This window comes from Manis pentadactyla, chromosome 14, assembly GCF_030020395.1.
Source record: "Manis pentadactyla isolate mManPen7 chromosome 14, mManPen7.hap1, whole genome shotgun sequence".
NCBI classification, from domain to species: domain Eukaryota; kingdom Metazoa; phylum Chordata; class Mammalia; order Pholidota; family Manidae; genus Manis; species Manis pentadactyla.
In genome coordinates, this window is record NC_080032.1 from 80,162,339 (window position 1) to 80,270,347 (window position 108,009).

General features: G+C 39.7%; 1 long non-coding RNA gene across 1 annotated transcript; it reads right to left on the reverse strand.

The window, feature by feature from the left end:
• Positions 1-3,269: 3,269 nt before the first annotated feature.
• Positions 3,270-56,492, reverse strand: LOC118914540 (uncharacterized). Its single transcript, XR_008993698.1, has 3 exons — positions 56,394-56,492; positions 52,239-52,338; positions 3,270-3,550 (listed from the first exon to the last, which is right to left on the reverse strand). It is a non-coding gene; the product is annotated as an uncharacterized LOC118914540 (long non-coding RNA).
• Between the last annotated feature and the right edge of the window lie 51,517 nt (positions 56,493-108,009).

Sequence of the window (108,009 nt, forward strand, 5' to 3'; positions counted from 1 at the left end):
CACGTTGGCTAACTGAGAGCTACACAGAGTGTTTGCTATAGAAGTAATTACATGTATTATAGGTATCAAACTATACTATTGTGAAAATCCAGTGTTCCAGAAACTTCTCATTGTAAAATCAAGGAACATAAGGAAGAGACATTATCCCACTGGATTATTCACACTTGTTAGTTAATATGTAATTCAGTCATAATTTAAGTCATAATATTTTGAAAATATTAAGTGTTTTCAAATATAAGGTATTATCATTTTATAATTATGACTCATGTCTGGCTTTTATGTCTTTTTTAACAGCATTTGAAAACATTAATTTTACCTCACTGATAATGTTTCCTTTCCAAACCCTTTCCAGCAGTGAAATCACTGGGCAACGTGCAACTCCAGGTATCAAGAACATAAATGTGACTAAAAATGTATTGTCTTACACATACAAATGTTGGTTTTTCTGACTTGCTAATTTACAATATGGATAATTGAAGACTCGATATTCAATGACTTTCCCAATTTTTTATAGAATTTTAAGACTGTACATGTTCAAGGCATTTATTTGATAAATGAGTAAAGTAAGTGCAGAGAAGGTATGTGAAGTTATATTGAGGCTATGAATAAATATAAATATGTTGCCATTCTGCCCTCTATCTCATGTTGAGACCAACAGCCACCTACAATCATTTCCTGAGCTATCATTTGAATGGAAAGTTGAACTGGATTCTATTTTTTTAAGTATATGTAATAATTATCAAAACTACAAAACTTAGAGAATAAAAGTAAGACAAATGAGTAAAAATTTGATGCTATTTAACAAGCTTAAAAACACCATATAAAAAATAAAATTTTGGATTGTGTTTATATACTATTCTACATCAAGCCCAAAGTCTAACATTCTAATAGACACAAGTCAGTTAGAAAGTCTGAAAATTAGAGTTATCTTTAAATGATAATAGCAGAAGTCCTCAATTATTCATGTGTCTCAGAGAAAGTCTTACCTTTAGCATATGAACCAGCGGGGAAAATGTGTTTAAATGTCTGCAACATGTTAATATTTATTTTTCTTTGAGCAATAGCAACTGAGAGTTAATATGTTTAAGTAAGCCTCAGTGTAAAATCTTATTTAAACTAACAGTTTATTCTTTGTCATGAAATGGAATTCAAATGAACTGGTTTCCTATTTTTCTTCTCTATTGAGATATTAGCTTCTGGGATGGTTAGTGCTAAAGTATATAACCCAGGTAAGTATATAAAGCAGATGGGAGATAGGACTACAGGGTATAAATAACTGCCAGTTCAGTCACTGACCTGGCAAACAAGCAGATTATTGTATTAGGTTTCTCACTTTTCTTTTCAATATTCCTACAAAGCTGTATGAGGTATATGTTGTTATAGACAACATATTTGCATAGATTAGCAAATTACCCCCAAAAACCAGTGGCTTGGAATGACCCTGAGCACCTGTTATTTCTTACAGTTTCTGTGGGTCTGGAATTTGGAAATGACTTGGCAGGTGGGTTTAGATCAGGTCTCTCAGGAGACTGTAGTCATCTGGAGGCTTTTCTGGAGATGAAGCATCTGCTTCCAGTGCGGCTCACCCACATGGTGACAAGCTGACACTGGCTGTTGGCAAGTGGCCTTCATTCTCCCTGGGGGCCTCTTGTTAAGACTCCTTGAGTGTCCTTACAAGGCAGCTGGCTGCCTCCTCTGTAAGCTATCAAAGGGACCTCAATACTTCCTATTGACCCAGCTACCATAGTCACACACCATCACATCCATTATCCTTTATTGATCACATTCTTATTCAACCTGTGAGAATATTTTACAAGGGCGTGGCCACCACCACTAAGAATCAGTGATAGCCATCTCACAGGCTGGCTACCAGAGGACAATGTATTAGCCAGAACTCATGGTTCTCAAGTGACAGAAATACAACTCAAGATACACTTAGGCAAAGGGGAATTCATTGATTCACAAATCTGAATTGTTATTAAGGGTGGGCTATATCTGTTGCTTAGGTATTAATGAATCCAGAAGCACAATCACCCTGAGAAGTGTCCATTCCCTGTTTCTGCCCCTCTTTGCACATCAGTGGTGTGCTTTCAAACCTGTCACATGGTGAGGCATACCCTTTCACCTCTGCCTTCAAAGAAGAACTCTCTTCCTTAATTCCAACAAGAAAAGTCCTGGGGAAAAACTCTCATTGGCTTACACTGCATCACATGACCATTATTATGGCCATTTTATGGCCTGGAAAATACTGTTGGCTGTTCCCATCAGAACCACCAGGCTAGAGTGCAGGGCAGACAAGATTTGCAAAACAGTTTGCTATTCCCAGAAGAACAGAAGAAAGTTGGTGGAGCACCAATGATAGGAGTCTACAAAAACTAAACATCTTAAGCTACCTAAAAAAAAACACTCTTTGGCACTTTTTTTTAAACCCATCCACCCTGAGTAGGCAACACCTGCTTCTCCTCACTGCCCCCAGTTTCTTTCATTCACTTTATCATTAATACACTTTCCAAAGTTTTTTGCCACCAAGGACTAGTTAAACAAGAAAGCCTTCTTAAATTCTTTTTCAAACGTTTATTCTAAAAGCTATAGATTATGCATTATTTTTATTTGATGTCAATATTCTTTGCAGGTAATTCAAATAAACAATGTATGTACTGAATAATGTAAATTTAATAAAAGATAATCACAATGGTAGACTGAACAAATAGAATATTTGAAATCTGGAATAAGATGAATTTCATGAAAATGCTCAGGATAAGCATTTGGTTCTCTACCTATTTGTCTACTTACATATATATATATTATTCAAAATAAGAAGATATTATATGTATATACATATGTGTGTATAAACATATTATTTAAATGTGCATTTATGTGCATATATATACATATGTATTTATATATTTAGCCTAAAAGAACAAGGAAGAGATATACTCACTGCTGACAATATACAATAAAATATCAATGTTCAAAAAAATGCAGAACACTTCAAATCCTCCTTCCCTTTTCTACATAGATAACATTCAACTTTCAACTGGAAAGTGTAGATCAAGGGAACCTAAAGGGAATCTGAAACTAAGCGAGAAAAGAGCATAACAAGAAAGCAGCCAATTGCTTTAATAAATTCAGTATTTCTGAGCCAGCCAAAGAATTACTCAGTTATTATATAACTTGCATATGTGCCTGTGGGTGCCATCAGAAATCCTTGAGAAATCATGAGGTTCTTCAAGCAGGCTATGCTGACCAGCTGTTATTATTGGTCTAACCCAGAAGTATTCTTCCTTGTGGATGAGAATAAACCAAACAGATGCCTTCCAAAAGAAATCCCAATAAATCACCTCTTCTGTGTGGAAATAACAATGGCCATAACCCCAAGTGTAAGCTAGAGAGGCTCAGTACAATCTACGTGTTGGAGCGAATCCATAGAAGTTACCCAAAGGACGTCAATAGCAGTCATATTTCATAGTAGTTGAGAGACCCAGAACCTGGGATCATTTTTTTGAGCCAGATTTGCCACATCCCTCTCTTTGGAATCTTCTCACAGATCCTGTGATTTTAAAAAAAAACAAAACTGAAAAAATTTGTTGCAATGATACAACAGCTGTTGGACAATTCTTTGCCTTCTAGACAAATTGATTCCAATAAGCAATACAATGCAATTTACAACTGTGAATCACATACATAATTTTAAATTTAGTAGCTACACTTAAAAAATAAAAAGAAATGTGAAGTTAACTTAATATATTTATTTAATCTAATATATCAAAGATGTTACACTCTCAACATGCAATCAATATAAAAATCATCTAGATACATTTCATTTTTGGTTGTACTTAGTGTTTGAAATACAGCATGTATTTTAAAGTTATAGAACATCACACTTCCAGCTAGTCACATTCCAAAGTGCTGAATAGCCATATATAGCTAGTGGCTACTATATTGGACAGCACAGTTCTAGTCTAGGATTATGGACAAATGGTCCTCAAAGTATCATTCTTGCTTTCCAGAAGGACCTGAAGATTTATTAAGAGTACTCTACCCATCTGAAGGGAGCTTCAGAACCCAGTTTATGATTCTTTAGCTTCTTTGCAACCTCTGGAATATGCATGCTCCTCTCAGAAAATGTGCTAATGCTAAAAGTGAGGCCAATTCAACACATTTTCCATACCTTTCTCCACGAACAACTTTGGTTTAGGAAGAATATGAGGCCAAGACATATCTGAGTTCAAATCCCATCTTTGCCTTGTAGGACTACCACAGAGACTTCTAGCTATCCCTAGTATCTGTCTTTCTGTAGACATAGAGAAAACTTAGCTGGGCACGAAGCCATTTAGAAAATGAGCTCTACATTTCCAGTGTAGTTTGCAGCTAGATGTAGCTACATGCTTAAGTTCTGACAAATAGGGTATAAACAGAAGTGTCATGGGGAAGCGTCTGGGAACCCTCCTGAAGGGTAGCATGTGTGCCCTCTTTAGCCTCTTCTTCCTTCCTCCTGCTTAGATCACATATGCTACCATCTTGGACCAGAAGGTCAAAGCCATACATACCTTGAAGCACCGTATCAGCTCACAGATTTTTATGTAAGAGAGAAACCAACTTCTATATATGCACTGCACTTTGGGATTTTTTTATCACTTGCAGCAAAATTTCTAACATAATGAATGACTTTGGGTAAAGACCTAACTTCTAAGGTTAAAAGAAAGGTGGAGGTGCCTGTTTGAATGCCTAGTATAAAGGAGTACTTTATACAGTTAGATTTTTTTTAAGTATATTAAAATTACAAATGCACTAAACTCTGTAGGTTTCTAAATAAACTCATTTGTTCCTCTTCCAGCTCAACTTCCTGGCTTCTTTTTAAACGAACTTGTAGAAAATACAAAGATCTTCATCACATTTGCATTTCTCTGCAGAAAATTGCTTAACTGCCAGTACAGTCATGTTCATGAATGCCTGATGGCTCAGCAAAGCCTTCACAAGAACCCCTCAGAGGAATGTTTGGAAAGGCATTATGAGAGCACTTGGCAATACTACACCAAGATCATGAGGGCCTCCTCACTCTAAGGCACACTTCTTAACCAAGCAGATCTATTCGCCGAACTGTTATTTTTAATAGGAAAATAAATCATGAAAGGATTCCTTTAGCAGGTTACTCACTTTCCAAGAGAAGCAGAGAGTGAAAGGCATAGGGAGTACTCAGTGCTCTACTAGTTGTTTCCAATTTTATTTTATTTTTTGTAGTGGAACAATGCATGAAAAATTTCAAGGAACTCCAATTTTTAGAATAAAAGTTCAAAATGAAAAGCATGATATCAGGATGCATTTATTGCAGAATGTCATAATTAAAGCTATCTGCTAATATAGATTAAAGTTTGAGAGGATGCCAATGTGTATAATTTGTATTTAACACATTTTTGTGCACACTGTCACTTACTATGCTCTCAAAGTGTACTTAAAAACAGAAAAGGATGGGAGTCTGTCAAAAAAAACACAGGACTTAACCAAAAAGAACTTCCAATGGCCAAAACTGGAAATGGTGGAGCAACAAAATAAGTAACAATAGCATTGATTTATAATTCAGAGACTAGAATAACCATAGATCCATACTGATATAAATAAATGATTGAGTAAGAAATTGGGGCTAAGGCACAAATTTTTCTCACAAGACAGTGTAAATAATATGTTTGCGTGCTCCTGCTCTGGGAGGTGGAGCTTCATTCCCTGCCCCTGGGGATTGGCTCTGCTCAGTGATTTGCTTTCCAACTAAGGAAAGGAAAAGGAGTATGGGAAGAAAAAAAATTGTAATTTTACAGTTGAGAAACCTGGCAGACACCCCCTTCCCACCGTGACCGGGGTTAACATCATCAGTGGTAAATCGCATGGATGTCATGGGCACTCGGAAATGACGCGAGGACAATGGCATTTCACCCCTGCGGAATTCTTCCTCAAATCCACGATTCTCAGCTAATCAGGACAGAACATCAGACAAATCTAAACGGAGGGGCCTTCTGCAAAATACCTGACCAGAACTCTTCAAGATTATCAAGATCATGAGAAACAGGCAAAGACAGGGTGCAGACTGGACGGGACTAAAAAGACGTGACAGCTAAATGCCGTGCGGGCGGTGGGGGGTGGGGATCCTGGACCGGATCCGAGAACAAAGAAAGGACGTTCGCGGGAAGAAAACTGGCGAAATCAGAATCTGTAGTTTACTTAGTAGTTTTGACAAATGTACTGTGGTTACCTAAGAATTTAATATTAGGAGAATGTTGAATGAACATCTGTAGGAAGCCCAGTGCTATACTATATTATAAATATAAATATAATGTATATATATATTACATATGTAATATTCAAATTTTATATAATTCCCAAGATCTATTAAATAAGAAAAATAGGGTTGCCCTCAGGGAATTAAAATATGAAAACAAAACAAAGCAGATAAAATGATAATCACCTTTAAATGATGGCTAATATTTATATAATACTTAATGTGTACCAGGCACCGTGTTAAGCACTTTACATATACACACTGAATCATTTAATTCTCCTGAAACCCTATGATGTTGGTACTATTACAACTTCATTTTTTTAACTATTTTGAAATAATTATAAATCATAAATCCATGGACAGTTGCAAAGAAATGTATAGAGAAGTCCCATACACACTTCTCCCAATGTCCCCAACATTAACATCTTACACAACTATAGCATAACACCAAAACCAAGAAATTGTATTGGTATGATCCACAGAGCTTACATGGATTTGATGACTTATATATGCACACATTTGTGTGTTTCTAACTCTACATATTATTTGCATTTTATAGATGAGGAAACTGAGGCCTAGAAAGGCTAAGTAATGTCCCCGAGGTCACTTGATTTGCATGTGGTGGAGCAATTATTCAAATTCAGGCAATTTGGCTTCAGAGTCCATACTCGTAATCACTAAGCACTACTATATCTCAATTTAGAATATTACAGTAACATGAATAATTACATCAGCATACCTAAGGAAAGAATATAATCACAAGTATGTATAAGGTTCAGTAGAGGGGGTCAGAAGGAAACCCTTCAGAAGAATAGAGTAACTGTGCCCACCCTATTAACTATATAAGAACAAAGATTTGGGACTAACTGACTTCAAATGTTATGACACAGTCACCATAAGAAGCAATTGTAATTAAAAGAGTATCTTGACCTATTTAACTAGAGAACTCATCTCAGGAACAACAAATGGCCCTTGTTCTTTTTCATGACCTACAGAACATTATAGCCATATGTTGACTTGAAAGGTCTTATAAAAAATGGAGTCCTTGAGAACTCTTACATAAACTCAACTGAAAGACTGAAAGCTCCCCGAGGACAGGAATGGTGTCCGTCCTGTTCATGCTGCCTCTTCTTGAAGGTGTGGGTGAATGAAAGAATGAATGAACTGATTAATGGCGTTGTCAGCACCCCTCACCCCCCACACATCTAGGATGCTGGGAAGCTTTTGAGTCCTTTCTGGTCCTCTTCCGTTACTGACATCCTATCAGTCCTCAAGTCCTAAGGAGGGTCTTACCATTTTTTCACCCCTTCATTTATTTAATTTTGTTTTTCCAACACCAAAACTACCATCTTTTCTACATCAGGTGCCCATACACTCTGCTTCCCTTCCTTTCTTGATAGAATAAATGTCCATTCTCCTAAGGCCAAGCCCTCCTTGTGTGCTCTTGATTTCATCTCTTCATTTTAACAGGGATTTTTTTTTCTTATATGTTCATAAATCAAATAGAAAAGAGTCATTTATTCATATTTAGTAAATTAGAAACAGTTTAAAATAGTAAAGTAAAAATGAGTTTTACTAATGCATTTTTAGAATATTCTGCCTCTCAATTCTCCAGGGTTATGTGTGTAGATGGACTCTTTCAATCAGTGTCATTGGGATTTCAGCAAATGCCAACATTTTGTGCATTTCAGTCAATGCCCACAGGGAAATACTGATAAAAAATGAAGGTGGCAATGTTTGACTTGCTAATTAGAGATTGTATATTTTTAAATATTAGTAATGCTATGTTGATCTTTATAATTATGCTTGAGACTAGGAGTTGGAAAACAGCAGAAATGTCAGTATATTTTGTTTAAGGGATATAAATTCAATGGGTTTCCCCCCTTGCTTTTTTTCCTTATGCAAAAAACTATCTTTCAACTTCTGCTTTATGTTTATAGAAATCCTTTTTAAAGAAAAATAAGGAATAGTTATGGGATTTTATAAAAAATAGTTTTCAGCTTTATTGAGGTATACTTGACAAAACTCTAATATAGTTAAAGTGCACCCCACAGTGATTTGATATATGTATACATTGTGAAAGGCTTCCCACTATCCAGTTAATTAGCACACCCATCACCTCACATATTTATCCTTTGCTCTGTGTACTTGTGTGTGTGTGTGTAAACTTAACAAGGATCTTGGTTTCCAAATGATTTCCTTTTTCTTTCACTTTCTCCCTCACGGCTAGGTTAGATTCATCTGCAGATAAACAAGCCTTAATATCATCCAGGTTAAAAAATAAATGATTAAAACAAACCCTTTGGCTTCAAGTGTTCTCTAGCTACTACAGATTTCTTCGATCACCTTCAAGACACAAGTTTTAAGTTGTCCATGTTCCCTGTCTACTTCTCGGTCCCTTTTAATCACTCCTCAATCCATGACGATCAGGCTTTTGTGAATACACTCTATTAAAATGGATTTTATTAAGGTCACCAAATGATTTCATTCTGCAAAGTTCTGACAGGCCACCTGTGCACCCATCACTTGATTTGATCTCTTACTTACTCTTTGTTGAAACATTTCCTTCTCTGGGCTTCCTTGATAATGTCACAGGCTCCTGCTGTTACCCTATCACAGTGGTTCCTCTTTCCCAATCTCCTTGTTTTTCAGTTCTCTCTTTTTTTCTCTCTCTCTCTCTGTCTCTAGTGATCTCATCTAGACCCATAGTCTTGGATACCTGCCAGATGCTTATGAGTCCCAAGTGTATCTGTCCTGACCTTTCCTCTGTGTTCCAGCCTCATATATCCTATCAGCTACATAGCATGGCTTCTGGGATATCTAACAGGCATCTCAAACTTAACACTACCCGCCCCCATGGAACTCCCGATTCCTGGCCTCTCCCCTTTCTCATTCCCTCTGCCCAAATGCACCCCTCGTCATCTCAGTAAATGGCCCCACGACACGCCCAGGCCAGAAGAGGTGGCATTCACCCTTGATCCTGTTCTCCTCGTGTCTCATATTCAGTCATAGTCAAGACCTGACTGTAACAGCTCAATATAGCCTGAAGGTGACAACTTTTCATCTGTTCCACAGAAAAATTCTGGTCCAAATCTCCCTTATCCCTCACCAAGTCCACTGCAACAGTCTCCTAGCTGGTCTCAGGGCTTCTGCTCTGCCCCACCCGCCCATGTCTGTTGCTACTTGCAGCTCACAGTGGTCCTCACAAAGCATTCACCAGATGGACTTCTGAAGTTACTTTCTTTTGCAATCAGAATAAAATCCAAGCCTACTTTATTTGGCTTCTGCGTGCCTCTATGACCTCAGCTCCTACCACTCTCCCCTTTGTACACTCCTCCTTCCCTCTGCCTAGAATATTTTCCCTCTTGACTTCTCTGCCAAGGTAACACCTACTCATTTTCTCAAGCCTCAGCTCTGTGAAACTTTCCCAGGTACTCTTCTGTGCTAGACACATTTAATTGTGCAATGATTGTCCCTTCCTTGGTCTAAGCTTGATTTCACCTCAGGGCTTTTGAATTTTCTTTTCCTTCTGCCTCAAAGGCTTTCCTCCCGGAAGTCCTTAAGGGTGTTCCATTTTTATCATTTATGTCTCTGCTCAAATGTCACTTCCTCAGAGTCCTCGGAGCACCTGAGGTGAAGTATTTGTGCCACGCTCTCCTTTCCCTTCTATCCCTTCCCCTGGTTTTATTGTCTTCATATCACTTAGCATTATATTTAATTATTTTATTCACTTATCTGTGTACATGTTTTCTATGTCTTCTGGGTAAGATGTAACCTCTGGTAGGTAATAGACACACAATGAAGAGTTCAATGAATTTTAAAAATGTAAGGGTAGATTTACTACGAGCCAGTTACTGTCCTAGGTGATAGGGAATAACAGAGAAGAAAACACCAGCCCCTGCTCATGACCTTCCAAGCTTGTTTGGAATAAAGATACATAACCAAAAATAATCATAATACAATACGGTAACTTCTATTGAAGTATGCATAACTAGTTGGGGAGCTCAGAAGAAGGAATAAGCAATTAATTCTACCTGCAGAGAGGGTTAACTGGGAAGACTTAACAGAAGTGCTGTTTGAACGGAGTCCTAATTAATGACTAGGAGCTGCCTTTTAGTGGAGATGGATATTTCAGGCTGGGACTAACATACACAAAGCATGGAGAAAACATTATTTTTAAATGGCTATGACACAAAATTGAACTGTACATTAATGCCATCCCAATTATAATCCCAGGGTTTTTTGTAGAAATCAATAAGCTGGTTCTAAAATTTATATGGAAACACAAAGGACCTGGAATGCAAAGCAAATCTGAAAAAAAAGTTGAAGCATTTATACTACATGATTTCTATATATATATATACGGTTATAATAAACAAATCATGGTATTGGCATGGATATCACCAAAGATCAATAGAACAGAATTGAGAGCCTAAAAACAAATCCACACTTAGAGGGTCTGTTGATTTTTGACAAAGCACCAAAGAAATCATATGGGAAAAATAAATTCTTTTCAACAAGTGGTTCTGAATTAACTATATATTAATACATTAAAAAATGATTCTCAACCTCTACGTCACCCTGTATGTAAAAGTAAATTAAATGAGATTATAAATATAAGCTTAATTAAGTGAGATTATAAATATAAGCATGAAAGCTAAAACCATAAAGCTTTCAAGGGAAAATAGAAGAATATCCTTGTGACGTGGGACTAGGCAAAAGTTTCAGAGACAGGGTATGGAAAGCAATAGCCAGGAAAGCAGATTTTGGTAAACTAGACTTCATAAAATCAGAAACTTCTATCAAAAGACACCATTAAGAAAATAAATAGGTAAGCCTTAGAGTAGAGAAAACATTTAGAAAGCTTATATCTGACAAAGGACCGGTAACCAGAATATATAAAAAAAATCACACAATTCAATGATAAAAAGACAAATTTAAACAGTCACATCACAAAAGGAAGTATACAAAGTTGTAATGAGCACCTGAAAAAGGGCTCAACATCATCAGTCACCAGGGAAACATAAATAAAACACAATAAGTTGCCACTACATAGCAGAATAGCTAAAATTGAAAAGACTGACACCACAAAATGTTGATGGGTATGTGGAGCAACCAGAACTTTCATACATTGGCAGAGAAATGTAACATAGCACAACTTCTTTGTGAAGAGATTTGGCTATTACTTATAAAGTTAAATGTATACCTATCCTATGACTCAGCAATTCCACTAATAGTTACCCAAGAGAAATGAAAACATATATCCAAAGACTTGTATAAGAATGTTTATAGCAGCTTTATTTGTGCTAACCACATGCTGGAAACAGCCCAGGTATCAACAGGAGGATGGGTGACCAAATTGGGATATATCCACACAAAGGAATACTACCTAGTGATAAAAAAGGAATGAACTACTGATACACTTGGCTACACTCAAATACAGTATGCTGGGTGAGAGACAAATATATACCATATAATTCGCTTTATATGAAGTTCTATGACAGGAAAGACTAATCTCATCTTTGATGGAAAAATTTTGAGCAGTGTTTGCCTCTGGAAGGCTGAGACTGTAATTGACTGGGAAGGGCATGAAGGAAACTTCTGGAATGATGGTAAAGTGCTGTATCTCTATAGAGGTGTATGTAACAGTGTTGGTCAAAATTCAGTGAATGGTACACTGAAGACTTACATATTTTACTATATGTACATTTTACAGCAACAAGAAGATAAAAGGCCATAAACAAGTACTGGTCTTTGGTTAATGAGTGTGCATGCTTAAGGGTTTAGGGGAGAAAGCACTAAAGTGTTTAGTGCTTGCAACTTACTTTGGTAGGTAGAGCAATAGAGAGATGGGTGGCTCTATGATAAAATAAGTACAATAAAGCATTAATAATAAAATCTAGGTAGTGGACATAGAGTGTTTACTATAAAATTCTTCAAAACTTTAAGCTTGAAAATATTCAAAAGAAAATGTTGGGGGAAAAGGCAGGGAAGAAGGGAAGGAGATGGGGAATCCCAGACAGTGTTCAAGGGCTGGACATTGGGGTTTGGGGCAGAAGATGAAGCAAGAAATGCCATCAGAAGCATGGCCGTGAAGGGCTCTTTCATGTCACGCTGAGGAATCTGTATTTTATCCTGTGCAGCAATATTGCTCAATTGTCTTTCTAGTTTCATGCTATGTCTTTAGTCATGCCCTCATTAGCCTTCATCTGGGCTTTTGCAATGTGTTTATTTAATCAAATTGGATTGAAGTGAATCATATATGGAAAGATACACTTAGTTTCCTATGTTTAGATATTTTTCCCTGCTTTAATGTCATGCAACTTTGAGATTTTAGCATATAAATAGAAATTGCTGAATGAAAGCATTTCTAATTCATACAAGTTTCAAAATTGTATTCTTGTTTCTAACCCTCAGGGCCTTACTTTGAATTCTCCCCCAAATAAGCAAGAAGCCCACTTCATATGTAAGTTTTACAAATAGACAATGAGAAAAGATTTTTTAAAAATTTTCTTGGTATAAAATATTCAGGCAAATGTTGAATATAAAATATTATAGTAAATACTAGGGAGTTGCATAAATCATCTAATTATAAAAAACAGCCTCTATCTCTAAGATCCGGACAGTCAACATTCCCACATATAACAAAACACAAATGTAAATCTTTAAAATGTATGCTTCATTAGCTGGACAGACATATATTTACTAGATTCTGTGGGTTTTCCTCCCTTTCACATTTCTATTCACATTTGATAATGAGATAACTATTTGCCAAGGTGTAATGATAGATGATATCATTGCTTTGGGCACATTAAGTGTTTACCATCTATGGAAATAAGGTCACAGGGACTGAACAAGCCTTTTATTTCCCAAAAGTTTCCTTCAAAAATGCAAACTCACTTCCACTAGAGGTTTTTAAGAAAATAAATCTTAAAACACATTATTAGATATGCATCAGACCAATTCAGACCAATTCTCCTTTTGAAGAAAATTTGATCCATTCAGTTATTTTTTTCCCTTTCTTTCTTACTTCTTACAAAATCTGTTTTCATTTGGATGATCTTTAAAATTTGGGTATCCCTCAAGAGTTTAAAGCTTCTAAGCCTGCTAGGTAAAACACTTATTTGTTCATGAAAACTTGGTTTTTGCCAAATTTTGTATTCTCAGAGTTTTCCAGATGCCTGGCATAAAATATATATATATATAATAAATGGTACTTGAATAAATAAATGAATGAGTAAATAAAAGCCATGATACCAGAATTCTAGAAAATGCTAATGACTATGCATCTAAATATTAAATGACATATCCCCTCTTAGCAATAAATCATAAAACATTAGATACCCATGCATATCAAATTAACTTATCACTAAATTACAGGACACATGTTGTATTTTGTCTGTAATACCACTATTGCAAAAATTAGTTGTTTTATACTAGCTTTGGTGGAGAAGAGGAGGCACAGTGTCTTGGTGTATTCAATCATTCTATTAAGAGACTGTTTCTATTAACAGCTACTTGGTAAATAGAAAATCTCTATTGACAGGTGTGTCTATGACTAGAGTACAGTGACAATGAATATTAATTAAAAGTGAGTTTCAAACCAGTGTTGAGCTCCAGGCAAAAGTTTGAAGCTTACGAATTTTGTATTTTGAGCCTTCCCCTCTTGTATCTTCTTCCCCTCTCTCTTCTACTTCATAGAATCATGTACCCTTCACCTCTACAGCAGACACTGGTTACAGAATCAATAACCAATTTTCTTGGTTTTCCTGTCCCAACAGAACTCCGTTTTTCTTTAGATATCCACCCTCCTCCGCGGGGCTAGCAGCTTCAAGGGATATTGGCTCTACTTCTAGCTCTAGATGCTAAATTCCAATTAATCTAAGGCAATCACGGCCTCCTCGTTGCCCTGGCCAGAGATTGATTTGGGTACCTGCTTGTGACATAATTCCAACCGATATGACATAATGAGGAAGTCTGCCTTGGGGCTTCAGGGAAAAGTAACACACAGGCAAGGGCCATCTTCCTCTGGATATTACGGTGTTGTACCAGAGTTGTCTCCGGGAGCAGTTACAGTCTTCTTGCTACTAGGCTGGCGACAAAGCCAGTATGTGGCGAACGGCAAAGGCGAGAGATCACAGAGGTGTGGAGCTGAACTCTCGTCTGCAGCCCACCTGACTACTGTGTAAATCAGTTTTAACTGAAGTTTTCTGCTCCTTGCTGCTAAAAGTAACCTAACTAATCACCTTTCCTCTGGGTACTGGACCCACTCATGTTTCCCCTGAGTTCCCCAAAGCCCTGCCCTAGAAACCACCCAGTCAACTCTCTGCAGATCTCCTCCCTCTACAGCACCACTTCTTTTAGCTCATTATTCACTTAAACTCACCCAATCTGACTGTCTCTATTTTCAGCTAGATTCTAGGGGAAGATCTACCTGATGTTAATTTTCATTAAAAGTTGTCCAGGAGACAGCTAATCTGAGAGTGAATGGTACTGAACTGAGAATGACTGCGCCCTTTGGAGAATCCATATTCTCAATGCAGAACTTGTTAAACGAAATACAACCTGGATGGGTTCAAGTTTAGGAAGTGTGACAAAATAAAGAGAATTTCATGCAATGTATGGAAATAGCTGAAGCGGGTTTGTTAAATCATTTTTCTGAGGCTAGGCCAAGTTTTATCAATATAGTTATAATGTTAAGAGGATTTTATTAACTCAATCTTGGAAAGCTGATCATTTATGAATGACATGCATAGGAATATAATGAACCAGAGTGTTTGGCTTTCATTCTCAACCTGGTCTGGACGATGATAATTTAATGTGTCTGTGTTTAATAATTAACATACAAGCTTTCCTAAAGTCTTTTCAGTAGGGCCAAAAATATGTGAATTGATTATATTAGAACGGAAGAAAATTATTTTCTTAAACAAAAGGAATACCTTAGCATCATGTCTTGTGTAGTCCATCCTTAGAACTGATTATGAAGAGTAAAGCTAATTGATGGTCTATGATTATTTCCTTTCTTATAAGGCCTGTAAATCTCAAGGATTTCATTCAAAGGGGGTTAGCTAGCACCACAGTCATATGATGGACTCTCAAATATAATTGGCGCCACTTAATAGGATGGTGGTTAATATTGCTGTCTGAGTAAGAACATGTGACTGAGGATCAATTTCACATCATCGCATGTGAAGATTTCTTTTTTCAAATCATATTCTTTGGGGGATACTTTGAAACCTCAGGTCAAATGACAGAGAAGCTGAGAAATGCTTTTACGAGCATTTATGAAGAAAAGAGCTACTTTAAAGGCTAAGACAAAAAAAGAAAAGTTGACCTTTCTGCATGGGATGTTTCCAGGCATCTCCTATGAGTGCAGGCAAATGGAAAAATGCTGTTCTCAGACCTAATCATGGTAGCTTTATTATTCCACCAGGTATAGAGTGCCATGAAAATGGGATGTGATTCATTGTGTCCCAGGACATGGCACAGTAACTGTGACAGAGGGAATGTTCAGTTGCTATTTACTGAATATCCATGCAAATGAAAGGCTGAAATGAAAGGGTCAATTCTCTAGAAGCAGCCACTGCCAGGCCCCTCAAGGGAGTTTCCTTATTCATTTGCTACTGTTGTTTCAATGGTTCACAAAGATTAGAAAAACAATAAGAAAGAGTACATTTTATTGAGCACTGACTATACACTAAGTACTATTCAGATACAACAATCAGTAGAGTTACAAACGATAATCTACATAACAGGTCGCTTTGGGACGTTCAAACAGAAAGCAATTAAATGTCTGGGGGAGCCATGCGTATTCCCATAAAGGTCTGACAGCCTTACAGTCAGTGAACACTTACTGAATGCCTGCTGTGTGCCCATGGAAAGAAATGGGAAGTTTACTCATTACAGGAAGGCTGGGTTGGGACAATGACCAAAGGTTCAGTGTAATTGTAGCATAAAGTATCTCTGGAGTCCATGGGGATGTGGGGGAAGGGACTGTTGTAGGAGATGAAACTAGAAGCTGGAATAAGCCATCAAGATTTCAAGAAGGGAGGGACATGATCGAATCTTCTGTTTTGGAAAGTGTTTCATGTAAAGAATGAATTAGTGGAGAGAGAAATTAGAAGCAGAAGAGCCAGTTTGGAGGGCATTTTAATAGCTCCTAGGAGAGAACTAAAACCATTTCCAGTGAGAAGAAAGAAAATACAGAATCCAGAAATATTTAAAAAACAGACAAAAATACAACAGGACAACCGGGTGGCTGATTAGTTGTGGAGGGAAAAAGGGAGAATTTAGGATTGTTCCTAGGGTTATAGAATAAAACTCCAAGGAGATATACAAATGATTTCTTCCGTAAAAGCTCCTTTATGTATGTCGCTAAATCACTGAAGAGAGAATAGCATTATGAAAGTAATCTATTAATAATTTATTAATAATAATAGGTAACAGATTGCAGACATGGTATGGTAAAGAGAACTGAAGAGAAGATCCTCACTAAGCTTACAGAGTGAGTGATACTAAATAAAACACTTTCTAAAATTCAGCATAGTTACTATTTATTATAATAAATTCTATTATGGATGTTATCCATAATAAATTGTAATTGTTTAAAATAAACATTAGGTATATACAACAAGCCAGAAGAAACAATAATTTAAGTTATGCTTCTAGATCTTCAATTAGAATTTTCCTCCTTTGTTTTCAATTCTTACCTTGAGTTCTCTGACTTAATGTTTACATATATAGCCCCAAAGCCATATCAATGAACATTACTAGTCATATTTAAAAAGAAAAGGAAATAGCTAAGTCATCTGTTTTCACTTTTGATGCTGAGTCGGTCTAGACAGGATGAATTTATTTTAACAGAGCTTTCGGCTGGTAGCCATTATGCCCTTAGAAATGCGATTTTTCACTCGAGGATACGCTACTGTAGCATTGTCAATGTTAAGAACGGCTCTTTTGTTCTTTATAGGTATTTGCCAGTCGTTAATAGAAATTATAATAGTATAAACATATGGTATACCCTTAGAGGTTTAAAATGCCTTTATATTTCTTATTTTACTTATAACAGACATTTGATGTAGACAAGGCTGATCGAATGAGGTCCTTTAAAATAATATGAAACCCTCTATTATCAAATAGGATGCACATATAATAAAGTACACAAAACATGTACAGCTTGAGGAATTAAGATAAATCCCTGTGCAACCACCTCCCGGTTAAGAACCCAGCCATCCCCTCCTGCCTTCCTCAACTCTCTACCCCACAGGGAACCCTTTAGGGCCCGGCTTTCATGGCCATCACTTCCATGTTTTTCTATACAGCTTTGCCACCCATATATGTATCCTTAAACACTGTAACTTGAGTTTAACTTGATTTAAATAGAACTGTATGCTATATATTCTTCTGTGCCTGGCTTCTTTCACTCAAGATAATGTTTTTGAGATTTATTGATGCTGTTTCCAGCTGTAGTACATTCATTTTCATTGCACTGAAGGTTTTTCATTTAATGAATATCCCACGACTTATTTATGCATTTACTATTGATGGAAATTTGGATTGTTTCCAGGTTTTGGCTAATGCAAATAATGCTTTTATGAACTTTCTTGTACATGTGTCCTGGGCTGCATCTGTGCAAAGTTAGGGTAAATGTACCTGCTAGTGGAATTGTTGAGTCACAAAACATGCACTGACGAGATAAAATGTTTTCATCCAGTTATACCAATTTATAGCCCCATCAACACACCATAAGAATGTATTTATTGTTCTGGCTACTTCACTAGCATATTGCTATTGCTGGTCTTTAATTTATTCTTTTCTGATAGGTCTATAGTAGTATCTCACTTTAATTTGCAGCTCTACCCATTTAATTGCATTAATTTAATTGCTTACATTTGGTGGGATTGAGCATGTTTTCCTGTGTTTATTGCCATTTGCATGTCTTTTCTCATGAAGTACCTGTTGGAAGCCCTTGCCCATTTTTTCTGTTTAGTTATATTTCCCTTATTGATTGGAATGTCCAATTTATTGGTATTTTCCTTCATGGTTATTGGTTTTTGTTTCTTTTATTTATTGTATAAGAACTCTTACTTCCAAAAACATGAAGCTATGTACTTCCATAGAAAAATAAATGGACACATAGAGAGATGGGGTGGTTTGCTGTACTTGAGTCTAGGTATTTTGATGCCAAATTCTACTTTATCCTCATTATACCATGCTAATGCCAATTTTTATGTAAAATTGTTTTTCTTTATTTCAGATACTGACCTTTCTTCATTGCATGAGGTGGCACAAAGCTTTACGAGTATGGAGGAGCAGGTGACAGTACTCAGGGATAAGAAAAATCCACAAAGCTCTCGCTTGCCCCTTTATGCCCTCAGCCAGGAATGGAAGGATATTTTATAGATATTTACCACTTTGATGCTCATACAGCCTTTCCTAGGCTGATTAATATTTCCACACCTCCTCTGGTCTCATTTCTGTCCTACACACCCAAGACCAGGCAAAATACAGTGAAATAGGGGATTTAAGTTTATAGAGAGTATATAAACTAAGGCAATAAATCACCTTTAATTTTTTTTTTTTTGGAATAGCAAGGATGTGGAAAGTTATTGGAGAAAGATACACAAATAAAACAGCAACCCTGCATGTTTCCTGTTGGCCTCCCCAAGTTTCCATAGGCATCTACAGCCACATGATACCATCTGTGCTGAATAAAGACTCCACCAGATTTGAGAAGCATCCAGAGTTCCTGGAAATTCTCTGACAACTTCCTGTAACAGTTGTAAAAACTCCAATTGCATCTCTGCTTGTTCAATGGGAGCAGATGATTAGAGAATCAACTCCAGCACATTCTTAACATTATTCTTTATAATTTCATATTCTGACATAATTTTAAATTATAAAAGTTGCAGTATACATGGATCTCCCATATACCCTTACCTCAGATCCACCAGTGTTTTACGTATTACCTTATTTATCATTCTAGCTACACTGCGTATATATTTTTTTTCTGCAACATGTAAGAGTAGATTGGAGATATCATGCCCCTGTCCTCTTAAATACTTTATTGTGGTTCCTATCATCCAAATTAGGACATTTATCAAGAAACAATGCTATTATCTAATCCATGGTCCATATTCAAGTTTTATCAATGGTCCGATAATATTGCTATTTTTTCCCCCCATTTCAGGATTCAATCCAAAGGTAGGCATTGCATTTTGTTGTTGTCTCTTCGTCTACTTTAATCTGAAATAGTTCCTCAGCCTTTCTGTGTTTAATGTAACTTTGTTATTTTTGAGGAATACAGGTAATTTTATATATACAGGTTCCTCAATTTGTACCTGTCCGTTGTTTCCTCTTGCTTAGTTGTGCATTTTTCTCAGGAAAACCACAAAAACCATGGTATGTCCCTCATTTTGTATCAGTTCTATGAAGAAGCACATCATACTGGTAATATTAAGTTTGATTACTGGTTAGGGCAGTGTTCTCTAGGTGTCTACACTTATAGCTACATAAATGTCTTGTTCTTCATCAAAGTTTGACACACTTGTTCTAGCAAACTTCAAAGATTTTCAATGACTCTTTTATTCTGTATTTGATTAGTTGGTCCTCTGTTGTAAGAAAGAGCATGCCTTCGTGTTTGTATGTATGTCATGGCCTCATGGATTTTCTTTTTACTCAATGGGTTCTAACCCATACAATCTGTTGCTATCATTATTTATTTTGATGTTTAAATTAATAAGATTTGGTCAGTTAGGGAGCCCTTTTCTGCTGTCTCTCGTGTCCTTTTGATATAGCCCCATCATTCTTTCATCCTTTGAATAAATCCTAACTTTCTGGTACAGTGAGACATTCCAGACTCACTTTGTATTTTCCCTGCCTGAGCTTTGGAGTCAATGTTTTTTTTTTATTTTTAAGGACTTCTACTTGTATTTAGTGGTGACTGGTATTTAGAAAACTAGATCCAGGCAGTGGTTATACAACTGTGTGCATTTGTCAGAACTTACAGAGCTGTACACCAAGAAAAGATGTAAGTTTTTCTTTCTACTCCTTGGCATTTATAAAACAAAATATATAATCATTATAATAAGAGAAAAGAAATTTTGAAAGTGAATTACAGACGACTAGTAAAGAGGATACTAAGCAGTCAAGATATAGTACATTTCTAGCACCAACACCAGTCTCCTATGCCTCCTTAATGTGTATCTCTCCTTCCACCCTGGCCCCTGCCAACCACTGATCTATTTTCTGCCCCTATAATTTTTCCCTTTCAAGACTGTCTTATAAATGGTATCATACAGTATCTAGCATTCTCTCTCTTAACATTGAGCTTTCTCTATGTTACTGCATGCATTCGTAGTTTAGTCCTTTATATTGCTGAGTAATATTCCATTGGATATACTAAGTGTATTTATTCATCCATTGAAGAACATATGGGTTTTGGCAATTATAAGGAAAACCACTATAAATATAAGTGACAAGTTTTTGTGGGAGCATACATTTTTCATTTTTATTAGTTAAATACCTAGGAGTAAGACTACTAGATGGGATGATGTATTTAATGTTATGAAGTAGAATTTATACTTTATAAATTAAAGATAGAAATTAAAGTATAAAAACCTTAACTTTATTACACAGTTTACAAAAAAAGCCTTTATGAAGTAAAACCACCAAACTATTTTTCCGTTGCAGTCCCACCAGCAATGAATGAGAGTTTTAGTCGCTAATTCTTGACAGCACCTGGTATTGACACATTAAAAAAGAAAAAAAAACTTCAGATATTCTAATAGATGATATCTAGTGATACCTCACATGTGATTTTGATTTGCACTAACTTGATTCCAAATGATATCAAGCATCTTTTTATATAGCATATATGCTTTTGAAAAACAAAAGTAGAATTATATTGCACATGCTATTTGTAACCTACTTATTTCCTTCCCACTTATCATGCCATTCATGTTGCTCTATAACATAATCAACCAATTTTTTTGTCTAAAATATAAGTGAATTATTGGCTAGCAAATGTGATTTTCCTACAGATGAGGAATTCAGTAACATAACACCACTTTCTCTAATAAAAATAAATCCAGACTTCATATTTTGATGCCAGAAGGACACTTGTCCCTCTCCAACATTTTTGCATTATTTGTTTTTCCTCTTGGAATAGCCTCCATATTATTATTTAGTGGCTCATTCCTCAATTTCCCTTATCTCTTGCTGGGATAGCCTGTGGTTGGAGATGGAACTGGCAGAATAATCTGCTCTATTGCCCAATCTTCAATGTCTTTTCCCCCTTTCCTCTAACTCAGATTCCAATGTTTTGTCAGCCTGTCCAAGAGGGAAGGGTTCAGAAAGATTCTCCTCCTCTGTCCTCAGTGTGGGAGACTTTGCTTACCTAGCGTCTTTGCACTGACATCTCAGAGACAGTCTTATTACCATGGCCCCCACTCCTGTTTCCCTAGCATCCACTGGACCTCTCAGGACCCTATCTTTCACAGCTGTGTTCTCAGCCACTTCCTATTTTGTCAGAGTTGTATTAGGTTTCCAAGAGCACGCCACATAGTTTCTTCCGCTGGCTTAATCTCATCAGGCAACTTCTTTTAAGGTTACTTTTTTTTCCCACTATTTCCATGGAATGTTCTATTTAGTTAAATAAGTTTTCCAGATCAAGACATGTAACCCAATTTGCTGTTTTGTTCACCTCACTCATACAGAAATCTGACATAGAGAAATTTTGGTTAATTAAAATTAGAGCATGACTTCCCAGAGCTGGGACTTTAAAGTCACCTTCCCTGGGTATGTTTCCCTCTGACATGAGGCTGTTCATGGATTTCTGTGCTCTTCTTTCCTTCCAAGAGGCAGAAAGATTACTGGAGGGGTCACCGTGAATGCCTGGCTGTCAGGCCCCGCCTTTCCAAATGATCTCTGACTTTGCTGTGAAATACAAGTCGAGGCCCTTCCTGCTTTAAATGGTAATTCCTCTCTCCTTTAAAGTGGAAGACTTGTAGGAAACAAGTTTCTCCACCAGTCCATTCCTCTCCATGCTGGGGCTTTCTTCCACTCTTGAATAGATTCCCAAAAGTTTCTCTCTGCTTGGACCCTGACCCACTTGGTCCTCTTCAGTTGAGTTTCTGTTGTCCAGAATAGGCATTTTCCTCCTTCTTTGTTGGGAGATTTGATGAGGACAGTTCATCCATCATCTTATTCTTTCACTATATCAGAGGCCCTGATATCAGAAATTGTGCTAAGAATGAGCTGGGATATTGGTAAGATCTGAGTCTCTCCTTTATTTACACTCCTCCTGGACTTCCTGGCTCTTTACTGTCATGCCTTCACTATCTATCATTGTATAGCGAATCACCCCCAAATTCAGCAGCTTAAAACAGCAAACAGTATTATCTCACATCGTTTCTGAGGGTCAGGAATCTGGACTGACTTGGCTGGGTGGTTCTGGCTCGGTCTCTTGCCCAAGGTTGCAGTCACAGTGTTAGGGCTCCAGTCTCCGAAGACTTGACGGAGGCTAAAGGATTTGCTTTCAAGCTCATTTGTGCCTATCGGCAGCCAGCTTCAATTCCTTACCTCATGGGCCTCTCCACTGGGCTGCTCATGGCATGAATTCCCTCAAGAAAAGTCATCCATGAGATAGACATAGAGATACAGAGATAGATGGAAAGGTAGTTAGATGATATATAGGAAGACAGATGATAGATATCACCCAACATGGAAGCCAAAATCTTTTTAAAAGCTAATCTCAGAAGTGATGTATTGTCACGTTCTATTGTATGCTATCAATCACACAGCCTAACCTTGCTGCAAGTACAAGAGGGGACTACCCAAAGGTGAAATCCAGGTAGCGGGGTGAGGGTCCCTGGGGGCCTTCCAGAGGCTGCGTACCATACGCCAGCTACCCTTCTCCTGATAGCATTCTTCGAAACTGTGCTGCAAAGGGCCACCAACCCCTCAACCTCATCCTTGTGCTGGCCAGCTCACCTGCATTTTTTCTGAGATCTCTCCTCTCCTTGCTACGTGACTTTTTCCATACCAACAAATACTTGTCCACTGGCAATAAACATTTTAGTGTTATGGTAGATTTTTCTACAGTGTATTCCTAAATGTCTGCATTTAGCTTTTAAAAAAACCTCACAGATGCCTCAATCTGGTTCTAAAATCTTACCTTGCATCTGTGCAACCTCACTGGCTTGTGGAAATGTTATTCATAGTTTGGCTAAGTGCTCCTAAAATCAGAAAAAAGTGGCGACAGTACATACTTTGACAGAAGGCTTATTTTATATCGTTTCTCCTAGCTGGTAGGATAGGCATTAAACTTAACAAGGCAGTCTGTCAAAAGTGAGGTGTAGATTCCAAATTAATTTCCAGTCACATGGCTTAACTCTGGCTTATTTCCCTGGTCTACGCTAAAGGTAAGAACGGCATCTAGAACTTGCAAAAGGGGTTGAAGTTTCAGGAGGACAGGCTCCAGTCACAGGGTCCCCCTGACTATGAAGAGTAACCCTCAGAATGTGTCTTTCCTCTGCATGATAACTGTCATTCAAATCACATACTTTATCTGTGGTGTTATTCTCTGCACCAGGGATGGGGAGAGGATTTCCTGTCAAGGGCCTGGAGTTCTGAACCGTGAGGAATGATAAGGTTACATTCATGTGGAATAGCAAAGAGTCACTGTAATTGACCAGAAATGTCTACAGTTGGGTCTGGATAGTCTTGTGTAACCCAAGGGCTATGAACAGGCTCTGCCCACCCTAAAAACAATGTCTAATTAGTGGGCTCCGGTACGACCTCAGGTAGTTAGACCATTAGCTCTTCTGGGTCAAATGTGCAAAAAATGCCTGATTCCAAGGATCTTTAGGAGAGAAAATCTTTTATTTCCTCCTCCAGACCATGGAAGGTGAACTCAAGTAGTCCTTTTGTTTGATGAGGTCAACTAAAAAGGAAAGGAAAAACTAAAACTTTCTTATTTGTATCCCTTCTGGCGAATTTGCATCTTAAATAGAGAAGGTTTAAATCACACAGTCAAACTGAAAAATCTAAAGAACTTATGAAGTTGCTACAAATATTCAACAACATACACCAACATGAAGCAAACTGTGTTTGAAAAGAAGCTCAAGAGGACAATAGTTTCTCTTAAAGCAAGGGGGAAAAAAGAAAAAAAACTCCTGACATGACTTTTTAAAACACCACACGAAATATTTTAGGCATTCATGAGAACTAGTTCTGGAAGCTTGTGTAAAGAAAAGGCGTATTCTTTTCCAGCACCCACAGAGCCCTAACTACCCTCCCAACAGTCTCGAGTTCACATAACTGGCCCCAAGACTTTCAAATGCTTCAGCCAAGTCCCAGGAGTAAAATATTTGCCATTTAAATGTTCTTTGTTTCTTTTAGTAATGTCTCTTTAAATATCTTACTTGCCTCTCTGCTTAATAATTAGTCTACTCATCTGTAATCAGCAATTTTTGTGTCTTTTAGGATGAATATACAGTTTCAGGGCAAAGAAGAGTTTCTAGGATTTAGGATATATTCTATTACTCGATATTAAGGATCTTTATGGTGTGGGGGACAGGAAGGAAAGGATTTTTCTTACACGTGACGATGGGAAGGAGTTACTAGTAATTAATGGTACAAGTCTCTTTTTAGGGAACCAGTAATTCAGTCGGCACCTTTTTAATCTCAGAAATATTTGCTCAATGCCTACTCTGAGCATTGTGCAGGCAGTGGAGGCTATAAAGATGAATAAAGCAGAATCCCTGCCCTGAAAAATTTACAGCTTCATCAAGAAGGTAGGCACATAAGTATCATGTCCTATTCTTCGGTAATAATTGAAGAATATCTGATTATGGCTAAACAGAATGTTCCCACCCCAAAAGAATGGTTTTAGATATTTTTAATATAAGATGAAGAATAATATCTTCTGTAAGGCTGAAGTAGAAATGGAAAAGGATTTGGAAATTTATACCTGGGATACCAACAGTCATGCTCTGTCTATATACAGCATTTCATGAATGAAATGAAACATCACTCTGTTGGGTTCTGATCCTATTTTACACATAGAGAAACTGAATCTCATAAAGATTATATTATATGTAGGTTAGTCCCAGGGATAGTAGTGCAGCATGGAGAATATAGTTAATAGTCCTGTAACATCTTCCTATGTTGACAGATATTGGGGTGAGGAGGATTTAATAATATGGGTAAACTGTTGAACCACTGTGTTGTATACTTGAAACTGATAAAAGATTATATGTCAATAGTATTTCAATTTAAAAAAAAGATTATATTATATTCCTTTAAAGCCACATAGCTAGTCAGCACCAGGACTCAATCTCAAATATCTGTGCACCAAGTTCAGTTATACTATATGCCCAAGTAATTTTTCTTGATATTCATATAAGCATCTTTGATATTCAGGAAGGCCCCACAGGCAAGGGTGTACAATTCAGGAGCTCCATTTCCTAAATTTTTTTATGTCCCTTCTTGGGACAGAGAAATGACTTTGCAAAGTAATTATCCAAAATTACCCAGTTGTTCTCCAGCTCCACAGAAGAGAAGAAGAGAAATGTCAGAGAGATCAGATTAGAAATATGACTCGAACTATGAAGCACTACAACAGATCACTGGTGGTAGTTGTGCAATCTGCTCTGAAGATATCTAAAAACAGGACAAATGCTCAGCTGCTCAGGGAAATTCTTACACGTAGTTCTGCCTGAAGGTCAGAGAGTAGTTACAGTAATTTCAAAATTCCTAGAATTACATGATTTAGGGGAAATGGCAATAAACAAAAACCTCTTTTTTATTCCAAATGGAAGCAAAACATTGAGTTTCTAGGTTGGTGTTCAATATTGAAAGGAATGAACAATACTTTGTGTAAGTTTTTAAAATAGAGACATTTATCTTGAACTTCTTTCCCCCCTGCTATTATTAAATTCTAGAGTTGGGGACTTGTGACAAATAACCCAAGATCTTCTGTCTTGTAATGGCCAACATTTCCCCAGGAAAACAACTTTAAACTTCAAGGACAAAAAGAGAAAATGTTTAGATATGAAATTTTCCCTGGCATTTCTTATCACCTAGCACAGAGAGCTCAGTTGCTGCAGAGTCTGTGCAGACACCAGAGGGAAGACAGAGAAGGGTGAGGCACAACACTTGTAACTGAGTAAGTGTGGCAATTTACTGAGATCAGGTTTGATTCGCCACATGCCAAGGAATCTGTGTGATACATTTGCAGTTCTGATTAAAACTCCCCAGAGCCATTTCTTTAAGTCTCAGCCCTAATTCATTTCCAGACAGCCCTGCAGATTTTAGGCGATTTGTACAGCCTCTGCAAAGGCTGGGGAGAAGACTCTTGGCAATCAAATGTCTTGTACGAATACAATTTACAGATCAAATCAGAGGAAAAGCACCGGGGCAAATCCAAGGGAAGGAACCACGAAATGCTCCTAAGCCCTCCAGTGTCCATAACGCAAACAGGCACTCGATACACACTGGTTGAGTGAATAAAGGTGCTATGTCAGGCACTATGGAGGCCGCACGGTGAGGGACACATGATTGCTCCTCTCTGGAGGATCTTCTCTCATGGGGGATAGGGACACACAAATGACTGTTAACAAGGCACCGTGCCCATGGTGGGTCCCTGACCAGCTCCCAGTGTGACCGCAGCAGACCACAGGTACTGCACGGAAGGCAGCCATGAGCCCTCAGCTTTGCGCATGGAATTCTGTCTGCTCTTCTTGAAGCTGTCAGCCTCGGACCTCCTCACACATCATTGCGTCTTATTCCTGCCCTGTTTGGCTTTTACATCTCATCCTGCCTGTGAGTGTCTAGCTTGGTGTGGACTGGTAACCCTGGCTAGAACTGCCCCCCAATTGCTCTGCACCAGCAAACCTTTAGGAGAACAGCACGGGGATGAGTTAAGTGCACAGACTCTACCGTCTGGACCATCTGTTGAAGCTCAGCTCTGCTATTTATTAGCTTTTTATTATAATCTTGGGCACATGACATACTTTTTGTGTGTGTGCCTCAGCATCCTGATTTCTTTTTAATGTTGAAATATAGTTGATACACAATCTTCCATTGGTTTCAGGTGTACGACATAGTGATTCAGTAGTTATATACACCTAATTTTTTGAAGTAGGATTATCATAGTACCCAACTCATAGGCTTGTTAAAAGGGTAAATGAATTAATACTTCTAAAGAACTTAGAATTGTTCCTGGCACATAATTTCTGTGTCAATAAAGGTTACCTTCCCTTGGTCTGTTCTCAGAAGGAGACCACTTCACTAAATGCAGATGACAGGCCGATGGCCACATGGCCTGATCAGGCCCTAGGACAGCACTGACTGGCAAAGAGCATTGAGTGAGCAAAGCTAGGATGGTGGGAAGGTAAAGAATGTCTAATTCAGAGCCCAGTTTAGCTAATGTACCAGCTGAAGGGCTGCATAGGTAATAGTGATTTTAAAAGGTTGAAGAGAACCAGATTTTTGAGTAATTTGAATACAAAGATGGGAAGTTTATAATCTATTCTGTATGCTCCATGGCATTCCAAGATTAAGTCAGTGCTCTAGAAAGAATGTGAGCAGTAATAAGAAGGATGGACAGGAGGCTGGGAGATGGCACAGGCAAGAAAATATTTTCAAAAAGTTGCAATGATCTAGGCAAGTGATAATGAGACAGGGAACTAAGGTGGTGACAGTGTCAGTGACATCAAGGGAGAAAATTCTAAGACAGTATTGACTATCTGGAAACAAAACTGGAAAGAAAAATGTAGAAAAATGATTTGCATGTCTATTATATGTCAGGCATGGACCTCTGCTTTGTAAAACTTCTCATTTAATTGGTGCAGCATCTATGTTGGATAAATATAGATGCTTGATTAATTTAGATAAGGAAACTCAGGGAGATTAAGCAATTAGTCTGAGGTCACAGTTCTAAAAAGGAGCAGAAGAGGGAATTCAACCCAAGTCGATGTGGTTCCAAAGTCTGGTCTTTTTTACTTAAGCTCATGGAGGGGATGAGAGCAAGACAAGAAGCTGAATGGGTGCCCAAAGGTTCCTGGACATTGGAAATGCATTGATCCAGGTGAGAGAGTTCCATAGAGGAGATCACACCTTTTGCTTTGATTTTAAATCTTAAATTGTTTGGGGGATGTGGAGGCACGTAGCAGGCAACTGGAAATTGAGGTGCTTGCTGACTTAGGAGAGAAGTCAGGGTTGGAAACAGCTTTGTGAATCATTTGCAAGAAGTTGAAAGAATTGAGATAAGCTCTCCAACAGAGAGCACAAAGAGAGAGTGGGACAACAGGATCCAGAAAGACGCTTAGTAGCACTTCTTTAAGGAGTAGGAGAGAAAGAAAAGCGTGTGAAGCACAGTGGCGTCGATGGTGAGAGAGGGGAGCCTAAGATTTCAAGGGGGTTCCGGCGAGGAGTGAACAGTCAACGGGGCAGCCGCTGCTGAGAGCAGAGAGGATGAGGACAAAGGCCGGGGGACCTTCGGGAGGACCGCTTTTGGGAGACTGTGAAGCACAGGCCTGGGTTTAAGACTGAAGGTTTAGTAATGAATAAAGGAAGAAAAACTGGTGGGACGTTAGGACGGACATGGGGGAAGTAGAACATGTTTACAAGTCGCAGAGAAGTCAAGCCAGCAAGGGTGACCGAAACGTCAGGGAAGGGCAGCCGAGGAGCACAGGCCACAGGGAAGATGGGGAAGATGAGATCCCATGGAGAAGAGGGTTTTCCCGGTCATGGGAAGTGAGTCCCTTCTCTCCAGAAATGCAGGGAAGGTGGGTGAAGGGCGGCAGAGAGAGGGAAGCCCATCACACCTGGTGGCTGTTTCCTCCACAAAGTAGATGCAAATAATGCTCTGCTGAAGCGGAAGGGCTCAAGGGGTCTAGGGGGCTTGAGGGGAGTGGACCATCCCGCGGCCCCTGCACCCTTCCCTGCCAGGCTGCCGAATGGCCCCTTGCGGACATGGCGTTTCCCTCGTCTCCCCTTCATTGGCTTGTCGGTTGTTTTCGCTGGCGTCGTGGGTGAGATACGGTAGATTTCCAGTTCTCTAAAATGGTCTCATTTTTCTCCTGGCACCTAGGAAATTGTGTTTAACATTCCACGAAAAAAGTGAAAACTCCAAAAGAGGATGCAATTGTAGCAAAACAACAAATAAATAGAGATATAATGACAATTCTTGTCACAAAAATATTGAAATAAAGAATCCAAAATGAGATTTTTCAGTGAATTCCTGAAAATGGTGCTAAATCACTTAACGAAGCTTTGTCTTAAATGACCAGTTACATTTTCTAAACATTATCCTTCGAAAGATGAGAGGCTTATTTTTACTTTTAATGGTCGTTCCTCACACTTAAATTTGCCCTATTTCAGGACAAAAAGAAACATCTTTGTGTACTGTAAGTAACAATAACATCATGGTTGATAATGACAATAACAGAAACACCCCCAGTTCTCCCAGACTACAGGTCAGGGACTGAACTCTCAAGGGATGACACTAAAATTTACATGGAATAGGACGAGTTCCAGCCCCATTTTTGCAAAGTGTTCCCCCACTCCTCCATTTTTCTAGAGAGATGATTGATGTGATGGGGTGGTGTCAGGGATTTTCCTGGTGTTGAGAAAGGACCGGTATGTAGCTGCTCTGTTCAATCTCACAGCTCCCGGAGGGACACAGAGAAGTGTTGAATTCAGTAGCCATCTTAGCTAAAAGCTCTGGAGAAAGCACAACGGGGGATGGTGAAATGAAAGCCTTCCTCTGTGGCACATTGCAGTGTGGCTGAAGGAACTGATCAGAATACCACTTCTCTCTGTCACAGTACCTCTTACCTCAGGATCTCAGCCATTCCTGGACTACAGAGAATTCCATGGGCATAGTTAACAAGCAAAGAGGCATTTACGCATTTAGTTCCCTTAGTAAAGTCAGAAGCTTAATCCAATCTTGCATTTGCCCCCTTCAGAACCCTTTCCACTAAGAAATGGGCCATGCAATTGTTTCCTGTTCACTAGGTGATGGGCTCTATCCATACACTTACATAAATTAACCTGTTTAATATTATTGACACCCCAGAAGGGTGGTTTTGTTGCCTCAGTTTTATAAACAAAGGTACCAACCATCTGGAAAGTAACTGTCCTCAAATCATTCAGCTGCAAAAAAACTAGAACTGAAATTTGAATATAGACCCCATATTCATGGTTCCACCCCCACCCACACATATGTTATCCATCCCCTCCCCAGACATAATCCTGTCCTTTCCCTTGGTTAAAAAAAAAGTCTTGCTTTTAGGTAAATTTATGCTTAAGTGCTAAAGAAGAAAGCTCTATAATTTGATTTTTGAAAAGTAATTACCAGTGTTACAAAATGCCCATTGTATATTAAATTTTATGGGTCCAGACCATTTCAAAATGTAATATTGTACTTTAAAAAAATGGAAAATACATATATAATTTAGGATTCACTAAAGCCTGGCAGGCTTCAGCCTCAGTAGTCAGCCAAAATTGACTATTTGGCTACAGTTTCAGACTTAACCTTGGCTTTTAAAAGTCAGAATAGCTGAATGCCAACTCCATAATGTAGTAACAGTGAAACAAATAAGGTACATTATTCAGATTAATATTAATATCTGAATATTCGCGTTCAAATATAAGTGATTAAAATGTTTATATATTAGCATTTTGGAAATGAAATATTACAATGAATTTCTATCTACTTATAGAAATACTATAATTCCTATTTAAAAGCATTCTAGAAAGTACTTAGAGTAAACGTCCATGTGTGTGCTTTGTTCAAATTTTATCAGTTGAAGCATAAATGCATTTTGACTACTCCGAGAATAAAATGCTGTAATAGTTAATGGTAAGTTTACTAATTTTATATATGACTCCCAATTATTATGAACTCTCAAATAGTTAAAGATTGACAGTTACTATGAATATACGTTCATAATCTCCTTGTCCCATGTATCTTAGTGGAATTCAGAAATATTCAGATTTTAGAAAGGTAACACTATATGCACTGTATTTATCAATTCCTCCCAGGAAGGTGGAGGTAAGGACTAGCAAACAAAATGATGAAACATACTACTGCATAACACAGTGTATGACTATTTCCACCAAGCTTCATATCAGAGGGATTGTGAGGCCAAAAGAGTTTCTAAAATGTTTTCATTTTTCAGAGCTTTTGGATTTTTAAATTGGAGATAAAGGATTGTGGACGTACTTAGTGGAGACATTAACTAGATAACTTCAAGGACAATCACAAAAGTTCTACAAACAAAAGTTCAGAGATACCAAAGTAGTCATATAAGACAGAAAAGTACAGATGGATATTGTTGTCATTATACCATAATGCTAATCTGAATTCATTTTGTGGACTGGGATTCCTAACTAACAAAAATCACCTTTAGAATACTTATAGTTAGTGTAATTTTTAATTTTTAGTTGTTTAATTCTAGTTAGGCCATTTTTCAAGAAAAAGTCTCTATTTGAGATTTCTTTATACCTTGTGAGGATGAATTAAAATAATTATATGTTACCATCTATAATTCTACAAAGATAAAAAGCCCTAAAAGTATGTATAATAATATTCATGATAAAGACAAAGTTTAGGAAGGAAGGAAGATAATCATAGAGAAAGATAAGGTACTCAAAACATCCCTTGTACTGACCACTCAAATTTAAAAACAAGAATCTTTTTAAGAATGGTTTAAAAAGATAATTCCTTATGGTTTTGAGTCTATGGGTTCAAGAAATAAAAACAAAAAATTAGTTAAAATAATTGTTATAGCTTGCCAACTGTGTAAAGATTTTTCAGGCTTATTCACACTATAAAAACTAGGTACAAATTTTCTTCCAGAAAACATGTTACTGAAAAACATTTTCTGCTTTGCACACAAAAAAATTAGTACTGTCATTTGAAAGAGGGCATCTTTCCAATAACACAAATGTAGATTCTAGAATGATCTAACAACTGATTGTGCTAAGAAATGATTATACTTGAACTATAATATCAAACGTTGAATATTTGTTTAATTTTTAATAATAAAATTGTAATCATTTTTACATCCCAGAAGTTGATTCTATAATGGTAATATTAAGCTTCAACTCACCAGATACTGATTTTAACACTTGGGTATATTTAGTGATATATTTATATCTACTTATATAAATATATTAATTATTATTATTTCATAACAGAATCATGTAGAATGACTAAACCATTCTTATGTTATTGGGTTGATTAGCTTTGCTGCCCAGTTCAACTATCATACCTAGTCTAGTAGAAAATGTAATGTTCAACTTTGGTCTATAAAAACAGTATAAGGACACATTTTAACAGATTGTTACTGACAAAAAATCAGCTACTATTTATTGAACTCCTGTTATGTGTCACACATGGATCTAGGTACCTTCAACCGATCCTCTGTGAGTGAGAAAGGTGGTTTCAGCATTCTTACAGTTTCACAGATGAGAAAATAGAGGCTCAGAAAGATTTAAATGTTGCACTGGAACCCAATTCTTTCTAAATCTAACTTTAAGGTTCTTTTCATTCTATCAATGTTTTTCCAAATTGAGAAAAAGGAAAGGAAGAAATTTGAAGACCCCAAATATTGACTTGTTATTTTTAATATACTATTATTTAAAAATATAAACAAATATAAGACTAGGGTAAAACTCCTCATTATTGTGGCTTTCACAATAATACCAAAGCAAATTTACAAATCAAAGCCAAATAACACCAATACAATACAAATCTACAGCATGAACGTGATGGCTGATGTTGTGCGAAAACTAAATCATTGATATAGAATTAACAGTGGAAAGGTGTTTGCGGGTTTTATTCTGCTTGTCTACATGACGCCTTTGCTTTCCCACATGATGAATCCTTTGATGCACCGCCATGAGCATTGCAGTTAATATTTCTCTTTAATGTTTGACTTTCATTTATTACGTTGTTCTGCTAATAATTTTGATCATGTCCCGCAAAATACAGTCATTAAAACAGTTTTGTAAAGGTTTATGATTTTAACTATGCTGATGTTAACAAAATGCCATCATCTGGAATGCATAGGGACGTAATATATACACGACAGATCCAAGACAATGAGTCGTTACCTCGAGCACGGGTTCTCGAGTTCAAGTCTATACATCATGCGCAATGTATTGATTCAATTTTCCTGCCACTTTCTTTTATTCAAATTACTGGAAAATTCTTGTTTGTGCAACATAGCATGATGTTATTTGGCTTGCTCTTACCCAGACATCAAGAGACATGCAAATGAGACTCTAAAATTACATCACGTGACACTACTCGGATAGAAGGTAGTCACTCTGATGAATTGATTGTTTTGGATAACAGAAAGAAAGCACAAAATTGGAAAATAAAAATCTCTTTGAACTTCCAGTCTCTTAAGAAGATAAAACATAGATATAAACATTACTACCATCAGATGTTAGTAAACGTGCTATAAAAAAAAAACCTAATGTAGAATATGTTTGGGTAACTCATTACCAAATTAAAGGCTCTGCAAAATCCTCATTAAGTTGTTTTACTCAGTTCAAACTAGAATGCATTTTGGCGAATGCCTCTCTCAACGATATACAGGGTACTAGAATCAATACAGCTAGAGAGAACCTCATAATTGCAAAGATGGATCATCTCAAAATATTGACTGACAAATTGTTCTCAACTCAGACTTCTTAAAAAGTATTTTTTTTCCACAGCTCTGCCCTCAAAGGTCTATAGATATCAGTTATATGTTTTTACCATATTAAGTACATGATAATAATATCTGGATTCAGTTTAATTCTTATTTTTAAGAGAAGGATTTTATCTTTTATTTTGAACATGGCCACAGTGCCTACACAGTGTCTTACATGCTGTAAACACTCACTAAATGTTTGCTATTTAGCTGGTGATGACATTTCTCCAAGCACCAGTTATATAATTCACAGGTGTGATTTTGTTGACCCTAATCAAATCCATAGGGACCAAATCACATGTGTACAAATGACAAAACTTTGGTTTTTGTCAGGAACCTCTAGCCCTGTTGGTATTGAATAAATACAAATAAATATTTATGGTATGTGTATAAATAAAATACACAGGACCTTCTTATTTATGAGCACCATAAACATGATTGGGAAGAACATGGCATGTATTTTTAGCTTGTGTTCTCCCTTCTTATGAGACTGGATGCTTCATGATTTTAAAAAGATGTTTTCATTTCCTTTGAGATTTTTATGAGTTCTTTTCAGCTGGGAAAAACTGCTGCCTCCTATGACACACAGGTCTGTAGAAGCTGCTTGTGGATTTTGGCCCTGGAGATGTAGGTGTTATTGTGTATTTCTACAATAATTTTTCAGGGATATGTAACTTGCTTGTAAAAATATGCCCGTGGGCTGAATCTTGGCAGTTAGCATCTTAGAAAGAGAATATATTTAGTAATAGCTGAATGTCTATATGAGTAATGCATAGGTAAGCTGTTTTTAAAAATTGGGTGACAAGAGGCATTGCCACCCTTTGAATGTGTTTGGCTATAACTAAATATCAACTTTCCAATTTATTTTTTAAGAAACATTTGCGAAGCAAGGATTTGAGCTAGCCCTGTGCTGGCTTACCTCATCCTGAAAAACAAATAACTCAAATCCTTCATTTGGAAAATTGGTGACAGCTGAGCCTTCACCAAATGGGCCCAAACATTGACTTTCTGAGTCAATATTAATACATACTGACATAAGGTCTCAGGTTCAAATTTTGAGGGGTAGCAGTGATTTAGGGGTTCTCATTATGGTCTCCCTTTTTCTTCATTAATTTAGTTTGACGAGCATGGGCAGAGACTAGGTAGCGTCCCTAGCTTCGTCCTGAAAGTGTACGGCAGAGGGCCTTAGAGTTAGAGGGACTAGTTTGGCTTACCAGATGACCACAGCTTAGACGTGAAGAGGAAACGCACAAACAGCATTGAAATATACTTCCTTGTTCAGAGGCGTTGCCATTAATAGTTTATGGAGGGACATAAATGAATTAATTATCCCGCAAATTAAAAATCCCAAATGAAGAAATTCTAAAAACAATAAGCATATTTGGAAGGTAGTTTGGGGTAGTGAAAACTTCACGTGTTGAATCGAAGCTCTACCGTTGTTACCTGAGATCTCTGTTAGCCTCAGTGCCTTCATTTGTAAAGCTGGAATAATCATAGCTACTTTGCAGGGTCGTTGTAAGAATGCGGCGAGCACAAAGTGTTCAATAAACGGGGACTGTATGATGAATGTTATTTTCATGGCCAAGCGTCTGTGGGAGTTTCCCAGCTGGTAAGTGGTGATAGTTGAACACAATAAGGAAAGCGTAGTCTAAAGCAGCCAAGAAAGGCCTTGTCTTTGCAGAGGTAGGACCTGTGTGAGCAGTACATTGTCGACAATTACAGACAATTGGCCTGACTTAGGACCCAAAGTCTCTACATGTGAAAGTCATATGGAGTATCATATATCATATATCCATCGTGTCTGCATTTTTATGGTCAATAGCATAGCACATTGTTCCTAACACTATGTTTAACTTGGATATGGTTATTGTGACTAAAATTTCCTCTGTCTAGAAATGAGCAAGAGCTAAGGGGAGACCTGTTACAAGACAAAAGAAGGAAAATAATTAGACTACAAAATAATTCATCTGTTATTGGCCATATTCTCATGCTTTGAAAAATATACTGGTTTACCTTCCAATCACTTATTAAGTTGAGCACAAGGCCTGGTGCTTTTGCAGACACAGTCTCATTTCATCCTGACAGCAAGGTTGGGAAGAGTGTGTTATCATCCTCATTTTAACTGTGATGAAATAGGCTTAGTGAGCCTACAGAAACTGGATGAGAACATGGGTGTTGTTTGCCTTTAATCACACCATGTTGCACATCGCATACATGTCAGTGTCCGTATCACATATCACAATGATTTCCTACTGCTGTTCTTCAGTTTCCAGCAGGTAACTAAGGGAGAGGCACAGAGCACAGGGGAACCAAAGCTTAGAGAGAGATCAGGAGCTCTTGGGGTAGAATGGGAGGGTAGCGTGTGAACAGATTGAAATGGGGGCTTGATAGGGAGGACACCAACAGGTCATCACATTCCAAGATGATTGTTCATGGTGCTACTAATTTGCCAATCTTGAGGTTCCCAGTGAGACCCTAGAAACATATTTCCTGCTTTCTCATTTATGCACAAGCTCTCACAATTTAGGGGGAAGGACATAATTTGTTATCTTACCAGTTTCTATGATACCTGTGTCTCAGATAGGCAGCTGCTGGAACCCCATCTCCTTCAGCAAGCCTTCCAGGATTACTGCCAAGGATGTAATGCCTCCCAGCAACTCCACCCAGTGTAGACAGAAGTAAACTCCTGTGATGCCTTCCCACTTCCCACTCTTCCTCATTAGGCCTGCCGACCTTAGGCCTTACCCCTTTATTCAACATTGATGGTAACAGCATCTGTACTCCTTTTATAGTCCAAAGAGTGTTGTCTGGTTATCTGTCTGCTTCATCGGAAACCAGAACTTTCGGACTATTACATAAAGACTTGGAACAGCTAGATTTGCAAAACTGTGATTGTTTGCATTTCAAGGAGGGGAGCAGTGCCCACTGGAACCAGAAGAGCTTGTCAGTGAAGTTTTGGGGTATTTTCTGGACCCCCCTCTTTCACTGTCTGCAGTATCAAGTTCACTCACACTGTGGTGTCAGCAGTTTACAATGATGATGCATTTCAGCCCTCTGCCGTGCAGAGCCCCAGCCTTCAAAGCCTGTGGTGTGCAACTTCAATAGTGTCTACACCCCTACCATTGACCAATAAGAGCTCCTCGACAATTGGTGGAAAACATTGAAAGCAGATTATAGAATTATTTAAACATAATTTTAAAGCCTATTTTACTATATTATAAGAAGCATCCATGTTTATCGTACAAACTTTGGAAAATGTAAGCATTTGGTTATGATAAACTGATAGCAAAACAGAGGCAGCTCTTAGCTGGTTTGGAGGACCCTCTTCTCAGTCACATCCTCTGCTTACATTGGACAAATATGATGAAGAGTAGTAAGAAGTTCCTTTCTCTCTTTTTCTTTTCAAAACTGCATTTTATGGAGGAGTGGCAGATTTAGAATTTTACATAGAGGGTCTTAGGGGCCATGTCCTATTATTACAAAGAGAGGATTGGAGATGTGAGTTTGCCTAGCACTTGACATAAAACCTAAAATACATCAATTATTCATTTGAAAGAATGGCTTATAGAGATGTCTTGGAATACGAAATCATCTCAAATCATACATTTAGTGCCATAACTGATGCCAAGGAACAGTGAAGAGACTATTCAGTTATATATTTAGTTAACAAGCACTTATTAAACACCTTTTATGTACAATACCACGAAATACATTTTAGATGAAAAGAGAGACAAAATGAACAAACTTTGGTTCCTGCCTTTGTGGAATTTTTAAATAACAAAGGAGACTTTGTTTGACATTTAGGCCATTTTCTACTAAAAATAATACTGTGATGAAATCCCTGTGGTCAATTTTTTTGCACATCTATAAATATTTCCTTGGGATACATTTTTAGAAGAGGATTTGTAAGGTATCATTTTGATGATCTAAGAATTTATGATAAAATAGCCAGAAAAATCCATGAGATAGAGATAGAATTTAATAGATTATTATTTTATATCCTAAATCCTTAGAAATATGAAAAGAATGCAAGCTTAAAAGACATAATGCCTTGACTTAAAAGACATTTAAATACCTCAAAAGTCAAATCCAAAATCCAATCAAATGAGGCATTTTTCAAGAGTGGTAGTCACTGATCCTAATATGACTTGAAAATTAAGTAATAAAATGACTTGAATCTAATGTCTTTGGCTAAGTGACCATCTTTTGTTTTAAATGATGAACTCTCTGTTAGAGTTTATGAATAGGGCTCAGTATGCCAGTATGCCCTTTCTGTGTCACAAACAAGGGTCCAATGTTGTCTCAGCCTATACCTTCTGGTCCTTATGAAGCTTTGGCAAGCTGAAAAGACAATGTAAAAATTACTTGGGGAAGTAATCCCCCAAATTGTGAAGGATGACATAATTACCTCCTCGGTGTCTAAGCATCTTTCAACTTCAAGATTTAGAAAGCTTTTCATGGGATTAACTTATTTTGTGTTAGTAAATTTGTGTAGACTTAGTATTTTTGGTACTTCCAATGTTTGGAATTTGGCCAGTAAAGTTAACAGATCAGTTTTTTAGTTACAATTGAAAACATGTAATAAGTAACTGACTTAGACTTGTGATTTAAATTGAAATCTTAACAACCTGATACACAGAATAGATAACAGATCTTAAAGTTCATTGTACTTATAAGTTTATTAGATTTATGGTTTGATACCAGGAAGATTTTGTTAAATCAGACAATTATAGTGTTAAAAAGAAAATGAATATTTTAAATTTTTAAATAGAGTTTAAGTTGTTCAAAGGAGTTCATTTAACTGTAAATGAGTCCAAACATTAATTGATGGCCCTAAAATGTGATTAAAAATACTTACTGGACTTAGACTATTATTTGTAAACTGAATTTAAACCTTAAAAAAAACTACTATTCAGAATTTGTGTCTTTAATTAAGAAATTCTGAATAATCTTTCCTACATACCAAATCCTCCCTCAAAGATAATTGTTTTAAAATCTGGCTTTTAACACAGAATTTACATACAAATTAACAAACAAATGCTCAAGTCTAGGCTTTTGGTAAATAGTGGGTTGTCTATGTCTAAAGTTTTCAATTCTCTATCCCTGATTAAATTATCCCTAAAATACATTGTTAATCTTTCTAATCTCTGTTTTCATTTTTCTTGTTTTACCAAATTTTGAACAATCCTGGTCTAAGGCACACATTCTGACTCAAAAGCTGATTGGCATAATGGAGTTATAGGTAAAAAAAAAATTATTTAAAGATACATAGTTTTCTTCAGTGAGGGTATAAATGCATGTTTAGAATTCAGAGATTCAAAAGAAATCTACTGGTTGGAAAGTTTTCATATTATTGGATTACTTTCATATTGGAAAGTAATCATATTATTTCAAGAAGAAAAAGAATCGAGATGACTTTACGAAAGAACCACAAAACCAATTAAAGTTTTGTGAAATAGGCCACAAAGGAAAAGGCTTAAAGATCTGGAATATTTAAACTGGAGAAAACTGAGAAATGTCTAAGCAAAGTGGGTTGACTAAATTTGTCTCATATACACTGGTGGGAGTCCTTCCAATCATCTCCCCCTTCCCCTTGCCCCACGTTAAAGTAAATAAAGCTGAGTTTTTTCATTCATCAGCCTGCCTATTAAGTATAGAATTTGAGGCTCTCTCAGTTTAGGAAGAGATGTTCTAATAATTACATGCTATATATGTATTATTTTCTTTCCATTAGAGATAGTACAAAGAAAGAATTAGTGTAAATGATAGTAAGAAGATGGTAGATGGGCAAAAGAAAAAAATTTTAGATCTCAGATGGCATTGTACAAATAATGTATTACCTTTTTTTCTGGAAAAGGAAACTAAAATACATAGAGATTGTTCTTTCTTGGTTAGTAGAGATGACCATACAGAGTTACTGAGGAAACCTCACAGGGTAAAGGTCAAAGGCAAGGAAGGAAGGGCAAGAACCAAGTCAGGGGTCAGGTTCTAGGCAAAGCTTTAAAGAGGCCGAATTCGACCATTTAGTTCTTCTTACTTCCCTGCTTCACGTTCAGGTCCCAGGAAACTAGGTCCTCAGGACTCTCCCTTCTGTCCTTTCCTTTCACCTGCTCTGAACCACCTGGTCTTGCTCTAACCAACTTGACCCATCGCTTTGTTTTTGGTCAGATAAAAATTCACCCATCCGACAAAGTGGTACTTGTTAAGGTATTAACAGGTACCCTTTGGCTAATGTCATTTTCACCCAAACAGCATGTTAACTTTATAATCAGATTCTCCTGAGTATTTGTAAGTTTACTCAAAGAAATTACTTTAAAAGAACTCTCTGGAACTTTGTTGGGTCTGGGTGGGAAAAGCAGATTTGGGGGAGCTGTCTATGCCATGTATTCATTCAACAAATAATTATTACGGTCTTTCTACGTTCTAGACACTGTCCTGAGCATGAGGTCATCAGAGAGGAACAAGCTATGCAATGTCCCTTTCTAATAGGATTGTATTCTAGTGGGATTTGGGAGAGACAAACTCTGATCTCATATAGTGGTAAGTGCTATGAAGAAAAGGCAATATGGTGATGAGGCAGACACTGAATGGGATCGGGTGGGATGGGGGTGGGGGGTAGGAATGGTGGGAGGAGGTGGCTACTTTTTCTCCGCTGGGCAGTATTGGGACTCCTCTCTGAAGAGGTAACTCTTGAGCTGAGAATCTGAATAATATGGAGCTTGCCAGGCAAATGTTTGGAGGTAGAGAGTATTCTAGGCAAATCTTCAAATGAAGTTGTTTGGAGGGTCTTGGTCTATGTTCAACCAAAGAATACCAGTAATCCTGGTAATCTAGACTCTTATTGTTTCTAGAGGGTCCAGAAAACCCTAGGAAATTCAGACCAAACTCTGACATCCTCTATGATCTTTTCCATTTTAGATTTCAATCCCCTAAATCAATTAGAATAGATAAACTCTGCTCATATAAGAGTTTATTTATTTTTCACTAGTTCTTTAACATTCATTCAATAAGTGTTGATTATCTACTATGTGTCAGATGATACAGCAGTGAACTAGATAAAAACCTGCATCCATATGGAGCTTGCATTCTAGTGGGAGAGAGGTACAACAAAGAAAATAATCTATTGCATGCAGTCTAAGAGGCATGATTTCTCACATTTTAGCATCTTTAAAATTATAATGTGGTATATTCAACACCATCTTATATTTATAATTGGAAGCCATTTTCCTAAGTGATACCAAAAATAATATTGCATCTTACAATCAAAGGCATCTTAGATTTGATGAATTATAGTCAATAAAAAAAAAAGTACATGGTTAGATAGTGATAAGCAAAACAGAAAGGTAGAGCAAGAAGGAGGATAGAAAGTGCTGGTGATGGTGGGGGAGTAGAAAGGGGAGAAACTGCAATTTTAAATGAGACGGTCTTATCAGGAGACATTCATGTACAGTACAGACCTGAGGGTGATCAGGGAGCCAGCCATGTGGATAGCTAGGGCAAAAGCATCCCTAATAGAGAACTGCAAGTGCAAAGGTCCTGAGGCAGGAGCTTGCCAGGTGTGCTTCAGGAACAGCAAGGAAGGACATGTGACTATAACAGAGTGAGCAAAGGAGAGAGCACTAGGAGATGAGCCCAGAGAGGTAACATAGTAACAGTGATTAGTGGCCTTAAAAGCTGATTTGCCATTGATGGGAGGAAGAGTGTGGGAGGAACATGGGACATGTTGTGGAGACGTCAGGAAGTCAATTTATCTGTGCATCTAGAACTCAAGAGAGGTGCAAGCTGGAGATACAAATTTGGGATCTTCATAACCAAATGATTTTTAAATGTAAGATATATATAAAGAATTCTAAAGACTGAGCGCTGGGGGGTTCTCCAGCATTTTTTCTGTGATCCAAACAGGGCAGCTTGGCCTTAAAGATGACTGACTTACCCACTCTCCACTAGCGACCTCACCTGAAAGGCTTAAAATGTCCCAGTTCCATCCCAACTAATTCAGAAGACCCTGTAGGGATACACGCAACAATACTATGTGTGTTTATCACAGTGGATGCTGTCACACGTGCTTATTCCTTGCGGAGCAGTGTTTTGAACTATTTCATCTGTTCCAGATACCTTCAGTACTGCTATATTTCAGGACTGAGCACATTTGTGTTCTAGACATCCTCCAGTCCAGGTTATTTCCATTCCTTGAGAGGTCACAACAATGACACTGATTTCCTTACCTATAAAATAGGAATATCATACGTACTTCACATGATTACTTTGATGAAATAGAGGAAGCATCTGGTACAGCATCTGGGGCATAGTGCAAAACCCATAAAATGTTTATTTCTTTTTATAGATAGTCTTTTAAAAGACATTTTTATAAAATCCATTGGGCCAGGGCATAAAGGTATGTTACAGAAAATCACCCACTAGTGCCTGAAATTATAAAAAAAAGAAAATTCCAAGATTTTCTTGGACTCATATGAAAAGATTAAATGCATTATCTTTTCCTCCTTTGTAATGCTTTGCATCATCAAAACACATATTCTATATAGGTTAAATTGTATCAACAATACCATTAGCTATATGAATTTTATAGACTGGTAATACAAATCCAGGCTTCTAGAGGAAAGAGAACTTTCCTAACATGGTGGCCCATCATATATATTATATAACACTGTTTATCCATTGGTCATTAGATTATGTATTAATGGAGTCTGTTTATTCCTTTAACAACTTTTTCTCTCAGATTTAACATGTACTGGGTAGTGTACTGGACACTGGAAATACATTGGTGAAAAACATGTTTGTGCCCTCAAAAAGATTATGTATGACAAGAATGAAGAACAGAGTATGGGAAATCTTATAGGAGTAAGTTCAATGCACTGTGGGGGGACAAGAAGACCATGATTATTCTCAAAATCTGCAATAATTTAATGGAGATTTCATTTATTGAAAGTCTAGCTTCTGTTGTCCCAGTTCCACTTAATGAGTAGCAGATAATTTCAAATATAGCTTTGAAATTGTTCTGTACCCTATTAGCATCATTAAAGCTTCCATTTTGCTTTCTACAACCAGAAACGTGAATATCAATGCCTCATGGGAACTCCAGGTGGCCAGCCACAATAACAGTAGGCATTACAGTTGTTCTGTAAGTCAAGCCCGAAATACAATGAGTGAATAATCTTTTTGCAGATCTTTTTGTCAAGGTGTAAAATTATAAATGTCTTTGCTAAGCACCAACCCTACTTACCTCCAGGGAATCAGATCTCATAAGAGTATTTTGATTTTCTTCCTGGAGTATTTATATTCAGAGGCTCTTGGAAGCAAAAATCTCTAACCAGACAAGTTCCTGTGTGTGATAACCTCTTAAACCGTTTCACAGTACTTATTTTTCTCTTGAGTTTCAAAGTAGATTATTACCTTCTCTCAACACTTATTGAGGGCTTATATATCTGGGTTATAGGGGTGAGGAATTTGGTAATATTCACCTTGAAGATTCACACCTTTCTTTCTGGTGTGAATTCCCTTTGATCAGTTTTCAGCCACAGAGGTCTCTGTGACTTTTGTTTATGGAGGTTTATTTTATGCTAAGACAAAAGAATGGCCATAATTAAAATCTGGCAACACCCTGAAACACCTAGAAATGATCCATATTTAGTAGGAAGCAATCCTAATAAAACTTTGTTTATTCAGTAACAAGTAACCTCAGAAAACATCCCTGAAAAGGCTGACAGTTCCTACCTTTGAAAACATTAATAATTCAGTAAGGTTGAATGGGGGACATTTTAAGGAAAATATTCATGGTTTTAAATTTTTTCCTGTTTATTTATTTTTTAATTAGAGGTATTCTTTCCATTTTGGTGGGAAAGAATTATTACAGTGTTTGCCTAAAATAAAGAAACACCTCTTTTAAAGCCAGGCTTATACTATGAGTAATAATTTATGTTGTTTATTTCCCAATGAAAAACACCACTCTAACATTCAAATTCCTATCCTTGGTGTTCTACAGAGACATCAGTACATGAGTGCTTATGCAGATACACATTTTCAAGTGAATTTGAAATTTGTCAAGAAGGACATATGCTTATAATTTTGTTATAAAGCTGAAGTGTATACTAATTAGATGAATTAGGGATGGCCCTAGGTTCTTGGGCCTAATAAGTGAGCTGTACTATATATATATTTCTTTATATCTTTCTCTGATTAGATTGTCAATTTTAGAAAACAGGGACCAAAATCCTTAAGTTTGCACAGACCTGACACATAATGGGAACTCAATAAATAATTCTTGAACTGGATTCTCAAATAGCCCCTAAAGGCAATTAAACTATGGAAAAGGATAGGAATGAAAATGTAAAATACATTTGTAATTCTGATTATATATTTCTTTAAGGTAAGATGTTCATATACTCTAGCTCTACATATAGGATCACTAAAGTACAGGTAGGTAGTAGGTAATGTAGACCTTTAGGGTAGTAACACATTTTATGAACAAACTAGTCTGAAAGTAGACTTTTTTTTTTGCTGTTTTTTTCTTGGTTGTTGTTATTTCTATTATCTGCAGTTAAGTGAACCAAACTGCTATATCCAACAATTTTCAGTGCTTATTGTCTATTTAAAGCCAAATATAGCCAAGATTCTCAGAGCAGTAGATTCTTATAATGGTTTTACTTCTTTCATCTCTCAACAGCTGTGTCTCCGTGTGTGTGTGTGTGTGTGTGTGTGTGTGTGCTTTTTCACATCATTACTTGTCAATTCAAAGGGGAGAACAGAAAAATCACAGGAGGATTGAATTTAGCCTGCTCTGACAAACTAAAAATATGAAAACAAAAATGAACTTTTGGCAAATCTCTTATCTCACTTTTCAAACAATGGATCTATCTGTAAACTTAAAAATGTTTAACTTAAAAAGTGTCTTTTCCTAAAAATACATAATGTGAGAAGGACATACAATGAAGTCATATAACTACTGCAAAGCCCTTTTTGTACCAGGGTTGTATCAGTCAGGTTTTCCAGGTTCACATTAGTGCGTATGGTCAACATCATTCAGAATGTCTCCCTTTAAAATGTTGGGCTCATTCCATCCTCTTTGCCCAAAGGACAATCCAGAGTATAAGGAAGAGAAAGTTCTTTTTAAAACAGCCCCTTTCCTAGTGTCTTCCTTTTGTTCATCAGTTAAGTCCATAGCTATTTATTGAGTGCTTACTAAGTATTCCCTGTGCTTGGGGACCCAAAGATGAATGAAGGTAAGTCCACATCTTCAGTGAGCAGTAGAAGAGTTCCTGTAATATGTACCAAAGTGCACTGAATGGAGCCCGTTACCTGCCTGGAGGGCCTGAGGAAGGCTTCCCAGAGGAGACATTTCAGCTGGATCTGGGAGGTGGATTGGTGTGGGGGGGAAGTAGGGAAGAGGAGAGAAAAGACCCTTTATCTCAGGAGGGTAGAGCCACAAATAAAGGCATAAGGCGCTGAGGGACCTCTTATGTTTGAGAAGTAGGGAGGCATTTGGAAGGCACAAGGGGTAGAGAGCATACTGGAGGCCTTAAGAGAATATGGGCTTCATTCTTTAGATTGGATGGCTGCTTCCCAAACTGCTGTGTGTACACTCACCCAGTGGCATTTGAGGCTTTAGGATAAACACAGCACAGCTTCCTAGAGTATCAATTTAACGTGAAGATTTGGGGAAGGAAAACCATCACTGTTTTTGTATAAAAATAAATGTGTGTATGTTGTAAAGTAGAAAGCAAAATTTTCTGTTTGGCACAACTGCTGGGGGACTTGCTCTAGACCCTCAGATTTCTCCTCCCTCAAATCTTCGGCCATTAGGTGTCCTTTGGTCATGTCTGGGATCATCACTTAGCTGGTACAATGCCTGGGCCTGGGTATGGCCACCGAGCGTAGGCAAGAGACGGCACCTTCAGCCTGTCTCCCTCCCCTCCCCCCTCCGAAAGAAAAGCCACCGTCGGTGTTCGGTCCTTCCAGCCCTCCTCTGTCTCAGGTGTCAATTTGAGGAGGTGTTCAAAGTTTAAGTGAAAGGATGATTACCATTTATTAAGACGACTCTGTGCTATGCACTTTATAAACATCACGACATTTAATCCTTATTCGCCTGCTAGGAATTGTGCTTGTTTTGCATGTGAGAAACCTGAGACCTAAGGTCACATCCTTTGGAATAGCAGGATCAGATGTGAAGTCAGATCTATGTGACCTCAGAGCCCATTTTCTCAGTCCTTTCTTTTATGTAACTGCTTGGAAAAAAATTTCAGACTTAGTCTGTCATTTCTGTGGTCAGTGAGTCCTGATGCTCAAAACATCCCGCTTGTCCATGGTTTTCTAAATCCATGGAGACCAAGCTGTCTCTGCAGCTCTAAGCCCGCCCACGGTGCCCTGGCAGAATCTCCACCCCGGCTGCCGTACCTCTGTCAAAGCCACAGGGCCCAAAACAAACACTGGGGCTGCGGTGCTAAAACGCTGACGCCTCAAGCTAGGGTGGATCAGGACTCAGCCCCAGCTTCCCAACATAAAGAGTGCACGCACCTTGTAAATGGGACTGAAAACAGAAACAAAAGAGCTGATGCAATCAATCTTACTGGGCACCCCACTAGGCTTTTAAGACCACTGCTTCTCCATATAATGGAGGGTGGGGTTTGTTTGCAAATTTATGTAAATTGGCACCTAATTCCCTAGTTGATCAACATCTTACTTACATGCTGTACTTACTCCCATTGTAGAAAGTTTTTTATCTGGCAAAGCATTAATTCACTAGAAATTTACAAATTGTTTTATAGAAACTTGAAAATCATTTTATAAAACACTTTCAGAATCTTACCTGCCTTTCTCTATGTGGATGAAAAAAAAAGTTTAGTAGTTGAAGGGCAAGAAACATGGTTAAATATATGATAGGGGCTTAGTTAGGCGACTTTAGTTTGACCAGAGAGTCACATATAAAGTTCATTAAATGTTGATTCTGGGTCCCACCCCCAGGGATTCTGACTTAGTACTTTGGAGGGTCCTTGAAGTGGCATAGCTAACAAGTAACCAGGAGATTCTGAAGATCACATTTTTGAGAAATACTGTTCAGGACTGCAGTCCTGAAATACTCTATAATTACTTTGCTTGTTTCCTAATTTGAAACTATGTTATTTTTGTAATCAGAACCAAGCATCTAGTTTTAACAAAATGATCCCAGCAGCTGCCTGATGCTACCATAAATACTTTGCAAAATTCCCAACATATCCCATGATTTCTTACTGAATGCTTGTCATTAAAAGATATGCGGCTGATAGGTGCATCCGTCCTGTGAACTAGGAGTTATGATGAAACATTACATTCTAATATATTAGGAATTAAACAGTGACCCTGTATAAATACTTCATCAAGAACTAAGGACAGGACTCTGATGGAGCAGAACTAGAAAGGGCAAGAATATTTGCTGTGTCAACCAGGACACAGATCACCCAAAGCAGAAAGAGCAAAGCTTTCCTTTCATGCCGTCACACCTCCCAGCTTTCACGGGGTATACCCCAGGTTTCCTGGGCATACAGGTCTATGGTTCCCAGTTCAGAAACCCTGGACTAGCCTGTTGAGGTAGTTTTGGAATCTACCTTACAATACTGCTATTTACTGTCCTTCCAGGATGAGACACTCTGCCCTGAAGCGAGGTGGACCAGTTTCAGGGACTCCTTGGAGAGGCTCATTAGTGCGGTACAGGTCACCAGAAGTCTGAGCAGAGGAAGACTTTGTATCTGATGAACAACTTGAACTTCAGGCAAGATACTATATTGAGCTTTCACATACATAATCTCACTTAATTTCACCTAAACTTCAAAATTACACTATTTAGAGATGAGGTTCGAAGAGGCTAAGCAACCCCCCTAAATACACACAGATGGTAAGTGGTAAATCCATTTCAGATGAAACTCTGTTTGACTTTCAAGCCCAAATTACCTCATGTCCAAGGGCACCACATGAGAAACCTGAGTAAGATCTCACAAGGCACAAAAGGTAATCTGGGGATGTTACAATCTCTGAGGCCACTGTAGCAATGGAAGGGTGCTGACATTTGGTGCAAAAACTGGTATAAAAAGTACATGCGACCCATAGATTATACATTAGCCACAGGGAGAAAATTAGTGACTATACAGGGGAGAAAGCAGACCACTCCTTGACCAAAATTAAATTGCCAGTGAGGAGGAAATGGACATCAAGCATCCATCACAGATGGAATACCTGGAGAAGGACGGGTAGCACGTATGGAATGATACAACCTGACTCCAGCCAAGAGGAAACCTAAGAAGCCCAAGTAGAGGAATACTCCATAAAATAAACATGTGCAAAACAAAAACGCCAACATGATGAAAGACAAAGGCAGGCTGAGGACCTGTTTCAGATTAATAGAGAATAAAGAGAAATGGCAATTAAATGCCATGTGCGATCTTAGATTGAACCCAGTACTGAAGGAAGAAAATGCTATAAAGCTCATTATTGAATACACTGACAAAATTCAAACTGGGCCATAAAGTATGCTAGCCATATTGTACTTCCTCAATTTAATAACTATACAATGATTACATAAAGAATATCCTTGTTCTTAGGAAATACACAATGAAGTGTAAAGGGATAAAGAGGCATGATGTATGTATGCCACCTTCTTTAAAATGGTTCAAAAAATAATAGACAGTGATTAATACGTAGCAAGTTTTCTTAACAATTGGTGAATTCAAATAAAGTGTGTATGGGAGATCTCTGTAGTATTCTTTAAACTTTTTGGTAAATTTGAAATTGTTTCAAAATAAAATTTTAAATTTAAAAAAGGAAATGATGCTTCCAAGAGGCATTGCATTTATTACTAGACATAATTAATTGACTTATTCAGACTGTATCTCAAGAAAGAGAATTTGGTTCAATATGCTACCCACCCTAGGACACAGATACAGCTGCTTTCCGGTCTGAGCTGTTGGATTGGTCCTCCTGATTCAGTCCCAGGAATCTCCATGTTGTATGACATCACTTTACTGTTCACATTCTATTTCTCACTCTTCAGTGAGCCATTTGCATAGCCTCCTCTATAGCTTAAAGAGTCACTGACACAGTGAGGTGCAGTACTAATCAGGGAAAAGGCCACAGAAACCGCGGTGTGTTAGGCCTGGCAGAGATCTATGGGATTTTATTAGAAATCTAATTAACAAATTAAGAGATGGAGAACAGAGTGTTAAATAATTGGCCAACATTATGTATTGGTATGGAATAAAGGAAAAGTGAGTTTGGGAGGAGGGCAGTAGGAAGCAAGAAGTAGAATGCACATTTGCTGCATTTTTACATACTAATTGTTATGTCTAGACTTTGGCCAAGTGTATGGCACGCCTTGATTCCTAATTTTATCCCAGTTTGTGGGAGCAAGAGAGTTTTTACTTGTTACTATAATGTTTAAAAAGTCCCAGTTTTAATAGAGTCCTTTTTAAAAAATGGCTCTTTTGGTAAGGGGGTAATTTCAGCTGAATAGTCAAGAGCTCCCCCTGGAATCCTTTTATACCAAGATCATGTAAATTCTTTACAGTTTGAAGACAGCCACTTCGTTTATGTAATAGTGATGATTATTGATAAATAAAATGTCAAATCTTTCCACATACATAGTCACAAATGGGGAAAGACTCTAGTACAAGTCATTAAGATGCATTTTTTATATTGTCTTCAAGTTGTTTACACCAGAGAAGCTAGCCACCTAGATCAGCCATCCGGCTGCTGAACGACTAATCTACCCCACTGCCTACATAATTCACTTTGGTATGCAGAATCCATGAAGCAAAGCTTGATTACACTACAACTTATAGACCTAGAATTAGCGACATTACTTCTCCCAGAGTCTTCAAGATTGAATAAAGCATTAAATGTGGCTTATAACCGTGGATAGAGGGAAGTAAGGTTTTCCTCTAACAACTTAGAAACTAGAAGATGAGATTTTCTTAGTCTAAAGGATGGATGATATTAGTGAAGATAAGAGTAACCCAAGAGAGTCCTGGCAATGGTGAATAAAAGGTTGTTCAGGGAAAGTCACAAACTAACTCCAGTCAGGATGTTTAGAGTATTACTTGAGGAAGACATGGAAAGATGTAATTATAATTAAGAAAAATGTAAACAACTGTATAAATACAATGACTGAAGAAAGACTCTATTTACAAGAACAGGTGGAACTTTGAACAGGAGAGTCCAAGCAGTAATGTGGCACCTGAGCTGGGAAAGCTGTCTGTGAGGGATGGGGTGGTTCCTCAGCCTCCCCTGGGCCTTGGTCAGATATCCCCTGAGACTGGCTGCCTCCTTGGTTGTTACTTCTTTTCCTCCCTGAATGACCTTCTGCATTTGGCTGTTCAAAGAGACAGCTTGCCCTGAGCAAATGAACGGGAGATTCTCTCCCATGTGTTCGCTACATTTCTCATTTAGATGAAGAATTTGTCGCTTTGTTTAACAAAGCAATCTCTTGCCAGTGTAATCATATCAGACTCCTTGCTCCCATGGTGCCATGCCGACTCTCAAAGCTGAAGACCAGTGTCTGGAGAGCAATGGCCGAGCCGAGGGGCTGTTGGATTAAATGAGCTGCACCCCCACAAACTCTCCCTCAATGACAGTTCTCTCTTTTGCAACCCTCAAACTGTGACCACTAGGAAAGGTATCATTCTGCCTATTAATCATCATTAATTTTATAGCCCTACTTCCACATCCTATTGATTGTGATGTTTAATGTTAAAATAAAACCTGCAGCAACTAAAGGATTACATCAACATTACGCTAAGCACCCTCCTAATGTGTCTCCCCTGTGCCTTCTCACAGCTGGGTGGACAGGACCAAAGCTGGATGGAAACTGGAGGGTGAGGACAGGCTCCATGCAGTTAAGTGCTGGCTTTCTAGGTTGTGGGTCAAAGGACCTTAGACACACTCAGAAGACTCCCAGATGGCACAGAATGAGCAAGGCAAGCGGAGTGAGGAGAGTGTGAGCCCACCAGAAGGAAGACAGAGCCTGCGGGGCTGCCAGCCATTTATTCCAGGAGTGCTCTGCCAACCACTCATTTCCCCAACTTCACTGTCTTCACAGTCCTACAGTTTGCTCTTTCGACCATATTATCCTTCAGGGAGGTGAGGCTGTCTCATGACACAATAATATAAATACAATTCAACTGGTCTCTGTGAAACGCTTACTACCTGCCCAGCACTTTACTTGACATTATCATCTTACATAACCCCACAGAAGTCTGCAGATCAGCTGGTTATAGTTGTTACACAATATGTATATGTTTAATCTATATTTATTTTTATATATTTACATGTATATAAATTTAGATGTGGACTCTGAGGTCTATGAAGGTTGAATAACACAGGTCAAAGTTCAAACCACCAGTATGTAGAACAGGATTAAAGTTTTCATCTGTCTCTATTCTTCCCCACTGCACCCCATTGGAGGAGCATGCTTGGGCAAATCTCAGCCAACAGGTGCCCATCTTTTCTCAGACCCAGCTTCCTAAGAAGCTTGTCTCAGGTGTACAAAGTCCTGGAATTTCAGGGATGAGGTGGCTTTTCTTACCCACCCACCGAGCGTAGTTATTATGATGAGGATGGCGGTGATGATCCGTGAACAGTCCAGCAAGGCAAACCTAACGTTGCATGAACGGCTGTCTTTAATTTTTACTTTCATATTGATTTTTACCTCCTTATGCTTTTATGCTTAATGTCACAACTTCCTAAACACTTATGACAGATACGGTCAATCTACCTCCTATCAAAGGTTCACAATTGTAAATACCACGTACACATTTAAAAGTGCAGTTTACCTCGGGGGAGAACACTTCCCTGACAAAAGTCCCTGAACAGCAGAAAGAATTCTTGCTGGAGAATTCAAAACTCCAGGGGAACACAGATCACATTTTGTACCTGATAAGGGATCTGGAACAAGTTAGTGTCCAATAAATGCTAAATCTTTTACCACTTGAACTTAAATTACCATTTAGCATTTCAGGCTAGTTTTATACCCTAATGGAATAGATGTCATTTTCATAACAGTACAAAGAAAATGATGAAAACTGCTCCTTGTGGATTGTGTTTATAAGACATTAGAGCCCTCCCCATTCCCTATGGAATATTTAAAACATTATTAGTATTATTATTGCTAATCCCATTTTTTACCAAGAAAAGGACACCAGAGAGGCAATGATTTTTCCAATGTAATATGAAGATAGCAGATCAATTAATAGCTCTGAGTCTAGTCAACTTACACTTTAGCTCTGTGGGTGCTTGTGTCCCAATTTTTTGTTTCCAAGAGAAGTGCATTTCACCCATTCTTCACACCACTGACAAAACGAAGATATTCAACACCTGGTCAGGACAACGTAAAATATTTTGTATTAGTAGTGGTCAAAACAGATGATTTCTGACATATCTTACAAATTGGATATTACTTCAGGAGAAAAGCATTTAATATTAAAATGAAATAAACACATAATATAGGTTTAATATCTTTTCAAAGTGTTACCTATTTGTTATAAAACATATGAACAGCATAGAATTGTGGTAAACACAAAAATTGGGCATCTACTGCCATCCTTATAGTAATGACCTCCCCAGTCACCCTGTCAGAGCCAGTTTCTCTCCCTTTTGAAGAACAATTCCTTTTACTTCACGGTAGACATTGCTTCTAGATAGGAGCTGCCTGTTCTTATGTGAGTTCACATCCTTGGCCGCAGGATCAAGGACAGGGCATGAAAAGCAATTTGGGCCATTCCAGTACCTACATTATTGGCCCCAGTTTGATGCAGGAATGAGCATGTGACCCAAGCCAAGCCAATTAGAATCCTTTCCTGGAACGTCTATTAATTAAAAATGGGGGAGGAAGAACTTCCTTCTCAGATACTGTGAAGATGTGAGCCTAGAATCTGTCAGCAAGAGTCTTATCCCCACTCGGTGAAAACAGCAAGCCCACAGTTCAGGCAGAATACAGCTGACATCCAGAGAGAAAAATAGCAGAGAGCTTTGATGGCATTTAGGTAGTTGATTCCAGATATTCCTCAGGCCAGCTCATCCATGCCCTTCCTGCATTTGGAAAGATGATCCAATAAACTCCCTCTGTGTTAGGGCTAGCTCAAACAGAGTTTCCTTCATGTGCAGCCAAATCAATTCTGATTAGCACAATTCATATATAATGGTGGAAGTGGAATAACCCCTCCCTTCCCTGGTTCGTCTCAAGAGGGCTAGTTGGGGCTTGTGGGTATAAATGATAGAAACCTAGTTTGATTCATCTTAAACAAATAGGGTGATGTATTTGCTTGTGTAACCAAGCCTTTGGAACGGTGAGCTGGCCCCCAGGACTCTGGAAACCAGGGACTTATGACTAGATCTGTCTCATCTCTGTCTCAGACTGATTCTTTTCTATCTAGAATGAAATTAGCCACCAGCATCTCAAGAATCATTTTGTGACTGGAGAAGGTAGAGACCTTTCTCTTCCTCTTAAAAGAAGCCACTTAGAAAATCTCTCAACATCATGAGTAGTCTGGTTTGGGTTGCAGGTTAATCTCTGAACTAATTATGGTGGCCAGAGGCCCTTGGGTGGCACGGTGGGCCAACTCCTGCAGCCAGGGAGCTAGAATTGGAAAGATGGCAGCGGCTTCCATTTGGAATGATTGACAAGGGTAAGAAGAGGAACGCTTAGTCAGATAGAAAGGGTTTATTAAATGAGAAATAATAAATGATTCTTGTTTTAAGGCACTACATTTTTCTAGAAGAAAAGAAAGCTGTAAAGCAGATAACCAGTTACTGTGAACATCCCCTTTGTTAAAAGATGCTTCCAGAATCTTTTCTCTTGTGAGCAAATGTCAAAAAATAGGAAAATGTCAATGTATCAATGCTGGATGCATCCCAATATTCAAAACAAAGCATGTCTAGAATTTAGATTTCTCTGTGAAAAGGAGACATCATATACATGAATGTCTGCTGTTAATATAAAGGGACAAAATTGTCCCTGTTTCTAACTGGTGGCATTCTGCTTTCTTTCAGGACCAGGAGAAAACCAGAATTTCCCAAAGAACTTGGAGGGGCAGGCATAACTCTGAAGACTGGGGCTGAGTTCCATGCCTAACTTGAGCAGAGGACATCATTCTGAAACATGTCACAAAGATACTCTTCTGATGGAATTCTGAGACTACTCTATCACGTGTGACACATCTCTTAAGATTATGTTTCCAGTGCAGTTCTTTGCATGTAGTGTATTCTCAAAGAGACGATTGATTGCTTTGGCATCTAAAATAGGTGTGTATTTTCATCAGGCCTTTATATATGTATATATATAAGGAAATTAATGGTTTTGCATGTTGGTAATGTTTAGAAATGAACCGCGACTTACAGTATATAAGCTGTGGTAGCCATCCTCTGAGAAAACCCCCAGGGTTTCTCACCAACTTGGTGTTCATGCCCTTGCATAACTTTCTTCCACAATGAATCAACTGTGTGACCAACAAAGTCAGACAGTGTGAATGGTGTCTGAGTCTAGGTGACTCCGCAACTGTGCCTTGTCCTAGATTGTTCACTCTGGGAGAAGTCATATGCCATGTCATGGATATTCAAATAGTCCTATGAAGAGGCACATGTGGAAAGAAACTAAGGTCTCCTGACAGTAGACACCACCAACTTGCCAGCCATGTAAGTGGGCCACCTTAGCCCTTGGGGAAGCCTTTATATCTGTCAACCTGAGAAGACACCTGGGAGAACTTCTTGAGAAGACTCAACCTGAACAGCTTAGCCCAGCCATTCCCTACCTCTTGGCCTAGGGACAGATACTCTGAGAAATAATAAGTGGTTCTTGTTTTAAGGCACTAAATTTTGGGAGGTTATTTGTTACATAGCAATAAATAACTAAGATATAAGCTAATAAAAAGAAATTTAACAAATATATCTCAGTAAGCTTAACAGTAACCTTTTCTTCTGAAATTCGAAGCCAACTTTTAAGATGTCAAATTAGACCACATTACCATAGATGGAATATGTTTTCTGGTTCCTTTTTCCTGTTGACGCTACTGTTCTGAGAAGTGCGTATCTCTAAGGCACTCTATTTCTAATAATTAAACTTTTGTCTTCAGCCGATGAAAACTTTGTTGCAGAGAAAACTGGAAACACTGTTTTCTTTACCAGTAGTAAAAATGCAGGGGAGAGCTGAGGTCACTAGTAAAAGAATACCAAGTAGCAGTTAGGCAATATCTCTCCACCCCAACCAGAAGGTTTTCCTTTAAACACTAAACAGACCTAAAGCCTTAAAAAACACATTTAACAAAAGTGCTGCTGTTCATATATTTTAGAATTTTTGTTGTTTACTTTCACGAAGTAACTTGTTGAGAAAATGTGTTGTTGAAATATTTTTAGTTATGTAAACTCCTTGCTAATTGCTAAAGGAAGGGGTTTTTGGAACCACTCATGCTAATATTTGCTTTCCTGAAGGCCAACTGTCCTTTAGCTACATGTTCAAAGGATTCAAAGAAAGAGCTCTAAAAACTGCAAAGAAGGAAGGAACGGAAAGATCTATATTTTTAAAAAAGAACTATTTTTAGAAAAATTCAAAATAGATCTAGGCATTCTAACAGAGGTAATACTGAATTGTCATATATTAATATCTAAAATTACAGAATTTAACATGAGTAAATATGAAAATGTGGTCCCTTTTTTGCTATAGGTTAAAAAATATCCTACCCAGTTAAAAATCATTGTCATTCAGAAAGTAGACCAGTGGTTGCCTAGTCTGTGGGCATGAGGGGTGGGGGGTGACTGCTAATGGGTCCAAGGATATTTTGGGAGGTGATGAAAATGCTCTAAAATTAGATTATAAGATAGTTGCACAACTCTGTAAATATATTAAACACCATCGAATTGCACACTAGAAATGAGTGAATTTTATGAAACGTAAAGTATATCTCAATAAACTGCTTTAAAAAATGGTCATTGATGACCCTGAGAATATTCAGTTAAAGGATTAACTGTGCAAAAAGTTACTGAAAGAATGGTTCTAGTTCAAATATTTTCCTCCTGCCTCTAAGCATTTACATGTACACAACTAAAGCTGAAATCACATTTTTTAAGATGCCCCAAAGTTACATTTAAAATCTCTCGAACAAGAAATACATCTAACAGGCTTTTTTAAACATAAAGGTATGCTTCACCCTGTGCTCAGACATTAAATCTGATAGACTTTGAACTTGCTGTCAGAACCGAAGAGGTAATAGCTACAGCTGTTTGCAGTAAGGCACATCCACAGCGCAAAACTGAAACTCCCGCGAGTGAGAAAGGCGTGCTTTTCAAAGACATTGCTGCAACCACAAAAAAGGGTACTAGATATTTTGCATTTTGAGTCTTTCAAAGGGTTAAAAGGAAATTGTTTTCCAATGGGTTACCTTATACATGCAGCAGTTGCTCTAAAATACGCAAGTTCATTCTTCTGTTTAGAGTAGTTTTTCACTTCTAGTACAGCAACTACCACCCAAAATCCTAGATTTTGTGGACCATCTGTTAAATAAAAGTTTTTCAAGGGTCAAAAGCTTAGTTTTTAAGTAGAAGTTCAAAGACAATTAAAGGCACACTAACTATAACTCTACTCATTTACAAATTAATTAAAAGCTTATTAAATATTGCAGGCTGAATTGTGTGTATTTTATTTAAAAAATATAAACTTTATATTGGAGATACATTTAAAATAGTCATAGTGTGAGAAGCCAGAAACAAAATACTACTACTGTATGATTCCATTTATATCATGTTCTGGAAAAGCAAAACTAGAGGGACAGAATACAGATGAGAGCCTCCCAGGAGCTGCTGGAGAAGGGGCATTCACCGCAAGGCGCACTAGAACTTTCTAGAACCGTGTGGAAAGACCCTGCATCTGGATTGTGGTTGTCATCATGTGACTTAGTGCCTTTGTTAAAACTCATTGAATTGTAATTAAAAGGTCTGAAATTCAATGAGAGTCTATTATCTGACAGATAATCGAAATCTGACAGAAATATTTTAGAATGATTAAACTTATCTATTTTGATAAGAGTGTGCTGTTAGTTAACTACATAATAGATACTAAAAACACTATGGCATCATACAAAAATTGAGGGTGATCGTTGTAGAAAACTTGATGAGGAAAAGCTTTTAAAACCAGTTTGGATGGGAATTTTAAACCTTTAGGCTAAAACTAGCTCCTGCAAGGCAGATGATCAAACATCCTTACCTTTGCCACGCACTTCCTTCTAAATCATGTAGTTTCCCCCCATAATTCCTCTACAGCTTTTATTTTATTACCACAACTATTTAATAGCTATCATTTGTCAAAGGCCTACTAAGTTCTAGCCATTCTCTCACCATTCTCTCTTCTCCTGCTCTCTCTCTGTCTCTGCCTCTCTCTATACGGCAGTTTTAAAAAAGAATTCATTTGACTTAAGTCCCTCCATAGAGACACAGCTTTAACATTTGTTGAGGCACACCACTCACATTCGAATGTTGCTTGGTTTATGCATACCTAATGGCAATGTTACACGTTTGACAAATAATATAGGAGAGATTTGAGCCCACGTTTTTTTCCATTGGAAAACCTTTCTTTCATGTTTATTTCTATTTCTCATAATGCAAGTTGCTTGAGGGAAGGGGCAATGTTATGTCTATTCATTTGCAAACTCTACTGGACTTACCTCAATGCAATGCATGTAGCAGATGCTCATAAATTGTTGCATGAGGACTGAACCGATCCAATAATAGCCATCACAGAGAGTCGTAGGCTATTGTAATATTTAATCTTACATCAAAATCTTTTAAGAGGTATATTTATATTAAGAGTTACAAAGAAGGACTTCTCCCTTCATTATTACAAAATTAATTTATAATAAATTTATAATTTATTTTATTTTTAAAAACACATTTTCACTGGTCATGCAAGGCTTGAGGGCATAACTTGTTTCCATCCCAATACATTTAAGTCACCATTTGATTGTGGCTGTGATGGCTTTATACTTTCCATCCTCCTAATGTGCTTGCCTTTTCTGCAGAGGCTCCCAGATTCCTTGCAGCTGGGTTCCAGAATTTGGTTAGGATCAGCCAACGGGATGCACTTCTGGAAGAGCAAGCCATACGTCTGTTACCCCTCCTGGCAAGCACAGGTGTGGAGGTGCGCTTTTCTGCGACAGCATTAGTAGAGCACTTCCACTGTCTAGTCACTGGCTACATGGGCCTCAAAGGTGGAGAGTGGGGCGTCGGTTTTGCCAGCAGCCATGGCAGTCGTAGTGCAGTTCTGGAACCTGCCACTTCCTGACCCGAGAAGAGGCAGTAGCCGACTTGGTGCTCCAGTTCTGTGGATTTGTAACTTGTCCTTAAAGCTCAACCTTAAGTCTGTTTCTTCAGCCATTTCAAAGATTCTCAAGCCATTTAATACCCCATAATAAATCCCTTCCTGCTTAAACTAGCTTGAGTAGATTTTATTCTCTCTGCAAATGAACCCTGACCGATACAGAAATGAAATGGATTATAGTCATCTATAGACAAAAATTAAATGGATGATAGCACGATGCTGCCAATCAGTACCATGGCCAATATGACTTCCAAGTCTAGCTAAAAGGAATGGATTTACAAGTAAGGTTAGATGGACGTTCTTTATCCATTTGTAATCTAATGAACTCTAAAGAGAAGACTAAATATTGCATGAAATTGAACATTGCCTGGAATAAAAAGATATTGATCAGGACCTATAAATTTATATTCTCCTTTTGCTAGCACTATTTAAAAGCGATATTAGGCATGATTAAGTAGAAGTGGGAGAGAGAGAAATAAGTAATTCAGTCATGTGAAAAATAATATTTTTGAATAGGGACTTTTCTAAGATATACTGATATTATGAAAATTTACTGATTTTATTTAGTCATAAAAAGTCTTATGCAAAGACTATGAGAAATCAAAGTCCCAGAAAAAGCCCCCTCCCGCCCCCTACCCTGCCAAGAACTAATGGGGAAAGTATTTGAGAATACTGGATTAAAAGGCAAGCCCTTCATGAAAAGTTTTGCCTGGGGGTCTAAAATTACACACAGGACATAAATATAAAATTTAATTTGAAGCCATATGATTAATTGAGGTTAGACAATTTACTGCAAAGGAATTTGAACTTTCAGAAGAAAAAACAGCTTTAAAATGTAGACTATAATGATGATGATCTATTTTGAAGGATATTTTTCTTAAATGGTAGTTAGAGCCATCATAACAACTTCCATGATGCTTTAACTTAAAATAGTTGAAAGGAAGTCTTACAGTACCACCTAGGTGTTCAAGTTAGCTCACCATGAATGTGTCAGCAATGTCAAACTGCTATTTAAAAAGATGAGATGATCCTACAGTGTTCTGAAATATGATATGCAAAAACATGAAGTAATTTTTCCCAATGTATGTAGGATGGTAAGACCCATATTAGAAACTCACATTGAGTCTGAGGCTTCATATTTTCAAAAGAATGTGGAGAAACTAGAAAGGGAACAGAGCATAGCACAAAGACTGATTAAAGAGCTTGAAAACTGGACATAAAAATAGTAACGAAGTGAACTGATTTTATTTAGCCATAAGAAGGCTAAATAGTCTTAATATGTAATTTAGCATGCTTGGCTATAAAAGTAAAATATAGACAAATTACATCTAGAACTCCTAACCACCCAGACAGTAACAGCATAGAATTAAATAGGATCATAGGTTTGCAACAACAATCACTTAAGTAAGAACTGGTTCTACCTTTTCATTCCAAAATACCTAGCCAGATCAGCTAAGGGTATCTCCACAGTGTGAAAACACCAAGAAAATAGAACTCTGGCTGAATGACAAAAACTCCTGTGGTGTTTATGGATGGCTGGATTAATACTTAAATATTTCATTATAGAAAGAGATATTCCAGCTATTATTTATTATGGGGAAAACCATTTTATGGGGAAGCCAGCATACTGTACCAGCAGCAGATATTTTCAGAAGTAGAATAACTCATTCACATAGGCATCTAGCTAGCTGTATCAGCAAGTCACAGCAAGTTTTATGAATAATTGCGGAGGACATACTTAACATGTACTGACAGATTTAAATCTCTAGTATTAACGCTTACTTGGTAAAGCTAGGCTTCTGCCAATAGGAAAAAACCCAACTATCTATTGGCTCTTGGATCCCTGTCTCCTTTCTAAGCTATCTGCCTTGCCACCATCTCATTGTTTTAAAGAATAATCTTGGTTATTAGGCTAGATTGTAAAACAAATCAGGCTAGGATTAAAGATGGCAAAACAGCAGAAGGCTGTGATCAAATGACACTCATTACTTCTTTTGAAACCTTCTAAAATATTTTGATAATAAAATGAGGGTCTTGAGTCCCCCCCTCCCCCCCTCAGTTCAGAGTCCCAGCCTCAGCTGACACTTACTGGCTGAGAGGCTTAGGTGCAAGAGGGGATGAGGGACACCAAACCTCCCTACATATCTATTTTCTCATCTGTAAAAGTGGAAGAGTAATACCCACCTCATAAAACCACTGTAAGGCTGAAATGAGAGTGTACGTCCTAGTCTGAGTCTATCATTTGCAAAGTCTGTAAACATACAGTGGGTGGCACATAATAAGGGTTCAATAAATTCCTCCAGTTTTTCCATAGACAGTGAACTCCAACAGTATAAACTAGATGTAGGGGAGGGTTAAAGTCTGGGGGGAAAGCTGTGCACTGAGATTTCCCCCATATGTTAAAAGACCCTTGTAGTTACCAAGCTTTTGAACATTTATTAAAACTGTTCTTCAAAAAAACAAATTCCACCAACCAATCCTGCGAATACATAACAATACCACGAGGGTCTTTTTAAAAGTCAGATGACTCTTGTCCTGGTCTGTCTCTTCTTCCTCACCCCCTCACTGTTCTGGTTTCCTAATCTCAGGTTCTGACACCACCATCCAACTTCAATTCAGGCAAGACAGCAGGGAGGAATTACCTCTCCTTCATCCTCCGGTCTTGTTCATTTGCCTGTTTATGCTCAGATCTACTTTCTCACTTTCCTCTGCTTTGTTTTTCTGCAAAGACTCCACTTACCAGGCTCTCTTGCCAACCAGCAACTAGCAGGCTGGCCCAGTGGAGACAAGAGGACCAGGGAGGGCACTTCTTTCCTCTCTTTGCTTCAGTGACTGCATCTCTTTCGTGGCCCAGCTCCCCCTACGCAGTCACAGCCCCCAGACTGTGGTGATACCACCTGTCCCTTTGGACCCTCCAGTTTTAGGGGTAGCAGCCCTGCTCCTCCTAATCTTAGGGTTTTGAACTGTTTCCTATCTGTCTTTCCATTTTTCTAAAACCCTTTAAAGCAGTTCCTCATGTTAAGTTTCTTCTGTGAAACTCACAGGCATGGGTTCCGTTTTCCTGATCACTTACCGATCGATTTCTCTGTATCTAATAAATGACCACACCTTGCCAATTTTGGGCTCTTTCTCTCCCTTCCTTCCTCACTGCCCTTACACAGGCCATCATCTCCCACATGGACTAATCTAATATTCCATTTCTAGTCTCTTGATCTGCAATGTAGTTCCCCTCAAAGACCTCCTCTACTCAGCTGACACAGGGACTTTTCTAAAACACAGTCACCTTGTTGTGACTTTGCTACTAATTTTAAAAGCCCCTTCAGTGGATCTCCATTTCCTGTAAGAGCTAAGAGCTCCTGAGCACGACAAAGCTTCATCTACCGCTTGCCAACTTCTTCTCCGGTTGGCTCACACACCCACTCACACATACGCCTGTACACAACTACTCACGCACAAACATCCCGCTGCTCCACCTCTCAGATCTTTGCTGTATTGTTTCCTTCCTCCCTATCTGCTCTGGCTGGCTTCAACTCTCTTTCAAAACACAGCTCAAAGACGTTTCCTCTAGAAAGCTCTTGTTCACACTGAGCTGGGCTTCCTCTGGGCTTGTTTCAGCATCTTGTCCATACTTTCACAATTGCATTTACCATATTTTATCAACACACCCTGATTGAGCCTCTTCACCTACGTGGAGTGCCTCACGGGTCCCAACCGTGCCTTCCTCATTTGTCTCTTTCTGTACTTCCTATCTCAGAGAGATTGGTTGAACTGAACTATGTCCCCATGTGCCCTGGCAACCCAAATTAGGAACCTGTGAATCATCTTTAGTTTCCTTCTCCTTTAACCCCACCTCCAGTTGGTCAATTAGTCTCAATTTCACCTCAGACATTTCTCTGATACCTAGAGTCCTCTTTCTCACCCCACAGCTGCTGCCCCATTGTCCTAAGTCACTGTTTTTAAGCTTTCTTTGACCATGACTCCTGGTAAGAAGTGACACATGATATGTGTTCTGCAGTTCAAAAATTTTAATAGTCATTTTTAAGATACAATCTTCAAAATGCAGCCAAGAGGAAATTTACTCAAGATTTAAATCTAATAATTATTTTTTTCTCACTTCTTTCACTTTCCAGGTAATAAACCCCACGTTATACTTAAATGGTTTCAACCCTGTTTTGTATTCACAATGACAGTACCTACATTTCACTTAAGCATGCTACATCTTAAGTAAACCCACTCTGTTCATTTTGAAGACTTAAATCTGTTGTAGAAGTGAATTTATTCAAAACTCAAATTTCCCAGAAAGTTTATGCATCACAAACAAGTAAATCAAACAGAAGTTTTATGAAACATGGACCCTATTTCATAAGACTCTTTGATACTTTCTTTTCCACTCAAGTCTATTTTTTCTAAATGCAGGCTGTGACCTATTAAAATAATCCCAAGATTCACTTACGAGCTGTAACCAGCAATTGGAATACCACTGTCCTAGGTTTTCATGATCATTTGCTTGAACTACTGCAATTACTTCCCAACTTGCCTCCTTGTCTCCAGCGTGGCTTCCATGCAGTTACCTTTCTAAATGGACCGAATCTAACCAAGTCTTTCCTTCTAGAAAGAAGCACGTCCTGAGAGTCTGACTCATAAAACATAAAACCCCGATTTCTTACCATGGCATAAGAAGTCCCCGGGACCAGCCCCAGCTTCACTGTTCACCTTACCCCCTTGCTGCCGTCACCCTGTCTACTATACCACACGACTTTCACTTTCCCCTCACTGACACCTTCACAGAACCACTGCTGTTCCCTCTACTTGCTATGCCCTTCCCTTCCTTATGGGTCTATATTACTTTATTCTTCAAGGCCCAAGTATCAATGGCAATATTTCATGTCTCCCTCATCTCTGAGAGACTAGCAGATTAACAGCTCCCTCATCTGTCAAATGCCATTTGACTATCTTAATTGCTTTATATGAATTTTAATATGTGCCAGTGTCACCTTTCTGAATATGAGACTCTTGAGGACAGAATCTTTGTGCCCTTAAGAGAGATAGATTGTAAAGTACTTGGGAGAGAAGTTAGCAGAATCAATAGATACAAACTCCTTTTCCCTTTCACTCTTCTTTGTGTTCTATCACCTAATAACATGATCATCAATAAATGTGTTCTGAGTTCCAATCCATATCTTAATAACCTATATTTATAATTCTATTGTGTATTAATAATGCCCTATATTTATTTAGCATTTAGTATAAATTGATCTATATTTAGTATTTAGTTTATTTATATCTTAGGAAGTATTTCTGCAAATATATGCCATTGATTCTGACAAACAATAGGGTGTATCGTAGGACAAATGGAATCCTGTTCTTTTGAGAAAGGCCCAGAGGGCTGGTGCTATTGACCAAGGCGCATAGACATGGCCAAACTCAAATCCAGACCTGACTCCAAAACTCTTCTTTTCTTTTGGGGGAAACTACCCCAGGCCGCCAATGCCTTGCAGCCTTCCATCTGCCAGGGAGCGCCCTACCCAGCCTCAGACTCAGCCACGGCTCTTACTAGCTTCCGGCCTCCACCTTTCTATCTCCAGTCTTGACTCCTGAGTTTCCATCCTACGTCTTCAAAGACAATCTGAATAAAGTTCCTTTTCTGAAGATGGTTTCCCTTAAAAGAATTTGGGGAGAACAGAGTTCTCCTTAAAAACCAACAAAAACACAGATCAACAGAGAAACAATAAATGTGAGGCAATTTGCTTACTAACAACAGTGTGGGCCAAAAAGCAGGTCCAGGTTTCAGAAGATGCTTAAAAAATACCCTGAAACAAAAGACAGCTCTAGTGTGTGGCAGGGCTCTTGGGACCTACTGTAAATCTCTTTGACTTTCACTCACTTGGGGGATAAAGGGTGGCCAGGATGAGACACAAAGTATCAATGATTAACTCCTAAGCTCCATTTTAGCAAGTGGAAAGAAACATTATCTAAACTTACCAAATGCCTACTATGTCCTGGGGACTCAGTACCCATCTTTTATCTAATCCTCACAGCTCCAGTTAATTGAGTACTTCCTGAGTGTCTTACTCCACGCCTCACACTGTCCAGGTGTGGGCAGGACAAACAGCATCCCTTTCCTTGCGGAACTGCAGCCTAGCACAGCAGTTCTCTTCTCCCTTCCTAACATGCCTAAGGAACAGCCCAGCATCGTCAGTACTAGGGGCTCCTTATGTCATGATTTTCAGCTCTGGACACAGCCATAGCAAGTTGGGAGTAGTGAGGGCAGATGGGGTTTTGACGTGCAGGTCAACAAAGCACCCCAGATGATTCTGATAGATCCCCATTCCACATGAGTAACGACAGAGATTCAGCAAAGTTTAAAGTCACTTGGTATACAGAGTACAGGCGCAGTGATGGTGCACCCTCTTCAAGCAAGCTGGAGGAGCGCCCACAGTGGAACTGGGCGGAGAGCAAAGAGCTCTCTGGAGGAAGTGACATACAGTGAGAACGGAGAGAGTAGTGGGAGCCGTTAGAAGACGGGGTTTGGGGATGAGAGGATATGCTATGGCAGCATTCTAGGGATAGCCTATGCCCAAACTCAGAAATAACAGCAAAACAATTTGGCATCCTTAGAGGAACTGAAAGAATTTAAGAATGGCTGAAGGGTGGAGTGCAAGCCAGGGGAGCAGGTGGAGACCTAGTCCTGGGCCAGTCTTGAGGGTCTTTCTGACTGTGTCGTGCTCATTCTGAAGGCAACAGGAACCACCAAGGGGGACTGCAGGAGGGAACAGGGCTGCACCGGGGAAAAGGTTTTAGGAGAGTCAGAAGGCAGCTAAGAGCCGGACCCAGGGTAGGAACTGGCCATTGGTTAAGAGAAAGAGGAATTAGCCAGGCTTTGACCTGAACAGCTGGGTGGGGTCGTACAGCGGCAGGGCAGACCTTTCATCATAGGTGGCTGGGAGGTGATGAATGAGTTCAGTTTGGAACATTTAAGTCTGTCCAAATGGGGATGTTCTGTGCAGTCAGATACACAGGTCTGCAACTCAGGAATGAGACCTGGGCAAGACAGAAGACTTCAAATGACAACAGGGCTCATGGCCTGGGAGAAATCATCCAGGGAGCGTGTGTTGAGTGAGGAGAGACCAGGACTAGAAGGGAACTTGAGAAACACCAGCATTTAAAGAACTAGGGGAGGAAGACCAGGCAGCAGAGGAAGATGTTAGGAGCAAGGCTATCTGTCAGCAGATGGATAGCAGGTTAACTTCCATTTTACAGATGGGGAAACTGGGTCTTACACTTCACAGCTTGTCCAAGGTCTTCCAGCTGGGATGGGGCAGTAATGGGCTTTCCAATCACTTATTTCTGATATACAATTGAGGTTATATAAGCAGGTACAGCCTCCTCCCCCTAAACCTTTCCTCAGGAGACATTAACCACGGGGAACACTAACCACAATCTTCCAAAGTGACAAATCTCCCCTCCCCTGGCTCTCTTGCCTCCATGCCAGGGATCGGGGATGAGGACACCAAAGGGGACAGCAAAGGCGGGCTCCTTTGACCTTGTATGAGGCTATCGTGGACTTGCTCCTAACATACACGATGACTCAGTCAGTTCTTTAGGTTCCCCATATGTTTAGTGGGGAAAACAGGATCTGATATCATCCAATGGCCTGAGCTAGGAATGAAGGGCTATATAAAGTTTAATCATTAAACAATTTTGTTAAGGTACTGTTGCAAACACGGGGCAATGAGAAAATTAGCTTTAGTCACTAGGGTTTTCCAGAATGGTCTTTCGTGTCAGGAGACCAAACACACCATCTGACAGTTACCATGCTTAACCAGGGTTTCGGTTTATTGTAGTTGACACAACAGCAGGGATGAAGGAAGGCCCCTCCCTGTCTTCTTAATGTGATATGAGGTGAGCCTGGAGGGTCCCCGGACCAAAGTCAGCTCCTGGCTCCACAGGACAGTGCACAGAGAGGCTTACAGGGTGGCCTCTGGCGTCAGGCTGCCTGGGTTCCGGTCCTCTTAGCTGGTGGACACACTGCTTCTCACAATCTGTTTCCTTATCTGTAAAATGGGGATGAAAGTACTCACCTCATCCAGCCATTGTGAGAATTGTGAGTTTAAGTCCCACAAAGCACGCAGCACGCAGCCTAGTACAGAACAGTCAGTGACCATTAGCTACTGTCACCACCTTTTTCGCGTTAAGCTTTGCCCAGGGGTGGGGTAGGGCACAGAGCCTTAGCAGAACTGGTTGGTAAGGTCACCTTGTAATGACCCTGAACCGCGGAGGGAGGGAGCAGGGGAGCAGATGAGACTCGGGTCCAGCTCAACACCTCCCAGAGGCGATACGTAGTAATTCCCAATATTCTCCTGCTTCCCGTCTGTCCCCCAGAAATTTCCAAGGAGCAAACCAAGGCCTCAGGAGATGGTTCCCTGGCGAACAAGCTTCTTGGGACCACATCCCTTCATACTGAGACATGAGATCCCTGACAAGGTGTTACGTCGGGCAGTTCTACCCACGGCCGGGCTTTCCCCCCACGCCCCACATGTTCTCCTGGGGCTGTGAGCGCGCCCTAAACTGAGGACGGCCGCAGAGCACGCCGGCCCAGCTTTGGGGGACTCCGTCAGTGCGCGGGGCGCTCATTACCAGGAATGGGCTGCGGGTCCTACGGAGCTCGCCGCGTTGGACAGCGTGCGGCGGCCCGGGGCTGGGCTGGGGTGGGGGGGGGGGCCAGGCCAGGAGGCCCCGCGCGGCCCGCGCCCGACCCCGCCGAGAGCCGCCGAGGCGCGCGGGGCCCGAGCCGCCGGCCACGAACGGCGCACAGGGAAACCAGGGGAGGCTCGGGTGGGACGCCGGCCGGCCAGGCCCGCGCAACCGGGGCGGACAGGGGTGCCCGTCTCCCGACGGAGGGTGTTTCCTGCTTCCGCGCTGCAGCGTGCAGGTCGCAGGCGGGATGTCTGCGGATCGATCGACTAAACGGACGAGATGCCCACCGCCACTACCTGGGACTTTACCTTCCACGAACACGCTTCGCCCGGCCCAGTAGCCCCGCCCCCCAGTCCCTCTTCTGGCTTTTAGGGCGGTATTGTTCTCCCCTCCCCCCAGGAAGGCTGCTTCAACGCACAGCCCGGCACCAGGAAGCGGCGTCGGTTTGTGGCTCAAATGTGAGGCTGGGGCGGGGTCGGTTCAAACCTCCTGTCCCCAACCCCCAGCTGTTTTGAGATTCCAAACGCCCGGCTTTGTTCTGAGCGAAACAGTTGCAGAAGCTGCAGCATTTGCTCCCCTTCTCCAGAAACCGAGCCGGGAAGTGGGTAAAAACCACCCTGGAGGGTGCTCGGGCGCTCCCCCACGCCCAACACCCCCACAGGATCGGGAGCAGGAGCGGCCGCTCCGCCACCTCACGCGCGCCGGGGTGACTGCGGCCCCGTAACCGCCGCCGCCGCCGCCCAGCCGAGCCGGGGGAGACTCCCAAGGGCTCTTTAAATACGATCTATAAATACTACGGGCTCTCGGCGCGCGCGTCACGGCACTGCCGGCCTCCGATTGGCTGTCGTAATCTCTTATTTGCATAGCCGGATTGCTCAACTGGGCGGTGACTGGGCGAACGCGCGCCCCGGGCTCAGCGGGCGCGCGGGGCCGCGCGGGCCAGCGGGCGGGGCCCGAAGGGCTGCAACCGAGTCCGGAGTCGCTCCAAGTAGGGAACCGTTCAGGTCTAGAGTGGTGCGCCGGTGCTCCGGCATGCCGACTGCTTCTCAGAGGATCATTTTTGGCGAGAGGAAGCTGGCCCTTTCGGACCGGGTTTTTTTGCTTTCGACAGAAAGAAGACAAAGTTTCGAGGGTTTCACCGGAGCAAACGCTCTGGGCAACTCGTATCGTAACGGCACCACGTGGGACCGGACACGCAGCCGGAGCCCCGTCCAATGACCTGCGACCTGGGGTGTTCAAAAAAGGCTCTGGCGTGATCACTAGTAAGACCGCTTATCTTGGACGCGAATCAAAGACGGTTCGGAAAATGCAAGACGGATATGATGCCTCCTGGTTTAAATCTAAGTTTTTAAAGAAATGTACCAGTCAGCCAGTTTGAAGCGGCGATGCGGACGCTATCCTCTTCTTGGAGAAGAGAATCTCTTGTAGCAATTGAAAATGTTCAGCGATTTAATTCCGACAGGAGTTGATTAGCCCTGGGAAGGGAGCGGGTGGCGGTGAAGGTCAAGTGGGAAGAAAAACACGATTTGGAATTTGGGACCCGATGTTGTGAAGTGTAGAGGCCCAGAGGATTCTGTCAAGAGGATGCCATTGATCGCGCGGGGAAAATAAGCAAATAGTTAAATATTTAATATAGGATGTTAAGAAATCATCTCTTCTGGATGTAAACTGAGAATGGGGGGGGTGCTATTTCTCCAGTTTGTTCCCAATATTTTATAATACACAATAACAGTGAATTCCTACTTCTCAGTTGAATCAATACAGTGACTTTAAATTCCTTCACTTGGTTTTAAAATGTTCTGCCCTTAGAGTGCACACAGTATATTCTAAGGTTCCACGCCTTCCTGTAACAATATCCGTGACGACTGCTAGAAATACATTGTTGGTATCTTAAACCTAGTTGGTCCTCAGTAAGTAATAGTGGGATATCAGCATTAATTTAGAAGAGACTAAGCATGTACCATAATCAAAGATCTCATTAAGTCTATTTCATAAGTGTTCTGCTTTGACATCCTTTTCCTCTCAAGTAAAACTCAAACAATACTGTAACTAGTGTTAGGTGGATACTAGCAATATGCAACCCTAAAAGCTTTTAAAAAAGAGCTTCGGAGTTTTAACAGAAGAGTGCCCCCTGCTGTCAATTGGTTTATGGTCCACGGAAGCTGAAAAGTAAAACGGGTATGTCCATCACAAAACTGGAAAGGTGAGCCTTAGGATATTTTTCACTAACATCTCGTTGTAAATCACTTTGTAATTCTAGCCATTTAAACTATTACTGCCAAGCAGAATCCTTCAGTTGTGGATACCACCTTAAGTATTCTCATTTCCATAGTACTACAAACCGGCCTAAGCTTTAAATGCAATATTAAAACAAAACATGGACTTGTTTTAGAGTCACTATTCTCTGCATTACCATCTATCAGTGTAAGAAAGAAAGTTTTAATCATCGAAATATTTTTCCCAATAATTTTAGTACTGTGTATTATAAATCACCAAAAATGACACCAGCCTTTCTCTTCTCCACTTGTTTGCCTCTGTCTTAACTGTTCCTAATTTCCAGGCCAAGTATAAATGCACTTACATGCTGCCTTCTTGGTAATCATCTCTTCAATATAAAGACGGGCATTTTATAGTAGTATATTTATTGCATTTACACAGTATTTTCCTTTTCCTTTATGTTTTTTTTAATGTTACATCTCTTTTACTAATTCATTTATTTGCTGTCCTTATTCATATGCCTATTTGAAAAAAAATATTTTTATAAGTCCCAAGTAACTGTGAAAAATAAACCTCTTGGCTGCTCCTTCCCTGGGTTCTCATTTGTTAGAGCTGCTTATCTGAAGAAGGCAAGAGCTGCCTTCAGAGGTTAGCTACTGGTACAGGTTTGAGTCACTACGGTAAGAGGATAACTGGGAAACCGCAAATGACTAAGGGAGGCGTCTGTCTCCTGCTGTAAATGCTAATTGTGGGCATTTCAGTGGCTGCTTCACAATAAGCATTTTACCACCCTCCGTAGAAGCGTACAGATAATGATCATATGGTTCTCAATTCTCACTTGCAGAAGCAGAAATGAAAAGAGAGTCCATTCTTATGCTGAAAGATGTATTTAGAAAAAATCCAAGTACTCTTGAGGGCTAGAGTGAGCTTCTGTCGAGTGTGAGCCTGGAGTAAACAACCCAGCCCTCCTACAGAAGGGCCAAGTGCTCCCGCTGCTGTGAACTGAGCTCCGTTTTTCCAGCTGGTAGTGCAGGAACCGTGTCTATTTTACATGAATGGTTCTGCGATCACCACACCTTAAGCCAGTTGTAAAGGTGGAAAATGAATGCTGGATGTTGGTGCTATTAGACAATAGTTGGTGCTATTAAGCAGTATGTTTGCGTTTTTTTTCCCCATCTACTCACTAGTAATTACAAATTGTCCCATGTATAGAAGTTCTACTGTGCACACACATACTTGGTAAAAATGCCCAGGCTTTGGGGCAGATTGGATACACGCCGAAGAGTTTCTGGATTGGCCCAGCTTCACTGCAGTTAGATCAGCACACCCCTGAGATCTGGGGTGATTAATGCATTAATTAATTTGCAGTAGTGGCTTCCTTTGCCCCTTGACTGAGGGATGGCTTCTAAACTGTGTTACCAATGTCCTTGCTCACTGATAGGGAGATTATATGACCCGTATGACCTCCAACAAGAGCTATGCTTGGTGAAGGACCAGCCACCACTGAAAGAGGGTGAGCAGTTGCATAAGCAGGTGGAATCAACACAGCCAGAGGGCAACGGGGTTGGGGTGAGGAGTTTCCACCTCAAAGGTCACTCTTCCAAGGCACAGAGCAGGATGGAGAATGGATATGGGGACAAATTGAGTAAAACAGCCATTATCTAGGACAGATCTGGGAATGGTAATTTAAGAGCCAAATGAGCCTCCTTTAGTAGAAACACAGCTACAGCCCAAAAGATGCAATATTTAGGAAATAACAGAGATACAGAGAACATTATTTTAGGTTTGAATTACAGTGAAAGCCACTTTGGTATATAAATCACCAATTAGTAGCTTATTGGTGTATTAGCTCAACAAAATTCCATATACTGGGTTGTTTAAACCACAGAGATTTATTTTCTTAGAGTTTTGGAGACTAGAAATCCTCCAAAATCAGGGCTCTAGGGAGCGCTCTCTTCCTGGCTTGTACATGACGGGTCTTGCTCTGTGCTCACATGACCTCTTTTTTGTGCATGCTTGAGGTAGGGACAGTGAGGCGAGGGAGAGAGGGAGGCATGTCTTCCTCTTTTTATAAGGACACTACTCCTATCAGATCAGGGCCCCACCCTCATGACTTCATTTAACCCTAATTACCCCTCAAAGGCCCCACCTCAGATACCATCACATTGAGGGATTAGGGCGCCAACATATGAATGTGGGGAGAACACAATTCAGTTTATAGCTCACTTGGGCCAGCATGGGCTGAGTAGGGAGCCCAGCCTTTTAGACTCACAGGGACTTTTATCACTGCTTGTTGGTAAATAGGTACATCCATCACCCCTTGAAGTGTCAATGGATAGTGAACTTCAACCCCCATGTGGCAGTAAAGGGACTCCACCCAGCCCCTTCCCTTGAGTTGGTGTCAGGAAGACCTGTTTCAGAGGCAGGACTGTGCCATCACCCAGCAGTAATAAGGCCACCCATTCTGATGCCATTGGAGATCCCTTGGGGAGCTGGAAGTCCCACTCCAGCACAGAAGTAACAGGGAAACTCCCACTTTTGAAAATAAAACATACCCAAACTTGTGGAGTGGAGCTAAAGCAGTGATTGAAGGGAAATTCATAGCACTAAATGTTATATATTAGATATGAGAACATAATATCAAATCAATAATCTCAGCTCTCAGCTCAAGAATCTAGAATGAAAAAAGCAAAATAAACCCAAAGCCAACAGAAAGAAAGAAAGAATACAACTACATAATGTGGGTGAAAGAAATCAAAAACCCAAATGAAGAGCCATACTGTAATCATGGGTTAGCAGACTCAAGCTAGTGAAGATACCGATTCTCCCTAAATTGATGTAGATCTAAAATAATTCATATAAAATTCCTGATAGAGTTATGCAAGACTATTCTAAAATTTACATGGAAAGGCAAAGGAATAATTATAGCTGAAACAATTTTGAAAAAGAATACAGTGGGAAGAATCAGTCTCCCCAATCTTGAGACTTACTATATACCTGAGGTAATCAAGACTGAGGAGGGATAGACACACAGATCAATGGAACAGAAGAGGGAACCTAGAAACTATCTCACATAAATATGCCAACTGATTTCTGACAAAGGTGCAAAAGCAATTTGATTAAGGCAAAACAGCCTTCTCAACAGGTGGTGTTGGGGCAATTGGACATCAAAGGCAAGAAAAATGAGCTTTGACCTAAGTCTCACACCTTATACAAAAAAAGATTAACTCAAAATGCACCACAAAGGAACCGTCAAATGTAAAACTGTACAACTTTCAGAAAAAAAAAATAGACTCTCTTTGAGGAAGGAAGGAAGATCAAACAGTGTTTAGCTCTTAACTCTTTGTCAAGGCAAAGAGTTCTTAGACTGGAAACCAAAAGTAAAATTCATAGAAAAATTGATAAATTAGACCTCATTAAAATGTAAAAAATTTGCTCTGCAACAGACCCTGTTAAGAGAATGAAATCAGGAATTGCAGTGTGAGAAAATATTTGCAGAACACATACCAAAAAAGGATGTATATTTAGCTACATAGAGAATCCTAAAAACTCAAAAGTAAAAACAAAACAAAAACCACTCCAAAGAAACATGAAGAGACATCTGTGAAGAGGAGATGGACTTCTACGTTTTGTCATGGGTTGAATGGTGTTTCCCACAAAAGATATGTTGAAATTTTAAACTCCAGCACCTCAGAATATAACCTTACTTGGAAATAGGGTTATAATCAAGTTAAAATGGGGTCATTAGGATGGGCCCTAATCCAACAGGACTAGCATCCTTATAAAAAGAGGACATTTGGACAGAGAGAGAGAGAGACCTGTACAGAGGGAAGATGATATGAAGACGTGCTGGGAGAATGCCAGGTGACCATGGAGGACTGGAGTGGCCGCATCTACAAGCCAAGGAATGCCCAAGATTGCCAGGAAGCCGCCAGAAGCTGGGAAGAATCAAGGGAGGATTCCCTCATAGGTTTCAGAGGGAGGAGTGTCCTGTTGACCCCTTGATTTCAGACTGGTTGTTTTAAGCCATATCCAGTTTCTGGCAACTTCTTACAGCAGCCCTAGGAAACTAATACAATGTTGTTCCTTATTTTTGCTACTACAAACTGCTGCAATGAACATTGTTATACACAGCTTTACACATCCTTATTTCTGTAGGATGAATGCAATTGATGAATCATAGTCTATGTATAGAATACATGTTAGTATGCATATCAGTCTTCTTGGGCTGACATAACAAATGCCATACAGTGGGGTGGCTTAAACAATAGAATCTTAAATCTCACAGTTCCGGAGCCTGGAAAATGCAAAATCAACATGCTGGCTGATTCGGTTCCTGCCCAGAACTCTTCCTGGCTCACAGATGGCTGCCTTCTTGTGTCTTCCATGGACAGAGGCAGTGAACTCCCTGGTGTCTCTTTTTATAAGGGTGTTAATCCTATCAGATTAGGGCCCCATCCAGACGACCTTATCTAAAACTAATTACCTCTTAAAGGTCTCATCTCCAAATATCATCACTCTGTGAGCCAGGACTTTAAAAATATGAATTTTGGAAGGACAGAGTTCAGTACACAGCATTCTGCCTTTGGACCCTCCAAATTCATGTCCTCATTGAACACAAAATACAGTCATTCCATCCCAACAGCCTCCAAAATCTTAACTCATTTCAGCATCCACTATATAGTCTAAGGGCCCAAGTCTCATTTAAATATCATTTTAATCAGTGAGATTTGAGATGGGATTCATCCTGAGGCAAAATAGCTCTCCAACTATAAACCTGTGAAATTAGACAAAATACAATGGTGGAAGAGGCATAGGAAAGACATTCCTTTTCACAACAGAAATTCCAAAAATCTTTTTTCTACAGAAAGGAAGGAAGAGCATTGTACACGGAACAAGTCCAAAACCAAGCAAGGCAAATTCCATGAAATCTTAAGGCTCCTCCTTTGCTGAATGCCCTGCCTTCCAGACTCACAAGGGTACTGCCTCAGGGCCCACTGGTGTGGTGGTCCCACCCACAGGGCTCTGCTGGGCAAGGCTGGCTCCCAAGGCCCCAGGCAGCCCCGGCTCCAGGCCTGGCAGTGTGGCCCACGCCTTAGGCTTCAGGCAGAGCCTCTGGCCTGTTGAAGTCCAGGTGATGGTCTCACCCTCTGGAACATAGGAGGCAACCCTGCTGATCTCTGAATTGCCTCTGGGGTCATTCTTCTCTTTCCTGAAAGACTAGTGCACATGCTTATCTGACTAGCTCTAAGGCCCCATCCTAAAGGATCTGGGAAGTCTGACAGCCTGCCTTCGTTCTGTCTCATTTTTTCTTCCATGTTAGTCCTGGCTGTCAATGTTTCTGCCAGTATATTTCCATATCTATCACAGTTTCTTCTGAGATGCCTGATTAATCCATGTCACACCCATGATCTTTTTATCCAATAGCTGTTCAGTCACACCCTTAGTGTTCAGTTCAGAACATCCCTTCTCATTTTTTGCAATATGGATAAACTGAGAATTTTCTAAATCTCCCTTTGCTTAACAATTCCTTCCTCACCTCCTTCCTTTTGCACTTTATTATAAGCAGTCACAGGGAACCAAGCTGCTCCTTCAATACTTTGTTTAGAAATTTCCTTGGCTTAGTATCCAATCGTTGCTTGTAAGTTCTCCCTCCCACTATAATACATAAAACACAATTCAGACAAGTTCTTTGCCACATATAACAAGGGTCTCCTTTCCTCCAGTCTGTAATAATCTGTTTCTCATTCCATCTGAGACCTTATCAGAATAGCTGTTAACCTCTGTATTTCTACCAACATTCTGTCCGTGATTATTTACGCCCTCTCTACGAGGACGGGAGCTTTCTCTCCAGCTTTCCTCTTTACTTTCTGCGCTCTCACCAGCATCGCCTTGAATGTCCATATTTCCAGTTTATACCTCAAAACTCTTCCAGTTTCTACCCATCACCCAATTCCAAAGCTGCTCCACATTTTTAAGTATTTTTTTATAGCAGCACCTCACATCTCGGTACTGAAATCTGTATTATTCATTGTCAGCTGCCACCACAAAATACCACAGGCTGGCGGCTTAAGCAACAGATATCTAATTCTCAAATCCACAGTCAGGGTGCCAGCGCGTTGCTTCCTGGGGAGGGTCCTCTTCCTGGCTTGCAGACGGCTGCCTTCTTGTTTAGTCCTCACATGGTGGAGAGGCAGCCAGCCCTCTGGTGTCTCTTCTTAAAGAGCACTAACCCAGTCGGATTAGGGCCCCACCCCCAAGACCTTGTCTAATCCTAATTACCTCTTAAAAGCCCCAGTGAGAATTTGGGCTTCAACATATGAATTTGAGGAGTATACATATGATGCATTTTGGGAGTATTATATATGTATCATATACATGATACATGATACACTTCTAAATTACCCTTGTTAGCATTATTTTAATATGTGAAACCAGGAGGCATTTTTATTGATCTTTTTTGAGGGCTGGGGCTATAATTGCAGGTTCCACAGGAAGCCACTTCTTTATTTAGCAATGACATGTCGTACCACCTAGACATTTTAATCGGTTATGTGTGGACGAGGTGTTATTGTATGTCTGTTAACACCGACATCCTAGAGAATGGCCATACTTTCGGAGCACCCATCCTTTGGATTCAATAGCAGAGATGAAAAGTAGAGGTGGCCCTCTGTGCTCCTGAGCTTGATCTCAGAGCCTGATTTTCTATACACTTTCTTTTGCCCTTTCAAAAGTACCCCCTCCTCATTCCTTTCTTCCCTATCCTTACACACGTCAAAATCCGTTTTCTGAAAAAGACTATAGTATCGATCATTTCCACAATTTTAAGACTTTTACCAAATGTACCTTTTTTTCCACAAAATTTACATTTTAAGATGGAACTTTAGACATTGATGAGCAGACAAAAAGAGGGTTTGGAAAAATAAAGGACCAGTCCAAGTGTTTGTAACAATCACAGGCTGAGAACCTCCATCCCCGTACGGGCCTGGCTCCTGTGGTGTGTATTCTGCCTTCCCTCCATTTCTGAACCCTTAGGCTTTGCGCACAGAGGATGTGCTCAGGTGATTGGCCCAAAGGCACCTGTGAGTTCCACTCTCTGTTCAGAAAGAGCCAGAAAAGGGGAAGGAAGAAGATGGCTCCACGTGGGGAAGGCCAGTGGACAACTGGCTGAGCAACTCACCTATTTCTCAGCTCAGCTTAAAACTGTATTCTCCTGTTGCTCTTTGGAAATGCAGTAGGCGACACATGTGGCTTGTATGGAGAAAATTCTTTGAGAATAAGCTAGGAAAAGATGTTGAAGTCCAAACTCAGCTTCTAAGAAGGCCTCCCATCTTTTCTCTTTTTCCTCCCATCCCGATCCCTGTCTTCTGAGGGTTTCCCATCTGCTTTCCTTTCCTCATCCTAAGATTTTTTCACTGCTGACAACATGCACCATGAATTTAGTAAGGGTTTGGTTGAACTTTGGAGCAACACGAAAGCACAGCTGTTTCCTGTCTCCTGTGCTTTTTTTCCCTCCTCCCTCTCATTTTCTCTTTTAAGTTTAGACATCTGACATTTTAAAAAATTAGCCGAATATCTGTATTTTACAACCAAAATTGACCTTTGAAAGCACATTTTAAAATTAAAGCAATGACCCATTGAAGCAGGTTCTAGAACACTGGCCACTCACTGTTAAATATTATTAAGAAAAATGTTTGTTGGACTGTTTCAAATGGGAGTGTGGCTGGGGTATTTTGTTTTTTGTTTTTGTTTTTGTTTTCCTTTCCCTTGCATGCATCTTGGGAAGGGAAATACAGAAACACCCTTTAGACTCCTCTCTTGAGGCGCACTCTTTAAGCTCAGAATATCCCCAAACAAACAAAACTTTTGTGTTTAGCAGAGAGCTGGTCTGGAGGAGGAGAGGATGTCAAAAAAGACACAGGACATTGGGCTCCTCTCGGAAGGAAATTCTTTGCTTTCAGTGTCTCTAAAAGCTGTTTACCAAGGGAAAGGATGGTAGAAAATGTACCCGTCACAGGGGTTGTTTGAATCTCTAAATCTGACTTCAGCCGCTGAGGTGAATGACCTGTGTAAATAAAACTAAAATTACCTTAGGTTTCTGTATGCAGTATTTTCCCCTCTCTTTTTTCCTGTGGTCGGCACCCCAGTGTGGAGCGAGCTCGTGAGTAAAGCACTGGCTGTGCGGACAGTAAATACTTCCAGAACCCATCTGCACTTTTATACTTCCAGGTTCATCAGCTTAAAACACCTGAGTGGAAATAAACCTTCCCTTGGGGAAGCAACATACATTTTTGATGTTTTGATATAATTTGTTCTCCTTGGAAAGACATTAGCCTCATGGAATATTGGCCTCTATTCATCACGGAATCCCTATATTTGCAGTTACTACACGTTCTTAAACTTCTTGCCTTGTCATGATTTCAAACTCAGTCTGTCTAAACCCAAACGTATCAGCTTTCTCTAGTCCCTCACTGAGTGTATTCCTTCATTGAGGAAAGAGTGGAGTGCTTTCTTTGTGCAAGGCGCTGGGCCAGGTGTAGGACTGTGGTGGTAAAGGACATGGTAAGTCTCAGTGCTTATGGAGCTGACGTTCTAGAGGGAGAGGCTGGCGGTGAGCAGAAATTATCCTAATCATTATATAAGATACCTGAGCAAATGCCATGAAGGAGAAGCAGGGGTGCTATGGATGAGCTTAACTGGGGGCTCTGTAATAATCTGGGGAGTCAGGAAGACATCATTAAGAAAGTGTGCCAGAGCTGAGCTCTAAAAATGACTAGACAGCCCCTGATGGGCATATTCTGGGTGTGCCAGGGGAATTAAAGGCCTATGGAAAGGACCTGAATTGTGAGAAAGCAGGATGTGTCTGTCACAGAAACGGAAAAAATTCGGGGTTTCTACAATACAGAATAAAGGGAGAGGGATCTAAAATGTGGTCTGGTGAGGCAGGCTTAGAGCATGAAGGACTTTGAGCCATCTGGGAGATTTTGAACTTTATTCTAAGAGTAGCAGAAAGCTATGAAAAGATTTGAAGCAGGAGGATGATATAATATCAGATTTAACTTAAAGAATGAAATAACCAGCTGCAATGAGGAGAAGGGGCATGAACTCTCGTAATTAGAATTTTTCTTCATCTAGCACACCTGCCCGTTCCTCCACTTCGGGTACCAGAAGCCCTCTGCTGGTGGGGACGCGTGTGATCTGGGTAGAGCTGACCTTTCCGTATCCCCCCATCACAGGGGTGGGTAGACAGCCCACCTCACGTATGACTCAGCAGAGGCCCCCCCGAACTCCTTGTTTGGCTCCTGGGTAGAGCCCCACCCAAGTCAGACTAATCAACTGCCCCTCTAGGACTTCTGCTCCGACTCTCAGGAGAGGGAATCCCTGTCTCTTCGGGGTTACTAACTGTAAGGACCAGGTCAGATCGTCTAGGAAAAGACCAGCAATCTTTCCCATCATGTGGGAGGGGCATCTGAGAATAAAACCAACAAAGAGGGAAGTATGACCAACAGATGGAGAGAAAGATGGATTTCGGAATAAATTAGGCATGTCTGCCTGACTATATGAAATCGCCAAACTGTTTTCCAAATGCTATACTTCCAGCAATGTATGAGAGATCCAGTGGCTTCCACATGCTAGCAATACATGTCATTGTTATTCTTTCTAATTTTAGCCATACTAGTGCATGTGTGATGGCATCTCATTGTGGTTGAATTTGCATTTTCCTGATGACTAATGATTTTGAGGATTTTGTGAGGTCCTTATTTGCTATTTGTATTTGGAGAAGTGTGTGTTTGAATCCTTTCTTCGTTTTTTAAAAACACTTTTTTATTTTGAGATAATTATAGGCTCACAGAAAGTTGCAAAAATAGTGTGAGTCTCATTTACTCTTCAGCCACTTTCCCAGTGGTGACATCTCACACAGCTGTAGTACACTATCAAATTGAGGAAATTTACATTAATGTTACTGTTAACAGACTTTATTCAGTTTTCACCTTTCATAAAACCTATACTCTTTCTTTTTTTTTTCTTTTTTTGGTATGTGGGTATGTGTGCACATGTGTAGTTCTATGTAGTTCAAGATACAGAACTTTCTGTCATTGCAAAAGAACTTCCTCATGTAGTTTGCATTCATTTTCATACACCCTCCCACCCTATGTCCTTGTTTTCTAGCAATAACTAGTCCGTTCTCTATCTCTATAATTTTATTTTAGAGAATATTATTCAAATAGAAATAATACAGAATGCAACTTTCTGAGATGGGCTTTTTCACTCAGCATAATTTCTCTGAGATTTACTCAGGGTGTTGTGTCTATCAATAGTTTGTTCTTTTTTGTGGCTGTGTAGTATTCCATAGTATGATGGATGTGCCCCCATTTTAATATTCACTCATTGAAAGACATTTGGATTCTTCTAGTTTGGGGCTGTATATAAAGCTATTACAAGCATTCCTGTACAGGTTTTTATTTCTTTAGGATCAACAGCCAAGAGTGTGATTTCTCAGTTGTACGATAAATTCATGTTGTACAAGAAACTACCAAACTGTTTTCCAGAATGGCTGTACCAGTTTACATTCTCATAACAATGTATGAGAAATGCAGTTTTTTGGCATCCTTGCCAGCATTTGTTATTTTAAAAAAATTTTTTTCAGCTGGTTTAATTGAGGTATAGTGATATGTTTTTAATTGGATTGTCTTCTTCTTGTTGACTTCTAAGTGTTTTTATATATCCTGGATATGTCTTTTATGAGCTATATGTTTTTAAACACATCTCCCAGTTAGTGGTTTGTATATTTGGTTTAGGCAGAAAGGTTTTTAATTTTGTAAAATCCAATTTATCAATTTTAAAGTCCTCTTTTTTCATACCTTTTTGTCACATCTAAGAAGTCTTTGCTTAACCAAAGGTCAAACGGTATTCTATTTTTTCCTTACACAGTCTTTGTTTTCATCCATATTTATCCATTTTGAGTTCACTTTGATATATGCTATGAAGTAAAGGTTGAGGTTCATATATTTTCTATGTGGATATTCAATTGTTTCAATGTCATTTATTAGAAGAGATTATTCTTTCCACACAGAATTACCTTGGAAACTGTCAAAAATTTACTGACCATATATGTATAGGTCAATTTCTGGACTTTCTAGTCTGTTACATTGGTCTATATATCTATTCATATGTCAACACCACACTGTCTTGAGTATCTTAGCTTTCTAGCATGTCTTGAAATTAAGTTGCCTAAGAACTCCAACTTTGCTGTTGTATTCAAAATTGTCTATGCGTTTTTAGTTTCTTTGCATTTCCATATAAATCAGCCAGAATTTTGAGTAGGATCGCATTAAATTTACAAGGATATTTGGGGAGATTAGACAACATTGTGCCTTCCAATCCATGAACATGAAATGTTTATTTTCTCTTCTTTAATTTTTCTAAACAGTATTTTAGTTTTCATATAAGTCTTTTGTAATTTTGTTAAATCGATTCTTAAGTATATTTTTCTAATACTGTTGTAAACATTGTTTAAAAGTTCCAAATTGTTCATTGCTAGTATATAGCTGTTGATATTTTACATATATTCTGTGACATTATTAAACTCACTTATTAGTTATAGTTGATATTTTTTTGGAGATTTCTTAAGATTTTCTAGGTAGAAGATCATGTCGTTTATGAAAAAAGTGGATTCTCCTTACCCTTTTCTCTCCATACACTTTTTGTTTCCTTTACTTTCCTGATTAGATGGCCGAGGATATTCAGTGCAACATCATTGCCTTTTTCCAGATCTATTTGCTGAATTCAGATTGCTATTACTTTATTATAGAATTTTGTATTTATGTTCACAAGGCATATTAATTAGTTATTTATTTTAATACTTCAGGTTTTAGTTTCAGGGTGATGCTGACTTCATAAAAATGAGTTGGAAAGTGTTTCCTCTGTTTTCTGCGAGACCTTAGGTAGGACTGACATTAAGATTTCACCAGTGAAGTTAGCTGGATCTGGCATTTTCTCTGTGAGATTTTCAATTATAAATTCAATTCCTTTAATGGAGTTATGCCTACTTAGATTTTCTGTTTCTTTTTGAATCCGTTTTGGTAACACGAATCTTTCAAGGAATTTGTCCATTTCATAGAAGTTGTTTCTTGCCAAAAGTTTTGTATGATTTTCCTTTATTACCTTTTTAATGTCTGTAGGATCTGTGGTGGGTCCCTGTTTTATTTCTGATATGGCCAATTTCTGTGTTCTCTTACTTTCTTGATTAACCTAGCAGGAGGTTCATAAATTTTATTTTTCTTTTCAAATAACCACTTTTTCCAAATTTGTAGTGTTTACTTCATTGACTTTCTGTATTTGTTTTCTATTGATTTGATTCTTCCTCTTGTTTTTTTCTTTTTTGCTTCATAAAATTGGTGCTTAGAACATCATTTTGGACCTTTCTCCAGTTCTATCTATTTAAAGCTGTATATTTCCCTCCAAGCAATACTCTGCTGACATCACAATTTTTAAAAATTGAAATATAATCCACATACCATAAAACCTACTCATTTGAAGCCTATAAATCAATCATTTTTAGTATATTCACAAAGTTGTGCAACCTTCACCACCTTCTAATTCCAGAATATCTCATTACTGCATAAAGAAACCCTATACCCATTAGCATCACTTTCTGCTCCACTACTGGCACTTTCCTCCAGCCACTGACAACCTCTAATCAATTAAACAACACTTTATTTGCCATTCATCCAGTTGATGGACATGTTGACTGTATCCTCTTCTTGGCTACTGTGACTAATTTGCCCATGAACATTCATGTGTAAGTTTTTGTTTGAACGTGTTTTCAATTCTCCTGGGCATATGGCTTGGAGTGGAATTGCTGGGCCAAATGGTAATTCTATATTTAGCTTTTTGAAGAATCATCAACCTGTTTTACACAGTGGCTGCACCATTTTACATTCCCACCAGTGATATATGAGGTTTTTAATTTATCCACATCCTCTCAAACACGTGTTGTTTACATTTTTTATTGTAGTCATCTGAATGTGTGTGGAGTGATAGCTCACTGTGGTTTTAATTTTCATGTCCCTAGTGACTAATAACATTGACTATCTTTTCTCTTACTCCATGGATGGTCAGTCTTTTTGTTCTATTCAGTTCTTCAACCGATTGGATGAGGCCCACCCATCCAAGAGTGAAACAGTTTGCTTTACTTAATCTACTGATTTAAATGTTAATCTCATCCAAAACACCCTCACACAAACCCTCAGAATGATGTTTGGCCAAATATCTTAACACCCTGTGACTCAGCCTAGGTGACCTATAAAATTAACCATCACACACACCTTCAAGGTCAAGGGGGTTAACCTCCTGGATGGGGGAGTATCTACAGATATTATTTGAAATTCTTCTATAAGTAAAAGTTGTCTTTTTCCCCACTGAGTGGGTTTTTGTTCCTCACAACCAACCAAATGTGCCCTAAAACAGAAGGCCTAAAAGCCACGAAGAGGGTAAATATCCCTTTAGTATGATATTTTAGTTTAAATTTAAGTAATAGAAATATATTTTTATCCAGAACCTTCCCTCATATCCTATGGAATTTAATATCTACTGGCTGACCTTTGATAAACTAGACCTCCCGCAGTGGTATCTTGGTTCTCCTCAGTTCATCAGATATTTACTGAGTGGCAACTCTGTGGCAGGGCTGATGCTCAGCCCTAAGAATACGATGGTAAAAATTCCTTATATTCAAAGAATTGCAACCCAGTGGGTCATATGAAAAGAGTTAGGAGATGTGGGTTGAGTCCCACTTTACCACTTACTCTGACCTTAGGCAGGTTGATTAAAAAGTCTTTTCATTTCAGCTTTTTCACTTGTCAAAAGAATGTAATGATGATAATAATACCCAGTTCACAGGGTTGTTGTAGTAACTATATAACATAATATTTATGAGGAAAACGGTAGTTTTCAGACTGCTACACAAATGCTAGTTATTCTTCTAAAAACAACGTACTGAGATAGGCAAGAATAGACGTCCTTATCCTTCACTTTTATAGCTTTGGAAACCAAAGTCCAAAATGATTAAGTACTTTCTGCAGAATCCTGCAACCGGTTATCTGTGCTGCTCATTTCAGAATACGGGGCTTTGCATTTACTGTTTCCACCCCCCACTGCAGTGCAAGAATCTTATACATTCTTGTTTATAAGGGCAGCTTGTCTATTTTTAAAATTATTCTGGGACACATCTGAAAAGCCATAATGTAAGATAAAGAAAAAAAAAGAAACCTTTGTTTTGCATTTATCTTGGCAGCTTGGAGAGAACATATTTTTCTGGGCATGTTTGGAAATGGATGATAGTTTTTGATTCTCATCCATATCCTCCGGGCTTTCTTAGGGATACTTTCAGAGATTATCTTTGGGATTCAGAAGAGCATAATGTCATTTTATTTTTCAAATCCTCAGGGTGTTAGGAGTTTGGTGTCTTATTTTCCTGTCTGCCCTTTCATTGTAGCCATTATTTTTTTATATATATGCTATTCATAATTCATCTTGTTGAAGAAGAGATTTCATTTTATGCTAATAAATATGTATGACTATTGGAAGATGAAAAAATGTGTTTTGAGTACTGGCAAGAATTATAAGGCATGGTATAGTAAAATAGAATGTGGGGCTTATGTCATTGCCCTCCTCTGCATGAACTGCACAGCTGAGAAGAAAATGAGAATCATCTTCTGCTGAAATTCATCATGCAAACATCCTCAAAAGCATATTGGAAACGGATGATAAAATTAAAAGGACACAGTTTATTTTATTTGGAGAAATCATAATCCTTTATGGGAGGTCTGGGTAGACAGACTAGAGTTTTGGCTAGGTTCAAGATTCCTTGACTCATTGGGTGGCTTGAAAAAGTGATTTAATTCACTTGAATTTACTACCTTTGAAAATCAGAAAAATGAGAGTTCGTGACATTGTACTTGTGTACTTGGGAGTTACTTATATTAGCGGGTAGTGTTTACTGTGTGATTACTATGTGCTGAGGACCTTATTAGCTATAACTCATTGGGTCCTCTCCATCTGCTGAGAAGCAAGTACGATCATTGTTTATATTTGATAGGGAAACTGTGATAGGAATTTCTAAGTGTATTATAATCATGTTTACATGTTGGTCTTTTGCTCTGGACCTGAGTTTATGAGGGAAGGCAGTGAACAGTCATAGTGTCTGTTTCCCATGCTTAGCATAGACTCTGGTTCGTAGGCAGTCGATAAATATGGTCTAATCTGTGCTTTAGGAAGCCACTGTGTGTAGGATGAACTGAAGTGTGGAAAGATGAGATAAGAAAATAACTGAGACTTTAATTTAGGCAAAATTAAATGACACATATTTGGATAAAGAAAGTAGAAAATGAAAGGTAAGGAGACATAAGAAGATAAATAGAGTAAGTGATGTAAGATTTTAAGTAAAAGAGGCATTATAAGCTATCTCTACAGAGTGAATGAGGACTATATTGATGGGTTGAAAAACATGCATATCAATTAATAAAAATGGCCTTGAGTATTGAATCTTTCAATGATGATTTGAAGAATTTTTTTTTAAATTTCATTCACTGTATCTTTCTGGTTCCAACATTTTCTTCTGGCTCTTTTTATATCCTGCTTTTCTCTCTTATCTTTCCATTTGTTTCAGAAGTTTTCACATTTACTTATTAGGTAATGATTTTTAATAGTGGTTTAAACATCTTGGTCTAATTTCAGCATCTGTGTTTGTGGCTGTTGATTGCCTTTTCTCTTGGGAAATGGTAAGGATTTTCATGGCTCTTTATATCTTGAATAACTTTGGATTTGATCCTGGAGATTTAAAATACTCTGTTTATGGGACTGCAGGTCTTGTTTATGTGCTGGGGAATGTTTGTTCCCTTGTTTCAGCAGGTAACTGAGCATGTTAGGTTTAGTTTGCTTTTCCTGCCCTGCCTTCTGCTGGTCGTGATTCCAACATCCATTCAGGTTTGGGAGCCACTGCTGTGCTCCTTGGGTTTGTCCCATGTGCGTGACACCGAGTGCTCGGTCTGGGACATGAGCAGGGCTCCATCCTGTAGACCGGTTCTCAGAGCCTTCGGGGTGCTCCTTAGGGTCAGATCCGTGCGTGCACAGCTCAGGGGCAAGCATGGGACTTCATCCACAGTTTCATGGTATCACTTTCTTGAACTTCTTTCTTTCCATGACTTCCCCCAGGGAAATCTTTCCTGCTCCCAGGCACCCCCTTCCTGTCCTCTCACTAGACAGCCGCGACTTCAGTTTCCTGGCTCTGTTAGGCGCTTTCTGAATCTGTGTCTGCTTCTGGGACCAACAAGTGAAAGGTCAGAGAGAAAGAGCCACAGGGATTCCTCTTCCTCTCGTGCTCCTGGATCGCTGGTCCCTCCTGTCAGAGAGAAGGGCTCCCTGCCCTCTGAGTTTGAGGCATTTGCTCAGCTGTTGCTGCCTCTATGTCACTGTAGCATTGCCCAGGGGCTGGGACAAGAGAGAGAGGGGAAAAAAACTGAGGATTTCTCTCAATCCTTTTGACCCCTAATAGGCCATTTTCCTGCTCCTCAGGTAAAAAGTCAGGACTGCCCTTGGCGCATTTTCTGTCTGCACCCATATGTGCTTCTGGATTTCAGGTTGCCTTTGAGTCCAGGCTGGGAGAAATGAGAGTTAAAAGAAAAGGGGAGCTCATCTCCAGCTCAGTGACAGTCAGAGGGATCTGTTCATCTTTCCCAATCTACCATTTATTTCCTTTTCAAAGTTCTCAGGTGGCTGCCCCACATGTCACCCTCAGAGGGAGAGAAAGGGTGGGTATGCTTTCTCCATTTATTGGGAACACAGAGCGCTATTCTTTGTTCTTCAATACATCGACGTAATATTTCTTAAGATAAAGGGCTTTCTCTTATATGGCTCATTATAATCACGAAAATCAAGAAACTCAACGTACTATTACCTAACCCATAGTCCATATTCAAATTTTATCAATTGCCCCCAGTAATTTCCCTTCCAGTTTCTCTTCCTTGGTCACACACCTATGTAAGCACCACGCGTTGGATTTAGTTGTCATGTCTCTTCAGTTTCCTTTAATCTGGTACCGTTCCTTAGCTTATTTTTATTTTTTTATTATTTTTATTTTTATGACCTTGGCGCTTTCAAGAACACAGACCAGTTATTTCGTAGAATATCCTTAAATGTGTGCATGTTTGATGTTTCCTCAGCATCAGCTTCCGGTTAGGAATGACTGACAGAACAATCACAGACTGGACGCTGTCTTCATCTTAGCGTATGAGCGCCACCGGAGGTCCGTGTGGACCTGGCCCTTTACTGGGCTGGTGGTCTCTGGTCACTTGGTTAAGGTGTTGCCTGGAAATTTTCTCTGCTGTACAGTCACTACTTTTGTGAGGGTTTTTAAAGGTAGGGATCATTCTTGAGGGCCTTTGTGAAACACAGTACTATATGTTGCTATCTTCAGATCTATGGCTTTTCGGTTTTCATTTGGCCTCGTGCTAGGCATGGGTGAAACTGTCAGCTGATTCCTTTGTGGGTCCCCCCAGACCTGTTTAACTGGTTTGTGTAAATGACTTACTAAGCAATAGAGCCAAGTCAGGAGCAATGGTGGGATTTACGCTTGGGCCAGTCATCTGGCTCCAGAAGCTGGTACCCCAGAAATGGTAGCGGAGAAAATGTTACGGAAGTTCAGGTTGCCACGTGAGACTTTGACTAAGGTCGAAGGGAACGGTTCTTCGAGGATATTTTATGTAGTATTTGGATTCCATGATAGTAATGCAAAAGCAGGAAATGTTTAGCATTCACAGAAGGTGGTCATTTAAGTCTTTCTAAGGGAATTAATATCACTGACGCTTGTTATCTCACAGCATAGCTGTCTGAGGATATGTTTCATTCTGCTGAAATAGATGAAATCTCCGAAGAGAGTAGTAGATTAATGCTTTAGTCAAAGTCATTCAGAGCAAATATTCTCATGCACATAACCTTATCACCAAAGAGTCTAGGTGTCTTGCAAAATCACACACACAATCAGTTAATGAAGAGAACGTAGGCTGGTTACAAAGCATGAGTGAGAGAGGCTTCCAGGGCAGAACAAGGAGAACAATGTGCAGAGACAAAGAAATCCCGAGCCAGAGACTAGAGCCAGCCATGGCTGGTTCTCATTAGAGAGGGGAGTGCGCTGCATACATTGTCCCCTTTTCCTGCAGCTGAAGTTCCTTTGGGAAGCTCTCTGCTGAGCCAGGGCTGCAGAAATTGCATTCCTGTAACTGTTGTTTTGACTGGCTTACCTCACCGGGTGAGAACTGCAATTTGAAGAATTCTCAGGGAAGCGACTTTGTCTGGCTGATGAGCTCAGAATTCAGATAAGATCTTGAAAGAGGTAGTAAGAACCATTATTGTTGTCTGAACTATAATTCTGTAGGGTGATTGGATTTAAAAGCAGAAGTATCTGAAAGATTGATTTCATCCTCAATAAAAGTCGATTTTACTTCTTTTAAGGTGCGCAGTGGAAGTTGTGACCGAGGAATGCCCTTGTAAGACGTTACAGATGGCTATTTTGATGTGTTCCTTGGCATATGTCCAGGAAAACCACAGAGGAAACTGGCCTTGAAATGTCTGCGCTTTAAGGTATACACTTGATACTTTGCAAAGATTCATTTTCTTGCCAAATAGAACGTTTCGTCACCAACTGGAAGTGTAAAAGTTCATATTTTCATGAAAGTTACCAATGAGTTTCACAGGCCAGCTCGATTGTTTCATTTTTTCCATTTTTCAGCGCCTACTTAACTTACCACTAGAGGGCACTGTTGGCAGGGAAATCAAGAGAAAGCAAAACAAAGCTGCCTCAATTTGTTTTGAGGTCTTTTCAATTTTCATTTCAGCCAGTAAATAAGGTACATTCAAAGGTTACTTCATTTGCTCTTTTGTCCTTATATTTCACACCCCAAATTCTTAACTTCCAGACCCTTTTTTTGGTACTTTAATAAAAGTTAAATCACTAAAATTTTGTTCTGTATTTCTAGCAAATTCTAGAATCTGTCCATTCGTTTTCCTGTAATGTTATACATTCTTGCACATCCTCTGTTGGAATGTTATCGAACACTTGGGGACTCATTATTTTTTATTTCCCACAAAGCAAAACAAATGCTATTTTCCAAATCATAGCTTTCCTGATAATTTGTCAGAAGATCTTGCAGTGTTGATGGGCCTATTTACAATAGATGAAGTCTTTTTTTACACACTGATGAGGGGCTGTCTAAATATAAAAATTATTAGAGAAATTCTTTCCATTTGGGGATAAGTATATTATTTATTGGAAGTTCTTCACATGAAGAGAAAAGATTGTCTCTTTGGAATTTATTGTATTAGACAATATCCTTTAGTTGCAAGTAATAGAAACCAAATCAGGAATCCTTATGCAGAAAAAAAAAAAGGTGGGGAGCGAGGGGAGTTTATCGTGAGGACACAGAGATGTCCAACGGGCCGTAGCTAGTTTCTAGCCCTGGGAACTAGAGCTTGGTCAGGACACACTCTTGCAGTTGCTTTGCTTCTCTCATCAGGACTGCATTCTTGTGTCTCTGCATATCAGTAGTCTCTGCTCCTTGCATTCCCAGGGCAAAATATGCCATTTGAATGAGTAAAAATGACCACAGGTCTTTCGTTACTAAGAGTAGGCCATTCTAGCATTCTGTGAAGCCAGCGCCCCCTGGCCGGTGCACCCTGTCATCAGGGGTCTCCACAGTCACGGGCTCACTCCCACCCCACCTTCACGGTGGAGCAGGTCTCCTGGTCGGATGCCTGGTGTGTGGGTTTCCAGGCCGGTGGTTGAGGTGCTCCAGGCAGGAAGGGTAAATGCCTACCTGGAATGTCTGTCTATCCCTGTGAGGATGAGTGGCTGGCTCATCCCCAATGGAGGGGCTCCAAGCAGTTAACTTACTATTAAGTGGCTGGTTGGTTTTCTCAAGGAATAAAGCCATACTGGGGTTTCAGTGTTGGTCTCTGTTGCTTACAAGGTGGACATTCAAAGGCACAGTGGCTAGATTGGCATTGGTCAGTGGGGTCCATGCTCTTGGGCTCATAACATAGCTTCTGTTTTTGCCGCCATGTCTGTCCACTCTGCTCATGCGTCCATATCATGGCTGCTCTGAGTGACCAATGACAAAGACTGGCTAACATCAAGTGGCTAGTCATTTTGCCTCCTTAGTTGTTCAGGGCTTTCCCCATGGTAGATGCTCTCTGGTCAAGTAATACACGAACCTTCACACTTCATGCTGTCACCCATATGTCTATCTGCAGACCTCTTTCTCTCTCATCTTCTAGTTTGTTTCCTTCCTGTTACAGGCAATCAGGCTACTGGCTGTTGCCCAGGGATGTCTATGTGTTCTCACCTTGGGTCACTTCTTCCACTCAAAGTGAATGACCAGTTATAACATAGCATTTCCATGGAGAATATTTCCTTCTCTACTATCTTCCCAAGTCTAGTATAGAGGTGTTCAAGTTTACTCTGCATTAGAATGATCTGGAAGGCTTTTAAAAACACAGATTGCTGGGCTCAGGCTCTGGAATTTCTGACGTAGTAGGTCTGGGATAGGAACCAAGACTTTGCATTTCTAACAAGTTTCCAGATGTTGCTCGTCTCAGGACTGTATTTCGAAAACCATTTCTGTAGACATGATAATATGCATCCTTAACTTACTATAGTCTTTGAGTTCAATGAATACATATGAACCTATGAACCACTTCATGAACTATGTAAAAAAATCTCTAAAATTTCCCTTATGATGGCCCTTTTTGCTCTTATTGTCATTTTTTATTTCTACCTATATTATAAACTCACTACGTGATATTATTATTTTTATTGTTTTAAGTAGTCATTAGTTCTTCTAAAAAGTTTTACAATAATTAGTCTTTCAGATTTATCCAGGTGTTTACCCTTTCTGGAGCTCATTCTTTTAAAAAAAATTCCACACTCCCATTTGGGATTATGTCCTTTCATCCTGAGAACTTCTTCCAGAAATTTTTATATTGCAGATCTGCTAGTGAAAAATTCCTTCAGCTTTGGTTTGTATGAAAATGTATTTCACCTTCACTTCTGAGAAATATTTTCACTGGGTAAAGAATTCTAGGTTGGCAGTTTTTCTTTTTATGTTTTTTTCCCCAGTACTTTAAAAATGTCATTTAATTGACTTTTGGCCTCCACCATTCATATCACTGTTCCCTCAAAGATATGTCTTTTTTCTTTGGTTACTTTAATTTTTTTCTTTATCTTTAGTGTTAAGCAGTTGACTATGATGTTCTTAAGAGTGTTTTCTTTGTATTTATCTTATTTGGGGTTCACTGAGCTTCTTGTGTCTGTGATGTCTTTTATCAGTTTGGGAAAATTCATAGACATTATCTCTTCAAATATCCCTTTTTCCTCATTCTTTCCTCTTCTTCTAGGATTCCAATTACACATATGTTAGACATCCGAGAGTGTCTTTCAAAAAAAATCCCTTTTCCTATCTGTGCTTCAGTTTGAACAATTTATTTTGAGCTGTCTTTGAATTCACTCATTCCATGAAATCTTGATTCCCTATACTGTATATTTCTAGATAGTTCATTTAATTATTTTTAAATATTCCACTTCTCTGCTAAAATTCTTCATGTTTTCATCCAGTCTATCCATCTATTTTGTTCCTCTATTGTATTTAACATATTTATAATAGTTATTTTGGTATGTCTGTTAATTCCAACCTTGGATTATCTATATATCTCTTCTATTCTTTTCTTGTTTACAAGTCACATTTTCCTGCTTCTTTGTATATCCTTTATTTATTTTTAGTTTTTTAAATTTTATGCTGGACATTGTTAAAAAAAATATTGACACAGGTGTATTTCTCTCCAGGTAGAGGGTGTTTTCTTCTCTGCCAGCAGCGATGTTGAGGGTATTCAGTCTGGTTCCATCAGGAATTGAAGTGGGATGGGAATGAGTCACAGCTCCGGGTTCGCTTGGTTCTGGTCTGGGTTCAAATGCACTGAGAATGAGATTCTGTCCTGTGGTTAGTACAGCCATCCCCTCTGTCTGACTCCGGGGTTGAATCACTAGGAGACCTTGGAGATCTCTCTCTGCCTTTCCAACGAAGGGCCCAGCTTCACAAACTGCCTGTCATTCATCAAGAGCTTGTGGGTGAGGACCGATTGGCAGGGAGGCCTGCTTATTCTTTCGGGGGTTCCTCTGAAGTCCAAGAGGTCACTCATGCTCACGTGGCTATTGCAGACTCTGTTAGGTTCTCCTTTTCCTCAGAAGAAGAGTTCTCTTCCTTCTGGAAAGCTCATTTGTCTGTCTGTCCCAAGCTTAGCACATGCTACTGGGGAGCAAAAGGCTCGTCATCCCTGGATGGAATTTAATTCTTTTAGATTTCTTTGCATCACTGCCTTTCATGCCATAGCCTAAAACAGAACTCACCTAACCTGAATTATTTGCTCTCCTTAGGAAAACCAGGCAAATTGGATATTTTCATCTTTATTTTACAGATGAAGATGAAGCCTAGAGAGGACCACTTGCCTAACATCATTCTCTTTGTAAGCAACAGAGTCAGAATTGCAGCACAGGTTGAACTTTCCATGCCTCCCGAACATGTGCCACTTTCCGTCCCCAATCTGCCTCCTTTACTCTTCCTATTATAAATGCAGGACTGTGAGGTGACTCAGAAAAAAACGTGTTCGGTGGCCAAGTCAATCTAAGAAATTCAATAGGCTATCTCCCTTTTTAAGATTCATGATATCTGTCAACATATTAGACGTCCTACAGTGAAGCACTTGTTTAATACAATGTTTCTAAACTTATTTGAGCTAAGGGCTTTCCCCCATCTCAGCAAATAATATCTATTAACAGTCCACAGAACTGGAGTAATGTGGAGTATATTTTGCACGAATTGGCACTACATTATTCTACCTCCCAGTGTCTGCTTCTTATATCATCCTGAAAAGTCATTTATGCATTATTTTATAATAATTTTCCAGAGCATTTGACAAAAGACTACAGTACTAAATTTTATTTATTTATTATTCCCTATAGAAGAAACACACATTTAACTGAATATTTGGAATAAATCTAGTTTAAATCATGCCTTTTTAAAAAAAGGAACATGGTAATTATAAGAGAATAAACAGAACTAGCATGATAATATTTATTGTTTATTTATAATATATTCTTTTATCTAACTTATGAGGCAAGTTGCTATACCCATAACATTAATGAATCATTTTGCAGCATATAAAGATGCCACTTCAGAAGTATTTTATATTTTAAGGAAGTTCAACAACTGAGAAACTTGTAGCTGTCCAGACAGAGGTCATAAAAACAGAAGTATTTTCTCCATGGGGTAGATTCATTGGATATCACTGTCTTGCATTCATATTTTTACACGGGTTTAACTACAAAGGTTAAAGTAAAACCTGTGAAGAAAATATGTGTCATATGTGTTAATTTGGTTAAGACACATGGTATAACATTTCTTCTGAACTGAAAAAGTCAATGGGTCTCCAGTGGATCTTTTGGAATTTCTACTAATTTCCGGAGTAAATGGACACACATCTTCCTTGAGACAGAAGGAGTCCTTTGTGTGGTCTGAAAGCCTCCAGGCGCACACAGTCTACCCAGGGAATGTCTGCTCCTTCACGACTGGGAGAGTTAGCTGTCTCATCTCATTCACAGAAACACAGAAAGTCAAGTGAGGTGAGGAGAATGTGTCAGATGTGTTACATATATTCCATATGAAATGAAAGAACAAGATAAAACTTCAGAAAAAGAATTAAATGAAACAGTATTAAGCTTCTACCTGATGAAGAGTTCAAAGTAATGGTTCTAAAGATACTGGACTTGAAAGAAGAGTGGATGAACTCAGGGAACATTTCAACAAAGAGACAGAAAATTTTAAAAAGAACCAATCAGTATTAAATAATAAAATAAATGAAATGAAAGGTACACTAGAGGGAATCAACTGCAGATTAGAAGGTGCAAAGGCATGAATCAGTGCTCTGGAAGACAGAGTAATGGAAAACACTTAAGCTGAACAGAAGAAGAAAAGAGGAATTTTTAAAAGGGAGGGTATGTTAAGGGACTTCTAGGACACCACCACATATTCTAACATTTCAGGTTATGGGAGTTTTGGAAGAAGAAGAAGAAAGAGAAATGGGTGGAGAACTTATTTGAATAAAGTTAGAAAACTTTCCTAATCTGGAGAAGGAAAGAGGTCCAGGAAGCACAGAGAGCTCTAAATAAGATGAACCCACAGAGGTCCCCACCAAGATCCATAATAATAAAGATTAAAGATTAAGATAAAGAGAGAATCTTAAAAGTGGCAAGCGAAAAGCACCAATCTATGCACAAGGGCAACCACATAAAGCTCTCAGCTGATTTTGCAGCAGAAACTTTACAGGACAGAAAGGGGTGACGATATATCTGAAGTACTGAAAGGAAAACCCTACAAGCAGGAATACTCTATCCAGCAAGGTTATCACTGAAAATTGAAGGGGAGAGAAAGAGTTTCCCAAATAAATATAAGTTAAAGGAGTTAATCTTAACTAAACCAGCCTTATGAGAAATGTTGAAGGGGCTTCTTGAAGAGGAAAAGAGGCCATAACTAGAAGCAAGAAAATTATGGTAGGAAAGAAAAATTCACTGGTAAAGGAAAACGTATAGTAAAGGTAGCAGATCAATGACTTAAAAGCTAGTATGAAGGTTAAAAGATCAAAGTGGTAAATCAATTTACCTAAAATACTAGTTAAGGGAATCAGTAAGAAAAGGTATAAAATAAGATATGCTCATAAAATGTGGGTAGGGGGAATACAAATGTAGTGCTATTAGAATGAGTTTGAACTTAAGTGACCATCAACATATAGACTGCTAACTATGTAGGATGCCATATATGATCCTCATAGTAAACACAAGCCAAAAACTATAATAAATACAAAAAACGAGAAAGGAGTCTAAGTATAAGGCTAAAGAAAGCCATCATGCACAAGGGCAGAGAGCAATTGAAGAAGAAAAGATCAGCGAAGAACTACAAAACTAACCAGAAAACATTTAACAAGATGGCAACAAGTACATATCTGTCAATAATTACTCTAAATGTAAATGGACTAAACGCTCCAATCAAAGAATATAGGGTGACTGAATGGATCAAAAAACAAGACCCAGCTATTTGCTGTCTATAAGGGACTCACTTCTGACCTAAAGACACACACAGAGTGAAACTGAAGGTTTGGAAAAAGATATTCTATGCATGTGAAAATAAAAAATAGCTGGGATAACAGTGCTTGGGCAAAACAAACTTTAAAACAAAGGCTCTCTGATGGGTCCATAAAGGGAAGATTTGAGGATGAAAATTAATAATAACAGCAACAGGCTGAAACGTATAAAATCATTCCATATCCTAGACCCTCTTTCCACCAGAGTTTGGATATATTTAAGCAATGGTAATGAGATGCAATCATGTGAGATTTAGAAGGTAAAGGAAAGTTCTTCAGGCATCAGTGGTTTCCTGCAGTTTCCGGGCCACTGGGGAGCAGCAGAAGCCTCCTGATTCTCTGGGCCCAACGACAGCTAAGTACCGACCGCTGGTGGGTCCCCCCCCCCTGCAGTGTTTGCTCCGAGGTCTTCGGTGGTTTTGAGAGCATCTAATTCTAGGCATAATCCTTTTCTGCTTGAGGTACGCAGTCCCTGCTTTACGGATGAACTCTGATTTAAAAAGTAATCAGAGTCTATGTCTGAAGTTCAAATACAGGATCAACTTATATCTCTGATAGTGAAGAAAATGGAAGATACAAAATAATTTTTATAAAGCAGAAAAAATTACATATTTTTATTTAAAAATGAAAAAAGTACAAAAGTTACGTCAACATTTTGTTTTGCCTTCTTTTAAACATAAAGCTAAATATTTTCATCTTTCTTACATTCCCCCCCCCTGCATGCACACACACGTACCCGCCCACAAACCCCACTTCCTGTTCCCTTCTCCCTTGCCAGAGCAACCACAGTACTGGATTTCTTTACATACTTCTAATCCACATTTTATATATAATGTTTTATGCATTTCAAAAACAGCATCATATGTCCATATTCCCCATCTTGCATTTTTTTCCTCAGTGTCACATTTTTGAGGTTAATCCATGTTAACATACATAGATCTAATTCAATTGTTTCAACTGTTTCATAGTGTTGCCTCATGATTGATTATTCCCCATTGTATTAGTATTTTCCCCTTCTGATGGGCATTTAGGTTGTTTCCAATTTTCATGTTATCATTAAAACAATGATGTAATAAGTTTCTCTTGTTTTGAATGTTTTCTGAGCCTTCAATTTTAGATTTTATATATATATATATTTTTTACAATATCTTCTCATTCCTTGGTATTTTCTTATAAGCCTTATAATGATATTTTCATATCACTGTTTAACAGTGATTTGGTCCATATACTCCAAAAACTGAGAAAGTCTGTTTTTAAATGATCAAACAAAATAGATGGTTTAGAGGAACAGGCTTTTCTCAAATTCTCTATCCCTTCTGACTCTGTGCAGTCATGGAAACAGAAAGGAATCATCAGCGTTAATAATAATTTGTGCATCTTTGGCTGTTAAATTGGGCCATCGCAGGGCTCGCTTTCTAGCACTTTGTTGGGCTCCCATCAAAAAACAGCAATATGAAACTTCTTGCCTCATTTGGATTTTGCTCATCTATACCTTTTACTTAGGCTCAATGTCAATATCTTCCTTCCTGACAAGTTCCCAGGCAGTGCAGAAATCAGTGTTGGAGCGTAGAATCTAGTGAGTGGGACAGTTATCCTTGGTGACTATCCAGTCCTCAACAAGAGCATTTAGACACGCCCTTGAAGGCATGCTTCGTGCAGAGATAGGTGCTTTGCAGAGATGCAATTCCAGGAGGGTTTCAGTGAATCACAGTAGTTGATTAGTCTCCAGTGGTGATGAGTCACTGGAACCAAAACATTTTGCAAAGTGCTTGGCAGATGACCAAATGCTCTAGCTTGAACTGCTGAGATATGACATTTTGGAAAATGGAAGAAAATTGTGATATCTTGCTATCTCCCCATGGAAACTGCCTGTCAGGTGCTTAGAGGAATATCTTCATTTTTGCACATACTGCTCCCCCGACTTGGAACAGCCACTCTAATGCCACTACTTTGAGTTGCAAACTCTATTACTCATCTTTCAAGACTCATCTCAGACCTGAAGTTTTCTAGAGGCACTGTTACTCGCTTGCATCACTGAGCCCCAGAGCTGCTGTTTTTTATTGTTATTAGACCCTCTATCACATGATGGTGTAATTTACCGGTCCCTATATTTATTGTCACCAACCTTCTGCAGCAGAGACCTGCCTTGGTTGTCCTTATGTACTTAGCATGGGACACGTGGTAGCGTTCAATTCATATTTTGTTTCTCTGTTAAATGGAGGTGCTTCAGTTTACGCAGACATTATGAGATGCTAACAATTATAACAATAGTAATAGTTAATACTTGCAGAGTGTCTCTTTGTGTTGGGCACTGTCTTGAGTGCCTTAGTTGTATTAACTCATTTAATTCTCCCAGGATCACCCAGGGAGTAAGTACTGCAATTCCTTTTACAGATAACCTCTCTGTGCTTTCGCAACCTTAAGTAACTTGTCCCAGGTCACACGGCTACTGAGTTGGGGAGTCAGGAACTATACACAAGCATTCTGACATCAGAGGCTGCAAGCTTAAGTACTGTGCTCTATTGCTTCTACTTTTTTTATTATTAATTTTATTTTGGTATCATTAATCTACAATTACATGAAGGACATTAGGTTTACTAGGCTCCCCCCTTCACCAAGTCCCCCCCACATACCCGTTCACAGTCACTGTCCATCAACATAGTAAGATGCTGTAAAATCACTACTTGTCTTCTCTGTGTTGCACAGCCCTCCCCGTGCCCCCCCCACACTATACATGCTAATTGTAATGCCCCCTTTCTTTTTTCCCGCCCTTATCCCTCCCTTCCCACCCACCCTCCCCAGTCCCTTTCCCTTTGGTAACTATTAGTCAATTCTTGGGTTCTGTGTTTCTGCTGCTGTTTTGTTCCTTCAGTTTTCTTTTGTTCTTATACTCCACATATGAGTGAAATCATTTGGTATTGTCTTTGTCCGCCTGGCTTATTTCACTGAGCATAATACCCTCTAGCTCCATCCATGTTGTTGCAAATGGTAGGATCTGTTTTTTTCTTATAGCTGAGTAATATTCCATTGTGTATATGTACCACATCTTCTTTATCCATTCATCTACTGATGGACATTTAGGTTGCTTCCATATCTTGGCTATTGTAATATTGCTTCTATTTTATCTTAGGAAGAGAATCGAAAGATAATGTTCATGGGTTAGAGCAAATAATTTTACATAGAAGAAGAAAAATTGCAGTTGCCCAAAAAGAGTGTCTCAGGATTCATTTGAAAGCTGTCTTTGAATGAGGGGGCCATTCTATTTACCTCAGATGTATAATTAAGTAAGGAAACCAACTTGTAGAGTTAACTATGTGTGTGATTCCTTGTGAATAAGAAAAAAACAGTAGAAGGCTCAGACAGCTGTCTCCAGGCTCACAAAACATGCATGTAGGCCAGGATGAAATGATCAAGTATGACAATGAAGGGGACTGCAGTAGGGAGGTGAGCTTATTAATTTTCCTTTTTTTTTTTGCATTATTTCAATGGTTTCAGTGGCACCATGTCACTCTTTTAATATCTGAAGAGGAATTTAATAAGGGAAAATTATCGAAGGTTAACAAAGTAAAATTCTAGTGAGAAATTCTAGAGAAGGTGACTTGCCAAGTTGCACCAGGCAGGCAAAGGTCAGCTTAATCCAAGCAGTTTCTATGAGACCGTCATATTAGGAGCAGGAGTTTCAATCTTAGGAGCTACAGGAATTGAGGACACTATGGCCTGGCCTGGTGGGATGTTCTGTTTTCACTCGCATGTCCCTGATTCACGTCACCCACTTGACCCTCAGGCCCTGTCCCCTTGCTCAGTGAGGCGTCCGGGCCATCGCCACCACCTGCGACCAGCCTGTCCTAGGTGGGGCTCCTCACACATCCTTGTGTGACCACAGGTCTCACAGACAATCTGGCTGCTGCTGCCATTCCTGGAGTCAGAGGAAGTGCACACTAGGGGACAGGGGAGCCGGCTTCCCCAGCTGCTGCCCTAAGGGCTGGGAACGCCACCTGGGACGCTGGGGAGGGGCTGCACTGTGCAGTGCCAGGGACAGGGCATGGGGGAGAGCCTAGACGTAAAACCCTCATCCTCCCATCGGCCACCTCTGGAGGCTCAGTGCTTCTCTAGAGCCTTTTCGGAGACATCTGTGTGGCTAAGTAACCGATGAGGACTCCCAGGACCCTGGCCGGCTACAGTGCACCGCCCCGTGCCTGCTCGCCCTTCCTCCCTTGCATTGCCCAGTGCCTGCTCACCCTTCCTCCCTGTCCCCTCTGCCATGACCTCCCTCTCGCCCTCCTGGGCCCGAGAGTGGTAGCAAGCTGACTCTGCATCAGGCTGTTTCCCAGGGGACTGGGGCCAGGGTGGCATATCCAGGTTTAGAAATGCTGGTGCCTGATGTTATAAATAGTTCTTTAGACTGAAAATTGGGAAACACTTTGTGCAGTTTGAGTGCTTGCCTTGTACGCTTTGGAAAGTATTAAACAATTATTTTTGGTCTGATGAAATGAAATGTAATTATTCAGGAAAAATAAATTTTCTTTAAATTATATAAAAGAACTAAATTATAGAAGAGAACTAACTTGGGCTTTTTGTGGTGCAGAATTATGTGAATGACATTTGTTTAAACACCTAGATTCTATTTTATTGTCTGTCTTTACTAAGGGGGTCATCTTTTGAATTAACATCCTATATATCCAAGTAAAAAGTACCAGTTTTATCCAACAAATGTTGGGCACTTTGACCAAATCTAAATGTATAGTTAAAATAAAATAAATGTAAATAAAAATAATATATGATTACTGGCCATGTTTTCTATGGACAGGATCTGTATATAGTTCACATATATACAGTTTTATTTATATGTTTCTCATTGGTATATATAATATGGTCATACATATACCATGTTCCCATGTAGAATATTTTTCATGTTATATTAACATTTGTATATATTTTATAAAACCCAGACATGTTTTATATATGATTTGAAGTGTTATTGTTTAACAATATGAGATGCTTCCTAAGGTACCAAGTCTTCTAAAATATGCATTCTAATGGAGACACTCAGGATTTCATTGTGTGGATAGGTCAGAGCTTATACTTAACCAAATACTTTTTGTTGTTGACCATTTGGGATGTTTTAGATAAGGGTTCTTGTACAAGTTCCCCTTTTCCTTTTCAAAATTGTTACAGAATTTAGGGATAGGGAAGGCTTGGAGCAGTCCTGGCCCGTCCCTCTACATACTGCCCAGTAATCATCCCTATAGACAGGACCGACACTAAGGCAAAGTGCATGAAGGATGGATTCCATTCCATGTTTTTAATTCTTCTTCTTCCTTCAGTCCCCTTCTCTCTCTGCTTATCACCAGAACTAATTATCAAAACCTCATCTATCTGGTTTTAAATAGTAACAATAGCAAACACAGCAGCTAAGGCATAGAGTGCTTACTATGTACCAGGTTCTAGCCTAGTATTACATTTCTTTTAACTCGAATTCTTGCAAAACCTTCTGAAGTAGATACCCTTACTAACCCCAAGTTACAGATGAAATGGCATCACAGAGAGGCTAATTATTCCAATTTGCATAGAATTAGTAAATGGTAGGGCTAGGATTTGAGCCTAGGCAGCCATGTTCTAAAATCTGAACTCCCAACTACTATTCTACAACAGACAATCCCTAGAAAAGAGAGGACAGAGAAGTGTCATGCTAATTTCAATCACTGGACATGGATGCGTGGAATGTATGGAGGAGGATTCTGAGGCTGTATCTGGGTTTTCGAGGGGAACATGTGAGAAGAACGATGGAACACGTGATAGAGGAACAACATCTCCCCTATGTGAAAGGGGGGAATGAGTATCTGTCGTTTTTGCCTTATGGTTTTAGTTATGATAGGAGCATTTCATTTCAGAGGAGTAAAGCTCTAGAGATTGAAAACATTCTGTAGGTCTACAGTGCTTATTGTTTTTGCAGGAAGGAGATGAGAGGACAGAGGTTAGGGCTGATTCAGGCCTTTGAAATTCCACTTCTGGTTTACCATCTATCCATCAACTGTCATGCTACCTGTACTGTGCAAATGGCTCCATATGCATTTTAAGACACGTTTGAAAAAATAGCTTTTTTTTTTTTTTAGAAAATAGCCTTTTTTTCATTCTGTCCTTGGTTGAAATAAAAGCGGCAATAGAAAGCACATAGGGTTTGGAGACAGAGATAGGGGCTTGTATTTTTGGTTTCATCGTATTAGCTGTGTAGTATCTACTAACACTCTCTTAGCCTCAGTTTTCTCATCTGTAAAGTAAATCTTAAATTGCTGTGAAGATGAAATCAGATACTTGCATAAGAAGTACCTCACATGCAGAAGATGAATGTTCCTTTCTTATTCTCTCATATTCACCAAACATTGTATCCCAAATATTCTTCTGTCCTTTGAATTAATTCTTAGAGAGGCCATTTACAGAAATGTTTAATAACTTAAAGTTTTGTTGTTTTTCTTGGTTCTATGGAAATATCCTTATCAAGTTTCAAGTTATGGTTATTTCAAAAAATAACACTCAAAGACCTGGCTCATCTTTGGTAACTATTCTAAATTGTATAATGCATTAGCTTAGTGCATGCTTGTTCAAGAATTATATTTTAAGATTATAGAAAGCTTGTTTTCTCTTTTGCTGATAGTGCCATCATTTTCTAAATTGCCCAAGGCAGAAATGTAATGGTTCTCGTATTCATTGTTTTGGCTGCCTTCTGTGGCTCACTGATCCCTTTCAGAAGGACCTATGAAAGGGCAGGGGGGCTGGCCTTTGTTTGCCGTCTTGGAAGTTGGCTCTGGAACATTCTCTCCACTGACAAGGCTGTTTTGTCCACTGGGCATGGACCAGATCAATTGTACACATCGTATTTATGGTAGACACCTGTTTTCCTACTGCCAGCCTGCAACTCCGGTAGTTGTGGCTTGTTACACAGGCAGAGAGTTCCAACACGACTGGCCTCCAGTGGAAACGCTGGACTTCTGAGTCTTAAGCAGGCTTCCCTGTGAAGAAACACTGAATTTTGCTGGAAGAAAGAACATGTTTGGTGGGACTGTCCATACTGCTCCCTACCCACTCCAGCCCCAGAGGCAGAACTTTGGCAGCCTGTGTCTGAACCCTTCCTGACTCCCCCTTATGTGTCTTTGTCCTTGCCGTGTACTGTTGTGCCATAAAAAACCACAGCTGTGATCACACTGCGCCCTGGTGGTGAGCCCTGTGAGCCCCTCTAGGAGGTGACCCGACATGCGGGTGGTCCTGGCATTCCTGAAATACCCTCCTCCATTGTATTTTTCATGTCTTAAAAGTTTGAGTCTTTTTCATAATATCCATGTTTCCCCTAACCAAGCTTAATCTTTTCTCTACCTTCTTGAACATATGGGATATATTTATTATAATATACATTGGGATTGCATTTACCTGCCTTTTGCCACACATAGTAACTTTTGGTTGGATGTCAGATACGGCGCATTTTACCTGTTGCTTATTGGGTATTACAATGTTCCTTTAAATATTCTTGAACCTTTTTTTCTGCAGTTACTTGAAAATAGTTTGATCCTTTGGAGGCTTGCTGTTGCATCTTGATAGGTGGGACCAGAGCAGCCTGAGGGCCCACTACTTAGTCAGTACCCTTCTGTGATCCCTGAAGCCCTGCACGTTACCAGTTTTTCTCCCACTCTGGCTGGTGGGAACACAAAGTACTCCAGTCACGCATGAGTCCCAGCAATCATCCTGCCTCCTTCGGGGGTGGGTCTTTCTTGGCCTCAGTGGTTTCTTCACATGCATGCATGACCAGTACTCAGCTTAAGCCCCAAGAGGAAGCCTCAAGAAGTCTCCAGAAATGTCTGTGCGGCAACCTCCTCTCCATTCAGCTCCCTCCCGTCTGGTGCTTTGCTCGGTGACTTCTGGCTGCTGTGGCCTCCCCAGATTCTCAGCTCTGTCTCCTCAACTAAGGGAGACTGGAGCACTTTGTTTCAGCTCCCCTTCCCTGAGCGGAGGCCTAGAAACCAGGCTTGGGTGTAGGGCTCCCTTTGGCTCCCTTCTCTAGGAGTCACTGCTGTCCCCTGCCTGTTGTCCAATGTCTAAAAATTATTCTTTCCCATATTTTGTTCACTACTTTTTAGTTTTTATGGTGGGAGGATGGCTCCAGTTTGTTACTACATCATGCTCAGAAGAGGATGCCATACTTCCACTCTAGTCTTTGAATCATGCAGCTAAGGGCCTTCACTTGTCATCACTGGGGACAATGCCTGGCACACAGTAGACAGTCAGCCTTGTCTGTTGAATGACCAAATGAATGAATAACTGGCCTCCCTCAACTTGACTATGAAGTCAAAGGTACAGCAGTATTCTTCCTTGCCCAGATGAGACACTTATTAGGAAAACTTCGAATACCTGATTTAGATTATGCAGGCTCCAAGAATCCCTGCTGTCACTTAGTCACTCTTACCCTATGACCTTGCCCCTCCTGAGGATAACATGCACCTTGTGGAGCAGGCATGAGAATCGACCCAGGGGTGTGTCTGCAAAGCACATAAGCTCTGAGTGGAAACGGGGGCTCTTGCTGTTGGTCCTGCTGTGCAGCTGAGAGACCTCACAGTGACAGGAGGCTTGGTAACTCACGTGCTTTCCATGTACGTATCTTACATAATCGGAACATAATTTCTCACAAATAATTACCTAGGTCTACTATAAAGCAAACAAAATTCCCAAGAATCTTATGAAAGAAGCAAAAAATAAAACAAACTAATACTTGAGTATTTGGAGACTTGAGAGCAGAGCTTTGCTTTTACGGAAGACTCCAGAACCTCACATCCTATATCTGGCTTTGAAGAACAACATCCTGGCTTGCATAACAGACTTTGTCTCTCAAGTCTTTAACCTGCTCTTCATGTAGCTGCACATGCCGAAAGCTGTTTTGATTTTTTAGCAGACTCCCCTTGTACTCACCTGCTGTGACACAGGCACTAAAATTCCTATTATGAGCTACCTTGACAGCTGGTAAAATTGGGAGGGTCTTGAATGGCCTAACTGCAAGTCCCCCTCCCTACTCTGCCCTCACGGGTGAGGCTGCCTGGCCAAGCGACCCTCCTTATCAGAAGGACCAGGCCCAGCGTCTCCTTATCCTTGAGCAATGAATGGGTTTCAGTTTCCTGCCAGCCAGTGGAATTATTCAGACAAGCCAATCACATCCTCCTCGATGCCACAAAGCCCGCCCCACACCCTCCCCAGCCTGCTTGCTTGCTCTGCCCGGATGCAGCCCCCGCGTGGCCCCGTGTGGGCCGCCGTGTCCTCTGCCCTCAGGCTGCGAGTGTGTGTGACTGAGAAGCTGCTGTTGATCTCATCTGTCCAGTGTGGGGTGTCACGTGTCTGGCCATCCTCACAACCCGAGACGGAATCGCTCCCTGGACGGTGGGGTGAATAGGAGGTGACTGAAACACCATGCACGTCACCCCCCTGTGTTGCTTCTGCCCACCTGTCGGTACGGGTGGGGACGTGTGGAGGCAATGCCCCCAGATTCGCTCCCCTGAACAAAGAGAGGGGAGCAAGGGCAGGGAGGAAGAAGGCACTCAGAAGCTTGCTTGCTGACCTCTGAAGACTGGGGGAGTCTATAAAGAGACAGGTTCCCGTGAGAGGTCAGAGGGGGAGAAGGAGCCCGACCCAGCTTCGCCGCCGTGGTTCTCCCACACACAGCCCGGGAGAGGACGGATGCCACGGCATGTGGCACCCCCTGGGCCCCTTCAGCCTCACCCGTGATGGGGAAGGCATCCTCTCACCTGATTACATGCCCACGTCATGCTGTGCAAGGCGGTCAATAGGAAGAAGAGGAAACCTCCCTCGTCTAGTGACCCTTCTGGTCGAGAATCCCAGCGAGGCTGTTGGAAGCCACTGTTACGTCCCCAGCAGCACCAGGAGCAGCGGGCTGGCGGCTTTGGAGGGGTGCTGGGTGCGTGGGAAGGACGGAGGCAGGGCCTTTGAGTGGGAATAGGGAGAGAAAAGAATTTTCTGTTCCGTGGAAGCTGACGTATTTCAGGATAGAAAATATGATTTCCACCAGACTTTCCAATAACATGAATATCATTAAATGAAAAATAAAAGAAATAATACGATGTGTTTCTGATTATAGCTCATTCCCCCAGAAAACTCTTAGTGTTTGACCCATTAAATGGAATAAGCTGGGGAGCCAAAAGTTAATTTCAGTTAAAAAGCGAATTTGATGAATCTGGACATTTTTTCATAGGCAGCTGATTTAAAGAGCTTCCTGCTAGCTGGTGCTGAATGGGGTTGTTTTAGCTGGGAAAGACCTTTTTCCACATTGACGGAGTCAGAATGGTCTCTCTTAGGGACTGAGACAAAGGGTTCTACTAATACTCATCTTCGGTCTGGGCATAACGCAAACGGCACATCAGACCCTGGCCCGAGCACTTGCTCACGTGCCTATCTCGTTTAACCCCCTAACACACCTAAAAGACAGGGGCTGTCACTGGCTGTGTGACCTCTGAGAGGGAAGCGCTTAGCCTGGGTCCCATCTGTAAAATGGATGCAGTCACAATATCTATTTCATACTTTTTGTGAAAATTGAGTGGTAGAATCATTGTATAAAGCACTTGGCCCAACTCCTAGTAAACATTAGCTGTGAGGGTAGCAGAAAATGCCACCCCAAAATATGCCTCTTTGCCATAAGGATTCTGGGAGAGACTGCAGACACAGGAGAAATTCTGAAAACAGAATTGAAGGGAGGTAAGGGGAATTTACATCAGCAAATGGGCCGATAGCAGAGATACCAGAGACAGCTTTTCGCCGGAGAGGTTGCTCTGCTCTTATTTACCAAACATGTCCTCTTCTTCTCTTTGAAGCCCCAGCCCCCTACCGCCTTCCTTAGCTCAGGATGGTTCATTAGCCTCAGTTGTGCAGCCACTTTTTGAGTCTCACATCTTTATGGGGCTCCTGTCTATACACACTTGAAATTGGTTTTTTTTCCTATTCATCTTTCATTACAGGGGTCTCTGCCATAGAAGGGGAGAGGCAAAATTATTTTTCCTCTCCTACAGCTGCTAAGTATTACTATTAAAAAGCTATGCTCTTTTTTTTCTTGACTTCAAGGGAAGTGTTTACGGACTATAGATGTTGAAAATACTTAAAATTTTAAAACCCCTCAGAACATTCAATATTCCATTGCTGGGCCATCATTTGACTGCAAGCTCAGAGTAGTGAAGGAGGCAGGCCGGGCACAGCCAGACCCTCTGTCAGTCTGCCAGGTATGTCAGCCTCCCCTGGCCCGCGGCACATGCGTCTGGCATAGCCACACAGGTGGACAGGGCTGTGGAGCCGACGGCCCGCATTCTGACCCCAGGCCTGCCGTCTGGTAGCTGTGAGCTTGGGCATGCACATCTCCTCCCTGTGCCTCAGCTGGTCATCTATAAAACGGGGAGAACAGCAGCACCTGCTTCAGAGGACTGTCTTGAGGATGGAAGTGTGCCCGGCATGGAGTGGGCGCTGGTGGCTTGTTGCCGTGATACCCTGACGAACAGCAGCTGAGCAGAGGACAACCTGAAGCTGATTCTGACACAAAACACTAACGAGGTATTGACTGGGGTTCTCACCCCTAGCATGTGCACAACTCTCTGAAAAGCACGGTTTTGGATGCTTAAACAGCTAACAAGTACTGAGGGTTATTTGCACTATGCTAAGCATTTTACCTGTTTTAACTTGTGTAATCTTCATAATAATGCCATAAGAGAGGCCTGCTGTTCTTTCCATTTTTCCAATGAGGAAACAGAGGCATGGAGAAGTGAAAAGCCCTCTGCTCCAGGCAGCAGGCAGGATTTGCTATGACGCAGGAGCAAAGGGATGTGGTTCGGGGCACAGAGTTCACTCGCCCTATGTCCACATGCTAAATGCTGGGCTGTAGATGATGAGGCAGCAGACTGGTCTGGGCGGGAGAGGGGGCATGCTAAACCTTTGCAAACCCCCTTGCTTATTAGCAGAGGGGATGGCATGGTGAGAGCCTGCAGGGCACAGTTCTTAGCTCCTCACCTAGAAACCACTGTCACAGGTGCCACTCACCCCTCCTGTTAGCAGAGGAGACTGCAAATAAATGCTTTCCCAACTCAGCATCTCTGTGAGCTGATGCAAGCAAGGGACAGAGGGGTGGAGCTCGGTATGTGCGGTGACCTGCCCCTTGGTATGTCCCTGAGGTTCGGCAGAGGTGGCTCCTGTCTGCCCAGAAACATCCATCCTACCATCTGTCTGAAAATCTATTTCCAGATTCCCTGTTTACAAAGGGAAGGACATAGGGAACATGTAAAACTGTCTTCAGGTAACACTAATCACCAGCACATCCCCTGAAGTCCTCACTTTATGTGTATTTGTCAAAAAGACAGAATTTAATGTCATCCAACTGAAAGCAAGACAGGGAAAGAGGATGGGAAGCTCACTGGCATGCGGTTGGGGATGGAGTCGGGTGGGAGAAGGATGGGGGTGTGGAGGACAGGGGATCTCAGAGGGGACCAGGTTGGGCACCAGAGACAGTTCTGCCTGCTCCCAATTTCTCTTAAGCTGGCCCTGGAAATGCCATCAGGAGGACCTCATGCAATTCTCTGACATGGATGCTGTGTAACATTGACCCTCGGGAGAGAGCTCACAGGGGTACTGTCTCTTTCATCTTTAAAAATGCATTACTTTCCACTTGGCAGCTGCCTTATTACAATTTAAGTTCCCATCAGTCAAGGAGACTTTAAGTGGCTCCTTATATAAATACTTAGAGTTCAGGGTCTCTGAAAAGCATTCTATTTCTTAGAAGTTCTTTGAAGTTTTCTATTGGCTCCAGCAAGTATATACAGATATATACAGAGATGGAAATGTTCCTCTGCAAATGACTCCACAACCTTAAGTTTATGTAAAAGGTAACACACTCACCATTCACTGCTGAACAGCCCCCCAAAAGGTCACCATCAGGTAACATGACTGGGAAACTGCTGTTGCTGTTAATTATTGTCCTCATTTATCACAGAAGTGGTAAGAAAATTTTTTAAGGTGTTCAGTAACTTGAAAGATATGGACAAATGAATTGAAGAAAATAAAATCAACTTGTAGTTACAATACTGAGACAATTTCCATTAATGGTTTTTTTCAGAATATATCTGTATCTCTTCCTTTGCCTCTACTGACCAACCAATCTATGTAGGGCCACAGTAATATTTTGAGATCTCAACCAATTTTTATTGTAAATCTCATTGAAATATATAGACACAAAAGTGCTCAAATCATAAGTGTACTTCTGCACAAGTTGCTGTGTTTTTATAAGTTGAACATACCTGTGCGCCTAGTGCCAGCTCAAGAAATGAAGTTTCCAGGACCGGTGTGAATTCCCTCTGCATGTACCTGTACCCTGAAGCCATTTCTCCACCATAAGGAGCTATTTTTCCAACTTCAGCTCTTGGGAACTGTCTCATCAGATCACAAGAAAAAGAACTTTACTTTTTGATAGAGATCCAAGAATGAGAGATTTGGAAAAACATGAATCAGTT